The sequence below is a fragment of the Muscardinus avellanarius genome, assembly GCF_963383645.1.
Source record: "Muscardinus avellanarius genome assembly, chromosome: 6".
In the NCBI taxonomy this organism is placed as follows: Eukaryota; Metazoa; Chordata; class Mammalia; order Rodentia; family Gliridae; genus Muscardinus; species Muscardinus avellanarius.
The window spans coordinates 127,947,751-128,091,929 of NC_137791.1; the positions used below are offsets into that span (position 1 = coordinate 127,947,751).

General features: G+C 41.8%; 1 protein-coding gene across 1 annotated transcript; it reads left to right on the plus strand.

Moving 5' to 3' along the window:
- Window positions 1–38,739: 38,739 nt before the first annotated feature.
- Window positions 38,740–96,730, plus strand: TAPT1 (transmembrane anterior posterior transformation 1; the record flags this gene model as incomplete). The annotated part of the gene is made up of 14 exons (XM_080697666.1): window positions 38,740–38,896; window positions 50,201–50,331; window positions 60,678–60,796; window positions 71,925–72,087; window positions 74,232–74,367; window positions 75,767–75,864; window positions 76,044–76,113; window positions 83,388–83,468; window positions 85,172–85,281; window positions 87,178–87,237; window positions 87,845–87,913; window positions 90,786–90,862; window positions 93,960–94,120; window positions 96,501–96,730. 14 exons carry the CDS (start codon window positions 38,740–38,742, stop codon window positions 96,728–96,730), a joined length of 1,662 nt encoding a protein of 553 aa, XP_080553792.1.
- Between the last annotated feature and the right edge of the window lie 47,449 nt (window positions 96,731–144,179).

A 144,179-nucleotide genomic window follows, 5' to 3' on the forward strand; every position in this document is an offset into this window, starting at 1 on the left:
ATGCATAGCTTGGACAGTTGCTGAAGATTTAAAGAAGTTTATTAAAAGAAAGAAATACAGAGGATAGGTACAGCTCCATACCAGACTGGCATGGAGGGGTGACTCGAATGAATACACCAAAGGGATCACACGTGGACTTGACCTTTTTATACCCATGACCTCCATCTTGTTTATGTGATTCTGACATAGTGAACGTCCCTGTAACGTACCTCCCCTTAACCCTATAAGGTCCCCCTCCAGCAAGGTGTGTCAAGGTGTCTCCTTTCCAGAAGTCAAACCCTGCTCCATCCTCCCTAGATTATCATGTAATCTGTCTTTAGATAAAGGCCTAATTCCCCTCTCCTAAGATCTGTCCTTAGAAAAAGGCCTAGTTCTCCTCTCCTATTGACTTGTTAATCATCTTTAGCTAGGTTAATTTACATTGGAATAGTTGCCTGCTTTTAGGCAGAAACCAAGTCCTTGCACAGATTTGCCCCTCACCCAAATTTTGAAATATATTAATAATCATAGCTTTCTCAAATCTTCATAGGCTTGAAGCTTTCAAACTTTAGATGGTCCTACAAATGGAACCTAAGATGAACATTTATCAAAGCCCCTTGGATGGCCATAGAGACTCAAGACTCTCACCCATCTTACTCCCTCAAACCCAAACTGCTTGCATGTACCCTAAAGCTGGGCCTCCATTTCCATTCTCAGCATGGAAGCAATTAATGACCTATTTCAACATCCTTATTCCTTTGCTATGGGTGCATGCAAGTAGTAAAAATAGGGGCGATTGATGGGGATTGAGCCTGTATTCATTGTTAATAAGAGCTGTAAAAATTTTTAAAAATCCTTTTTACCTTTGGCCTGACAGGTGTCAGGAAGTTAATAGAAAGAGAGGGGATTGTGCCAGTATTGGGAAATTGTACCAGTATTGGGAATGGCCTAGGAAGATTTGAGAAAGCTATGATTATTAATATATTTCAAAATTTGGGTGAGGGGCAAATCTGTGCAAGGACTTGGTTTCTGCCTAAAAGCAAGCAACTATTCCAATATAAATTAACCTAGCTAAAAGTAATTAACAAGTCAATAGGAGAACTAGGCCTTTCTCTAAAGACAGATCTACATGATTAGATAAGCTAGCTAAAATGGTAGGAGGGGTCAACCTTTATGAAAGGAGATACTTTGCCACACCTGGCTGAGGGAGGTACCTTACAGGGTTAAGGGGAGGTACCTTACAGGGATGTTCACTACATCAGAATCACATAAACAAGATGGAGGTCATGAGTATAAAAAGGCGAGTCCACGTGGGATCCTTTTGGTGTATTCATTCGAGTCACCCCTCCATGCCAGTCTGGTATGGAGCTGTACCTATCCTCTGTATTTCTATCTTTCTAATAAACTTCTTTAAACCTTCAGCAACTGTCCAAGCTATGCATATTTATTCTTAGCTTAGGACAAGAACCTGCATTAATTTTCTGTTTTTGCTTGTTTTGGGTTTGGTTGTGGTTTGAGGGAAAGTGTGTCCGGGACCCTAATAGGGGTCCCCGGGAACAGTCTCCCCACGACCAGACTCTCCCAAACTGCAACAGAAATGACTTCAAAATATATTTGAAAATAGCTTTGGTTAAGTAACGATACGGGATAAAATTCTTTATAAAAATTGTTCTGTATCCAAAACTCCAGTGACTTATTTTCAAGTTGCTCCACTGCATTTATTCCTTTAATGCAGTGCTTTAACTCTGTGCTAACTTTCTGCCTCCATAATAATAAAATTGCTTAAGCTTACAGCAAAAGAGAGTTTAGGCTATTCTTTTCTAAGATAGCTAAGAACAAGAACCTGCGGCTACATCTCACACTGTTACGGTTTTGGAACCCAACAGGGGTACCATAACAATTTCACCGTAACATTCCATACTTGCCCTTCCCTGGCTGACATCGTGATTATGGCCATCCCAGCCCCTGGAATTATGATCCAGTAAACATCTATGCACCATAAATTACTCATTCCCAGGCATTCCATTATAGCAATGCAAAATGAAATAAGACACATACTTAATAAAATTTTTTCCAACATAGGCTATCCCGTAAATGTATCACAGAAGCTCTATGTATTAGCCAGCCTATAAAGCCTTTCAAATGTCACTGGAAAGCAATATCAACATATACTATCCCTCTTCTATTTCTCCTCACTAACTGTAATTTCTAAATTCCTTACCCCAAGGAGGCCATTGAAATTTTGCAGTATCTATTTAGCAATAAAGATCTTCAAAGAGTTACACAGAGGCATGTTAAGCCTGGATTCATTGGTGGTACAGCTTGTTTATTCCCCAACTTTCCCATTCATATTTAAATAAGTTGCTTTTATGCAAATAATGCAGAGCTCCTATCTTACCAATAATAAAGATTTTTATAAAAGTAGATTTGAAATTCAGCATCCAATCTTTTTAGAATGATGAGGATCTTGCTGAAAAAAAGATGACTAATAATGTATTATCAAGAGTAATAACAGCTAGGCTGATGCAATTGGCAAGTCACCCACCTATTTCCAAAAACAACCTGCTTTTTATAGATCCATGACACAATACTATCAACCCTGTTCTCACACTGAGCTTCTGGGGTCTTTTCTCTGTCCCCCTCATTGACAGATCACTACTTTCAAGCAAACTGTCTTTGCTCATGTGTTTAAGGTGGAAAGTGAATTGAAAAACAGTGTACATAGAACATCTTCTCTCTCCTTACAACTCTATGTAGGATTTTGAGTGTAGGCCTCTTCAGATAGTAAGCAGAAGTACAGCAACTCAGATATTAAGAGTAAAATTGTCTTGTACTTGTTGGAAAATAGCTGCTACACTATGCAAACCCTTCCACTTCAATCCTCTTCCTCTTCTCCTTGGGATACCCCATAATTTCTAACCAAAGAGATAAACCATAGCAGAATTGAGGACCCTAGAAAGTTACTGACCTGACAGCATCTATGCCACTTGGACAGCACCAGACCCCCCACACATACAATTGCTCAGTGTTCTAAATATCATACTGTTGGTTAGAAAAGTTTTAAGCATTTTTTGTTTTAAATACATAGTGTTTTAGTTAATCAATGCATTTTGTCAAAAACATTAATAATAATGTAATGTGGCAAAAGTAGAAAGTAGGCAAACTGGAAAGAAAGGAGAAAAAATAATTTTAAAATTTAGAAACTTCATTATCTATACCCTGCAAGGTCTGTTCTTTCTTATATAAAAGCCCCTAATAGGCCACACTTGTAATCACAATGGCCTATTTTCCCACCAGAAATTTCTGTGATTTGTGATGAACTAAAAGATTCATCCCAAAAGTCTGACCTTGGGTGGAGCCCAGGCCCCACCCAGCACCTGACCAGAACAGCAGGATCTTGCATACTTTGATAAGCTAACCTCAAGTTTCTGCTTCTGTAAACCCCCTTGCTTATTTTAGCATGATAGATGGCTCACCCCCTTGTGGTTTTCTCCCTTATAAACCTTTACACCCAGCCAGTTGGCGTGCCCCTCCAGTCAGATTTTTAGACTGAGGGTACCACCACTGGCCAGCTAATAAAGGCTTCAACTGGCACATTCACTTATACTCTCATTTCTCACTAAACCTGCACCCAACAATGAAATAATAGCAGAAGCATTCTATAAATTTCCACTTTATAGATTTTTCTAATTCATTAGCCTATTCAGTAATTACCATATTCTAAGCTCTACTAAAAATATTCTCATCCTCTCTCTCTCTCTCTCTCTCTCTCTCTCTCTCTCTCTCTCTCTCTCTCTCCTTTTCTACTATAACAAAATGCTACAGAAGACTGGGTCATTTATAAACAACAGATGTTTATTTCCCCTGGTTCTAGAGGCTAGGAAGTCCAAGATCAAGATGACAGGACTACTGTCTAGTGAGGGATAGGTCCTTGTTTCTAAGATGATTCCTGGTTGCTCCATCCTTCTGAAGTAACAAATATTGCGTCCCTGCATGCTGGAAAAGATGGAAGGGTAAGATGGTGGTTTGTTCATCCCAGAGCCCTTTCATAGAGGTGCTAATCACCTCCCAAAGACCATACGTCTTAATACTGTGTCACTGGGAATTACATTTCAGCATCAATTTTGCAGGGGACCCAAACATACAAACCATATCCACACACATATATGTCATTTATTCCTCATGACAGTGCAATGACTTATATACTACTATAATAAATTTCACCAAAAATCATACTGATATTAACAGTCTGTATGCTGGACAACAGTTCCTACACTAAGCTCTTTGTGTGGATTTGCTAATTTAATCTACTGAAATGTCATGGGCTATATGCTTTCTTAATCCCCAATAGAAAAATGAACAAACTGGGATCAGGAAAGGATGATTTGCATCTATAAGGCTAAGGAGCTGGTAGGAACAGAGCAAGGATACAAGGATACTCATCCAGGTTTTCCAGTTCTAATGTTTCTAGTGTTTTTTCCATTGCTTTATGTTGCCTTGCACTAAAGTTGATTTGGGCAGAAATCTTGAATAATAGGGCTACTGCAATTTCTAAATGGATAAAAGTATCCTGAGCTTTGGCTTTCAGCTTTTATGTTGGCATACGACATCTTTCACATCAGAAAAGTGGCCAATTCACTCTGAAAACTAGCTGATTTCTAGAAGAAGCTCTGCTTCAATTTCTCCCTGGTATTTTTCATCCTTAAAGGATGGGCATTTTGTTACCATATAGAAGTTTTTTCTGTATTTTTCTTATAGATTATGATCCAGATTTAAATACTGAGACTTCAACTTCCTGAGGTTTTGTAGAGCAAAGGGGAGAAGACCTGATTTTTGCCCCATTCTCCATTTTTCCTACTTTTTTTTTTTTTTTTTTTTTTTTTTTGCAGGTCTGGGATGGAACCCAGAGGCATTTGATCTCTGAGCTACAACCCCTGCCCAATTTTTTATTCTTTATTTTGAAACAGGGTATCACTGAGTTGCGAAGGGCCTCACTAAGTAGCTGAGGCTGTCTGTGAACTGCGATCCTCCTGTCTCAGCCTCCCAAATGCTGGGATTACAAGCATGTGCCACCATGCCTGGCAATTTTTCCTACTCTTATTCAGTAGAAAATACTCAACACTGAGCTATGAGGACAGAAACCATATCTATTTTGTTATATCCCTTGCCAATACCATAATGCCTAGAATGAGAAAGTAATAAATATTTTTGAATACAGGAATGTGTGTGATTGAAAGATGGTACTGTTTATTATTTACTTTTGGCAAATGTATTCCAGATTCATATTTATTATTTTTATCAAAGTTTTGTTAAGAGTATTTATCACATATCATACAGTTCTCTCAATTAAAGTGAAAACTTCATTGGTTTTTAGTATATTCACAGAGTTATGCAATGATCACTATAGTCAATGTTAGAACATTTTAATCTTCCCCCAAATAAACTCTGTATCCATTAACAAGCAGTGCTGTTTAAATGTCTCCAAAAGAGACAGTTGTTCTGGGTATAATAATTCTGTGCTTTAACTCCCACAACATGCTGTCCACTCACTCTAGGTTAAAAATCACCATATACAGTGTGTGGTGACTTACACTCGGTTCTCTCCTTATTCTTTAGTACAAAAAACTGTCACTAGCATAGTTATTCTTTTATTTAACAAGTAGTCATTAAGCAACAGTTACACTCCCAGATAATACGCTAGATCTGAGAATACTTGGAAGAACAAGAAGGTAAGCAAGTCCCCTTCTTAGGATACTTGGATTCTAGTTGGGTAAATGGGGCAAGAACAAATGCATCTAATAAATAAGTCTCAAAGTAATTACCAACCATGTGAAGTGTGGTGACAAAAATAAACATGAGGAGGAGATGGACTGAGTGGGAGAAGCAGTGAATAGGTAGCCTCTGGGTTGTGACATATGGAATGGGGATGGTTCAGCCATGCAAAATGATGGGAAAAGAACATCTAGGCAGTGAGAGTAACAAGTGTCATTGCCCAGTGCTCCTGAGGAAGGGAAGGAGGTCAGTGCTGCTCTATTTCTGTGAGCAGTGAGAGGGGAAGAGAGCCAGGCCTTGCTATGTACAGTTTGATTTTATTCTCATTGAAACATAGGGCCAATGAAAGAGAATGAAAACATTTTTCTCTCTACCATGGAAAGCAGACTGAGGGAGAAATATAAAACCAGGGGAATTATGGTGGCTTGGATTAAGAAGGTGGTGGTATAAATGGAGTGATGCTGATCTATTCTACAGTAATGGATAAGGGAGGATGGAGATCTAGTAACCAAGGTGGAGAAGAGTAAAGTAGGAACAAGTTATAGTCAAGAATTTCTATTTTTGTCTATGTTAGCTTTCTACTGCCTATTAAATACCCAAAAATTGAAATACTAAGTATGCACTTGGATATGCAAGTCTCAAGGTCATGAGTGAAAGAGATCAGAGCTGGAAGTAATAAATTTGAGTATCAAAAACAGATAAATGGTATCAAAACCAAGCTTGGAAATACAAGGATCTGCTCATTTAAACACTGGTTTTGTGAGCTATGACAACTCTGTGATCTTGAGCAAACAACTTCTTCATGCTTCTATTTTCTCACCTTTATATAAAATGACAATGAGAACACTACTTGGTAGGATGGTAGTAAGGATTAATAAAATAATTCATGTACTCTAGAGATAAAAACTCCATAAATGTCAATGTAGCCAGTGTATATTTTTCCACACTACTTTCACACTCACTCTGAGTGTATCTTAGGATAACTAAAGCCTTCCAGGGGATCCATTCAGACATGCTCACTCTGTCAAATTTTGGAAGCTCCTACTGGTCCCTCTGCTGCCCCAGGTCCTCACTGGCCATCTCAGCAGCTTCTCCCATCCTCATGCCCTCAGAATTCTCCAGAAAAGAGGAAGGCAACAGTCTCATGGAGTGACTCATCACTATCCCTTCTCAGCAGACATCCTCTTTCAGGCTCGCTTTGAGGACTGCTCTAACTTAGGAACAACCTCTTTTCCTTCCCCAGGGTGAGAAACTAGGATATGCCACAATGTTCTGACTATAATTCCTTTAAAGCATTTTCCCTAGCTGTCCTTATATATTTGAAAATGGTTTAATGGTGTTGCAGTCAAAGATTACATGTGGTCATCTCTCATTAAGTCCTGCAGAAATGTGTCTAGTGTCAACCTTTATCATTTAGGTGTATTAGTCAGCCTTACATTGTTATAACAAAATACCTGAGGCAATTATAAGGAGGAAAAGCTGAATTTTCTTGTGGAGGCTCCAGTCAAAGATGGGATAGGGGCTCATTGATTTGGGCCTCTCTCTGGTGAGCACAAGGGGCAGGCACATGGCAGAGCAAATCCACTCACCTCTTGAATTATGAATCAAAACAGAAGAGAAAGAGGTGAGGGGTCCCCCACACCTTTTCAAGGGCATGCTCCAAGTGATCTAAGGATCTCCCAGATGTCCCCCAGAGGTTCCACCACCTCTGAATAACACCATTCTGAGGCCTGGGGTTTCATATTCAAACCATAGTCTTGGGGCATGTGTAGTCTTTGTAATCAGATTTGGGCATCAGCCAAAATTCCAAGAAACATGATCTGTCCCATTTACCACTTCTATTTTATTAATTTTTAGTATCAAATTTATTAGCACATAATATTACCCATGCAAATCCATATAATTTTCTAGAAGTAGCTATTGAATAGAGAGTGGAAGGAATATAATGGGGCAGTAAGCCACAGAAGTTCTGGAAAAACAGTATTCAGCCCTGCCCGCAAATCTGATGTCTAAAGAGATTTAAAATTAACAACAATATATAATTTTGCCTTTTCTTTCTATATTTTTATGATATTGTATGACAAATACAAATAAGACATTACAAAATCTGCATTACAGAGCAGTTCACAAAGAGGGTCATTTGGATGATGTTTGACTTTAAGGGAGGGTGATATTTAACTGCCCCTTCTCTTCAGAGTTCAAAACTAATTAAGAAAATTAAGTCATGGAGGCCTAGACAACAGCCTTACAATTTATAAGGGTTGGGTGGGGAAATGTCTCTTATTCTGTACTAAATGCAGGCTTTCTACCACTTCCCTCTATCAGCAAGCCAGAAGGGCAGGTGCCATATCCGGCAAGATTAAAACTTGTGTTATGAAGGCATATATATTGCATATGTATTGTTGGCAGGGAGATCCCAGAGAGAGACCTGCTTGGCCTGTTTGAAGGGAGCAACAAACAATCCAAGTAGCCTAGACAAACAGATGTCAGACTTTCCCTGCCTTCTAAATCAGAATAGTGAAAGAGACAGATGTGAAAGGGGTCAGTTGTACCTGTTTCCTTTCTTTCTCTTCTAAGGAAAGGAAGGAGTGAGGAGAAGAATGGTCTCTCAATCAAGAACAAAGTACTAGAGAGGAGGGAAAGATGACTTCAGAATAGAAAGACCCCAGGATGGCAGCTTTATGGCCACTTGTTTGGTCTGAGTCTGCAAGATGTGAATTTGTTTTAAGAAAGTATACAGGAAGCATCTATTAGAGAGAGCTCTGGGGGTCAGAAGAGGACAGGCTGGGAAAAGCAGTTGTTCTTGGGGGAAAACAAGTGGCAAAATTCACTTAAAAACTAGGGGCTTTGGTGGGGGACAGTGGGAGGCAGAGGAGAGGAATCTGAACCAGGCTGGGAGAGTCTTGGACACATGCCAAGGAGTTTGTGTGTTATTTGGTCAGGAACTGGAATGCAATCAAAGCTTTTGCATGGGAAAGGTACATAATTATGGCAATGCTTTAAGAAGATTAAGTGGGCAGCAGGGAGCAGAATATATTATCTGGGGAGAGTTTGGAAAGCAGGAAGATTAGTTAGTGGCTCCTGTACAAGTTGGAAGTGGAAGTCACATTAATTAGTGTCATCGCAGTGGGACTGAAAGGCAAATGACATTTCTGTAGTGCTTTAGAGTTTACAAAGTTCATGGCACATTAATTACCTCATTTGATGCAGCACTTGTGGGAAGTTAGGAGCTCAATGATAAACACACTGTAAGACAGCCTGCACTCGATAAATGTTAATTAAATAAACACAAGGACAACTCTGAAGGGCTCAGTGACAATGCAGGAGAAGGAACTCAAGGCGACTCATTGCCTTCGGGAGCTAGAGTAATTAATTTATTCATCAAACATTTATTAGACTTACTATCTTCCCAGGAACATTCCAGATGTTGGGGTTGCCACAGAGAACTTGTGATAGACAAGGACTTGATCTTATATACTATTGAGAAGACAGGACAAAGAGATACAGGACAATACAAAGGATGGTGTGGTCAAGAGAAAACAAGCCAGGGTAGGAGAGAGGGTCATGGAGGCTCTTTCTCAGAAAGTGTGGTTGGAGGAGCCTCCTCCCAGCAGTGACTGGCCAGGAGAGGCTGACAGAAAGTGAGGTGGTGAGCCACACACAGGAAGCTCTGCAACAAGAGTGTTCCCTGAAGGAAGAACACTCATCCCTCAAAAGCTTTGCTATGGTGGCTATCTGCATGTTCTGGAAGCAGCAAGGAGCCCTGTGTAGTCAAGAAGGGAAAAATAGTAGAAAACAAGTCCAGAAAGACTGCCAAAGTTAAAAGCTGAAGGGCATCATGAACTAAGTTAAGGACCCCCAGCCTTCTTGTGGTGGGATCATTTGTGGAGAGGCAAGAGAGGACACACAGCAGCCAGGCATGATGGCACTGCCTGTAATCCTAGTCCTAGGGAGGGAGGCTGAGGGAAAAGGATAGCAGGTTCAAGGCTAGCCTTAGAAACTTAGAAAGATCCTGTTTCAAAATAAAAATAAAAAGGTGAGGGTATAGCTCAGAAGTAAAAAGTCCCTGGGTTCAATCCCCAGTGCAAAAAAAAAAAATTTTAGAAAGAGTGGATATCCCCAGTGCAAAGAAAAATTTTTAAGTGGATATATAGATATCAGTCAGAAGGCACCAAGAAGTTCAGGAAGGGAGGATGGAGGCCTGGATGCATGTGGGCTGAGAAGGTGGAAGATGGTCAGATTCTAGACAGATGACAAGGTGAAGTTATAAGCTGGTGTGCAATGGGAGGTAAAAAGGAATTAAAGATGTTTTTAAGATTTGTATTCTGAGCAGATGAGTAAATGGTGGTGCCAGCAGTTTGGAGCTAGCATGGGCAACATAGCAAGATGCCATCACCTAAGAAAAAAGAAAGGTAAAGAAAAATCAAGAAACAAACAAAAACCAAGAAGCAATTCACATACTTATTCAATATTAAGTAGTTACTATGTGTTAAGTATTTTGCTCATTCCTGGAGGGGCAGAGATCAAACACATAGTCTTGCCTTCAAAACTCCAGTAGGAATACAGGCAAGTAAGCAACCAATGATACTATAGATGATGTGTTTTATGACAGAAGTTTCCAAGGAGTGCTATGGGAGGCAGCAGAGGGCACCAGAACTGGGAATTCAAAGAAGCCTTCTTAAAGAAGATGATGCTCAAGAAAAACTTCTCAGGTTGAAGAAGGGTTGTCTGGGAGTAGAATAATACAGGCCCACAGAGAAGGGTGTCCAGGAGAAGAGAACATGGCTTTCAATTAACATTGAGACATGCAATAGCATGACAGAGTCATGCAATGGCAGTTATTTTGATACAGCTGGAAAAGATGGTGCATGGGAGAGGCAAGAGATAAGACTGGGAAGATAGGAAGAAGCAAATTAAAACTGTTCTCTCTAGTTCATACATAAGGAGTTTGACAGAGAAGAAGACAAGTTCTATTTTTAAATGCCTACTTTGAAATACAACTGGTACATGTCTAGATGACCAAAAAAAATGAAAGATTTGAATTCCAGGAAAACTAAGGGCCAAATTTATATTTATATTTATATCTCTATATACCGATAGCATTCCATGTCTCCTTCATAAAGATTACCATGAAGTCCTAAAAATTAAATATCCAAAAATTTGAAAGTGTAAACAAAAGAGGAAAAGATAAAAAGTAGGTTGCTTGGAATTCCTGCAGTTAAAACACTAGAAGAAAAAAAGTCAGCGTAGGACCTGGGACCAGAACAGTCAGAGGTATTTAAGAAACAGAACACATTTTCACCAAAGCAAAGGGCAGAAAAGAGTAGTGAAGGAGATTACAGTTGATAATGTCATACTCAGAGATTGGTTGAAGATAAAATGGAGAGAAGTCATCCATCAAAAATCATGACTGAATGTTCCCTTGGTGACCTTTGGTAGAAAAATTATGAAAAGGCAGGGAGTTTATTCAATAGCAAGGATTAGAATGCTCAGGGTTATGGCAGAAAGTAGAAGCAGAAAAGCTGGCATCACCAAACCTGCCCCACTTTCTTGCCTGGCACCCACCTTCTGTACCTTCTGTACCCCACCTTGACTTGACCCTTTTCCCCTGGCATTCTGTCCTGTCTCTCATGCCCACTGTTTGCCACCTCAGTATGAGCACATCTCTTGCCAGCAACAATCCTAGCATTTAGCCAACTAGCAAGCCATGAAGTGAATTGTCAAGTAGACTTCATCAGATGGGGAAATAGGTCAAGTGTTACCTTGTTGTAGCAGGCACTGTCATAGATTCTGTGCAAGGACACCTCTGATTGGAAGAATTCCCACCAATCCATGAACAGTGGTCATCTCTCTGCAGGGTCTTGGCCAGTAGGAGGTTATGGTTGAAGATGCTTTTTTTTTTTTTTAACCATATACACATATAAATCACTAGATTGTTTTAGGTGGTTGTTTTATAAGAAATATTATTTTTCTCCTAATTTTAAACATTCTGGTAAAACCCAAAAAGACATGCCCTCCATTATCCTAATCTGTAGAAGTACTATTTGGCTAAGACCATTTATATTTCTTCCTTTTTTCTCCATACTCTCCCATAATCCCTTGCCAGCCAGAATTAACTCAATGGGAATCTTGGCAAACTCTCCAGTCAGACATTTGTTCTTTTTAATGTCATGGCCATATCTAGATAATTGTTCTCCTGTACCAATTGGTATTTAGCTTTTAATGTAATTGAGTCTTTGCATATCCAAAAGTTACTTATGCAAATTAAAACAATGACTTCACTCAATGAACTGAGAATGATAGCCATAGTCATTATGAAAGTAAGTGGAGTTAATCAGAGCTCCATCTTCATAATTTACCAATAAATTTTTACCAATAAATTATTTACCAATAAATTATTATGAGATCAATAGCTGAAATAAGTGGAATTGGGATGGGAATAAGTGACCACTTAGTTTAATCTAATCTATTCTTATTTATAATAGTAATAAACAGTACAAATAGAAAACAAATTAATCACTACTCCCCCTGAGCCAATAATTACCAAGTCATGACAACATCACTCTCCACTTCTTGAGTCTTTCCCTTCATCACTCATCTGAGCCCTCTTTTCTCCAAACCGTGACAACAGCCTCTCAGCCTCTATTTACATTCCTCTTAAAGATATCTTCTACAGTAGTCACCCAAATGAATTCTGTGATAGGAAAACTAAGCTACTGCCTTGCTTAAAACTCTTGGGTAGCCCTCAAAGCATCATGGGAGGTCTATGCTCTTTACTGTAGCATGTGGCTGGTTTTTCTAGGTTCTTACCTGTGAATCTTTTGAACATAGACTCATTTCAAGCCAAATCAAGCTGGCTCACCTGAAATCATCTTCTTGAGTGGAGTTTAGATTACTGTCAGACTCCACTTCCCTTTTGATGAGTTTCACTTTGGGGACCTCCACGGTATCTTCTGTCACTGCACCTTGTTCAGAACTGCCACAGCTCTCTCTAGTACATTTTCCTAATCTTAACATTTGTTAAATGAGGTTAGTATGGCTTTTAGGATCATCATGCAAATACATCTACTCTCTCCCCTTTACTAAAACACAAGATTAAAACACAAGATTAAAATTTTAATAGAAAGAACAGATCTCAACATTATAAAGGCAATACAATAAACCCAACATTAGAGTGAATGGAGAAAACCGGAAAGTACTTCATTTTAAGTCAGAACAAAGACAAAGATATGCACTATCACCACTCCTATTCAATATAGCACTTGAAATTCTAACCAGAACAATAAGACAAGAGAAGGAAATTACGGGGATATAAATAGAGAGAAAAAGAACTAAAATTATCTCTGTTTGCAGCTGACATGATTCTATATTTAGGATCCAAATATTTCAACCAGAAGACTTCTAGAGCTAATTAAGCAAAGTAGCCAGGTATAAAATCAGCTTATAAAACTGATAGTTTCTTATACACTAACATGAATCCTCTGAAAATATGGAAAATAAACAATTCCCCAATAGCCTAAAAAAGAAAAACCCAAGAATAAATCTAACTGAGAAAGTAAAAGACTTCTTACAACAAAAATTATAGAACATTAAATAAATAGAAGATCTCAAAAGATAGAAAAACTTCCTGTATTATTTGATAGGCAAAATATTTTTTAAATGGCCATACAACTAAAAGTTTTCCAATGCAATCTCTATCAAAATAGCAATGGTGGAGCCGTGATATAACTCAGTGGCAAAGTGCCTGCTTTGCAGGTGTGGCACTCTGGGTTTGATCCTCGGTTCCCAAAAGACCAAAAAAAAAAAAAAATGCTAAGAACAAAAACAGAAACAAAAACAAACTTTGCCGGGTGAAGTGGTACACACTTGTAATCCCCATGCTTGGGAGGCTGAGACAGGAGGATTGTGCAGATTCAAACCCAGCCTTAACTACTTAGTGAAGTTCTCAGCAACTTAGGGAGACCCTGTTTCCAAATAAAATATTAAAAAATAGTGCTGGGAGTATAGCCCAGAGGTAGAAAGCCTCTGACTTCCACCCCCAGTAACTAACACACACACACACACACACACACACACACACACACACCCCAATGGCATTCTTCACAAAGAGAAAATAACAGTCCTAAAATTCATATTAAAAACCCCAAAGATCTAGAATAGCCAAAGAAAAACTGAGCAAAAGCCATATAGTAAGAATTATAATACCTGATTTCAAATCATACTACAAAGCTATAGTTGCAAAAACAGCATGGTACTGGCATAAACACACACACACACACACACACACACACACACACACACATACACACACACACACACCAACTGAATAGAAGACACAGAAACAAAGCTTCACACTTACAAACAGTTGATTTTTTACAAAGCTACCAAAAACATATGTTGAAAAAGTACAACCTTTTCTACAAGTGGTACTGGGAAAACTGTTTATCTATATGTAAAAGAATAAAATTAGATCCCGGTCTCTCACCTTGCACAATTCAAAATGGGCCAAAAATCTAGAAATTAGACCAAAAACTTTGCAATTCCTAAAAGAAAACATAGGACCAACTCTCCAACATATCAGCACTCGTAGAGATTACCTCAATAAACATCCCAAGTTCAGGAATGAAAATTGAGAATCAATAAGATGGCATCTGTGCAGCAATGGAAACAACCAAAAGTCTAAAGAGAGAGCCACAGAATAGGAGAAAAATCTTTGCCAACTACTCTTCTGATAGAGGACTAATATTCAGAATAGATTATGAACTTTAAAAATATAACACTAGCCGGGCGTGTTGGTGCACGCTTGTAATTCCTGTGCTTGGGAGGCGGAGACAGGAGGATAGCTCAGGTTCTAAGCCAGCCACGCTGGCTTAAGAGCCCCTGTTTCCAAATATTTAAAAAAAGTATAAAATAGGTTGGGAGTGTAGCCCGGAGGTAGAAGGACTTCCAGGAACCCCAGTACCACAAAAAAAACCCACAAAAAACCAATACAAATGAGCAATTAAATTGATTAGATACTTCTCAAAAGAAATACAAATTGCCAATAAATATATGAAAAATACTGAACATCATTAGCAAGCAGGGAAATAAAAATAATAACTACACTGAGATTCTATTTAACTCCAATTAGAATAGAACATCAAGAATACAAACAATAATAACTAAGGAGAATATGTAGAGAAATAGAAACTTTCGAATATTGTTGGTGGCACTACAAACTAGTATAACCACTATAGAGATCAGTGTAAAAGTTCCTCAAAATACTAGGAATGGAACCACTAAGTGAGTGACCCAGATATATGACTCCTTATTATCTTTCCAAAAGAAATGAAGTCCAAATACTGTAGCAATACATGTATATCCATGTTTATGGCAACACAGTTCACAATAGCTAAATTTTGGAACCTATCTAGGTGTCAGTCAGTAGGTGAATGGATAACAAAAATGTGGTATATACACACAATGATGTTTTACTCAGCCATAAATAAGAACAAAATGTTGTCATTTTTAGAAAAATAGGTGGAACTAGAGAATATCATGCTAAATTAGATTAGCCTGTTTCAGAAAGTCAAGGGCCAAAGTGTTTTTCTCATGTGTGGAAGTTAGAGATAAAATAGGAAACAAAATCGAGTTTAGATAAATAAGGAGAAAAACCAGTAGAATAGTGTAAGGTGACTAGGGGAGAGAAACAGAAAGGGAGAAAAAGAAGAACTGATTAAGGAAACAGTTCAAATAATACAATGTCATATATGAAGGTCTCACTAGCAATCTCACTACCATGTATGGGAAGGGGTGAGTATTAGGGTAGGATCTGAAGGGAAATACACCAAGACCGATGTGCATGTTCGTTTGTACCAATTTGAACCTCACTGTGATGTATAATTACAAACACCAATAAAAGTATTTTTTAAACAAATGTATAAAACAGCAAAATAAATAAAATTTAAAAAGTTAATTGTACAACATGTTTCAAAGTCAAGACATGCCTCAATTCTTTATATAAAGGATGTTGCTCCAATATGATTCCTATGTTCACCTCTTAAAAAATTCTACCTCACTAGGCATACTACTTATGTACATATAATCAGATTTGTATACAATTCAAATCACTATAAACATTCACATGTATCTTAAAGCTTTATATATTTGCTTAGATAATCACTTTTCTGATAACATCCTTTAAAATGTTATATTTTGTAGGTGGCTTAACAGATTATTTCCTTGGATCAACAGCACTAAGATCAACATCTCTGACTTTAAACAGAACCCCAAAGAATGAACCCTTACAAGTAATTGATTACTTATTTTGTGTCAGACTTCTAAAAAAAGAAGAAAAGGAGATAAAAATTGCAAATTTGCCAGAGACCATTTTCAGGAGATGTTAAAGCAGGTCCTGCTTCTATGACCTCAATCACACACACACACACACACACACACACACACACACACACACACACACACTGACAGTTCTTAGGATCTGTGAATATTTTGGGAGGCAAGGTTTTCAATCTTGAATTATTCAAGTCCTTGCACCTTTGTCACCGTACTTGTGACAGGTCCTGCTCAGGCATCCAGAAAATGGTGACTGCAGAGATAAGAGTTTCCACTGAAGATCAGACAAAAGAAAACTTCAGGAATATAATATTGGACCCTCTGAAAGCAATAAAAATATCAGCAGGTCCCACAGACATCCACTCAGCTGCCATGATATGGCTTTATAAAGATCTTTAAATATGGATACAAGTTGGCTACATGTATGCCTTCAAGTCCTCCAGCTTTCTGAGGTCCTTAAAAGTCCAAGCTAAAGTAGATGAGGAACTTGTTTAAGGGCATTTGGTGGCTCTGGGTCCTCTGGGAGGGCCAAGGAGTCACATTTGGAGCTCTCTAGTCAAGCACAATGAGAACCAAGTTGTGTAAGGATGTCTATCCATTTGGTCTGAGATTGTGGGGCAATATCAAGAAAGCTTTGGTCCTTCTTCACATTACTTTCTTTTTTCTATTTTTCTTCACATTATAGAAGCAGCTTCTCCTATTTCTCCTCCCCCTCCTCCTCCTCTTCCTCCTCTTCTTCCTCTTCTTCTCCTCCTCCTTTTCAAATGAGCATCTTATAACCCAAAGCTTAGTCCCATTCTACCTTAAGCTGTCACATCACCCTCAAGTCATTGTTCCCTGAAGGACTTCCTAACTAAAGGCTGGGCATTACCCATGTCCTTTGATAATCACTGTATTTTTTTGGTCCCAATGTCAATAAAACCAGGGTAGAAATTCCAAATGAACAAATTAAGTAGAAAGCATAACACATCACAATAGCCAACTGTTGCTAGATCAAGAGGCAGACACAGGAGAGCAAGGGACGATTAGATAGACTCTAACTTATCCAAAGACAAATGCTTTCAGCTTCACTTTTGCCATGTCTTCATGTCTTCATCCCTTAAATATCCAATATCTAAGAGATTCCCACACACAGGACACACACACACACAGGACACACACACACACACACATACACACACACACAACACACACACACTTTCCCATCCATGTCAATATCTCTAAGGCACCACAATGAGGTTGCACCCTCTGAGATGCCTTTTTCCCCATTTCTTTGCTCCAGGACATTGGTATAGCAGATGCTCTTGGCTTTCCCTTCATCAGAGAATCATTTCAGCCAAATCTTCACATCTAGCACATTATGTCTCCACCATTTGCCTTCATAGAAGGACAGGGACCAGTGACTGATGGCAGATGGTTTAACACTGTATCTCTTGCCCAAAAAGGAGACCTGCTATGTAATTCATCCTCCAGAGAGCTCTCCAGGGGATCAGGCCCAAGTTACTCCCTAGCCTCAAACCACATTCATACTTACCCTTCTCTGCACACCCTCCACAATTCACCTCCACAGCAGCCCCTGTCTTAGACTCTACTTCTTGAGAACATAGCTTGGTCTACTAGATTTGTGTTCTTTAAGGGGAATAATAATTCAACATAGAACAACACCACTTTGGATTTTATGTCAGTGTGCTAAAAAAAAAAAAAAGTTGGGGGAAGGATTGGGTGATCAACTGCAGGGTATATAGCTCTCTTCTCCATACAGGGTTTTGTACACCAAGGGGAAAATATTATACATTTTTATGTCATAGGGGCTTTCATTTTTGTCCTCTTTAGTGGCCTCTCAGACAGGGAAGTTAGTATAGAAAATCGCAGCTTAGGGATCCCGCCTAGAGTTTGACAATTATATTTAAAAATTTCTGAAAGCTGTTGAAAGAGACACACAGCCTAAGAACTAGATAATTCATCTCTTGTAGATTCACTCTTTCTGAACTCAACCACTGCCGTGCATAAACTAAAGGACATTTGGCTCAGTTCCTTTAGAGATACGAGGCAATGCCATGGAGGACATACATATACATACATATACAGTCCTGTGAGAGCCTAGATATATAAGAAGGGTGTGGCTTCCGCATCTATAGAGGGTGAGTGACAGAGGGTACATGCCCATTTGGGCTGTTACATGGAAAGTTATGGCTAAATTTGAGGGATACAAAAATAACCAGGGAACAGCAAAAAGGAAACAACATTACTGGTGAGGACTGGAAAAGCTTTCCCTGAACAGATATCTGATCTGTGCCTAAAGAATGATAAGTGGGTTACCAAAGAGAGAACAGGGTAGTTCCAGGCAGTAAGCCCCAAGGGCACAGAGGTATGCACCCAGTGGCAGGGCCAGGACCAGGAAACACAGATTCCCTGTATGGGTACAAAGGAGAGGACGCTAAGAGGATAGCAGGATCAACTCGAGAAAGTCCAGAGGATCACGGAAGTTTGTTCAGGAGAAAGTACTTTGTCAACATGTTCTCAGAAAACCAATCAGTCCTCCATGTGAGGAGCAGATTAGAAAGAAGACAGCAAAACCAGTCCGGAGGCTTTCAGAATGATACCTGCTGTTTGTTGTGTGCTTAGTGCATGCCAGGCACTATGCCAAGCATTTTACACATTTTATTTCACTTAATCCTCACTCTGTGTCAAATGCTCTTATGCATCTCAGGTGACTGGAGGAAACCAAGGCCTGGGAGGTCAAAGCTGGTAAGTACAGAAAGACAAATTAAACCTGGCTCAGAGCCCGCAGGATTTTCTACTCCCCTAATCTGGAATCACCTGGGAGAAATGTTCAGGGGCTATCCTAGGGCAGCAGTAACTGGAATAGAGAAAAGAGAACAAAACCAATGGTACTTTCAGAAAGATTATAGGAGAGGCAAAGAGATAAATAAAAATAACTGAGGTTCTAGTTTCAGTGAACCAGAGAAAGAGATTTCGAATTAACAACAGAGGGGCAGCAGCTTTAGGGGTAAAAATGATACTGTGGTGTGAGGCATGCTGGATTTGCAGAGATTGGGAGATATCCTGATAAAGTGCCTGAAAATGTTTGTCTTGCTCTCAGCCTCATCTTCCTCTCTCACTCAGTGGCAGGGTACTCTCTCCCATCTGCCATAACTTTATGTATGAATATTTGCTCTGTTAAAGTTAGATCTCAAGGAAGTGTCTGGTGTTGAGTTCACACAGGTGGTTCTCTTTGACTGGATAGCTCTGATATTAAATGAGCTGCCTTGCCCCTTGAGAAAGGAATCAGTACCAAGTAGGAAAATATGATGGAAAGGTCCCTGGCACCCTGCCTAAGTGTAAGATCCTACTCTGCCCACCTCCTAAGATAAAACCAGACATTGAAATAGATCAGGATTTTCCATTCATTCTGGAGCTGTGGGCTGGACTAGGGTGTTCTTAAAGTCCTCATAGAACATAAAATCTATAGTGAATAGAGAACACTGGGGAATGTTAGCTAATTCCTTAGAACATCAAAAAGTGTTCTTGTTCCAGGGCTATCTTGTTCACAAACAAGCACCTCCTTTTTCTCTCATTTATATTCTCTGTCTCTGCCTCTCTCCTCCCCCTTCTCTTTCCCTTACTCTTAGTTGTTCGTGCAGGGTTTGTGTATGTGTGTGTGTGTGTGTGTGTGTGTGTGTGTGTGTACACAGGGGGCCAGTGGTATTGGGGATTGAACTCAAGGTCTCCCTTACTCTTAGTTGTTTGTGCAGGGTGTGTGTGTGTGTGTGTGTGTGTGTGTGTGTACGCACGCGCATGCGCATATGTGGTGTTATGGGGATTGAACTCAAGGCCTCCCTCACTCTTAGTTGTTTGTGCAGGGTATGTGTGCCTGTGTATGTGGTGGTATGGGGATTGAACTCAAGGTCTCCCTTACTCTTAGTTGTTTGTGCAGGGTTTGTGTGTGTGTGTGTGTGTGTGTGTGTGTGATGGTATGAGGTTTGAACTCAAGGCCTCTCTCACTCTTAGCTGTTTGTGCAGGGTGTGTGTGTGTGTGTGTGTGTGTGTGTGTGTGTGTGTATGGGGTGGTATTGGGGATTGAACTCAAGGCCTCATGCATGCTCAGCAAGCACCCTACCATTTTCCGGGCTACTTCTACTTGTTTTTGCTAAGCATACTCCTGACTGCTGAGTCACACCAACTACTATTTGTTTTTTATTTTTAAAAGTATTAAAAGAAAAACTGAGGCCCAATAAAAATTTTAAAGAGTTTATTTGAACAAACAATTGATCATGAGTAGGGAAGCCTCCAGCCCTAAGAGGCTTGGGCTCTAGCAAAGAAACACAGGTACAGGCTTTTATAGAGTGAACAAGAAATAAAGCAACTATTTGATTGGTTATAGTTATGCACTTGTCTTGTTTGGTCTGTCCTGCTGTAAAGTTTCTAATTATATACATTTAAGTCAGGTGGCCACTTCTGATTAGTTGAATTTAAGTTTGGATTTTTTTTAACATAAGCATTTCCAAGTAATGGCTCCAGTTAAGTTTCAATCATATTTGTAATTTAAGCAAGGTTAAGGTTATATTTTCAAGGCCTAACTGGCTTCATGTGCTATGGGCTTTTTCAGATCTAGTTTCTATTTTAATTTGCTTTAACAATTCCCCACTTTTGGTTATTCTCTCAGCCAGCAGAGACTGTGACCAATTGGCATAGCATTGCCCTCAGCTACTGAGGGACTAGACATAGTCACTGGATGGAAGAGTCAGCTAGACATTCTCACCATCGGTAGCAGAATTGGGAGAAAGGTTGGTGATGGTAATCTTCCAATGCAGAAGTGGCTGCTGGAAAGCTTTTAAAGCCTGTGAGAGGATGCCAGGCACTCGGGAGGTAAGTACAGCGATTGTGTAGAGAATAAGGATTGAAACACTCCCTCCAGCAGAAGGCCCCAGGAACCAAGCTTTAAACATAAACTATTTGATGAAAAATTTGTATCTGTTAAAGAATATTGGTTAAATATTTGTTAAATCTGTTAAAGAAAAGTTGTGTCTGTTAAAGAAATTGTTAAACAATTCCTGATTTGCAAACAAGGCACAGTTTTCACCAATGACTGCAAATAAACCGGCCTGTTGTGCAACAAGCATATCTAAGACTTGTTTATTTTGCAAATCTTCTGAAAAAGGGCTAGAGAATTCAATCTGCAAAGCTTGGAGAACAGTTATTAAAGCTTCTGTCTAAAGTTTCAGAGACATTTAAAAAATATTTTTATTGGTGCATTATATTCATACATCATATTGAGGTAAAAAAAACTTTTGTGGACATACATGTACACATCACCAATTTAACCCCTACCTAGTTCCCATCCCATTCCCTCCCCATCCCTCCTTCCCTTGCTTGGCTTAGTGATTGACTTCGATATGTTTAAGTACATTGTGTGTTTTAGAGAATTTCCTTCTTCTCCCCTCCCATCCCCTCATTTAGGTTGTCTTGTTTGCTCCTCTATAGGATTTCCTTTTTCATCTAGAGTTCCTCCTATGACCCATTTCTCCTTAGCTTTCACATATTAGGGAAAGAATCTGATTTCTTATTTTTTGTGACTGACTAATCTCACTTAGCATAATGTCTTCCAGTTCCATCTATTTCCCTGAAAATGATGTAATTGAGGGTTTTTTTTTTTTTGATGGCTGAGTAAAATTACATTGTGTACATATCCCACAGTTTTGTAATCCATTTATCTGTTGATGGACATCTTGGCTGGTCCCATAGTTTGGCTATGGTGAATTGTGCAGCTATGAACATAGATACACATGCATTAATTTGGTAGTTTGGTTTACTTTCTTTTGGGTAGATACCCAGAAGTGGTATTGATGGATCGAATGGTAGATTTGTTCTCATTTTTCTGAGGATTCTCCATACTGTTTTCCAAAGTGGTTGTACTGATTTACAATCCCACCAACATTGTTTTAGAGTTCCCACTTCTCCACATCCTTTGCCAGCATTTGTTGTGTGTCTTGAATGATTGCCATTCTAGTTGAAGTTAAGTGAAATCTCAGGGTAGTTTTGATTTGCATCAGATTGCCAATGATGTTGAGCATTTTTTCATGCATTTATTCGCCATTTGAATTTCTTCTTTTGTGCATTATCTATTTAGTTTGCTTGCCCATTTTGTTATTGGATGATTTGTTTTTTAGTGTTGAGTTTCTTGAGTTCTCTGTATATTCTAGATATTAGTGCTCTATCGAAGGTTAGTACCCTCTTCTAATTCAGATGTCACTGGTCCTAATCCACCATGATAGTTCTGATTTGGGAGGAGTTCTTGTACGAGGTTGTGTCACTTTGGAAATAAAGTCCTATTCCATTTATTTATTTATTTAATTTATACTAGGGATTGAATTTAGAGGTGTTCAACTTCCCAGCTACCCTCCAGTCCTTTTTAATTTTTTGTTTTGAAACAAGACCTCACTAGGTTGCTGAGAGTCTTGTTAAGTGAATGAGGCTGTCTTTGAACCTGCAATCCTCTTGTCTCAGCCTTCCAAGTATGGGGATTATAGGCATGTGCTGCCATGCCCTGCTAAATTTTATTCCTTTTAAGGATCAAGTTGTTTTGAGGTAAGAACTAAGGAGCAAGCAGCACTCCTAATCAATTTAGGTAGAGAGATTGCTGTAAGATTTGGGATTCAAAAGGAGCTAGTTTGGGAAAGCCTATTTGTATTACAATGGGTACAGGCAAAGGAAGATCTCATAGTTAATGTTGGGAAAAATCTAATCCAAATAGTTCAACATCTCATTGAAGAGCAACAAACCCCAGAGAGGACTCATCAGTCTGATTCCTAAATACACAGTTTGCCTTTCATTTGATGATAGATGGTAAACATAGTTGGGGGGACTGGTGAGCCAGGCTTTAGGGATGTGCATGTATCTTGTGGGTTGTTACTGGACTTGTGGGATAAAACGGGAAAATCAAATCTGGCTCTTCATGTATATGGGCACAACTAGCACTCCTCCTGATTAGTTAGAGATGCTGTTTTCTTTTGTATAGTATTCACTAAGGAATGTTTGCAATCGATGTTCATAAAATCTAATAAAATTAAATGTTAAAATCAATGAAGACCGCTTGGCAGAAATCAAAAGGAGACATTTTACAAAAGGAACCCCATAGCAAGAAGTGAAATCAAGGCATAACCATGGCATAGGGCGCTTAGAGTGAATACCCGAAGCAGAAAAACCTGCTAGTGCCTGCTCTGCCCTCTACGTGGCTTTCCAAGGTATGGGAGGGGAGTGAAGGACAGTGACGGGAAAAAGACAGGGAATGGCTGGAGAACCAGCAGTGGTGGCACACACCTGCAATCCCAGGACTTGGGAGGCTAAGACAGGTTCTAGTCCAGGCTCAGCAACTTAGCAAGACCTTGTTTCAAATTTTTAAAAAATATTAAAAAGGCCAGAGATGTAGCTCATTGGTAGAACACCCCTGGGTTCAATCCCCAGCATCAAGAGGAAGGAAAGAAGGAAAAAAAGGAGGAAGGGAGGAAAGGAGGGAGAGATGGAGGGAGGGAAGGAAGGAGGAATGAAGGAAGGGAGGAATTCAAGAAGAAAATGACCAAGAGAAAGTGACAACAAAAGAGGAAGAGAGAAGACAGACAACTGCTACCTCTTGTGGCTTAACCTTGCCAGAAACTTTAGCGTTAGCCAATACTGTTGTTTTTTATGTTAGAAATGTTTTATTAACAGTCCTTTGTATTCAGAGGAGACCCTCCTCTCAGTGGGCACTTTTGCTTGTGTGACAGGACACTATTGGAATACATAGCATGTGTCCATCCTCCCCCTGCCCCAGCCCCCACTGGAGCCTGCAGGCACCTGTGTGTCCCTGCCTAGGGAACAGATATGGAGAGTAGAACATAAAAGGCTGTCTGTCCAACATTCACTGTGTCTCCCACCCGCTGCCTTCTTTTCCATTACTTTTTCTAACAGCCTCCTGCAATGGGACCTTAAAGCTCCTATTAAAGCAGTGTACGGATCATATTAACATAGTGTTTATTGCACACTTCAGTTTTGGGGATTAAATGTATACCCAGTATTGCTGATTCTTTCTCAACTTTGTTAGACAGCCTTCACCCCAAATGGGCATATAAAAGCAGGGTATCTCTACCTTTTCCCAGGGTGCCCCAAAGCCTTGCTGTCCCCCAGTTTTCTATCTCCATGGGTGCCAGTGCTGAATCCAGAGACAGAGGCATTTCAGAGGAATCAAGATGCTGCAGAGCAAGGAAAGACAGGCTCAGAAAAAAAATGTCAGGGGAAGATACAGAAAAAGACAGCTCCACCCACCTTTATTTTATTCATGTGTTCAGAACTCAGTTTCTCAGAGGTCAAACAAACACATTTGTCTCAAGAACGGCCAATGAATTCATCCTGCACTTTGTCCTGAAGTCAAAACAATAAGAGAGAAAACAGGGCCAGGACAGGATGGAGGAGGAGTGCTAGCTAAAAGTACAAGGGATTCAAAGAGAATGCCCTTTCTCCAGTGTCCCGGAGGTTTAGCAGCTGATCTGGTCCACTGCTTAGGCAGACACGTTTCCTCTAAGGTTAACTCCAGTCCTGGAACTGATCCAGCCTCCTAAAACAAAGTTAACCTTTGGAGCTGTATGATCTGGCAGGGAAAATAGTTACATCGGAGTAAAAAGAGAACATTCCCTATGCTCAATTGACCTCACTGAATTGTTAATAGATTCTACCAACAAACAACAACAAAAACACAAAAACAAATTGGACAATCTATTAGTCTCCACTTAGATGGACTAATTGGTTTGTTACCTCGCCTGTCTTTCTCACAGAGCTGCAGGACCAGCCTAGCTCACCCACTGGACCAGGAGCATCCTGAGGGCTGAGACTGCTTCTACATATTGTAACCTCCACCACTTACCATGGCACCTGCTGCTAGGATGTGCCCCCAAAATACGTAGTGAAGATGTGGATGGATAGTTAGGTGAGCCCTCAGCATATATACACATGATATATGTGTTGGCTACTACCTCATTATGTGTTAAGCAAGTCAGACTTTCCTGTGACTTCTGCAATCTCAGGATAAATGAGAACAATAAATAAGCAGGGTTGCAGCAGAGTATTTTGTTTTTTCTGACCCATGAGTAGTAAATCTCATATTGGTAAGCCCCCAGCTCAACAATAGACAACAAGGATATCAAAACATATCTGATCAAGGGTATTGAATCAGTTTTCATTCTCACAGGTATAATCTAAAAATATTACCATGTAACATACAGGAAGAAAGATTTGCTCATGGTTTATAGATTTTGAGTTCAGTTCTTGTGAGGCTGGTGACCACAGGTCTCAGGACATGATGGCAAGAAGCAGACAGAGAGGGAGGCACAAGGCTTTGCTCCTCAAATCATGAAGGCCTCAAGCAAGAAATCATGGGGAGCAGAAACCCCAAGGCCACACCCCCAGGAACCCACCTTCTACCATACCCTACCGGGTGAGGCTACCACCCAAATGAATCCATTGTAATGGACCCATAGCTGGGATTACAATCTTCATAACTGAATTACATCAACTCTAAACACCAATTTATGAGTGCTTCAAGAGGTCATTTTATATCTAAGTATAATAGGTATTATGTGACAAACCTTTCTCCAAAACAGTTAATAATCAAAAAAAGAGTTGTGACAATTGTGATAGTATGGGGTTGGGGGTAATAGATAAGAGCCTCCTGACTGAAGATTTTAAGTGCTAAGCAAGTTGTAGCAGTTCAGAAAAAAGCTCTGGGTCTCTATCAAGAAATCAGAGGATGAGTGGTTGCTGAGGGATCACTAGACATGAAGACATAAGCATCAAGACCAATCCAGACCCTATTTCTAGAAGGGATTTGGATCTTAACATGTTCCTCAGGCCCATTCCAATGGTCAGTGCTCAAGTCTCTCCTATACTAAAAGGAAACAAATTAATCAGCCAATATATAAGGATACTTCCCTTCTTTCAGCTATATATGATCATTGGCTCTACTTCTTTGCTTCCATTTGCTGAAAATATCTTCTCCACTCATGAGACTGCTCTCACTAAAGACAACAATGCCATCATCATTGTTGATCAACTCAAAGGGCATGCTTCAGTATGTGTCTTCTTTGCACATCCAACATTGGCGACCACTTCCTCTCTCTTGACTTACCTTCCCTGAGAATGCCCTCCCATTGCAGGTTTCTCTGCACCTCTTGCTTCTCCTTCATGGCCTCCTCCTCCTCTGACCATTTCTTATCTGACTGGTGGTGCTTCTCCTGGTTTTCCAGAGTAATCTTCATGCCATATACCTCTTTATGAGACATCATTCAGCTTCTTGGGTACTCTATGAACATATAAATGACATGACCTCCAAATCTGTGTTTCATGTCAGATTTCTCTACAAACTATCATGTATAATGTGTATGTATTTATTTGTTTTCTGGAGATATACATATATACACATATACATATATATTATATATAATGTATGCATACATATGTGTATTGTCATTCTGAAGCAATTTTGAACCTAAAGACCAAGAAAAAACTAACAAGGGCCATAATTATACAAAATAAAATTTGTTGTGGAAGGAAAGCTGAGAATCACCTACCATTATTAAATTTTAATACTGCAAAAATTGTTACAGAAAAATATTAGGCTTGGTTAATATTAAAAACAAAAAACGTGAAATATATCTGACAATAGCAAAAACAGCATTATGATAAAATTATCATTGTTCACAAATTGATAAAAAATAAAATGCTTAGAAAGTTTAAATGTGCAAAATTTGATACAGTAAACTTAATAACGTAAAAATAGTGGAGCTAAAATAAAACTTAGCATTGGGAAAGCTTTCATCTATAAAAATTTGACAACAGTAAAAAGTCAACAAATTAAATCTTCATTGTAAAATATATACAAGGAAGATTTCATCCTGATGAAAATAACACTCGTAAAATAACAATGCAAGTAGAAATTGGAAAAGGTTAAATCTGCCATATTTAAAATGGAACAAAGAATTACATTGACTTAATAAAGTTTCCTTTGGAACAAATCTTTGCCACAAAGCTCATTAGTGTTCAATATATCCTATTATCCTGATGGAAATTTTCATGTTTAATAACAAAAATCCAGCAGGGTCAAAGCATACAAAAACTAAGATAATAAAGTCAAAATGCCTTGCTCTCCCCACTGGTACCTTAAACACCACAGTTTGCAAACCAGATTCATTTTCTATTCTCCACCATGGATCTAAGTCCTTTTTCTGCTGCTACAACAGAAAACCACAGACAGGGTTTTTACACACAATAAGGTCATGGGGTTCATGGTTCTAGAGGATGAGAAAGCCCAGACTGAGGAGCTACATCTAGTAAGGGCCTTCTTGCTGTGTCACCATGGGGCGGAGGGCATCACATGGTGAAAGAGTATGTGGGGCGATGGGAAGCGCAGCCCTTGTGGCTTAATCACCACAGAAAGGCCCTGCCTCTTAATGCTGTACAATCACAATTAAATTCCAATATGACTTTTGCAGGGGACTTTCAAGCCACAGCGTCCAACTGGGCCCTAAACCTACTTTTCTTGCATTTCTCATCCCAGAAAATGGAACTCCCATCTCCAAGTCCAAATTCCCTAATTTCCCTTAAAATACCCTTGCCGTCCCTTACCACCTGTCCCAACTTCCACATCCGATCACATCCTGCTTTCTCTGGCTCCTAAATGCCTCCGTGTGTTCTGTCCACCTCATTCCCATTACAGCCCCTGTAGCCCAGGCCACCACCTTTGGCTACACAGCCTCTTAACTGGTCTAATGGATTCCCTTGACTCTCTCAAACCACTCCACACCCTGCCAGGGAAAGAAATCTTCCTAAACTGCAAACCTTCACAGGTTTCCTCTCTCCTGGTTTTGGCTTGCAAGTCTTGTCAGGATGTGGTATTTACAAGTCCAGCCTAAACCCACCACCACAATGACAAGATGCCTCTCTAAACCCTGAGCTTGCCATCTCTCTGGCTCAAAGGCATTGCACAGGTTTCTCCTACCCAAAATTCTTCACTCCACCCAACTTTTATAATCCTTTTTTAGTCAGCTTTTCCATCATTGTGACCAAAATACCTAAGAACAACGTAGAGGAGGAAAGGTCTATTGGGGCTCATGGTTTCAGAGGTTAAGTCCATCGCTGGCCAGCACCACAGCAGGAACACCTTGTGATGCAGGAATAAGAAGAGAGAGAGAGGAGGGGGACAAAGGCCCCACCCCGAATGACTCACCTCCTGTAGCCATGTTCCATCTCTGAACCCTCCCACATTGAGGATCAGCCTTTCAACACCTAAGATTTTGGGGGGCATTCTAAACCCAAACCCTTACACCCACCTACTCATCCAAGAACATATTGGTGTCTACATATCATCCACCAAAAATTACATTGGTGTCTATTCTCTCTTGCTAAATTATAAAGTTCTGTCCTAAAGTCCTTAGGACAAGGTCATGACTTATTCACCTTTCTATTCTTAGTACCAAATGCAGAACTACATGTAATTACCAATGAGTAATAGGATCTCTCTGTGTATTTGTTGTATGGCCCTTGTCTACTCACCACAGCAATCCTGCATAACAGGTGTCATTATCCTCATTTAAAGAAGCTCAAAGAAGTAATTTGCTTCAGCTCCCAGAGCAAGAAAGCAGCAGATTGGATATAGATGCAACTATAAAGTACACAATCTATTCCACTGTGCTGTGCCTTTCAACTGCATGCAATCAAAGTCAGATGGTGACACGGCTCCTTACAAATATGGCACGAGAGTCAACAGGCGAGAGAAATGCACTAAAGGAGCAATTATAACACAGTGTGGTTTGGAGTTGCAGGTGTAGGGGCAGTGGGTACATAGAGAAAAAAGAATGGCCATGGGACTAAGGAGGTGAAGGAAGACTGTGGCAGGAGCTGGGGTTTAAAGGCTGAGAAGATTGGCAAAGTTGGTAAGAGAACCCAGGGCAGATGTAGAAAATAAGTTTAGTTTTCTTATCCTTCAGTGTAACAGAGTAAGTCTGAGAAATTAGTATTCTCAGGGTGTCTTATAGATGACAAAGCTGCTAATGCCAACATTTTGACATTTCAAAACACTGAAATGATTAAATGTACAAGAGTATAAATGCCAGCAAGGATGATTTCTCAGAAGCATCGTGCATTATACAGAAAGTCTTTTTTGGATGCTGACGAAGTACTTGGGTAGGCCATTATGAACGTATTTCTTCATGTCTTGTGCCTCATCAACGTATTCTGCTGTGTTCCAAGTGCTAATTAAAATGGCATGCTGATTGCCAAAGTAAAAGCAAAAGCACTTACATTAAAGCAAGTGTTTAAATTAAATGGCTCAAAACAGAGTCTGATTCCAAGTTGACATATAGTTCTTATCCTACCCTGTAAGTGTTCAGGGAGAGAGAGGCGAAGCCTCAAACATAAAATTTAATAGTACGTTTTTTCCTGGTAATTATATTTATTCAAAATAATCTAGAACTTTAAAGTTTATAAAAAGCAGCATCCTAAGCCATCATTCCATTTTATCTCTTCAATTGTCTGACATGGTTTGAATTGGAATTTTGAGGTTTACTGTGATATGTTATATATGAAGAACACATTGACTATTATTAAAATGTATCTTGAGTCTCTGTCAAAAACTTCATCCTTCGTGCTTGATTAGAGTCAAATAAAACAAATTTTAAAGAATATTTATAAGTGCTATGCTGATGAGTTTTTGGAAAAAAATTGCTAAATTCCCTAACTAGATATTAGACTTGGACATTGAGAATAAGACTTAATGCAAAGTAAATGCTTAATAAACATAGACTAACATTCTCACTTTTCTACCCACCTACTATATGTGCAAGCAAATTTCAACAAATAAATTAAAAAAAAATACTATCAATTACTCTTGAACTTGTGAAGAAGACCGGGAATTATTAACAACTTTTTAATCCCCCAATTCCTCATTGACTCGCTGGCCATTTCTTGGCCAGTTTTCTATCTAGCCAATGTTCTGCTCTACAATATGTTGCCTAGAATTTAGTCCTGGAAACCAAAACCCAGGCTTCAAATTATACTCAAAGGCCATGCAGCTTCCTACCTCTCTCCCTCTGCCCGTGCTCCAACACCTGGCTGTAGGTCTTTCAGTTGCACATCTTTCTAGACCCGTTCAAAGGCCACTCTATTTCGTGTCATCCCGGCGTTCCACAAAGCTGAATTCACCAGTCTCTCCTTTTAAGTTTGACAGCACGTTATTCATTCCTCTGTTGAAGAACTTATCACATTGTCGTGTAATTTCTTATGGATAGGAAGCACATCGCAGGTACCTTTGTTACTCTAGGTCTTTGTATATATAGTACCTGTCACATAAAAGATGATCTGTGAATGCTGACTTCAAAAGAAATAGTAAAACCTGATGATGGAAGGTAAGAAACCTAAGCTAAATATTACAACTAAGAATCATGTACTTGAGTCCATCAGAAGAAAAAGAACATTACAAGTGAATGTTAACAGAATGCCAGCCTAAAATAACCCACGGGACCTAAAAATCACATAATTTGAGAACTAGTATCTAAGCAGTCCTATGAATGTATCCCTAAATGTGGTTATTGAAAACCAAATCGCTGCCTCATGACAATTAAGTACATGTTATTTAAAGAGGGAAACATTAAAGTTTGAATTGAGAAAAAAAAAAAAAGAAAATCTGGTCTGCCCTTTTCTATGTGGATCACAATTATGGCCCACAGTGAATTTTAGCTTTGGTGGCTGGTGAGCTGCAGCCTCCCACTCCAGGTGTCTGACCCAGGTCAGAGCTTCCTCCATTATACCCTGCTGGTTCTCTCAAGACGTTTTGTAGCCTCCTGCCCTCAATAGAGATCATATTTCTATGGTCAGGCTTTAAACAAATATTTTAACCACTTTGAAAGAGAAACAAAAGAACAGGCTGTTTTGAGAAAACCATCCATTAGATAAAAACAAATGCTTGCATGGGTGAATCGACCTGTGTGTTTATGTATGTCCCTGAAGGATTAACTGACACTGCTTATCTTAAAATTCAGTTTAAGAAAATACAGATTCCAAAGAGAACACTTGCTGAGCCATTATTTTTTAAAATACTTCTAATATTAAGAAAATCATTGGTTTTCAAGAGAAAATGTTCATCAAACACCAGTGAAGAGAACTAAACATACCGATTAGGTCAATAATCATACCAATGTTCGCCATGCAACATTATTAAAATTTAGAGAAAAACCAATGGCAGATTTGGGGAGAACATAAAGTTGCCCCAAAGTCAGTAGAATCAACTTATTTTTGTACTATTAACTTTTCAATATGAGACTAGTTTTACTGGGTACATTAAGACAAATAAGAGACTATATATTTATCAAGTTTGAAAAAAGTAAAATCAAATTACACAGACAGCTTTGTTTAGAAAAAGAATATCTAGCCAACTATGCCAGATCATATATACCAGTATTAATAATAAACATCAAAATCAAATATTTTTAAATTATTCAGAGAACTAGAAATGAATTTTTATTTATATAATCAGTGTAATTATATAGCTAAATACATGAATGAAAGGTCAGAGTAAAAGCTAAAGATAATAATGATCAGCATCTGATTTAGATTGTTTTCTTAGCATCAAATAGTCATGACTTATATATGCCCAATTTTAACAACAGCATATATCTATCATCAGTGGCATATGATCAGGGAAATATGAATATTAGTATCAGCTTAGGCAAAGCATAAGTAGGACAAGACTTTCTCAAGAAAAAAAACTCTTGCTAACACTGCAATGTTTGCTATCTTTTTATTGCCATTTGAAAAGTTAACCACGGACTGTTCTCCTGCATTAAATTGCATACCTAACTTATAGTGTAGGCATCCAGAGGGAAGACAAGCAGGTAAAAGTTGTTCATTATTTGAAGTTGATACTAAATTGTAAAGTGTCAGAAACAAAAGAACCATTTTAAACATAAACTAAAATTTGTAAAAATGGAAATAGATGCATGGAAGAGAGCAATTTGGAAATCTAAGAACTTGAAATCAGATAAACAACTTTCTAAAAGTAGGAAAGGAGAAACCAAGAGGATTATTGTGAAAATCTGAAAATTTACTGTACACTTGTGATGATTTTAGTAATCAAGACAAAGGGAGAGAGACAAATACTTGGGTTTGCAGAAGAACAGATGACATTACATAATAGATTTCTCTAAGAGCCAGAGTGGGTTCATTTTTCAGTATCTCAGAAACAGGAGAGAGAAAAGGAAAAAAAATTATGATGATATACTGATTAATGAGATGAAAGTTGATTGCAAAAAATAGGATCATAGCCAAAAATAACTTAAAGGGTAGATAAAAAAAAATTCCTCTGTTCCCCAAATCCAGGAAAGTTCAACTAGAAACACTAGTAAAATGGAAAAAGTTATCCTAAATATTATATAAAGTCTTTTGATTGCCAACTACTATTTGAAGAACAGCCCAAAGAAACAATAACTCACTCACTACTGGGAAATAATGAAAATAGGGTAATAAAGGATTCTGAAAGGCAAAACCCAAAAGGGCTAGCAACATGAACTGGCTGGTAAATAAAATCCCTGCCATCTCCTGAATTTAAAATGAAAGACTTTGCTAGCTGGAATTATAAAGAAGGATTTTTTTTTACTCAACAAATTTACTGAAAGATATAACTTTATTCTGTAAATGGATTCTTGTTAATTAGCTGACTAAATAATTAAAACAGTTCTGAACATAATGTCTATTTTTTTAAATCCTAATGAGAAATTAATAATGTTCTTTCTCCTCAAAAGGCAAAACCTGGGATCAAGTTTGCTAGATCATCACCACAGTCCTTTACAGCAGTATTTTAGTTTTCCAGAAATTTAAAGTCTCATATAAAATAAGCATATTTTATTATGAATAAAAGTCCTGTTAGGCAATACAATATGGGTTTATGTTCATACATTTTTATTACATAAATGTAACCTATTGTCAGGTCTTCAGAAAATCTTTTATTTAAAAAAAACAGCCCTTTTAACAAAGTATAACCTTTAGTTAGGTCAAATTTATAATGGCTTCAGTCCTAAGTCTCATGCCAGAGAAATGTTTTAAGAAATAAGATTTCAGCTCCAGACTATTTTAGTTAAGTTGTAACAAGTATATTAGAACAAAAGACACATAATTCAATTTGTGTTACATTTTCCAGAAACATACTGAGCTGATGTCCTTTGGAAATCCATGGAATAAAGCCGGAGAGGATAAAAGATTGAGTATCAGTCCAAAAAAATATGATTGCCAAAGGTAGAAAATATTATTACTGACATCCAGAGATGCAATAAACTCACATAAATTTAATGCAAAGGCTTGCTCTGGGCCCCAAAGTATATTTTATTTCTTTAGAATCTCAGTGGCTAAGCTGTTCAGATTATTTTTAAAACCTCAACGCTTATCTTTCTCTTTGAAGATAAAATGGTGAATGAATTAAATCAGGACTACGATTTGTGAATTAGTCATGTGGCTTTTATGGTTCAGAAAACAAAAGTTATGTACTGCCAAAATACATTTTCAATTGAGAAATACAGATGTAACAAAAACTATTCCTTCTATGTTTGCATCTATCCTCTCAGGATAAACTATATTCATCGCTGTTATCACTCAAATGCTACTTCAGGTGCTGTTAAATATCACCTTGGAGCACTGTTTTTAGACCTAAGTGTACACTGGTACAATCAGAGAAGCTTGTTCAAAATGTGGGAACTCGATGGCCTTAGAGACCAGGGCAATGAAAAGCCATCATTTAGTTTTCCTGAGGCCAAGGATAAAGAACTGATGCAATACAATCACTAAGCCAAACATGAGAAGGAGGGAATTGGGTAAGGGCTGATTGGGTGATGTATACATATATGCCTCTACCTCTTGTACCCTATTAAGATGTATGGCTACAATGAACCAATAAAATATTCAAAAATTTTAAAAAAGAACTAGTGCATAGAACATAGAGACCCACAAAGACTCAGATACCTTTGGTGTGTTACCAATCAATATATTTGAATATCCTGCATTCAAATTCTCTAAGGATTTCATGCTTTTCTACAATGCTTGACAGCACAGGCCTATCTTGCTAACCTTCCAAGAATCTTAAAAAGGTTTTGAAGCCAGTCATGGTGGCGTACGCTTGCAATCCCAGCATTTGGGAGGCTGAGACAGGAGGATCACGGTTCACACAGCCTCAGCTGCTACTTAGGCCCTTCGCAACTCAGTGAGACCCTATTTCAAAATAAAGAATAAAAAATAGGGCTGGGGGTGTAGCTCGAAGATAGAATGCCACTGGGTTCTAGCCCCAGTACCACAAAAAACCCCACAAAGTTTTGCATAGATGTTAGCACATTTTTTGAGCTAGAAGAGGCCACTGGAGCTAGTTCATTGCTCCACAGCAGAGGGAGGTTACCTGGAGCTCTTTTAGTTAAGAGACTCTTTTAAGTCGAAAGTCAAGAGATTCCAGGCCTTTACATGATTCAGGGCCCTTTCATCAAAGTACCTGATGTTTTTGTTATCCTGTTAAAGTGTAGGAAACTGACTTCAAATGTATTTTAAGGGCAACCTGCTACAAGTGCTATCCAGAGGTAAACTGCTTTGTAGTTGAAAATTGAAAACTTCATAATCTAAGTGAAAGAAAGTATTCAAAGTTACCATGAAGGGGGGGCAAACTATTCTTTCCAACTCCCACTACAGAAGAGATATTATACTATTTACCAATGAAAGACACGGAGGGGCAGAGTGGGTGTCGTGCCTTTCCCAAGGCTGGTAACCACAGGCCCAGAGTTCTTTGCTCTGTGTTCCACTCTTCTTAGAAGCAAAGCATGTACATATGCAAACTGAAAAGCATCAGTTACTTGATTTCATGAACCATAATGATTTGCTTTGGACATCAAGCAGTAAGAGTTTATAGACTCCATCCAGAAAATAAATTTCTGAAGTTCTGAAACTTTAGTTCATAAATAATGAGTTTCGTGTCTTTTTGGTATCAGAATTATCATAAGTATTAAATCTTTAATAAAATATGAAGTTATACAATTTACCTTTTGTGGTACTGGGGATGGAACCCTGAGCATTCTACCTCTGAGCTATATCCCCAGCCCTATTTTTTTTTTAAATTCTTTATTTTGAAACAGGGTGAATTGTAAAGGACAGAGGCTATCCTCAAACCATGATCCTCCTGACTCAGCCTCCCAATACAATTTGCTTTTGGAAATTGTATATTCATCAAATTTTCATTCCTTTTAGGAACTGTATTTTGTATTTTGCAATTTTCAAAAAGGAAGTCACAGTAATGAACCTTCTCCGCTTTTCATTTCTAAACCCACAGCCAATATTCATCACTTTTCTCTATCGAAGTTATTCCCCACCAATAGAGTGTTTCTTTCTCTATCAGGTGAGATGCCCATTGCTTGCAGAATTAATGTTAAAGTTGAATTACTGTAACCCACTGCCATTTAAGTCTGGTTTTATCTAATAACATAGAATATTCCTCGGTGCTTCTATAATGGGAAGGATTGCTATGTTTTAAAAATATTCCAATTGTTTTTTAATTATGGTGTTATAAATCTAAACCTCTATCTTTAATTTAATAATGGATATATAGAACATTATATTTTAGCTGCTATTTATCTTTTCCTGATATTTGCTGGTTCTCTGTGCTCTGTAAATTACAAAAGTATGAAAGTATGCAGTTATAAAATAAATCGGGTCTAGTGAAAAGACCCAATTGAAAAGAAGCCAAAAATTTCTGTTTCCCCACATTTCCACTTTGATCCTGTTGGTCACCTTCACAACCTAGCCTGACTGCTCCCTTTCTCTTTGTGAGAGAAAGAAGATAAAAAGAACAAGGTGTCTTTCCCCAGGGCCTGACAGACAAAATGAGAAAAATTCATTCCTACAACTGGCAGATTAGAAAAAAAACAAAAACAAAAAAAACAAAAAACACCTGGGATTCCCTCCCTTCCAGGGGCCAGAGTTAAAGGCAGAGGCAACAAGCCAATAAATGTGGTGAGACAGTAAATGGAAAGAGGCATAAACAGCCAATAAAAACCTACTTTCTTCTAGAGGATTAGTACAAAATAGAACGGGGACTATTTCACACTACAAAAGATCAGAGAATAATAGAATTTGAAGAGAAAACAGCATTAGAGACCATAAAGTCATACCTTTTGACCTTTCGAGTTTCAAAAATTATTCTCAAGATTTGACCAGGGAATTTGTTTTCCATCGATTAAGGTTCAGTTCTGACCAAATACGACCCAAACAAAAATTTATGGAGGATGGGTTGCAGGAGTAAAGTTGAGAAATGTAAACCTGTTTCCTAGGGAACAGGGAGACACCCAAAGTTGCACTGGCTCCTCCTTTCCAGAGCTGAGCTGAAGGTCATTTTCCACCTGGAGGCTTTTTTTTTAAGTCTTTTCTGATCCCAGCTGGCAGGCGTTCGGGTGAGTTGCTCAGTGCTCGGGGACAGCTCACTCTATTTCTTTTTTCTTTCTTTTTAATTAATTAATTAATTAATTAATTTATTTATTTATTGCGGTAGTGGGGATGGAACCCAGGGGTATCCTACCTCTGAGCTCTATTTTCTATTCTACCCCCGGCCCTATTTTTAATTTTTTGGTGGAACTGGGGATGGAACCCTGAGGCCTTCTACCTCTGGGACCTATTTTCAATTTTATTTGAAAACAGGGTCTCACAAAGTTGCTGAGAGCCTCACTAAGCTGCTGAGGCTGGCTTCGAACCTGCACAATCCTGTCTCAGCCTCCCAAGTACTGAGATTATAACCCTGCGCCACTGGACCCGTTTATTGCGGTAGTGGGAATGAAACCCAGGATATTTTACCTCCGAACTACACCCCCAGCCCCATTTTTTATCCTGTATTTTGAAACACGGTCTCACTGAGTTGAAAGGACCTCACTTAGGAGTAGCTGAGGCTGTCTGCAAACTGTGATCCTCCTGCCTCAGCCTCCCAAAAACTGGGATTACAAACATGAACTACCACGCCCACTCTATTTCAACCCTCAAGAAAGTGTGCACCGCAGTAACAGACCAGGGGCAGAACCCTCAGTGTGCCAGTATTGGGAAGAGACTTCAAAATGTATTAATGTACCAGTATTGGGAAATACTTTCAACTTTCAAAATATATCTTTAGTAGTAAAAAAAAAAGCTAGGAGCTTCAGGGAAAGAGCTGCAGAATTCCAGGCACCAATGGTGATTAGCAAGCTAAAAGAGATAGTCCCAGGGCCGTTTTCATTGTAAAGATTTCCCAAGGATGTGAGAGGATGTCATAAACCCAAGAGATCCCAGACTCAGATGATCAAGTAACACATTTTGGGGTGTACTAAAAGGCTTGGGGTCTGTACAGGAGACAAGATAGACCTACAGGAAGGAATCCCCCTATCAAAAGACTGGCCCCAGAGTGGGGGGGGGGGTGTCTAGTTGGGTCAGAAGATTATTGGTATAAAGTACTCCGGGTATCCAGGAGTGGTGGCGCGCACGCTTGTAATCCCCGCACCTGGACAGGAGGATCGCGCTGGCTTAAGAGACCTGTTTCCACATTAAAAAAAAAAAAAAAAAAAAGTATAAAGATAGGTCTGGGAGTGTAGCCCGTGAGAGTGTAGCCGGAGGTAGAAGGGCTTCCAGGAACCCCAGTACCACCCCCAAAATAAAATAAAACACTCCGGGTCCAGAAGCCTCTGGTGACTTCTTCCCAAGACACCCCCCTACACTATCTCGGGTTAGGGATAGTATAGGTCTGTATTAAACTACATTCTACCATTCCATCTTTGTAATAATAAACTCATGAAAGCTTTCAGCCAGGGTTCAGTGTTTTATCTATACCTAGTTCAGAACAAGAACCTGCGGCTACTGCAAGTCTGGGGACCTCCCAGGGTCTCCAGAACCGTCCCCCCAACATAACCCTCAGCCGTCCCCTGTGAGTCACAAGGCGCTGGGCTCTGCTCTCCTCGGGCCTGCGTATAGGTCTGGGCTGGAGAGGAGAGGACGCCGGGGCAGTGTCTGGCCGGCACTGGGTTTGCCTTCGCTAGTCAGTAGTCAGGCTCCAGGGCGCCGCGTGTCCACTGCGGCCGGGCCCCAGGCCCCGCGCGGGCTTGGGCGGCGGGAGCGGGCGGGAGCGGGCGGGAGCGGGCGGGCCCAGCCCCGGGCGAGCGCGCGGGGCCGCCTAACCCCGTTCCCGACAGTGATGGCGGCGGCGCGCCGGGCGCATAAAGCCGGGGGCCGGGCCGCGAGCCCAGAGGGCCGCCCGCCATGCAGGAGGGCGGGAGCCAGGCGGGCCGGGCGGGCCACCGCGCCGGCAGGCGCGGCCCGGGGCGGCTGGCGGCCGAGGACGCGGCCCCGGAGCCCTGCGCCGGCCTCGGCGGCGCGGGCAGGAGGAAGATGGCGGCGGCCGCGATGGCGGCGGCGGCCTCGGCCTCGCAGTCGCGCGCGCCGCCGCTGACGCCAATGGCGCGCGCCGGGCGGCGGGCTGCGGATGGCGGCGGCGGGCGGCCGGGCCCGGGCGAGGGGCGGGGCGAGGCGGGGCCGGCGGCGGGCGGAGGCCGGGCCGGAGGCTGGAGGGAGGCGGCGGGGACAGTTTGTTGTGCTCGGAACATGGCGGGCGTCGGCGACGCGGCCGCCGCGGGAGAAGGCGGCGCGGACGGCCCCGAGCGGGATGGCGGCGGCGCCCACGGGCCCGCGCCGCAGCTCACCGAGACGCTCGGCTTCTACGAGAGCGACCGGCGGCGGGAGCGGCGCGGCGGCCGCGCAGGTGAGGACGGCGGGGCGCGTAGGCCGCGGGCAGGTGCGCGGCGGAGGCGCCGCCCCGGCGCTGGGGCCCCCGGACCCCGACCGGGACCCGAACCCGGGCCGGCGCGGCGGGAGCGCCCGGATCCCCAAGGTGACTGGCCGGCGCGCTCCCGGGGCTCGGCGAACTTGAGCCGCAGAAACCTGTTAACTCGCCTTCCACCTAGGTTCGTTCCACGGACGCGGCTGCCGGGGTGGTGGTGGTGGTCATGACCGTGAAGTTCACTAGTTTTCCCTAATTTTTTTATTTTTCTAAATTTTATTTTCCCCCCACCTCAGAACAGAAAGGTTTAGCGCTTCTTAATAGGACATGTGAACTTTTCCTGAAATGGAAACTGAAGCCCCCCTCCCCTTCCCCTTACCTTTTCCCCCAGATTTTCTTCTTGTCACAGGAGAAGATTGAGCCCTTTTAGGAACCTTACTTTTCAGTCCTGGTTTTTAAGTGTATTCTTAGAATATTGCCACGTCTGTGAGCTCCTGGGTTTTTTTAGTTTTTGAAGAGTTTTTTTTTTTCCCGTTTGAAATTGCGTTTGTCCTTATATTGCGGTTGTATAGGAAGCTTGAAAGAGAGGGAGATTTGGAGATGTGTGTTTCATTGACTAGAGTGATCTCAACGTTTTCTTACATAATTGGAAAGTCTTGAACAGCAGCAGAACCATAACTCCATTTAATTTCTTCCAGCTAAAATAGCGTGCGCTAATACAACTGAGTAGGGGCGGTATTACCTGTTATGTCCTGCAGTTCATACACATAGATGTTTAATGTTTTATGACTGATTGCATCATTGATAATCCCTGGGTAATGAAACTGTAAAGGCCATTAGGCTGATCAGGTGAGATCTTAATTGGTTTGCTAATTCTAAGAACCGGACATACATTTTTTTTAATAGGTCCACATTTTTGAAAACTTAAGTTCAGTCTATTATCTTTTCTCATTAACCACTTAAAATTTCTCAACCGTACTTTGTTTGGCTTCCTTGTCAGTTAAACACTTGCTCACAAGAGTATGTACTTTCTAAACTGGCAGGCTCTAAATAAGACAAAGTATGAAATTTCTCAGCTGCCTGTTTCCTTAGCTTGTCTATTGAAAGCACTCTTCAAGTAGCAGTAACTGGCCAGGTTTCACTATAGTTTCTGAAGTATTTCTGAGTTGCAGGAAAACCAACATTTCAGAAGCTGTTTGGTTGTTTCCATGGAGAAAAAATGATGTTATCAGGAGCCTTTGATGAGTACAGGCCTCGTGCAGTTGGAGTAACACCTAATTCTCCTTCCTTGGCTCTCTCTGGGACAGAACTGAAAACCTGGGATGGGTTACTGGGACTTAGAGTTCATCATTCCACACATCCATTCTCCAGCCATGTACTTAGTATGCTGAAAGCAGGACTTGAAACCCATAGTTAAGGAAAGTTCTTGTCAGAGAGACCCCCTCCAGGTTTTAACTGTGGGATGGTCCTCCTGGTTTCCCAGCCCCACCTGTTTTGTGTGAGGAGAGATGACAGGGGTCACTCTTGTGTTGCTAGGTCACCGGAGCCTTGGGCATCAGGATCCACAAGAGTATCCCAGGGACTTTTCGGCTGCTGGTGCTGGTCCTGTGGTCCCCCTTCTGTCCTGATGTCTGTGCTCTGAGGACCACGCAGCTCTTGCCACTGTGGGCCCCACCTCAAACTCTGCTGCTGCATTAGAAGGAGACTCTCCCACTCCTTAGAATTCTTGTAGCCATTCTTTCTCCGTTCACCCCATTGCTAGCTTCCTTCACTGCTCTGTAGTCTTTCCTGTTCCTTTCCACAATTTAGAAAACTGCTCCCTGAACCAGAGGGCCATTGAGTGGCACCATCTAGTGTCAGAAAGAAAACATTTCTCCCTGAGTCAGAAGAGTCTTCCAAGGCCAGGGATGTACCCTGGAGGTCTTTATCACAGCTCCTCTGCAGTTGGGTGGGAATTGAGAGTTCCCTTCCGCAAGTTAGACCAGCCTTCGTTTCCCTCTCCTTTTTATTTTATTTTGTGTGTGTGTGGTTCTGGGGATAGAACCCAGAGGCCTTCTACCTCAGGGCCACACCCCCAGCCCTCTTGTATTTGGAAACAGGGTCTCACTAAGTTGCTGTGTGCTACTGCTGGCTTCAAACCTGTGGTCCACCTGTCTCAGCCTCCCAAGTACCTGCACCACCAGGCCTGACTTGTCTTTCCTTTTTAAAAGTCTTAATCCTAGTGTCTTGATGGCTTGGTAGTCAGTCCCTTTAAAGTTCTCTGAAGGAATTTAAGGCTATTATTATAAGGCATTTGTTGGTCAGTCCTAACAGCCTAGGATTCCCTAAAAGAAAATACAGTTTAGCTGCTTATCCATACTCTTTCCATCTGAGTAAAGTGAATAAAACTGTAGTGTTACTGTTCATTTTATTTTTTTGTTTTTATTTCTGGCACATATATATATATATATATATATATATATATATTTGTTTATGTATAACTGCATATATCACATATGTTTATATGTTTATCTGCATGAAGTGTAAGGGGTTTTTTTTTTCAAGCTTTTCTGAAAATTTCCTTTTTGATTTTTTTTTTTTTTTTTTTTTTTTTTTTTTGCTTGTCTGGGGTGGAACCCAGGGGCAGTCGACCTCCAAGATACACCTCCTTCCCTATTTTTTATTATTTATTTTGAAACAGGGTCTCACCAAGTTGCTGAGAGCCTCACTAAATAGCTGATGCTGTCTGCGAACTACAATCCTCCAGTGTCAGCCTCTCAAATGCTGGGATTACAAGCGTGTGCCACCACACCCGGCCCTCTTTTTTATTTTATATATAACTGGCAGTTGACTGAAACTTGCCTCAGATGTTAGTACTTCTATCTTCATACAGTTAGAGATGGATACCCTACTGACCATTCCTAAATGTGGCCACTGGCCTTGCACTCTGAGAATTGTAGTCATCAAGAACTTCAGATGCACCTCTTCTCTTTTTCCTTACCCTTAAAAATACTATAATTTTCATTTTGCTTTTTGACATAAGATCAGAGTATACATACTATCTGTCAGTGTGTTTTTGTACTGTTCCCCACTTAAATCATCCACAGAAGTCCTGGGTGGGAGAGGTACAGCCTTCCTCACATTTGGGTTTCAATGTCCAGCAGGTCAACTTTGGACCTAGAATTAGGCAATCTGTTCTTGGCTTGGCTCTGTTTTTGAGTTGCTGTGTAGACTCTGCTTGCTTAGTCTGCTTGCCTAATCCACTTGGCTCTGTTTCATAGCACAACTACTAAATTGTATCTAAATTATCTAGGCTGCTCTAGCCACCATGGGGAGATAACAGGGCTTAATTTAAGTGTGATACCTCTCAGTGAGGATGAAACAATATCCACACAAGGCAGGTGTTGGAGATGTATAAGAATGAGTGTTACTTATAAAACAAAAATGCCTCTAATGTTTGAGTGGACTGTATTATTTCTAGTGGCAGCAGTGATTTTTTTTCTTTTTCTTTGTGTGTGTGTGTGTGTGTGTGTGTGTGTGTGTGTGTGTGTCGAACTGGGGATGGAACCCAGGGATTTTCTACTTCCGGTTATACTCCCAGACCTATTTTATATTTTATTTGGAAACAAAGTCTCACTGTTTTGCTCAGAGCCTCACTAAGTAGCTGAGGCTGGCTTTGAACCTGCACAGTCTTCTAGTTTCAGCCTCCCAAGTACTGGGATTACAAGTATGCCACTATGCCCGGCTTTTTTTCCTTTTTTTATGGTGACTCTTTTTTGACTTCTGGAGCTTAAGTTTATTTTCTGTCTTTGGGGTCTCTTGTTGAATCTCATCCATCATAAATCTCTTGCTTTATCTCCATAAGAGGTTGGGCAGAAGCAGGAAGATGGATTGAAACCCAGAAAACCCAACTGATCCCGTTTTAGCAATTTCCACAAAAGATTTCCAGTGGAGAGAAGGTTTTAACTATTCCTATTCCTCATATCTTGTGACTTGTACGATTGAAAATTTAAGTTCTTGCAAATAGCAGTTTTATTAATCTACATTTTCATTTATCCAGTCTTTACTCTCCATAGATTATTTATATCATTATCCCCATGGTCTCAAACTTATCCTGATGGACAACTAAAGGCAGGCTAATTCTGAAATCATGCTGTAGAGTCGGTGAGTTTCTTACTTACCAAGAAAATTAAAAATAATTAGAGAACTAGCTGGGAAATTACTTGGAGTAACTGCAACACTCATATAGATAAGTAAAATTAGCTTTTCTCTGACAAACTATTGTCTTTCTCTCGCTTCCTTAATTAGTACATACAAACTAAACGGTGAAGAGTTGTTCATTGGGTCTTTGATCACGTCTTCCTCTCAGCTTTTGTCAGTGTTCAGGGTCACTCTAGTTCACCCTCCAGAGTTCAGCCCTGGCAGCTTGCTTGTGCTCTGGGTAGGGAAATACTCATTTTCTTTTTAAGCCTGGAGAAAAACTTACAGCATTGACTAACAAATTATTGATATTCTGTTCCTATATTTTAATCTTTTGCTTTATGACCTGTGACTTTGGATAAAGTTTTTTATTTTTGTACCTGGGTTGATCTCTAAATTCATGACTGTTCTATCTCTTCTTTCCTAGATAAGACCGTAAACATTTTTGAAGGGCTTCACAATTTGAATATACTATAAAAAAGGTTCTTTTGTGTGTGTGTGTGTGTGTGTGTGTGTGTGTGTGTATTGACTTAGGAGTGTAGAATTTCTATGATATGATTCCCAGAAAAGCTGATGCTTACTTGGTCTTTTACAAGATTGTATCCCGTATTTGTATAACAAATTTACATTTAATATTTTAGTGTAATTACAGTAGAGTTTATAAAAGCTTTCAGTTACTTAAGACTGGAGATTTGCATGTTTTATTTTTCTTTAGTAATCAGTATTACTTTCCAATTTGTTTTTTAATGTGTAATACTATTTTAAGAAAGATATATTTAGACATATTACTGAACATACAAATATATTTATGATTACTCATTACTTTTAATTAATACTTTCTGATCCTAGGTTCCTATTTCTAAAATAAGCTGTCAGAAGACAAGCACAGTAGTTCTTTTTTCGGGGATGAGGAAGAAGCAATTTATACTATCTTTTTTTTTTCCATTTAAGGTACTGGATTAAAGAGCAATACTGTGGTGGCAGATGAATATTGATTAAAATACCTGAAGGAATTGATTTGGATTTATGACTGGTATTTTTCTTACACTAAATATTCACAATATTTAAGTCTAATATAGAAGCACTTGTGTTACAATTAAATAGTACAATGCTTTTGTTTGGATAAATTAACAAAAATTGGCTGACCTCTAAAAAATTAAATCAGTGTTCAGAAAATATTTGGATTATTTGATTTGGGGAAAGACTGCTTTTAACATGGAAAGGCAAACGTTTGGAATAACAAACGGGAGTGATTCCTTTGCTACGAAATCACTAAGAAAGTATGAAATGCTACCAGGGTATGGAAAATGTGCAGGTGTACCTAGCTAGCTGAGGTGCTGAAGAATGGTATCCACAGGTAAAGAATAGTAGTCTTCCTAAGTAATACGCCAGGCGACTAAACCCCAAATCATAGGGAAACATGTGTTGAGGCAGGTGTGTAGAATGCTAGAGAACAATGTTTAACAAAACAAAAACACAAACACCTGCACACTTGGATACTGAAGATTGAGTAACACACTGTGAGATAAGGCCTTTGCCAGGGAGCTGGGAGGAGACCAGGCAAGAGCCGGGAGCAAGCCAGCTGAAGACTGCAAGGCCTGCTGGCCCGCCCGCCCGCCCGCCCTTCCTCACAAGTCAAAGCCAGGTTAGGGCAGCCTTCCTTCTCGCAGTGGCTTTTGGATCCACAGATGATGATTATGGTGTAGGGAGAGAGCTTGCTGGACTTGAGGTTCACAGATCTGGGTTCTGGTCCCATTTTGCCCTGATTTCAGTGACTTGGAGCAAGTTTCCTAACTTCTTCATTTGGAAAATGTGAATTCCATTATCTGTTCTCTATAGCTTTGTTGTCAGCATTATATGAAGTAATGCATGTAAGACCTTTATAAATCGTCTCGGGCCTCTAGCTGGAAGGATCTTAATGCCTTAAACAGTTCTCCAGGAGGTTGTGAGAAGGAGGTAAGATAAAGCTTTCAGGATATGCGATTACTTTATTACATATTTAAAAAACATTCTCCAGCCCATCAGTGTGGTGTTACTTATGCTCGAAGTCTACTTGTGCATTCAAAACTCACTCCAGGCTGGGAATCAGGACTACAGGGATACATAGTACTTGATCTCAGTTCATGGACTCGTAAGGAAGCCTACCAGTTAACAGTAAAACTTCATAGAAATAAGCGGAGGGATTGTGGGGCACAGAGAAAGTGGGGTGATGGAGTCCTAGTTTTCCAGAAAGAACATAAGGACCTGCAAATGTTTTAACATTCTCCATTGTAGAATCAAAATTGGTGTTTATAACTGAAATTCTTCATTTCTAGAGGTAGGAGATCTTGACATGGTATTGTTTTATATTATAATATAGTTGAAACACTTCTGTTTTTTTGTTTTTTGGGTTTTTTTATTTTATGGTAACATTTTCATAGAAAGTTAGTACTAGGCTATATATTTGTTAAATATATTTGTCATTTTACCTTTCAACTATACAAGCAGGATTACAGAAATAGCATCAGTAAACATTAGGTAACAAACCAGAATTGGTTAGTACTGTAGAACTTATGAAATTGATGGAAGTAGTTCAAGACTACTCTGTCAGGCTTAGTGCTTTTCATATGCTCGCACACTAGTGCTCTCGATCCTGCAATGACCTGTGTGGAAGGTGAGCAGGAAGGAGGTGCTAGGGAACTCCCGAGCCTTCCTTTGTCCCTGAAGTGTGAGAGCTGGGACCCCTTCTTATTTAAGCATGCTCCTCTTGTGGATCGTAGCAAAACTGATCATGGTAAAAGTTGGCCTCTGTAGTCACCAAGAAAGACACCTTGTGCAAAAGAATCCCTTAAATAAACAAGGGTGTAGCTATCTAAGCCTTTTTATTTAATTTGCTTTTTAAAATTTAAAATGATTGTGCGATAACCTGTTTCAGCATCCATTTGACACAGGCGACATTCTCACAGGCCAGCTTCTCTCCTTGCACCTAGGTGGAAAGTGAGAATGTCCCCCTCTCTGTTCACGGGGCCCTCACTGGCTTGGCCTGCGTCGTGTACCTCTTCTGTCAGGAGGCTCCTGGCAGGCTGCCTCCCCCAGCCTGGCACCCCTCTGCGGTGCTGTTGAGTTAGACACCAGTTGCTTTCTGCTGCCCAGTCTCAAAACAATTCTCACTCTATAATGTGTTCTCGTCTAAAGAAGCTGATTTTTTTTTTTTTTTTTTTTGCAGTACTGGGGATGGAACCCAGGGGCTCTCTACCTCCGAGCTACACCCCCAGCCCTATTTTTTATTCTTTATTTTGAAATAGGGTCTCACTGAGTTGCAAAGGGCCTCACTAAGGAGCTGAGGCTGTCCGCGAACCACAGTCCTCCTGCCTCAGCCTCCCAAATGCTGGGATTACCCAAGATGCACCATTACACCTGACATAGAGAATCTGATATTGTCTTGTTTTGTCACTTTGGACTCCTGATTCTCTCTTTAAAATTGATACTTTGTTATTAATAAGTAGTTCCACAGATGTTGAACATTTTGATTAATTCTACCTTTTGTGTTCATGCAGATCATCTTTAAGTAGAAGAAGTCAATGTTAAAAAAAAAAACATGGAAAAATGCCAGGAATTATAACAGATTAGTCGGGCATTGGTGGCACACACTTGTATTCACAGTACTTACGAGGCTGAGACAGGAGGATCGCAGGCTTGCAGCCACCCTCAGCAAGCTAGCAAGGCCTTGGGCAACTTAGTAAGAGCCTGTTTCAAAAAAAAAAAAAAAAAAAAAGCAGGGCAGGGGTGTAACTCAGAGGTAGAATGCCCTTGGGTTCAACTCCAGGTACTACACAAACAAAGGAAGGAGAGAAAGAAAGCACCTGAAAGCTTAAGCCATTTTCCTTTTGCATTATTTCCTCAGTTCCTGCCCCTCACTACCTGCCTTTAAAGGGAACTGTGATTGATGACTATGTTTTACATCTTTATAATTCTTTCTTCTCCCATTTTCTTCCTTTTCCAGTTCATTTTTAGCTTTTCATTTTCCAGCTCTGCTTTTATTCTTTTTTTTTTTTTTTTTTGTGGGTGTGGGGATGGAACCCAGGGGCATTCGACCTCCGAGCTACACCCCCTGCCCTATTTTTTATTCTTTATTTTGAAATAGTGTCTCACTAAGTTGCAGAGGGCCTCACTAAGTAGCTGAGGCTGTCCGAGAACCGCGATCCTCCGGTCTCAGCCTCCTGAATGCTGGGATTGCAAGCGTGCGACACCACGCCCGGCCTGCTTTTATTCTCTTTCACCACACTCTTCCCTGTGATTTTTCTTCTTCCCTGCTTCTTGTATTCTTTTGGCACACATTTGTATATCACCTAAGGTGAGAAAAACAGACAAGAAAATGAATGTAGCTGGACGTGGAGTCGCACAGGCGAGCGTCGGGGCCTAGTGGGGAGGCTGGGCCCTGCCTGGGAGGCCTTGGGGTCCTTACAGAAAGCAGGATCTGTGCATGTTCAAATGCACATGTAGAAAATTGGAAGGGAATTCTCAAGCCAAGGAGCAGTATGAGCTGACTGATGTGTGTGGGAGAAATGCAAAACAGTGTGACCAGAGAACTGACCTGGAGATTGAGGCAGGCAAGCGTGAGACATGACTGAAGAGATGGCCCTGGGCCGAGCCCCCTGGACTCTGGTGGTAACACCAGTCCCTTATCCTGCAGGTAACACAGCCACTGCAGGGTCTCAGGAGTCGGCAGAGCAACTTCTGTTCTGGCTACAGGGTTAATTAGGATTGAAGGAAAGAAAGATTGGAAGGAGGTGCACAGAGAGGAAGATCTTAGTGTGACCCGGAGGGAGATCAGGACCCAAGTTAGTTGAAGTGTAGGAAGAAGAGTAGGAATTGGTTTCAGAGAAGGAATCAGTAGGACATGGTGGGAGAAGAGGGGATCGCCACAGTGAGCACTGAGCTGGATGGCAGCTGTGCGGGATGCCAGTGAAGCCCAGGAGCCAGGATGGCGGGGGGGGGAGAAGTGGGGAAGACGCAGGGCTCAGTCACAGGCCAGGCGGTGTGTGGGTTGCCAAGCTGAGTTGCTTTAGAGACAGTTGGAAGTATGGCTCAGGAGTCAGAGCCGAAGGTAGGATGACTTTAGCATTTAGATGATATGTGTAAGAAACAAAAGAAAAAGAAGGTAACACGCCGGAGAAGTCAGGCATCCAGGGCAGCCGATGTTCTGTTGCATCTTGTGTCTTGTTAGGCAGTAGTGGATGGATGTGGGAACTAGAAACACAGGGACCAGGTAAAGCAGGAGGAGCCTCCAAGGAGACCCAGGCCAGAAAGGTCCACCATCCATCCCAGAGGAGAGCACCGCTGCAGCCGGCTGGGGGAAGGCAGGGTGTGGGCGGCGGGGGGGACAGGACACCACAGTCAGATGCTGCTCGGAGGTGATGGGAAGTGACCTTTGGGTTCAGGATCCAGAATGCACCAGTGAAAATGTTTATGTGGGATCTCTTGCTCTGAATATCCTGTCACTTCTCAGCTTTCACTTGAAAGAGTTGGCATTTGTAGATATTCACTGTTAACATTCTTTCTGCTTAGAAAACGGACTCAACTGAGTGCAAGCATAGTTTTCGTGTCCCACTCGCGGCTGCTGTTCTCAGCGCTCAGGCATTCTGTTTCTCCCAGAGCAGATCTTCTAGTTCCTAGCCAGAAGTTCCTAAGGCCTTGTGAATGCCTGTTATAAGAATAGTGTTCACGGCTGTGTACATGTAACACGTGTGACTTTAGCTGCAGAAGTATTGAAGAGAGAAGGCGTGCTGTCCATAGTGCCTCTGGTGGTCCTGCCGCCCGCACCGGGCTGGTGTGTGTGGGGGAGTTGCTCTTCTCTCCCTCGGCTTCAACCCCGGGTTATCTTGCACCATATCACAACTCTCCAGGCAGGTTAAGAATCTGATATTTAAAGGGTGTGTGTGTTCACATAGAGCAGAACCATGAGCCAGAAGCCACTCAGCATAATGCTTGTAGAACTAGGGATCTGTTCTGGTCTTTTGCATACCCTCTGTTTAGACCCACAGTTAAATCTGCCTCCTAATCTTCCTACAGTCTTTTCAAGGGTGCTTTGCCTTTTATTAAGCCCTTTCCCCCACGTGCAGACTACCTTCTGGCACACATAGCTGATGCAGCTTTTTAAGTAGATACACATAAATGAAATCCCTCTTCACTCTGCGTCTTTTTTTGAAAGGGAACTCCCAATACTACATTTGGTAGCAAGCCCAGCTCAGAGCAAAGAGAAGCTTGAAACCTCTTGGTACCCTGCATTCTGGAAGCGAGTTGGCATCTTGAGGAGTGAGAGTGGGGAGATCCAGGGGAAGCAGGGGTGCTGAGAGCCCTTGCGGTGGCAGCCGGCAGGGAGTGTGGCTGCTGGCCAGGGCAGGCCCGACGTCCTCACCCTGCACGTTCACCTCAGCCTCCAGCCGTAGCCCAGTGGAGAGCATTTGACCTGCTTGGGCCTCGCCTTCCTTGTTTGAGATGGGGCTGTGGATGAACTTGCTTGAGGAACAGAGGAAACGAGGACAAATGGGGGATCCTAGGAGAGCGCTTTCTCAGACCTGGCTGAGGTTCTGCCCCGTGCGCTCTTGTGACCATCATCCTGTTGGTCAGCGATCAGCCTTTATGAAGAGAAAGGCCGTTTCTGATGTGCTTCTACAGGATCTCTGAGGCTGACCTGAGAAGGAAGCGGTCACAGGGTCCGCATGGCTCACCCAGCCGAGTTCTTGGCATTGGGTAGTGCTGACCGGGGCTCCCTTTGGACTCTCATGCCCACTGTTAGGTTCTGAAAGCTGCTCTTTTTCCTCCTCCATTGCTCCATCAGCCAAGGTCCTGTGTCACGTGTAAGACCCATGACAGGGTCTTACAAAACTCTCAGACTAAACTCTCCTGACTCTTCCATATTCCTGTGGCATTTTAGGTTGCTACCAGGGTAATAATATTCCCAGTACACTTGCTAGTCGTTTTTGTAGTTCACGTCTATGTATGGAATTGCAGGTTTGTTTTGTTCTCTTTATGGGTGTCACCTGTGGCCCAGCGAGCCTATAATTCCTTGATAAACACTGTTCTTTTTTTTGTTTGTTTGTTTTGTGTCATTTCTTTTTCCTATAGAGCTTTCATTGTTGAGGTTCCTCAGTGCTGAACTAACGAGAGGGTACTTCCTCGAACATAATGAGGCCAAGTATACAGAAAGAAGAGAAAGAGTGTACACTTGTTTGCGAATCCCAAGAGAATTGGAAAAGGTACTTTCTTTTTTTCATTTCTAGACATCACTTTTGAAGTTATGGCAAAGTGTTCATTAAAAAAAAAAAAGAAAAAACGAGCAACTTCAGCTGAGTGCCTAAGATATTGTAATAAGTAATTAAATATATTGGGGAAGTGGGAATTCCCAAATAGGAAGAGGCTTCAAAAAGTGACATTTTTAGTTTAAAAACCAATGATAGTATGTTAGTAAATTTTATCAAAATCTTAACTTTACTACTTATTAAACTTACCATATTTGTAGCTTATCCAAATAACTTTTTCCAAGGAATTAATCTCCACTTCTGTATTCTTACAGGTTCCGTTTTGTTTTTTCTAGAAGCACTAGTTTTTCAGTCAGAATGGTATTTAACTTAAGCCTTTTTTAAGGTTTTAGTTTCTCAGAATCCCCAAATATAGAAAAACATACTTGACAAATGATTGTGACCTTTGTCATGCAAGCATCACATTAAGGGTCCTTGTACTCCCATCAGCACAGAATCTTCCTGAGTCTTGTCCCCTGGCCTGTCGGCCTCCCGAGGTTAATCAGATAGCGCACAAAAGCTCTCTGTCCTCCAGGCCCAGTGACAGTTGGTGAGTCTGAGTAATCCAAGTTTTCTTACTACAGTAAGAAATGAGAAATACTTTAGCTTAGTTATATTGAAACATGTTTATACTTTTATGGTACTTGGAACTTGTAGGAGTGCAGTCCTTTCCTTAGAATGATTCATTCCATTCAGTGCGTTCATCAGTGCCCTGAAATGCAGGAGGTGGGGAGGCGGTGGCAGCGGACCCGGCTGGCTGGTCAGCGCGCTTTTCTTTCCGATAATCCATCACTTGGGTGGAAGGGTGGCGGCTGCTTAGAGTGACACTTGCTGAGGCATTGCTTTCTGAAGGCTCTTGGTGGAGTGTAACTTGCTGCAGCTTTAGGAATTAAGTACTCGGGTGAGATTTAGAGAAGTGCTGCAGTGAGCCAGCAGAGGTTGGAGAGAGGACAAATTTGGCCATGGGTATGTATCACTGCGCTGCTCCTTGTCTGGGGAGGACGAGGGTCCCAGGGAGGAGCCTGAGGAGGAGATGGAGAGCCATGCCGAACTCGCCCCACCTTGCATACACAAAGCAACAACTGCATTGTCAGTAGGTTATCTAAGATCTTGTCTGGGACTGAGAGCAGAGGACAGGGATGGTTTTTTCTGCTTAGAAGTAATGAAAGATGAAACCATTTCTTGTGTCTGACAACATTTTGCAGTTGCTTCTCACAGCGGGCATTTTCATCCAGCAATAAGCTATGAAGTGGGCTTGGGGACCCCTGTGGAGGTAGGGGAGGGACACTCCACCCGCCTGTTTGTGGAGGACAAGCCAGCACATTCAGCCTTTACCCTCCTGGCCTCTGCCCTCTGTAGGAGAGGCCTGCTGAGCAGTGCTGAGCTCTCGTTTTTATTTGGGGAGGACATAGAAGGTTTTGCCTGCAACCTATAGCCCGACTTCGCGGTCTCTATCAGGGGATTGTCTCAAAGTGGTGCAGTCTGTGTCTGATCCCTGTGCTACCCATCCTGTGGGTAATTAGCAAGGGCAGTGCTTTTGTGCCTCGGAGGCACATTAAGTTTACATATCCCACACTCATCTTTAATTGCAACTTTGAAATGGCAGGTAATATTGCTGCATTTCGTGTTTGTTACTGTGAGTATAGAGCTCCTTCTGGGGAAAATGGTACAGGTCTTAAGTATAAGCAGGTGTTTATTTTAAATTCAGATCTACTGCAGGACCACTGTTGCATCATGTAATCTATATGGCAAGTCACCATCAAGATTTTTTTTAAAAGAAAGGATTAGACAATGTCTGAGAGCATTTCCCATTTGACGGGGTAGTATTGTTTATGATGCCTTTGGTTCATTTGTATGATGTAAAATGTATAGTATCAGACAAGTGGAATTAACACTGCTCCTACACAGTTGCCATAATTTTCAAATCATTGTTTCTGATGAAGAAAGCCTTTGGCTGTAGACCTATTTAGGAAAAATTGATGATTAGTCTCTTAGAACAACACTTGAGAAGCTTTATGGCTTAAATGCACAGAAAGATGTCATATATTTTAGTTTAGAGCAATTTCTCCTTAACTTCTAAGGCCAAATGAAACGTAGAGAAAAGCAGAGTTAGATCAAAGTTTAATTGTAGTCTTAAGCATCTCCCATAACAGCACAAATTCTCTGTGGCTATCTTAAAGCCTTGGCTTTATACAGCACTCATGTAAGTGATTTATATCACACTTAAAGCTAATACAAGCATCAATAGCTTATTTGGGTATTCAAGTTAATTTAAATGATTTGTATTGGCTTACTTCTAGTTTTCATTGTTTTAATGTATAATACCTTGTCCATCTTTTTTTCTTGCTTTTTGGTAAGTCCTATGATGTTTTCATCTAACACATTCAAGAAGGGAAACTTTAAAATTATGGAGCACTTTGCTTCTATAATGCTTGCAAATACCACAAAACATGGAATTACTCTTTATACTTTGAGGTCATGGAAAAGGTCAACTATTTCTTACAAAACCTATTTATTAATGTAAACCAAAACAAACAAAAAAGCCCAGAACTTTTGTGTAATATTGCTCCTGGATTAACAGCTTATACTTGACATTTAGTAAAGAGGAATTGGTTATATATTTGAAGTAGCAGGCTTATGTATTTTGAGGTAGCATTTCCAACTTTCATTAACATTTCTTCATACTTGAACATCTTCAAGTATAAGTACAGTATAAATATGCAGTATATAAAACACAGTATAAAATTTTTGGAATGTTTTGTTTGCTTTGAGGACAGGTCTTCTTTTCTACCCGACTCCCGCTTCCGTAAACCCGTATATGTCCTGGGGTCTTGTTCTGGCTCTGCTGCTAACTGTCTGGCTCACTTTAGGAGCTTAATTTTCTCTCCCCTACAGCTAAGTCCATTGAGCTATACTTGCTCTGTGTTCTGAATGGAGGGGCAGGATAGAGGCGCAATGCCTGGCTTCAGATCTGGGCTCACGGTGTATTGCTGCGAGTCCTTGAGCAATTCTCCTACCTCCTTGTGCCTCAGTTGTCTCACGGTGAGCCCTATTGAGGTGTTTTAAAGCAATCTTTCACTTTATCACGTTAGGGGAATGCCCTACAAATGGAAAAATTTTCTGCACAGAAATAGTCAGTGAAGTAGAAGTAGAACTTATTTCTGCTTCTGTGGGAGTCAGGAGGGCTCAGCATTCTGGAAAAAGAGTCCAAAACTTTCAAAATAATGAACTTAGTCAAAATATCATAGAAAGCCTTAGTTGTTGTGAGAGCAAGGTGCATGTTAAGAAGATGAAGTAAAGCTCACCTTTGACTTCACTGTAGATCTAACAGGAACTCCTTACTACTCAGAGCCCTGTTTGTGGCAGTGATCTCTCCGGCATCCCACTCGGTTTCTAATTTTGAGACACAGTTGAGAATCATCCCTCTGCCTCACGATCCATTGTCTGCGGCACACCCTTGCTCAGATGCTCCCACGGGGCTGCTGAGAAGCAGGGACGCCAGCGCAGGCTCAGCAGCCTTGGCTGGTGAGTCTCCTTCTCTCCAAGGCTGTGCTGACAGCAGCTTCCACCTTCTTCCTGCAGTCGTAACTTTCCTGGGGACGGCCAGCAGGAGCTTGACTGTGACAGAGGGGCAGCCCGGCCTCCTCAGCCTCTGCGCCGTGGTGAGGTCCCGGCCACCTGTTGGGCATGTAGGGTGAGCCAGCAAAGAAAGACTCAGGCTCCACACACTGAGTTTGAAAGACAACCTGTGTGCTGGGCCCCGTGGGCCTGTTTTTGTCAGTAACTTATTTCCGTCATGGTAGCTTTGGAAACACTCTTAGTCTGTCTCTTCCTCTGTGTTGGCATTGTCATATCCTGGGCCATTGTGGTCCCATACTTAGACTGATCTACTTTTTAACTGCCCCCTCTGCCTGCTGCCACCCTGCGATAGCAGCTGATCACTCCCCCAGCAGCAGATCCGAACCTAGGAGGGTTGTGATGGTCCCCGCAGCAGCCTTCCTCCACCTGCAGCCGCTGTGAAGACCTCCACCTGCCCAGGGCTCCTGCACCATCCCAGGTCCTCAGTCCTGTCCATGCTGTGTAGACACCGAGTAATAGCTCCTGCTGGTGGGCATGGGATCTAAGGAAGGTGCTGGGTCAGTGATGAGAGCATAGAAATTCAACACAGCTTGGAAATAAGGATATCTGAAGGTTACTCTCTGTATCCCATGTGCACAGGCTTTTTTAGTTGATTTATTTTTCTCTTAAGGAATATGTCTTCTGTAAATGTGCACCAGATGTAGACTAATTATTGTGAAGTCACTTATCAAGGTTACTTAGCTTTCCATGGTGACAGAGGTTTGTGTAACTTTGCCTATCGTAAAAGAGCCTGGCTTATGGCAGTTGTTGGCCATCTCCTAAAGGGCAGACCTGGGAGCATGATGTTTTAAAATCAGGTGAATAAAAAAGTGACTATTACAGGGATGTTCTTGAGTCTGCAGTGATCACTTTTGACATCAGTCATTTGCACACTTTCCTATTGAGGGCCCGTTCCTCTTGACACTTTCTAATAATGGATCCCTATTGGGAGTTTGTTGGGAACTTCTAGCGTACAGGGTAAAAGTTTGGACTCTAGCAGTTAACTGAAGATCATTTTATCCCTCACATAATAATCACAGTTATCGCCTACTCACACTGCACCATGCACACTCTTTCTTGTTTGGAATTCTTGTTCTGCTCAGAGCTCAGCTTGCTTCCTCTCTGGGAGACTCTTCCTGACCTACCATGCATGTTCTTCAGCTCCCCCCAACATGCACAGGTACACATCCACAGCCCTGATCTCTTAACCATGTTGTGTCCAGGACACAGTTTCTGTTTACTACACTGGCACTTAGTACACAGTTTATATCCCCCTCACGAGTTTGTGAATTCCCGGGGAAGGTGTCTTTCCTAATGACCTCTTATCTCCCAGGGAAGGATTGAACAAGACATGATCTTGGTGCTTTGAGGAGCAGACAGACCCAGGGTTTTATAAAAATGAGACTTACGGCAGGAGAGGGGAGCTTTTTCTAAGCTTCTTCATGCCTGCTTTCTAACTGCAATCCAGACCAGTGATCCTCAACAAGGTGGTGGTGTTTGGTGGTCATGGTGGTGGAGCTAGTCTTCAGAATTTCCAGAAGCTGGTCCGTGTACTTGGAAGACATGGAATATGAATTCCAAGGCTATTTTTTTCTCCTTTCATTTTAGCCATAATATTATCTTTATCTTCAAGTTCCAAATGGCATTAAAAGGAGGGCAGGGGAATTTTCAAAAAGGAAAACAAAGATTAAGAAAAATCCATTCTCCAAATGGAGAGGCTGACATTTTTGTTTATTTCTTTGGGGGCGGTTTTTGTTTTTTTTTCAAGTGAGGAAGAACAATAGTGATAGGTTCATAATGTAGTAAGAGCAAAGTGTAGACATTTTTACAGACACATAATATTGACCTACAGTGTTAGAAAAGCATTTTCATTTTGTAATTTTCTCAACGTTGAAGGTCAAGCTGTTTAAAAACGTGTGTTGTCTTTAAAAGCTATAGAGAGAACTGTGAATCCAGTGGTGAGTTTGAGCTGTAGAAGGCTTAATGGCGAGAGTCCTGGCCCTGCCTGTACTGCTGGAGAGCTGGGGCAAGCTCCTCAGAATCACTGTAGAAACCTGGGGCTACTGCTGCCAGCCTCTGAGAGGGGACTGAAGAGGGCAGAGGCCACAGGCACCCGGACGCCAACTCCACACCTGCAGAGGCTGCTGAGCCCTGCCAGGCGAGGTCTCCCAGAGGCAAAGGGGGCGGATATGTCTGTCCTTTGATTGTTATCACTTCAAGGGATTGCAAGAACCACCTCACCCATTAAGCAGTGATTTTGAAATAGTTGTTTTTTGTATTCATTTTGATAAATCCCCACACTAAGACTGAATTTTGAAAGAGTATTTCTACATCAGATATCTGCAATTGTGTCTTGGTGCCTGTGATTCACTTTTGCATGAAAAGCATCCCAGCGTGTCCCAGCTTTCTGCCCTCTGCAGAGCGCCCTGTGGCCAGCGTGAAGTGCCTCCACTGTCCATGGCAGCTGCTCAGGGAAGTGAATGTCAGCCTGCCTCCCTGTCTAGGGCCTGACCTTCAGACTGCCTTGCCACTTTTACTGGGTCTTGAGTTTTGAAGAGGGAATAGAGTCCTTTTTTATTTTTTATTTTGAAACAGAGTCCCACTAAGGTACTGAAGACATTGCTAAGTTGTTGAGGCTGGCCTCCAACCTTCAGTTCTCCTGACTCAACCTCCCAGGTACTGGGATTACAGGTATACACCACTACTGACTGTCAGCCCAGCTGACTTTGACTTTCCTAAAGCAGTGAATATGTATTTTATTCACCTGTCACAATCGAGGGCCTCAGCAGAGATATATAATAAATATTTGGTTAAAGGAGGAACAGAGGGACAAATCAAAGTATGAGCCAGCTAAGATTCTGGAGTATTTTGTCTTCTGTTCCTGGGAAAAGTGATAAAAGCCAGAATGCCGATGTGTGCATTCTACTTTTGGTATTGTGGTTATGCTTGGATTCTTTCTCACGTTGCCAGTTTCTGCTTTTTGTTATGTATACAATTTCTAGTTCAAAGAAACGATATTCTCAGTCTAAGGCTTTCCTGTAAAGGTGAGAGGCAGGTGAAGTGAGCTACAGCACTCTGCAGGAGAGAACGCAGGGGGAAACTGCAGAGGTGGGACTGCAGCGGGGAGGCGGGCAGCCGAGGCGGCCTGGGGGTGCAGCCTGGGGCCCAGGTGCCACCCTCCGCCCACCTGGGACCGAGGTGGCGCGGCAGCCACTGTGCTCTGGCATTTTACCAGCAACAGTTGTGTTTGTTTTAAACCTTCAAATGGCATTTAAAACAGGGCGGAGGTCTTGTGTTTCTTAGAGGGACACAGTGGGATAGAGCGCTGATTCCTTACATTGTAGTCACACACATATATTTGAAGGGGAATTTTCATTAGATGTTACTTTACCGCTATTGGTCCAAATAAAAAGGAATTAGTTATTACCCATTTTATCAAGATGCCATCCAAATTAACTGGAAGTGTAAAAGTACACATTACTATTGTTATGTGTTCTCAAAGCTTATAATTCTTAATGTATTCTCAAAGCCAGCGGCAAACCTATCTGTGGAAATCTTCATGCCTTTTATAAACTTGAGTCGTTAACTTTCTATTATTTCTGCATGTTTTATGACACTAAGCAAATGGGCAAGACATTAGTAGAAAGAAAATTGCCTTAACCCCTATGCCTAGTAAAAATATCAGAGCCGCCAGGCTTGATGGCACATCCTGTAATCCCAGCTCTGAGGAGCAGAGACAGGAGGCTCTCAGGTGCGAGAGGGGTAAATAGTACAAACAACAAAAAGATGAGTAAGAGCTTTTGGCTCCACACAGACGCTCTAAGGAGAGATTGTTGGCCTTGGGCCAGACCCGTGCTGGAGCGCTGCCTCGGGCTCTGCCTTCAGCCTTCCTCCCTCGGTTTCCTAGTGTGCTGAGCAGGGTGGTGACTGCCTCAGGCAAGCCCCCCCACCCTGGAGCACCGCAGACGTGGAAGGCACCCTGCACACAGCGCTTGAGGTGCCAGGGCACTGGGTACCGTGGACGAGAAGCACGCAGACAGCGTTGTATAGACACATCACACGACCCTCTTTACATCCTTTGTGGGTGAACTTTTTAGAATTACATCTTGCTTGCTCTTCTAGGACATGTTCTCACATGTAAGGAATTTATAAGAATGCTGTGTTTCCTGGGAATGTGTAACAGGAGAAAACAGGTGCAGTGGTTGAGTCACATTTCACACTCCGAAGGGCAATTCTGTTGCTTGACATGAGTGATTCTCCCAGTTTGCATTTCTTCACATTGCAGCATCTCACCCTCCCTCCACTCCTGCACTGAGATCTGCCCTGTTAACAGCTGGGGGGCGGGGGGGGGGGTGGTCCAGCAAGGTGTGAGAAGATTCTTGGCTGCCTGAGGCCTCTAGGCTCTGTTGTTTACACCAGTGACACTAACGCAAATTCCTCTAAGCCAGCAGAAGGTGACTGGGCATTTTAAAAGTTACTTTAAGTAGCAGGGTGCAGTGGCACATGCCCAAAATCCCAGTACTTGGGAGGCCGAGGCAGGAGGATCACAGGATCAAGACCAATGCGCATGGTAAATTAGACCCTGCGTCAAGTCTTTTTCTTTTTTTTTAAATAAAGGTCTGAGGATATCACTCAGAAGTAGAATACCCCTAAAATTACTTCCTAATACCTCCAAAAGGTATTTAAAGAGAAAGCTTTAGTCTCCATCATTACTTTCTCTGCACTCCTGCCTGTGATTCATGCCCCTGGCCTCCCTCCCCCACCCTGTGTCCCATCCCTCCTGTCCAGCCCACCCTCTGGGTGGCACATGCGCTCATCTTCTCGGATGTGTCTCTTCTGTGCACTGTGCTAAGTTCCCCCGGTTGGTTGGCTGTTGGGCCTCCCTGCCCTTGCACAGAGTCGCATTGCAGCCCTTACCGCTGGTGGTCCCTGGGCCCACGGTAGGAGTAGGCTCCCTGGTGCCTTTGTGCCCTTCTGAGCTGAGCTGGTTACTTGTCCACATTAACTGCTCAGTAGATGTTAGATGACTGGATAATGTGTTCATCCCAGCGTAAACTCATGGGAAAGATAACCACATACTTTACTTTCCGATGTGCTGGTCCTTAAGAGTACACACCACAGCCTCCTGGGAACTTTGGGCTCTGGCAGCTTCTGCCTGGTGCTCTGCCTGCAGGCAGGGGAGGCTTCTCAGTGACTGTGACCAGATCGTATTAAAGAAGGACCACTAGGCATCCTCTGGCGTCTCAGTAACAGTGTTCTGTGTGTAAATCACGAACTCAGGTGCAAGACTAGGACTCCGCTGATTCCAGAGCCAGGGCGACTGACTGACTGTACTGGAGGGAGGAGTTTTAAAACTACAGTCTGTAGCACATGACTTAGTGGATTTTTAGCATTATATTATTGTTGTCCATAATAAGTCTAAATTGTTGAAAAAACAAAAAGCTATTAGATTCTTTATAGTTAGCTTAAGAAATTTGGCCTGAATGCATATATTCTTGACACATTATTGTCAAAAATAATAATTTTTTTAAAAGAGCTATGTATTAGTTTGCTGAGCTCCCCTAATAAATGCCAGGATTGAATGGTTCAAACAATAGAAATTTTAACTTCAGCTGAAGTTAACTTAAACCAAAGGATGTGGTAGTGCACAGTTCAGCCCCGACAGTGTGAATTTTAACTGCTGTGCAGATAGGACTGTTGACTGACTACAGGCACCTGGAGTGTGGACGTAAGTGTCATCCACATCTGTGTGGCATTCCTGCAAAAGTCGCTGCTCTTAGATGGCAGAGTTTGGTGGCCTGGGTGTGGCTACTTTAACAAACCATCTAGAAACTGCACCCTCCTGTTAAATCCTAAATTTAACAGGTAAAAATGTTACAAAAAATAGAAAAGATGTGGCAAGTGCACAAGGAGGGAGAGTGAAAACATTAGCAGCTGGTCCTGAGTAAGATGTCTGGGTACACAATTCTGTGTACATGAGATGTGTCAGAGTTGTAATCAGTTTACATACTTTTATGCTGTATATTTTGTGTGTGTCTGGCACTGGGAATTAAACTCAGGGGATTCTACCCCTGAGCTACACCCCCAGCCCTATTTTTATTCTTTATTTTGAAACAGGGTCTCACTAAGTTGCAAAGGGCCTAAGTAACTGAGGCTGGCCTCAAACCGTGCTCCTCCTGTTTCAGCCTCCCAAGTACTGGGAATAGAAGTGTGCACCACCATGCCCAGCTTAGTAGTATTTTAATTTGATACATATTCCAGTCTTTTCCATCAGCGAAGCACTCCAATAAGCAGGAAGTAGAAAAATTGTGAAGAATAAACTTAGAGGTAAAGATTTTTATCTAAAAGGATTCTGTAATGTGTTAACATTTGAGGACGTACCCAGAAAGCAACATCAGAGGTGGTGTAGCTGCGGCCAAGGGCAGCTTAGGTATCTTTTCAGTAACTGACTTCTGTAGTCAGTAATCCAGAGACACCAGAAGGAGTGCAGACTTCACTTGGAAGGCCTGTCCCTGTCCCTGTCCCTAACACGTGGCTCACATGCCCCAGTACAGCTGTTCATTCCTTACCCCTGAGCTATTAGTAGAAATAAATTTTTCATAAATTTTAGAAATGTAAATGATTTACATTTTATGTACAGTTATGTAAAGAATACTGTGTTTTTTCTCTCTCCTCTTTACCTGCAGCTCATGTTCTTTGGCATCTTCCTGTGCCTGGACGCGTTTCTGTATGTGTTCACTCTGCTTCCCTTGAGAGTTTTCCTGGCACTGTTCAGGCTTCTCACTCTGCCTTGCGATGGCTTCAGGTGAGTTCAGATCTCTATTTCAAGTCTCTACCTTATTTTATTATTTTTCTACTTGTAGGATTTTTAGACTAAGGAAATTTAGCCAGGCGTGGTGGCGCACGCTTGTAATCCCCGCGCTTGGGAGGCAGAGACAGGAGGATCGCGCAGGATCGCGCAGGTTCGAAGCCAGCCACGCGCGCTGGCTTAGGAGACCCTGTTTCCAAATAAAAATGTAAAAATAGGTCTGGGAGTGTAGCCCGGAGGTAGAAGGGCTTCCAGGAACCCCAGTACCACCCCCCAAAAAAGACTAAGAAAATTAACTGTTTTACTCACTCTCTAACCCTTAATGCATAATTAACTCTGTTCATCCTTTCACTGGATATTATATAATCTGTTTATATAATATACATTCTATATGCACTTCTGCTTGGAATGATTTTGAACTGAATCTTTGCTTCAGACAGTAAATTAACACGCATATAGGAGGTTGTGTAAGGGCCCAGGATTGAGAGTCAAGGACTGGCTGACCATGTTCCTGGCTTGCCTCTGCCTTTACTTTCTCAAAGGCCTGTTGCCTGCTGGGCCTGGTCTGTGGAAGTGGCCATGGCTCTGGGCTGAGGCAGTGGGTGGGGACAGGTGTCACGAGGGCCTCCCAGGGGCTCTCACTGCGGCTTCTCCTTCAGGTCTCTTGGAATCACTGTGTTAGTGGCCTCTGGAGCCTCAGTGGCGACAGTGGGACTCTCTCTGATGTGTGACAGTGGAAACACTCCTGAAGACTCTGCCCTCGGGGGCAGGACCAGGCACACCTGCCTAGCGTGGGCCAGGTGATAGGTCGAGTGGCCTCCACCTGGCTTCTCTAAACTCGTTTGCGCATTGATAAGAAAGGACAGTGAGCCAGCATGCAGTATCTTTACCACAAAGATGAGAAGATGTAAAAAGAACGCCCATCACAGAGTGGGGCTCACAGGGACAGGGTAGGTGTCAGCTCTTTGCTGTGTTCTTCACCAGAAGAGTCAGGGGAAGACGTTACACCTCAGAGCTTACTGCTTCTTTCATCTCAGAGTTGGAAGGAAATTTCAACTGTAGAGCTTTCTTTCTTTGTATATTTATGGAGCTTGAGTCCACTGGGTGTCGTGACTCTTTAGAACATTGTTACTCATTTTTTAACATAGTTATCCAATTTTTGTTTCTAACATGCATCACTTTTCTAAATATGGTTCATTCAGAAAATGTTTTAAATATCGAATGGGCAATAATTTGTTAAACTTTAAGTATAGTGACTATTTCAGGGGCTAGAAGGCATATAATTAGCAAGATAATTTAACCATGGAAGATGAGTTATAAAAGTCTCAGTCCAGATACAGAATTATGTATATTTTCAAAGACTAAAATCATAGAGCCGTCTCTTTTAAAGTAGAAAATGAGCATAAAATTACCGTTTAGTAACACATATAGTTCCTTTAAAGATGAGTCTTAATCAATTATGATGAAGAAGAAATTCTTCCTGTGTAAATAGGAATAAGTTAATGATCATGATGATCATGTTGTGACAAGAATAAAAATTATTCTTTGCAAGATTGCATACACAGTCATCAGTGTTCATTGTATTGTTGCTTTTTGTGCTACTTTATGTTCTGTAGCCTTTGTCACTACAGAACAATAGTGAATTATGGTATATAATTAATCACAAGTTAATCAGATGTGAATATTGGCTTAGAAACTTAACCATCAGCTTTTAAATATTTCAAATATATCTTTTACACATTGAGAATTTTCGAGAAGGCCTTATTCGCATTAAATGCAGCCCTTTTAAAAGATATTTGTAGCATGGTGTTTTGATACTAAATAAAACCTTGCCCCAGAGTATATTGTTTTCTTTATTTCTATTGGGAGCTCAAGACCAGAACAAGTTCTAGTAAAGCATTTCCTAAGAGCTGTGTGTGGTGGCACATTTGGGGAATATAAAAATACCTGTAATCCCAGCCAGTCCTTGGGAGGCTGACACAGGAAAATTGTAGGCTCAAGGCCAGGATCAGCAACTTAGTGAGACCCTGGTTCAAAACAAAAAAATAGAATAGGGCTGGAGGTGTAGCTCTGTAGCTCACAGGTAGAATGCCCCCATACCAAAAAAAAAAAAAAAAAAAAAAAATTTTTTTAAAGAAGCATTACTGAATAGAAATCTTCACTTGTGGCTGCATAAAGAGGATGGATACATGGAAATTTGGTTACGGGTAGGGATTGTCACATCTGCATTATGAGCTGGATTACTTCCTAGTTATTCTTTGATCGCCGGTGTTTGGCAGTTTTGTATTCTAGCCGTCCTTTTGGGTGCGTGGCTTTCAGAGACTTGCCGTATGGCTGGTGGCATGGTGGACTAGAGAATGGGAGGCCTTGTAGTCTAAAGATTCTTCTCTGAGTGGCTCTTCTCTTGGGTGGGGTTAGGCACAGATTGTATCCACGGAGCGCCATATAGCACTCGGGCAGCCTGTCATGCAGTGCTCCCAAGGATCTTTTTTTTGGGGGTGCACTTGTTTGAAGGCCCATCTTCCTAGCTAGTGCTGTGCTGCACTCAAGTTCATTTCTGTGTCTCTCTTGTCGTTTGGGGAAGAAAGGCACCCAAGTAGTACTAGAACAATCTTTCAGTTTGTTCTGTAAAACAGGTGTTCCAGGGAACTAGGAAATCTTTTGCTTTATTGTGAGTGGTTGAAGTTTCCTAAGTTCAGCTGTTTTATAATATGTTAAGGTTTGGGGGCACATACTTATGATTGCTTCTTTCATATTAGTTTAAAATATTTTTTAATCCAAATTAATTTGAGTCCTGTTTGAAAATAGTGTTGTCTATTTCCTAGGTTTTATAGATGAAAGGCCACTAGAGGGCAGCCTGGCACACTGCAGCTACCGCTCGCTACAAATTTGAGTAACCGAAAAGCTATTATTTCATGCTATCACTAATAAGTTTCATATGTATATGAATCATGACATTCAGTTAAATTAAGTAATAGAATTTCACCAATTCTGAATACTCTGTGAAGGTAGAAAATGCACATGCTGCCTTAATGTCTCAGTGCCATAGGTATGCTGTATCAAATTGATTAATATGTGCTTACTGTAATACTGGTTGCAATTTTTGTTATCCTTGAGCAATTTAGGAAACATTCCTTTGAACATCATTTTTTCATGTTACTAGAAATATTTTTTTTTACTAACACAGTGTTATATAGCTAAACGCACAGGTTAAAGGTCAGAGTAAAAGTTAAGAGATGATAATGACTAGTGTCTGTCTTAACCTCAGTTTTCTTAACAATCAGGTGTTTATGTGTAAGTGAAACGTGCCGAGGTTTTAACACCAGCATCTATCTGTCATCAGTGGGCCTGTGCTCAGGGGAAGATGGAGCAATAAGCATTATTTTTAAAAGCACAGAAACATATGAACACGTGAAAAGTTAAATTAAAGCTATTGTTGCAAATAAGTCTAAGACTTTTCAAATATTTTAGGAGTACAAAAATATATTTTACTTATACAAAAGGGCATATTTAGAAATAGCCAAATTCTCCGGGTACTGTGTACACTTGTAATCCCAGCTGAGGCGGGAAGGATTGTGGTTCAAGATACCCTCAGCTACTACATAGTGAGGCCCTGTGCAACTCAGTGAAACTCTGTTTCAAAATAAAGAATAAAAACTAGGGCTGGGGGTGTGGCTCAGAGCTAGAATGTCAGTGGGTTCTATCCCTGGTACTAAAAAAAAAAAAAGAGAGAGAGAGAGAGAGAAAGGAAGAAAGAAGGAGGGAAAGAAAGAAATAGCCATATTCTACCTTCTTATCCCTTTTCTCCCAGTGTTCTCTACTTCTGTTAAAATTACTTGATTTGTCTTGTCTATAGCTATATCATGTTCCATCTTTTCCAGCAAGCAAAAAGTGCTCTTTCCTTCAGTCTAACTTATTTTCAAAGAGATAAGAAGAAATTAAAGAGACCAGCAAAGAAGTCGATCGTATATACTTTTTTCCAGCTAATGTTTTCTTTTTCTCACTCTCCTATATTTTAATCTTCTTTTCATTAAAAAATCTTCCTAGTCTCTTTGTTCTTTAAAATTATTCCAAAGAAGGGGGGAAATATATTTGTCAAATTAACCAAGGGTAATATGAAAACAGCTATTTGTAGTCTCTAGTACTTTTTGTTTCAGTATCACATTGATAATAATGTTGCCTTCTTTTCATACCTAAGGGTTTTTGCCTTCTCTGTTTGCAAAGTTTTGTCTGGTGTGTTTGTGAAAGGGTTTTTAAAGCAGATACACTCACATTTTCAGCTTTAGAATTTAATCTTTGAGTCTATTTCTACATATTCTGCAAACTTGCCATGGTTTTGGCTTTGTGGTTTTGGTTTTGTTTTTCAATATTGACAAGCAGAGGATACAAAGACTGTACCATTCCTCAGGGCGAGGACAGGCTGCGGCACCCTGAGTAAACCCGGCTTCCAGACTCTGAGATGCTGACAAGGCAGTTACCTTGAATCTCTGGTCATGTGTGGTGTTTGCAATGGATGTGCTGCTGCTTCTATGAAAGTTTTTATCTGTCCTCAGTGATCTCAGAAATACGTAGTTGAATCTGTTCTCATGAATGAACAGTCTTTGCCCAAATTGTTTTGTAGTAGACAAAAGGAAGGAAGAACAGACGGACGAGATTCTTTAAAAGCAGATTCATTTATGTATTTCTTCCCTTTCTCAGATAGGGAAGTGTCATTTTAGAAAAGACATTTGAGAAACTTCTTGAGTTAGGATAATCTTTTTAATGATTGAGGCCATGGAAAACAGTTAGGTTGTGATTCATTATATGAGGTGTCTGTGCTTCTGGGAAGAATGATGAAATTTTGATTTTTAGAAGAAGAGACTGTTCTTTGCTGAGATATGAAATATAATATTCTCAAATTTACTTGTAAAATAAAAATAGCCAATTATATATTTTTAATTTACCTGGCATTTATGTGAACCTGTTATATCCTAACATTTGTGATGGTATTTTGAGTGTTAGAATTGTCAGTCACATTAGAGTTCAAAGTTGAAGGGAGATTATAGAGGAAAATGATAAAATCAGATACCAAGAACTGTTGGTTATTATTGGGAAAAACTTTTTTAAAACATTTTAGACACTTATAACTGAGTTGAACAGGTTTAAGTCATAAATGCTAGAGTCATTTTCTTTTATTGTTAGAGCAAATAAAATCTCAATAATCAAATTTCCTGATCCTTCACCCCAATATCAGGCACATTTTATTTGAGGTTTCATTGACCTTTTTTTTTCTTTAAAAGGCAAGATTATCTTTTCTGTTTAGAGTTGACCCCATAGGAAACTCCCAAAGAACTATGAATTCCAAATGCTTGGGAGTTTCTTAACCTGCTGAGCTTCCTCCCACATGCCTATTTCTGCCCAAAATTAACTTTAGGTGTTATAGATAGGTTTTTCTCTTTTCAGGCAAAATTAAGCCTTGCTTTTGGCCTAAGTGATCAGTGCTGTCATGAGAGCAGGTGTAGGGAGAGCGCTTGGTGTCATCCCCTGGGGAAACAAGTATGTCTTAATTTCCTCTGGCCAGGGCTCATCTGCGGGCTTGGTTGAAAGCAGAGTGCTAGTTATATTAGAGAGTCTTCATTACTTCAGGTTTCGTTGTCCCGTCTCCTCACCATGACGCTCTAAGTAGCGTAGCAACATTACAACCTTCTCTCTTTCTTTCTCTTTCGTAAATCAGACCGAAGGGAGAAGCACTTTCACTTCCTTTATAGAATGGAATGTGGTGGCACAGGGACTCCTTGTGGTGAGTAAACCCTGATTTTTCCTTCTTACTCTTGGCCAAATTGACATCAGAACAAACAAATATTTAGTTTACAATGCAAAAACAGCAGCATAGGCAGACATAACCATTTGCAGATGGAAGCACACTGAGAAAAAGTGTGGTTCCTTCTCCTTGAATAGCATCTGTGGTTGGTCTGAAAGCTTTGCCTACATTTACTTATGAAGGATTTGACATAATTTCACCTACCGTGAAAATCACCCAGTAAAATGATATGTAATCCCACATGTTGGGCTACATTTGATGGATACTTCATCCCAACACCATAGCACTTGCCTGAGCTTTAATCGCTTCCACATAGAACTTTTTCATTTTGCACTCTAAATATATCATGAGCTTTATAAACCCATTAGTTCTTTTATAATGTGGTTCAAAATTATTTTAAAGTTCAAGTAAAGATTTTAATCATTCAGTGTCTAAGTCTCGTCTTAAGTTATTTTTTTATTATACATTAGTCAAACAGTATTGAAAATATTCGGTTTCCTAATTAAGGAAAACATCTTGATCTTACAACTTTAATTTTCCTTAAAATTAAAAAGGGACAAGGGACTTGGCTTTCAAACATATGAACCATTTAAAATATTTTACATTATTATTTCAATGGTGCCTGTATTTCTTCACTCTTTTAATTATGCTGCCAATATTTTAAAATTTTACCAGAGAGAGACCAGTCTATTGTATTTTTATAATGAAATGGCTCATGCTGATACCCTGGCCTGTTTCAACATTGACCTGAAATTGACTGTGTAGGGATACTCTCATTTCTCTTGCTCATTTTCTCCTCTGCCTCTTCCTTCCTGATCTTTCTTTCCATCGCCAGCTTTCACTTTAGTAGTAGACTGCTAAAGAAGGGGCGGAAAAGCCTCCCAAGGTCACCCTTCTCTACAGTCTGTTCCCTAAGTCTGTAAGCCCTTTGAAATGACTGGAGATGCTTTAAAATAGTAAATTCTACAGTATAAGGTTACAAGCTGTAATAATGGATAAAAAGCACAGTAGGAGTATTTATGTTAATAAAAGGCAAAATTTAGGAATATAAGTAATTTTGTTTGTGTAGGAGTAAATTTGAACAAAAATTTAATTCTGTTGTTTTGAAAATTTTTAAGTCCTGTTGAATATCTTATTTAATATTACTTGACTTGGAATGGCACATAGCCACACCTACAAATTAGACTAGTGGGTTTTTTGCTTTGTCCACCATATTTCACTGAAATTTTTGACATTTGCAGAGGGACTTGCCAATAACTGCCATTTAATAATAGCCACTTATAAGGAAGAACTTCTTAGTCCACACGTATTATTCAAAAACTAATTCCAGGCTGATTGGCTGGGCCATGGATAAGCTGCTTATGGAATTTAAAAACGCTTACCAGATAGTCATCTAAAAATATTCTGACAGAGAAGGAACAAATGCGATGATCAGTTCAAGTTGTAATTTGTGAGGCTTGGTCATAGAAAGTCCATGATACATACAAGTATCTTGTTAAATAATATCCTTTTATTTTGAAAAACCACAATCTCTGTAGCAACCACTATGATATTTGTAATGGAGTATCTTTGTCAGAACAACAAGTACCTAAATTGCATATGAAATACATACAGTCTTGGAGGTTTGCATATATTTTTAGAAATAAAGAGTAAATTAAGAGGTGTTTGTTTTCTAGCACAGTGTTTTCAAATGGTAAATTATGTAGTGTTAAGTTTTACTGAAAGACAGTAGGTGCTGAGCTGTTAGCTTCTGTAGTTTCAAAGTCTTGAGTGAGGATGGTTGTGAAGGGCACACCTTCTGGGACCAGACAGCCAGGGTTCCTTCCCTGTCCCACACAGAGTAGCTCGGCTGCTGTCCAGCTGCAGGCAAGGCTGGCCTCCTGTAAAAGTAAGGGTGTGGGGTACCTTCCTTATATGATTTTAGAAACATTAAGGTATGTGGAGTGTCTAGGCAGAGCCTGCCCTGTAGTGATATTCTGCTACATAGTACTATTGTAGCATAAAGAGTTTCTAAAACCTTTTTGTATTTTCACAACCTGGTTTAATCCTAGGCAAGCTAAAACTAAGTGAAAGTTGTTTTTTGGCATTGAAGGAGTAAACCCAGGGCCATTCTACCTCTAGACTATGCTCCAGCCCCTTTATTTATTTGTCTGTTTGTTTGTTTGTTTATTTATTTATTTATTTATTTATTTTTGGAGTGTGGGGTTTAAACAAGGTCTCACTAAATTGCTAAGGCTTGTCTCAGACCTGTGATCCTCCTTCTCAGCTTCCCAAGTACTGGGATTACAGGCATGCACCACCGTGCCTGGCTGAAAGTTGTTAACTCTTAGTTCTGAAATTTTAGCTTACCATCTTGGTTCCAAAAGTCTGATGTTACATTGTTTTGATATATATATTTCCAATACTAGGTAGATCTAATTTCTGTCAATATAATCTCTCCATAAAAACATATACTAATACATGTTTCTTTGTTGGTAATATGTTTATAAGGAAATGCAACTGGACATACACCCAGAAGAGTGCTTTATCTCTTAAATAAAACTATTTTTTTTTTTTTTTTTTTTTTTTGTGGTACTGGGGTTCCTGGAAGCCCTTCTACCTCCGGGCTACACTCCCAGACCTATTTTTTACATTTTCATTTTGGAAACAGGGTCTCCTAAGCCAGCGCGCGCGGCCGGCTTCGAACCTGCGCGATCCTCCTGTCTCTGCCTCCCAAGCGCAGGGATTACAAGCGTGCGCCACCACGCCCGGCTTAAATAAAACTATTTTTGAGATCACTTAACTAAGATGTCAGTCTAGTTCCAAAAGCGTCTAGTTCTCTATTTTAATTAGTTACCAGAATCATTTTGGCAAGTGATATAGTTTAAATAATACTACATTATTTTTGTTTGTTCTGTTTTCTTTAATTAATAAAAACGTGGCCTATAGTTTTTAAATTCAAAGGCATAAGTCCCGTGCGGTGTGTTTCCAATATGTGCCGAGCTGTGCTGTGGCGTCTTGGGAGCAGAAGTGGCATCCACGCTTCTGAGGAGGCTGGGGATGCGATGCGGTCTGCACTGAGGCCTGTCAGTGTGCCTCTCAGCTCAGAGGGGAGACAGCTACATGCAGGCCCGGGGCTCTGGCGTGCCCAAAGTGGCTCTCCTCTCGGGCTTGACTTAGAAAAGTGTTTATTCTTGATAAGCAGCAGCTCCTCTGTTCTCAGTGTTGGGTGGGTAGGGACAGGAAATTACCTGGATTGGCAGCCAGCCCTTGGCAGATATGTGCTCTGGGCTGGTTGTGGGAGACAAAGTTCACTCTGGGTTCCATGAGGAGAAGGGGCCTGTGTGGGAGAAAGAGGAGCCGCCCTGGAGAAAAGAGAGTCCAGAAGACTGAAGATGACAGGTGGATTCACTAGTCCTTGTGCTTTTGCCCAGAGCTCCGGCTTCCACTTCTAAGAACGATTCACTTGGTATCTTTCGGGGACATACAATTTGACTTAGACACATTCTGACCTGTCTACATTTAGGCTGGTCGGAATGTCTTCCCATCTACTTGTAGCCCTTGGATTTGCCTGGCTTCAGGACCTAGAGTATCCCATATTCTGTCTGTAAACAGATGAACCAGATTAATTTCTAAATTCACTTTACATTGTAGAAACAAAATTGATATTCTTTGGCAACCGCTCACAGAATTTGGTACTGCAACATCGCTTTCTTGTAATGTGTAAAGTGTTGGGTAATAGTGGAAGACTTAGTGTCCTTGTTGATCCTGGGAAGAAAAGAACCCCTAATTTGAATGTCGACAGGGTTGGGGAGTAGCTCCAGAGCGTGGGGAGCCACAGAATGCCATACTAAGGAGATGTTCGAAGGCCAGAGCCTGGTTGGTTAGCACAGGAGCTCACCCTGTATACTGATGCCTGGGATGCTGTCATGATTGGTAAGAATGAGGAGGTTCTGCAGCTCTGAAAGGAAGTTCCTGCCCTTTATTGAGTACACTACACATGAAAAGCTCTACAGTAGTCAGGCGTGATAGCACAGTCCTCTAATCCCAGTACTTGGGAGGTTGAGACAAGAGGATTACAGATGGGAGACCAGTCTCAGCAACTCAGTACGATCCCTTTTCAAAACAAATAAAGACAAAAAGACTAAGTGTGTGACTCAGAGGTAGAATGCCCCTGGGTTCAATTCCCAGTACTACAACCAAAAAAAAAAAAAAAAAAAAAAGAAGGTATTACAACAGGAGCCTGAGCATTTTCTGTCTTGAGGAACCAGCCTACAGAACACATAGAAAAAACATCTTTCTACTCTTATATTTTAATAGTATATTCAGTTAAAGAAATCCTGAATTTCTTTTTTTCTAATGTTTGTTGGTATTATTTTGTTATACTAAGCTATTTCACAAGTTAGGTTGAGTTTTTCATACTCTAACCTCAGAAGTAAGAAATGATTTTTATACTAATTATGAAAAAATTTTCAATTCATATGTCACAGAGAACTTTTACCATATGAGTTATCCTATAAACCAATATAAAAAATAAGAGAAAATTTACAGTATATGTAGGTAACTATTAAATATATTTTAAAACATGTTCAGTCTCCTAGTGAGATAAATTAACATTGAAATTATACTCGATACCATTTTCCACCATGATATTGGTGAAGATTCAGAGGTCAATCACAGATAGACCAGGCTTTCCATCAGCCCACTAGCAGAACGCAAATTGATGCACCCTACAGAGGGCTCATCAGCAAATTTTGAGTGTGATATTGAAGGTCCAATTTTAGGAACGTGGTTCGATATATCTTCATATTTGTCCAATATGACATTGTACCATAGTTTGTAGTTACAAAAGATTGGAAATCTGTCAAGGGCAGGTTAAATAAATTATGGTACATCCTCACTGAGCTGCCACAAAACTGAGTTCCTTATGAACCTCATGGGAAGATCTATTATGCTGTTAAATAAAAGTTCAAGGAGCAGAATAGTGCACATAGAATGCTGACGTTGTGTAGAAAGGGCTGATCTAGTGGGCCAAGCCTTCAGGAGTTAGGTAAAGACTTACATCATCCTCCTGGAGAGCTGTTGCTCAAAAACACTCTGTCAGCAGGTATCTGCTGTCTGTGCTCGCCTGTTAAAAATACTACCGGCTTCTAATAATTCTGGTCAGAAAAAAACATATTGTTGAGTAGCTGTTCATACTCTTGACTTTCCTTGTTAATTTGAAAGTTCTTAAAAGATGAACCTAATTCTTATGATTGCCCTTGCTAGTGTATGTCCGGTAAAGATTACTTATTTTGAGAACACATAAAGCTAACCTCCTATTTTCATTCCTTTGGTGTGTTTCAGGGACAGACGTTTGCTTCAGCCTGCCCAGGTGTGTGACCTTTTGAAGGGCATCATTTTGGTCATCTGCTATTTCATGATGCACTATGTGGACTACTCCATGATGTACCACCTGATAAGGGGGCAGTCTGTCATCAAGCTCTATATCATCTACAACATGCTCGAGGTAAGGGTGCTCACACACCCGTGCACGTCAGTCTAGCCCCGCTGCCTTCGCAGGTGAGTTCAGGCCTCAGTATAGAAAGTACTCGAGTGAAGAGTGCTTTTCTACCAACTCCAGTGAAGGTGCTTCTGGCCACACATTAAGTGTGTATAGTGTCTTGGGGATCGTTACAATGCAGCTTCAGGTTGAGTGGGTCTAGGAAGGGCCAGGAGACTCTGTGCTTCGAGTGCGGTGGTGCCCGGCTGCTGGTCCTGTGGACACTCAGGATCACAGGCCTCGGGAGCAGTGTTTCCACCTATGCACGGAAGGCCCCTGCTGCCTGGGTGTGTCCAAGCCAGTGCCCCTAAAGAATGTGCACTGTCCAAAGCCAGAAGATTTGTTCTGTCAATTCACTGGAAACCCATGTGTATTTTTTGGTTAGAACTTTAAAGATTATGAAGTTAAATGTTATGACTACATTTATGTTTGCTATAATGGGTATACATTTTCAATTGCTTTGAAATTTCTCTAAATAGTATTATTAATATAAAATATAGTTTATGCAATCAATTTAAAGTAAAAATCTGAATTTATACAAGAAATAAATTGAGCAGATAACACATTCATTTTACAAAAAATTGTTTTATAGGCAGAATCTTAATAAGTTTTTAAAATAGAAAACTATATTGGGTTATATAATGAATTTTGCAATTGAAATGGCATTTTTCTGTACTTTTTCTTTTTTCTTTTGTAGTACTAGGGATCAAACCCAGAGTCTCACGCATGTTAGGCAAAGGCTCCACTACTTAGCTGCACCACAGCCTACCAGTACCACTGTTTTAGGGCACGTGTAAGGTCTGTCCATTTTTTTAAATTACCAGTAAAAATATTATTGTCCCAGTGAGAGGACAGGGATGTGATGTGGGGCAGCAGGCCTTTTTGCTGCCTGTATGGTAGACAGGACTTCTCATCTCTTTCACAGAAGCCATCAGACTCTGTCCTTGTTACTCCTAAATCAAGACTGAGATACTTTAAAACTACCTGGCTTCCTGATTTCAGGCTCTTGCCTGTGCACTTGCTTCACCCCTTCAGCTAGCTTGCTAAGGGGTGAGTGTGCATGAAGTTTGTGAAGCAGAGTAGACCCTGCTTCTCCCACTCACTGAGAGAGATGCTGAGCCTTGGCCCTGTTCTTCTGTCTAATCTCCTTTTTTTAATGTTATACTGAGGATTGAATCCAGGGTTGTTCTTCCTATGAGATATACCTTCCCAGCCCTTTGTAATTTTTGTTTTGAAACAGGATCTCTCTGGGTTGCTGAGAGACTTGCTAAATGGCTGAGGCTGGTCTTGAACCTTCAAACCTCTGATCTCAGCCTCCCAAGTACTGGGATTATAGACCTGGGCCACCATTCTGGCTCTGCTGATCTTTATTATCCTCATTCTTGGGAATGGATCGCAGGGCACAAGGGCTTCTCTCTGCCGCCAGATTAAAGCCCTCTCCAAGATATTATTAGGAGAAAATAGGCCAAAGCAAAGAAACCATGAATTGCCCATTAAGATGTTTGGAATAGTTGGCTTCGTAGACCATAACTCGGTGTGGCTTAAGCACAGCGAATAAGAATTCTGGCCTTGTGTCTGAAGACAAACTACCTCTGGTCGCATTCTGGTTTCTTCTCTCTTGTTTCCTGGTTATCATGGACAGGTTGCTGGCTGCCGATTATCTCTGATCAGTTTTTCAACTGTACAGTTGAGATACTTGCAGAATTATGAACATTAAATGAGATGGTGAAAAGAGTTATCTATTGAATACGTATCTATTAGGTACATAATGAGTCAAGTGTTATATTTGTCCTACAGAATCTGTGTTTGAGTCATGAATTTAAAGTACTAACACCAGAGTCGCCATGATTTCGATGTACCTGTCCCTTTGGTTTACCATTATGAAAGACTCTCAAACAGCTCACTGGAAAAAGTCCAGTTCAAATTCTATGAATATTTGAGCACTCCCCGTGTGCCAGAGAAAAAAGAAATATGAATCAATAAATAAAGATTCTTATTCTTTAGCTTTACTATTAGGATTTTGAGAAACAAGGCCTCCAGGATTCCAGTCGCATCTGAATTTTGGTAACATTTAAATGGACCACAAAAAAGTATCTTTCCACTGTTTGTAGGTAGCTGATCGTCTGTTTTCGTCATTTGGGCAAGACATACTAGATGCTCTCTACTGGACAGCAACAGAGCCTAAAGAAAGGAAAAGAGCTCACATCGGGGTGATCCCTCACTTTCTCATGGCCGTTCTCTATGTCTGTATCCTTTCACACGTACTGAAAAGTCCAGCCTTAGTGCATGCACATCGGACCTTGCTGGATTTGGTTTCTATTTCACTGATTTAAAGATGTATGTTTGTATCCTAAAGATTAATGTGAAATATCTGCATTCTTTGAGAAATCAGCTCAATAAGAAATTGTAAATTTAAAGAGCCTTGTGCATTTATAACCCTTTGAACTACTAAAAAGTTATTCTGTGCTTGATGTAACTGATTATAAGGGAGGATTGTATCATGAAAAGTTAGTGTATTTAGAGCTATATATGACTTTTTTGTACCTAAAACTTTTCTTGATGGTTTCTTTAAATCTGCAAAATCTGTTAGAATTATGGAAATTGAGGGAGGGAATTGTGTGTATCCCTGGCTTAAAGCCTTTTTTGGGGAGACTAATGATTTTTAATAAAAGCATTGAGGTTCACGTATCCACACATTTCTCTTTGTATGCACATGCATGCCTACTTTTAGGGTACTGTGGTGTCCAGTCTTTATTTAATGTCCCTGAAAGATGACACTTGAAAAACTGGGTCATGCTTGGGAAGTGAATGGGACATAGGAAGATAGCTGAAGGTAGAAACTTCTCCCAGCTTTAGCGGAGTAAAAGAGTTAGCATTTTAAGGTATAAATTTATTATTCCATACTGTGAATATAAATCATTTTCTGACATTTCTTACTGTCCTAACAGTCCGTGTCATCCAAAGACCAAGGAAAGAACTTCCAGACTAATTTTTATTTTGTGTTCTTTCTTTTTTTAAAATTTACATTAGCCTAATTCAGCATGCATATTCCTAAATCTCGTCTTTCAATCATTACTATAAGTTATTTATTTTACAAACTCTTTTTGTGTGTGTGTGTGTGGTACTAGTGTTCCTGAAAACCCTTCTACCTCCAGGTTACACTCCCAGACCTATTTTTTAATATTTTTACTTGGAAACAGGGCCTCTTAAGCCAGCAAGGCTGGCTTCAAACCTGCGCAATCCTCTTGTCCCTGCCTCCCAAGCGTGGGGATTACAAGTGTGCGCCACCACGCCCGTCTATTTTACAAACTCTTTTGAGGTTGTAATTCCTAAGCTCTGTGCCAAGTGCTAGAGATATGAAAAGAACCAACCAATCTTGTTTACAAAGATTGGTGACCTAAATAAATGGTTGCATAGAGTTTCATTTCTTCTTTTGTTTGTTTCATATAGAATACATATATTTTATCCTGTTAAATTTATATCAACTATCGCTAAGAGGGAAATTAGGAAGATAATAAAATACTTATGTACACTTTGTTTTAGAAAGCATAGTCGTATCCCCATTGTTTGCTTTTGAATTATAAAGTACTATATATTAAAACATAAGTTTTATTAAGTTTATTTTTTTTCCTTGACATGCTGTTAGTTTTGCATGCAATTCTTATAATGGTTCAAGCTACAACTCTCAATGTAGCTTTTAACTCGCATAATAAGTCTCTGCTGACTATCATGATGTCGAATAATGTAAGTATAAGATTTTAGTTGACATTTTGAGGTCCTAAAGTCTTTTAGTGGTTATACTGTAGATGAAATGAAATTTTTTGTTCGGTACATTATTTATTCTCCAGGAAGTTTTGCATGTAGCAAGTCAATTTTTAAAACTACTATAACGATAAAAATGATATTTCTGTTTGCTATTTCAGTTTGTTGAAATTAAAGGAAGTGTTTTCAAGAAGTTTGAAAAGAACAATCTCTTTCAAATGTCAAATAGTGGTATGTACAATTAGATTCTACTTGTAGCACTAATTAAAATTAATTCAAAGTAGTTCATTGCCATAAACATAAATGATGAATAGTATTTTAATCAAAATAATTACATTTTTTAAAACAAATGACTATGAAGTGAGGAAAATTTTTCAACTCACAGGGCTAAAACAGCTGAGTAGAGGTTAAAAAAAAGATTTTAACCCTACCCCTTTCCCCCAAAAATAATTCAAAGTGGTCATTGTCTTAAATATGTTAGCCAGGCATGGTAGCATATGCCTGTAATCCCAGTACTTGGGTGGCTGAGACAGGAGAATTGAAGGTTTGAGACCAGCCTCAGCAACTCAGACTCTCAGCAACCTAGCAAGACCTTGCTTCAAGATAAAAAGAGTTGGTGGTATAGCTCAGAGGTAGAAAGCCCCTGTGTTCAATCCCCATTACCACAAAAATAAATAAACATGCTAAATTATAAAACCTCATAGGAGAATATAATCACAACTTTTATGCAGGCAAACTAATAACCATTAACCTTAAGAAATAAATAAATTGAACCTTTTTGAAAGACTTATGCTCATTTAAAAAATCAAGGAAATGGAAAGGCAGGCCACACTATTAAGAGAAAAGACTTGAGATGCGCAGAAGATGCATGAATGGCCAGTGAGCCCTTGAGACAGGGATCCGCGTTCCTAGGCAGACGTACAACCCCAGGGACATGGAAAGGCATGCCTTAGGCCTGTGGCTGCAGCACCAGAATGGGTGGGCTGATGGTGCCAGGAGTCCGTGCAGCATGGAGGACCTGACACACCAGGTCATGGTGCGGTGGAATGTTCCAGCTGCCCTGGAAACTTGTGTTTCCCTACCCTGTAATTCAGCACTGAGAATTACTATGGCAGAAAACTGGAAACAACCTTCATTTCTATCAACAGGCAGAGGGATAATTTAGGTAGTGGTGTATTCATTACCATGGAATACTTCTCAGCAGTTAAAGAAAAAAAAAATGAGCCTCTGATTGACATCTACCATGTGCATCTCGAAAGATTGTGTTCAGGGGGAAAAAGCCAGACAAAAAAGTGCATACTGGTTGATTCCACTTATATGAGACTTAGAACTAGACAGAATTAAATTATGCTACACATAAGCATGGTTGCTTTTGAGAGATAGGGACTGGCTGGCGTGAGGGGCACAAGACAACTTCCTGGGTAGAGTTCTTCTCTGGTAGTTAGGAGACTGGCAGCTCAGTGGAGCATTTACCAGAACTCAGCAAATTGTGTGCCTAAGATCTGTGCATTGCACTGTGTATGAGTGTTGCCTTTATATTTGAAAAGGAAAAGAATGATATGAATATATTAAAGGCAACAAATGTTTAGAATTGTAGGAGATTTGACAACTAGGCAAGGAACCAAAAAAGAAAAGGAAAGCCTCGACCACTTAGGGGGCCAAGAGGCAGGCTGTACTGCATCTTCCTGTCTGCTTTTCCACATGTGCGGGGTCTAGTGCTGGGAGGAAGGGAGGGAGGGAGGGAGGGAGGAAGGAAGGGTGAAAGGGCAGGGCTCATTGGAGGATTTTGCTACCATTTCTAGTAGCTAGTAGTTAACCATAGCTTTTTTTTTTTTTTTTTTTTTTTTTTGGTGGTACTGCGGGTGGAACCCAGGGGCTTTCTACCTCCGGACTATACTCCCAGACCTTTTTTTATATTTTATTTGGAAACAGGGTCTCGCTAAGTTGCTGAGAGCCTCACTAAGTAGCTGAGGCTGGCTTCGAACCCGTGCGATCCTCTTGTCTCAGCCTCCCAAGTGCAGGGATTACAAGCGTGCACCACCACGCCTGGCTAACCATAGAAAGTTTTGATTCAACTATAAGAACTTCATTCATTGTAGAAATCATATCTTACTAACTTATGTTAATGTCCTTCTTTGAATGTGTGCCCTTTATAGAGCTTTAAACTAGACATGCAGATTTTAAGTTTTAAGGGTTTTCAGTCTTTGTGTATTAGAGCCTCAAAATTGTAAGGAGGAAGTTGTGAGTGGCTTTAAACCTTATCACCAGCATGTTGATGAAATTAATAACACTTTTCCTTCATTTCTTAAACAGGTACCCCAAATTACAGTCTCTTAGTTAAGAGGGATTAGGGATTCAATATTTCAGTTTTAAGAAAATTCTGAACAAATAGGCATGTTGATCAGGTATACATGTCAGCTCACAAGCATCTCACGAGTTTATAATTAATACCAAAAATGGGGGTGGGGGGTTTGTGAGTAAAATAGTTTATGTTACAATGTAAAGTGGTCTCCATTGTACCCTGCAGATTTTATAAGAAATTAACTTTACCCTAAGGTCACTTTTTAAATCCTCCCCCAAGTAAGAAAATATCTGTCCTAAGCAGTCTTGCTTATCCGGCACGCAGTGCTCCCTCCTGAGGCGAAGGAGGAGGAGTCACCAAGAGCTGCCCTCCACCCTCCTGTGAATCCTTGGCCCCTCTACCTGAGCAGCCGCACCACTGGAGCCAGGCCCTGGGGGCTCACAGGACAGTGCTTCTTGGCCTATGTATCTTCCTGTGAAATTTTTTTCCCTTAGAAGTTGAGCTACCAAATACATAGGGTAAAGTTTAGTACCTCTTGCTGGTTTATCATGGAAGACTTTGTTGGGAAGTTTTAGAATACCCTTTTTTCTTCCAGTATTAGCTGACTGTGCATTTTCTTTAGAGAAACTGCCTCAGGACACATGAAATGGTTTAGTTAATAAAACCAGACTTTTAGCAATTTATTCTTTTTTCCACTTCATTTTAATGTAAACATGGGTTGAATATAAACCTAGGGCTTTCTGATTTGTATTCTTGAGATGAAAGTTATTACCCCTTAATAATGTGGTCTGCCAGGAGGTTTAATCCTCTTAACACCGGCTGCATACTGCTGTCAGTTTGAGGGCTGTAGGGAGCACAGCAGTCACCTGTTTCCCTTTGAAACTTAGCTGTAAATAAGTTAGTGTGTCTGTGTTAGTGGTAGCACAACAGAACAAAAGGAGCTTTTGTAATATAAACATGAGAAGTATCCTGAAAGTGCTAATCACCAGTGTTTAAGCTCCTTAAGAAAGGTTCAGAGAAAGCATTTCCATTTTAGACGTTGAATTTTTAATCATAAAAACCCAACCCTTGTAATCTAAACACTGACAGTTTTAAAGATGAGATAGGATGCAAATATATAGTTCATTGCTTTGTTTATATAATTTTAGATTTTATTTTATTATGAATAAACTTTTTAAAGTGGAGCTATGCTTTACTAATGATTAAATGTTAAGTCAAATCTTACCATCAGAATATATATGTAAAACATTTAATTGTAAAAAGTAAAGCTTAAGCTGGGCGTGGTGGCGCATGCTTGTAATCCCAGCATTCGGTAGGCTGAGACTGGAGGATCGCTGTTCCGCAGACAGCCTCAGCTACTTAGTGAGGTCCTCCACAACTTAGTGAAACTCTGTTTCAAAATAAAGAATAAAAAAATAGGGCAGGAGGTGTAGCTCGGAGGTAGAATGCGCCTGGGTTCCATCCCCAGACCTGCAAAAAAAAAAAAAGTAAAGCTTAAAGCATAGGAATAAAAAAAAATTTAAATATTCACATAACTTCATTTTTATAAGTTGATTAATGAGTTTTTGAAGTAAAAATATACTTACTTTATCCTATATATATTAAGATTATGTATATTTACCAGAATTTATCTATTTTTACTATCACCAATATTTCCATATTGCCTGCTTTTCTTAAATTTATTTTATTTTAAATATTTCTCTGATTAAATGAGGTTTTCCCCTTTCATCAGTATTCTCAGAATTAAGATGATTGCAGATTTTCTTTTATGTTGGCAGCCACCATGTGTCCAAGAACCAGATATAATTAGCTTAAATACTGCTTTTGTTTTTGCTTTATTATGTTGGAGTTCATAAAAATGTACTTTGGTTTATTTAAATTTCTCAAGGTAATTTCTTTCCAGATAATTATATAATGAACCACATTCATATTATATCCTTAGTTGAAGGGTCAAAAATAAGCAAATTTTTTGTTAACTTTTTAAGAAAGCACTTAGCACACATAGAAACAGCCATGTGAATAGTTGTCCAGAGCTCCAATTAAAGGTACTTGAGAAATTTAATCCCATCAACTAAGATCCACAGTTAACTGTAAGTAAGGAGCAGAATAGGTTTTGCGTCAAACTTTGGTAGGCATTTTTCTGGGGCAGATTTCTAGTTTAACTTAAATCCCTTTTGAAGTCACAAAGTAACATGGACATGTTGATATAAGACTAGCAAAAACACTTGAGAACCCCACATGTACTTGAGTTGTAATATACCTTTTGAGGGGGCACAGTTCGCGCTGTGTACCTTGAGGCTCATTGCTGTAATGGAGCCAGAGCCGCACCGTTGGGCGCCAAACTGTAACAGTGCCCCCTCAAAAGGTATATTACAACTGAAGTTGTAGCACCAATACTGATACATTGTGAGATAGAGCATTGTCTGTGGGTTTTTGTTCTTAGGTAATTTAGAAAAAATTGCCAGAACGATACTGTTGTAAGCTTAAGCAATTTTTATTATAACAAAGGTAGAAGGGACAGAATTATAAAGCACTACATCAGGGGGACATAGTAGAGTGCCTTGAAAATAAGAAACTGAAGTTTTTGAACATAGAACAGTTTTTTTTTTTTTTTTAAAGATTCATTGTCTCCCATCTTGACTAACCAAGTCTTTCTATCTGCTCCTGACCTGACTAGGTATGGACCTGCCCATTATCTCCAGTGCAAGCCTTTTGATACGATTATGAGGATTCACTATTTCCCATCCTGCTTGACCAAAAGCCTTCTTCCTGCCCTGATGCAGGTGTGGGCCCACCCATTATCTCCCGTGCAAGCCCAAGCCTTTGTTATGACCAAGTTGTGTTACTTGCTTAACAAAGTCAGGGGTCACATGGTATCTGCCCCCTTTGACAAAGGCCTGTACCATCCTCCCTTGTCCTTGGGGAATTTTAGCCTATCTACTAGAAGTTATTTATTATGTAAACTTGTCTTTAAAATATGAAGGCCCTGGGCTACAACTCTTGTGTACTTGGTAATCATTTTTGGTGAGGGAACTGCATTATAACAAGCTGCCCAAGTACCTGACAGCACCCAGGCCCTGACTACTTTTTACATTTTTAAATTAATACCAAAGCAGTTTTCTAGTACCGGCACATTTCCCATCAACCGCTGTGAGCGTATACCCCCAAAACATGTTATTGTATAAGAAGTAACTCTGATGACACAGACAGAATTGCAGTTCACACCCACTGTGCTTCAGAGAAATAAAGGTGCAGCTTAGATCCATCGCAAATAAAGAGCTGAGCTTTCCTCGGAAAGGAGGTCCCAGCAGCTGGCTAGAAGAATGTGCGGATTTAGGAAAGACAGGTTGTAAAGACCAACTCACTTACAGAGGACTGGGTTTTGCCATGGAAGGAAAGACCAAATCCTTTGCCACAGGTCACAGAGAACAGGTTTAAGTAAGAAAAAGGAGCAAAGAGCAGTCCTGTGAAACAAATCAAAATCCAGAGCGCTTATCCAAGAGGAACCATAGTTTCATGGTGTTACTAAGAGAGCAGAATAGCTGGAAATGAGGAGGATGTATGAGAACGTTGGAGACTAGTTTTATGCGCGCAGTTGTTTCTGGCCATAGCCCTGCCGTTGCGTAGACGCATCCATGGGTATGCATACTTACTGCAAACATAGAGTGGCTTCACTCCATCTCTTCATTGCATAATATCCTGAACTGTTAGGATAAAATAACATTTAAAAAGTGAAATATGTAACCTAGCATTTGGCAGGATGGCTTGCTTTTACCAACCTCAGAGAGTATATCCTTACTAATTATGGTGTGATTTTGAAACCTAATTGTTTTTTCCACTCAAGTTCTATATATACCCCAAGAAATGCCATTGTAATACAATTATTCTCTTGGCTAAGGGCCTCATCAGGACAATACTTATGTACTTTTTATTTACCATATTCAAAGTAGTATGAGACACAAGGTTTTATGTTCCCCAAAGACTTGTATTTTACCTTCTGCATCTACTTTTTGTTCTGTAAAATGAATGAAGTTGGCCGGGCGTGGTGGCGCACGCTTGTAATCCCCGCGCTTGGGAGGCAGAGACAGGAGGATCGCACAGGTTTGAAGCCAGCCTTGGTGGCTTAAGAGACCCTGTTTCAAAATAAAAAACCATAAAATAGGTCGGGGAGTGTAGCCCGGAGGTAGAAGGGCTTCCAGGAACCCCAGTACCACCAAAAAAAAGAAAATGAATGAATGAAGTTGTCTTGTGTTCCCAAAGACCACTGGAGAAATTTAATGACTGAGGCTGAGCAATTTGATGGTTTAAATCTCTTTTGAAGTTCATATAAAACTTAAGTTTCCACACTAGAATTATGTTGGCAGAAAAAAGTAGATGGCTTACCATTATATCACCTATCTATCTAAAATAGTATGCAGTCAGCCTTCTGTATCTATGGGTTCTGTACCCAAGGTTTCACCAACTGTAGACTGAAAGTACTCTACAACCAAAAAATTATATCTGGATCAAATTGTACAAATAATTAAAGTTATTTAGTTATATAATAATTGAAATTATACCTGTACAGTCTATTTTTTTCTTGTTGTTATTCCCTACAAATAGAGTGTAACCACTACTTACATTACCATTTAAGTAGCATTTATATTGTATTTAGGCATTTTAAATAATTTAGAGATTATTATTTTAAATCATAAATATACATTCTAATAAATATACTTTTTTTAAGTACTGAGGGTAGAACCCAGGGGCATTCTACCTTAGAGCTACACCCCTAGCCCTACTTTTTTATTGTTTATTTTGAAACAAGGTCTCACTAAGTTGCAGAAGGCCTCACTAAGTAGATGAGGCTGTCTGCGAACTGTGATCCTCCTGTCTCAACCTCCCAAATGCTGGGATTACAAGCATGTGCCACCACACCCAGCTACATTTTAAATAATAAATATGCACCCTCTTGTACTTTTAAATAATCTGAGGAGAGGATGTGAATTATACGCAAATACCGCAATGTGTTATGTAAGGGACTTGAGCTTTGTGGATTTGGATGTTTGCAGGGTCCTAAGCCAATCCCCACAGATTCTGAGAGATAGCTGTGTTTTTTCTTTGTAGACATATATGCATGTTTTGACAAAGAATTATTTTATATGTGTACAATGTTATTTTATTTACGTGAACTATAGTACTTACATGTTGAAATTTTTTTTAGATATTAAGGAGCGTTTCACAAATTATGTGCTTTTGCTAATAGTGTGTTTAAGAAACATGGAACAGTTTTCTTGGAATCCGGGTAAGTGCTCTTTAATAATAGTGCTATAATTTTACTATTAAACCAGGATTGTTCTTTCACATGGAATAAAAGGAGAACTGCAGAAAATGTCAAAGGACCAGCCACTGCACTGTTTTGAGTGTAAGAAATAGCTACTTCAGGAGACTGGGTGGAGCGTGTTTCCTGTGGTGTGGTAGTGTGCTCTTCTTTCCCATAAGCCTCTCAGTGTACAGTGCTCCTTGGCTCAGCCCAGTACTGCAAAAAAGAAAAGAAACATGCCCAAGTCGTTCAGTGTTGGTAGTAGAGTTTATTGACTTCTAAACCTGGAGATGCCAGGCGTAGATGAGCCGCCCTGCCTCGGACAGCCCCACCCCCAGCCCAGGCCTCCCTGCCTCCGGTCCTCGTCAGCATTTCCATTTTTTTTCATGCTCTGCCCAACTCTTCGATTCATAAGAGTCTCAAGAGGTTATCTGCTATCTTTTTGTTGTTTTGTTATCAGTTAGTAGTACTGCATTATGATTTTAATAACTATTTTAAAGGTAAGCAGATTTAGCAAGTTGCATTCATATGACAGTGATGGCAGTGAAAGAAGTGAGTAATCATTATCTTTTTTATGATTTTATTGGTCTGTTATAGTGCTACATCATAACGTGGCTAGAGTGATGGTAACATACATGCACATGGCACTTGGCTGGCTTTCCCAGCTCCCTCTCCACTCTCCCCTTCCCCACACACAGTGTTGAGATTGGCATTGGTGCTCTCACATAGGCACATAATGTCATGGGAAGTGACCCCTTCACTGATTCCCTCCCCCTCCCTTCCCCTATACCACCATTTCTCCTCCATTATCTGAAGTCCCTCTGGCATCCTGATTACTCCCTAGCCTCCACATATGCAAGGAAACCTATGACCCTTCACTTTCTGTGACTGGCTGATCTCACTTAACATAATATTCTCCAGGTTCATCCATTTGCCTGCAAATTACATAATTTTGTTTTTTATTGCTGAGTAGAATTCCACTGTATATATATCCTATCATTGTGCAATCCAAATCTTTTCGTCTATTGATGGACACCTAGGTTGGTTCCATAATTTGCCTATTGTAAATTGTGCTGCTATAAACATGAATACGTATATATTACTCTAATATTCTGTTATCTTTATATCGTGGTGGTCAGTCAAAAAGGGAAAACAGTGCCCAGTTGACTTGGGCTCTCTGTGAGCTATTCGCTATCACATCGCGGCAACTATAGAATTAAAGACTTCCCTACGGAGCCTGCTTTCTAGTTATCCCACCCGGGTGCAGGTTCTGTGAAGGCAAGACTCTGGGCTCCACTGGAACACTGTGGTGTGTGTGTGGCGGTGGGGGTGCGTGTACACGCATTCACGTGTTACGAAGGATTGAACTTGGAGGCATTCTACCTCCTAGCTACACCTTTTTATTATTTTATTTTGAAACAGAGTCTAAGTTGCTAAAGCTGGCCTTGAACCTGAAATCTTCACCTCAGCCTCCAAGATACTGGGATTACAGGCGTAATCCACCATGCCAAGAAATATGGCTCTTTTGATAAAGGTTATAATTAATTGAATACCAATTGTAGCACCATTTCTTAAAAATATTACAGTTTTCCCTTTGGGACTTTAGACTTCTGATAGTTTGTGATACAGATTCTATTCATATTAAGATATTTACTCCTCTGTCTTCTTTCTATCTTTTTTTATAGATCATCTCTGCGTGCTTTTTCCAGATGTCTGTATGGTGATTACATCGGAAATTGCTGTGGATATTGTAAAGCATGCCTTTATCACCAAATTCAATGACATTACTGCAGATGTATGTATTTCCATAAGCAACTCAATGCTTATGGTTTACTTCTAATATTATAAAGTAGAATAATGAGCTTAGGTGTATGGCATTTATGAAAATAAGAGCCGTTGACTACTGTTTTAAAGTTAAGATTGTCATTTGAAGTTTGTGAAACTTGCTGCCCTCCTGCAGTGTCTTAATGCACTCAGTGTTGGGAAGTCCTAGACCCCTACTCAGCTGGGAGTGTACTCAGCCTGAGGTCAAGGTCAGTGTCAGAATTCACATCATTACAGACACCACTGCCCTCACAATCTGGTGCCAAACGATTTTCACATCAGATTGTTTCCATTTAAAAAGTTAGAACATCAAAACTTCTCTCTGGCTGGTTTTTTAAAAATATTTTTATTTAAAATTTGATCCCCTTTCCCTGTGATTACAAATAGCTTCCTAAGTTCTAGAAGACAAGAGCCATACATTTTGTTCCTGTGAAAATACTTGAAACTTTGAGGGGTGTGTTTTTTTTATCTTAACCATAGTCTGTAGAATTTCAGAAGTGGATATGTGGCTGTAGGCTCATTGTACATCGAGTAAAACAGGAGAATTTCCTGAGGTATTCTTCATTCCTTCCCCAGTCCCAAAATGATATTAGTCAAACGGGTTTCTGGCTTTAGTACGTTGTGTGCATGTGTGTGGTATTGGGGATTGAACTCAGGGCATTCTGCACTCCCAGTCCTATTGTATTTTTTATTTTGAAACAGGGTCTCACTAAATTGCTGAGGCTGGCTTCGAACCTGCAGTCCTCCTATCTCAGCTTCCCCGGTACTAGGATTATTAGTTTATTGTGAATTTCTAAAGGATTTAATATACTAGGAGAAAATGTGATTTTGTACTTTTTTGTAAGTCACTGATAAAGTGATTTCATTATTTTCTCTCTTGGCTTCCTTTGTACAGACTGATTCCCTTTCACAGAATCATTTTTTCAAAATCTGAAGTCAATATTAATAGTCATGGTTCAGGTATTTAGTGCAATTTTTAGTGAAAAGGCCAATTTACAAATGCCCTGGTAACTACTGAGATGGTATTAATATGTTGCCTAAGTCACTTTTAGATCATGCTTATTATTAGCATCCATTCTAAGAAGGCATTGTTAGAGTTAGATGTAGAGTAATAATAATCATTGAAACTGCTTATTTAACTTGGGGATACTAGGGATTGAACCCAGGGATGTTCTATCTCCAAGCTACACTTCCAGTCCTATTTTGTTTTATATTTTATGTTTTTGTTTTAAAACAGGATCTCACTAAGTTGAGGAGGGCCTCTAAGTTGCTGAGGGTGTCTAGAAACTACAGTCCTCCTGTCTCAGCCTCCCAAGTACTGGAATTAACGGGTGTGGACTACCACACCTAGCTATAATTTTTTTTTTTTTTTTCAGCACTGGGAGTGGAACTCAGGTGCATTCTACCTCTGAGCTACACCCCAGCCATATTTTTAGTCTTTTATTTTTAAACAGGGTCTCACTAAGTTGCAAAGGGCTTACTAAGTAGCTGAGGCTGTCCACAAATCGCGATCCTTCAGTCTCCGCCTCCTGAATGCTGGGATTACAAGAGTTCACCACCACGCCTGGCTATAACTACTTTTAAAATAATACTCTTTCCAACATTCTAAACTCTCAGAACCATATAATTGAATATGTATTCCTCTTTGAAAGAAACCCTTAAAAAGCCTATGAATATAATAAGGGGAATTGGGGCCATATTTTAACCTTTAACCGTAAGAAAACAGATAGAGAAACCATGTCCAGAGATCTTGGTTATTAGTATTTGTTCCTGGTTAATTATTAAATATTTTTATCATCAAAGTCTACCTTTCCACAGTGTATATGTATGCTAGATGTCTTAATATTTCCTTCTTGTTTGTTTTTAGGTCTACAGTGAATATAGAGCCAGCCTTGCTTTTGATCTTGTTAGCAGCCGGCAGAAAAATGTGAGCACTTAATCAAAGGCACGACCTGAAATTAACTGAGCCATGGTTAAATTGTTAGTTAAGGAAAAACAGCATAGACTTAAACTTCCTACTTATCTCTATTCTAGACTGAACATTTACACACTAATACTACTTTACATTAAAAGCATATGACTTTATAGCATTGTAATAGTCATACAATTTTGTATTTAAAACATTTTGAGAAGTTAGATTCACACATCATTTTACTTAACAGGTGCCAGGCTCTCTTACAACTCATAGCCTCACCTGTTTAGAACATTTGCTAGTGATGAGTGGATAGTATATTTTAAATGTCAGTTAAAAGCCTGGTGTGGTGACGCATGCTTGTAATCCCAGCATTTGGGAGGCTGAGACAGGAGGATCTGGGATTGCGGACAGCCTCAGCTACTTAGTGAGGCCCTCTGCAACTCAGTGAGACTCTGTTTCAAAATAAAGAATAAAAAATAGGGCTGAGGGTGTAGCTCGGAGGTAGAATGTCCCTGGATTTCATCCCCAGTACAGGAAAAAAAAAAATGTTGTTTAAATTAAAAACAATAACAAAAAAAAAAATAAATAAACACCTGAATCCTTCCTCCGTTCCCTGCAGGCTTATACTGACTACAGCGACTCGGTAGCGCGGAGGATGGGCTTTATTCCTCTCCCACTGGCTGTTTTAGTAAGTTCATATTGTCATACTGTTCTGCTTTTCTTTTAAGTAAGATATCCATCTATTCATAATTATAGAACATTAATAAATAGATTATCAATAATTTGTTTCAAAAGGACTTGTAAAAATTAAAAGTAAATAACTTTGAAGAAAAGTTTTTTAATTATAGCATTATCATTTGGATTTTGAGCTATCCAATAAATAAGTGATATAAAGGAACCCTTTATGTAAATGGCTTTCCTAACTATGAGAACACTCTCTTGCTCACTCACTTGGCAACGATGAGTTTTAGTGGGCGTGAGCATTGAAGTATAAATTGACACACTTCTAGGGAACAGTTTGATAGGATTGTACTTTGATGTTGTTATTCTGATTCGTGGAATTTATTCTACCTAAGGAAATAGTTATGAAGACATGATTGATGGGCAAGGCATTGCAATGGCATTTACATAGAGAAAATTTTGAAACAAATTAAATAAACTACGTACTTAAGTAAACTATAATCTGCCCAAATGAAGACATGCTTGATATCTGTTGTTATTACCACTTTTAATGCTTTTTTCAGGTTTTTTAAATTGAAAATTCCTCCTGTTATGTTTAGGAAATGTCATATAGTTTCTAAAAATGAAAATAGTCCTCTAAGTTTAAATCAGTCTAAAAAAGCCAGGCGTGGTGGCGCACGCTTGTAATCCCCGCGCTTGGGAGGCAGAGACAGGAGGATCGCGCAGGTTCGAAGCTAGCTGCGCGCGCTGGTTTAGGAGACCCTGTTTCCAAATAAAAAAAATGTAAAAATAGGTCTGGGAGTGTAGCCCGGAGATAGAAGGGCTTCCAGGAACCCCAGTACCACCAAATAAATAAATAAATAAATAAATAAATAAATAATAAATCAGTCTAAAAAAGTTATCAGCCTTGCATATTTTAATGAATTACTCAGAATAGGCTTGCAAATAGTTGCTAAGCACATAAGGCTATTGTATTAAAGATGTGATAATTGTACCTGTATTTGATTATGTTCCTTCTTGACTGCCCACTTGTATCAGAATAAATGCAGCAAATGTCTTTTTGCCAGAGGACATCCAGAGTTCTCCAGTAGTAACCAGCAAGTGTGTCCCGGTTTGTAGGTCACTGAATGTATTCTAGAGCAGCACACCTGCCTTTATTTCAGATGGTGGGTGATTATTAGGCTTAATATTACTTAAATGTCAGTCTAACTCCAGATAACCAATTCGAAATATTTTTAATTATGTTAATAGTTTATCATTCGATAACAATTCAAGTTTTCTTTGCTAGGAAAAAGAAACTCCTAGAATTTTGGGTAAAGGGAGGTTTTAAATAGTAAAATTACTTGATAAAGACTTAAGACATTGATAAAATATTAAATGCTTCTATATTTGATTCTTGCAGTCATGAGGCCAAACCTAGGTTGCCTGGATAAAGGGATTAGTTGAGCTGGGGGTGTGGGGTAGTGGTAAAGTGTGTACCTAGCATGTTTGAGTCTTTGGGTTTGCTCCCCGGCACTGGGAGAAAAACAAAAACAAGTGTTGGTTAAATGACAACAGACATTTCCCTGTGAGAAGCAGTGACCCAGGTAAGGGTTTCCATTCCATTGTCAGTGTTTTCCTAGAGAGACTCCTGAACATAGAACAGTCCATCCCCAACCCCATCCCATTAAGATACATAAAAAGACACCCTGACAGACTCTTCCATTTGATTACTTGATTTTACCAAGTAAGCCCTATCCTGCTCCCTGATTTTATTTACTTATTGCTATCCCATTGATCCTAACATATGGGCAAAGTTGCACCTATAATGTGTAAACATTTTCCTTTAACCAGTTCCACCAGATTTATTCAGCAGACTACCAAGGATAATACTGTGTTATTCAGCCAGGTGTGGTGGTGCACACCTGTAATCCTAGTACGTGGGAGGCTGAGACAGGAGGATTGCAGGTTCATAGCCAGCCTCATTGATTTAGTGAGTCTCTTAGCAACCTAACAAGACCCTGTTTTAAAGCAAAAATTAAGAGCTGGGGATATAGCTTGGAGGCAGAATACTTCTGGTTTCAGTCCCCAGTACCACCACCAAAATTTTTAAAAAGTTATTTCTGTATGTCCATGACATAAGTAAGAAAACAGATGATTGGTCATACTCATCCAAAAGAGAGAAGGACCTTTAAGTCATCAATTTTTAGTAGTGTTTGTTTGTTTTTTTTCATGCAGGATAGACTTTCTAAGGTTCCCTTTTCTTTGGCTTTCTGCAAGTTATTAGTAGTTCTTAAAGAAGCAAGGAACAATGGAGACAAAAACAAGAATAAGGGAATTTCCTGTCAAGAAGATTTAGTTCAGCCGGGAGAGGTGACTCACGCTTATAATCCCAGCATTTGGGAGGCTGAGACAGGAGGATTGCAGTTTGCAGACAGCCTCAGCTACTTAGTGAGACCCTTTGCAACTCAGTGAGACCGTTTCACAATAAAGAATAAAAATTAGGGCTGAGGGTGTAGCTTGGAGGTAGAATGCCACTGGGTTCTGTCCACAGTACCCCCACCCCCAAAAATCTAGTTCTAGTTTTAGTAGGGACACATGTAACAAGAAAAATCCATTTGTGCTTTCCAGAATAAGTTGAAATCTCTGTTAGGGACGCAGAGGTATCCATTGTGAGCTAGGTAAGGTCCCTGGCAGCAGCTGAACCACTTGCTGGATTTGCCTGGACAGTACACAGCAGCGAGATTTTCATATGAATAGGCAAATCTAGCACTTTCCTCCTGCATTTAGACAAGGGCTGCAGGTATATGCCTAAAGTGTTGAAATCAGCATGGGCAACCTTTCATCTAACCACTCCCTGATACTGTGGTGTGTTCTTGTTTTGCTTTGTTTCTTGCCAGCTGACCAGAGTTGTAACAAGCTCAATCAAAGTGCAAGGAATCCTGTCTTATGCCTGTGTCATACTCTTCTATTTGGGGTAAGATTGACTATTCTTGAATATATTTTTGACTTTACAGTAAAGTGTAAATGTGAGATATAAGTTAATCCACCAAATCATACTTCTACTTGAGGTACTTTAGATTTTATTTTAATCTTTAGTGAAATCATTTATTTTAAGCCTTCTGTGCTTTAAGATTATGTTTCCCCATGTTTTCTTTTATGGGAAAAAAAAATTGTCATTGCAGTCAAACATTTTCCAGTGTTTAAAAACATCTTTGACCTCCTGATATGTTTGCCGCATTTAACTACTTAGCACACTGTAGGCCCAAGTCATTTCACCTGGAAAGCGATGCCGAAATGCAGCTTCTCTGCCTGTGGCTGTGTGAACTTTACCTGCTGGTCTCGAATAGCTGGCATTCTGCGTAGGGGCGCCGACGAGTAAACAAGCAACCAAAGCAATTTAAGTTATAAGTGGTAAGAAGAAAATAACAGTATAGAATGGCAGTTTTGCCACTGTTAGTTTTCCTGCGAAGTGTGCTGAGGATACAAGCCTAGCTTCACATATCTTACTGAAAAAAGAAAAGAGGCCTGTCCCCACTGGCACAGGCAGGCACGTAAGAGCTGGGGATATTGGTCTGTGAGGGCTCGTGTCCAGAGAAGAGGGGACGCAAATAAGCAGAGGAGGAATCCTTTCAGCCGTGACTCCCTAAGTCTCGCCCTGGGCGAGAGAGCTGGTTCCAGTCTCCTGCCCGTGTTGCCTCTGCCTGATCCCTGCACACGCTGGCACATGGCAGATGCTCAGCAAGCTTGTGTGGAAGCACCCAGAGTGGCCATTTCTCCTGCACTTGCCAATCCTCCCGGGATCCCAGCACCTGCGGCGTCCCTCGGGCCCGCACCCTGCAGATCTGTGTCCGGGCACGTTGGCTGGTTGCCGGGTGATACTGCAAGGTGGGATTCTAGGCAGGATGAAGGCCATGTCCTGTCTTCCACTTGAATGAACACATAAAAGCTTTATTTACATCTCAGGCTATTGTCTCTTGCTGATAACACAGCATCACAAACTGGGCAAATTGTAAAGAAAAGAGGTTTGTGTTATATTAATTATTTTATAGTTACGTGGGAAGACAGCAGGCTCTGTGAGGGGACCCGGCCACAGGTCTGCTGGTGGGGACCGCTGCCACAGGTGGCCCTGGGGTGCATGGGAGGGGAGGCCCCAGGCCAGGGATGGCAGGACCCAGCGAAGAGAAGAGGAGACAAGGTCCAGCGGGCATGTAGCGAGGGCACTTGGGCTGCCATATGGAGAAGGGGCCGCAGCAAGGTGAGGGGACCGTGATCACTGGCCTGGGAAAGGCGACCATGGTTGGAATGGAAGTGGTAGTGGTGGCGGGGCAAGAGCTGGTTGCCCTGCTTGGGTTGTGAGGGAACCAGACTCATCAAGTACAAGGCAGTTAGGGGAATGGAGTCACCACTCACCTGCGAAGGGGAAGCCTGTGAGAAAAATAGGCCTTTGAGGGTGGAGGAGTATGGGCTTTGGGAGCGCAGAGAGGGTTGGGATCTGAAACTGTGATCTGGGCTTGGTAAGTTCAGAATGGCTCTTAGGCATCCTCTAGGCCGAGTAGGGGAACTGTAGGGGTGACGGAAGAGTTTAGGGGAAGAGTTGGAGCTGGGGATCAATCAATCCATCCGCAGCCACCAGATGTGGGGTATTGAAGGCTTGCATCCTCAGCTCCCGGGAGGAGGGACTGAGGACCCAGCGGGAGACCTGCTTCTGCTTTGAGCTTTGCCAGCTGCCAGGCCCCTCCACAGACCTGTCCCTACTGTCGTGTGGTGTGTGTGTGTGTGTGTGTGTGTGTGTGTGTGTGTGTGTGTTCGTGTTCACTGGGGATTGAACATTATTCTTTATTTGGAAGTAGGCTCTCACTAAGTTGATTGATGAGACCCTCACTAAATTGCTAAAGCTATCCTGGAACCTTCAATCTCCTAGGCTCAGCCTCCCAAGTACTAAGATTACAGACATGTGTCACTACGCCTGCCACTGCCTATTAATCCTAGGCTTTCAACTCAAGCATAAACAAGCTGGCTACTTCCTGACTCACATTAAAACTTATGTTGAGTGTTGAGTTCCTTGGTTCTGTCAATTAAAGTCTACTCTATGTAACAAGACACTAATGTGATATTTCTTTCTCCAGAATTATATCAAATACCCTCCAATATTAGGCATCTTTTAACCCAAAGATTCTTCTGTAATTATAGGTGCCAAGAAATTTATTTTAAGGGAATATAGGTTTAACATAAGTTTTTTTAATCAAAAGTTTTAATAGACCCTTTTTCAAAATAAAGAATAAAAACTAGGGTTGGAAGTATAGCTTAGGTAGAAGGCCCCCTGGATTCAATCCTCAGTACTGCAAAAAGAAAAAAAGAACAATTTTAATAGAGGTCAAATAGTAGAAATAATCTACTCAGACTCTGTTTAGGGCTTTGTTAAGTGATAGCCCATACAGTGAGATGTTCTTAAGACCATTTACATTGTCATTGAAGAATATTAATTGGCATGGGAAAATATTCGTGATGTATTGCTATATAATTGACAACGGTAATAAAGTAACAAACTTGGCTGGTTCCGGGGCAGCACTGGGCTCTGCCACCTGACTCTGGCTCCCATTAGGGGACGCTTCATTCCCTACTGAGTTGTGAAGAGACCCCACTTCTGACCAAGGAGAAAGTATAAGTGGATATGTACTCTGAGCCAGCCACTGAAAAATAGTACACCCGTGCCCTAGTGATTATCAGTGGAGCATGGGCTCCTGCGCTGTTTTTCACTTTCTTCTTTGTTCATTTGTGTTATACCACATGTATTTGTTTTGTAATAAGAGAACCAGTTTAAATTACTTAGTCCCAGAGAGAAACCTGGTATGATTTCATGGGCACACCAGGGAGTTTATCAAGTTTCCCCTCATGATGCCACGGCCTCGGGAAACTCAGGCTTTGTGTAAGCATCCTGGCCCCCCAGCCCTGGTCCTCAGGCTTTCCCCTTCTCACCAGGCACGCCTTCTTATTAGCAAGGGCGGGAGGTGGTCGGTACTGTGATTTAGACTCTTTCCAGCAGCAGTGGTTTGTTTTGGTTCTGATTTTAGGTTGATAACCCTGAAAATACTTAATAGCATCGTGTTGTTGGGGAAATCATGCCAATATGTGAAGGAAGCCAAAATGGAAGAAAAACTGTTCAACCCTCCCCCCACCAGCACTCCCGGCAAGCCGTCCAGCAAGTCTCACAACAAGAGCAAGTCCTCGCAAGGTAAGCGGCCTCTCACCCTCTTGCCCATCCTAACCTCCCAGAGGTCACTGTCTAGCCTGCACCTCACCTCGTCACTGTATGGTGGATCTCCCCACGGGGACTCGTGGTACAGTGCTCTGGTTGCTGCATTTGCCCTTTCCATGTTGATTAGGTGTTTGCCGAGCCTGACACACGCAGGCTCCAGGGGACACAGCAGAGAGGAGTGAGCGCTAGAGCTGGGGAGGGAAGAGCCACGGGGAACTGGCACCTGCCTCCCAGTGCCACGGCCAGGAGGCAGGTCTGGCAGGAGCTGGGCAGAGGGCCACGGAGAGCGCCAGTTTCCCCAGGTTCTGCAGGCTCTGACTGGTGTGGGAAGCCTTGCCAGGGCTCTGAGCAAGAGCAGCGCGATGCAACTGGCGTGCTCACAGGGTCTCCGCTGCTGGGAAGTGGGCTCAGGGACCCAGAGGCGAGGCAGACAGGAGACTGCCTGCCTCGGCAGGGCCCGTGCCTGAGCAGGGAGACCTGCCAGGTTCCCGCAGATCTGGAAGGCTCATGGAAGGACTTGCTGATGAACAGCCTTTCCAGAGTCAAGGTTTCTACTTGGAAAATTTGGAGGAAGAGAGGGCACACGGCCTTTTATCATTGGGTGGCTGTGCCCTGTGAACATGGTCTAGACGGTCTGTTATTAGATGCGTTCACACCTGCCTGCCAGGCAACATAAAAGGTGCTGTGTGCCAGGTAATATAAATGGTGCCCTTCAGAACCTTCATTCTGCCCAGGGAAACAACATAGGGGGGAACCCAGGTGAGCTGGGACTGGAGAGGCAGGTGTCCTTCCTGGAGGTGACCAGGCCTCAGTTACTTCCTGAAGGATGAGAAGAAATAGGCAAGATGAAGAGGGTGGGAAGGACACCTCAGGAGAAGGGTGTGTGCCTGCAGCTGCCATGGCCTGAGGCAGCACCAGAGAGCAGCAGGTGCAGCTGGAACCAGGAGCTAAAAGAAATTGAAACAAACAGTTACGAAGTTTTTTTTATTATAAAGTCTCCATAAGTACTGTTAGTGATATGAAATTGCATGTGTTTCAACTAACTAGATCTTAGTGGGTCTGTGCGTGTGTGCATGTGCGTGTGTGTGCATGCATGTGTGTCCGTGTGTATGTGCATGTTCTGTTATGTGTATTGAGAAGTTGAGGTGTCAGTTTTGCTTTCAAGAAGTCCCAGTCTGGTAGGGAATGAAATCTTGAAGCACGTGGGCAACATGAAGCCATGAACCAAGGGTCATGTAATAGGAAGACATTTTTCTGGGAAGAATGTCCTGGAGTTCAGGAGACTGCAGGCCCTGGGGGTAGGGGAGCGGCAGAGCCCCAGACACATCAGTTTCCTCGCGTTCTAAGAAAGACAGGAGGCATGAGGGTGAGGCAGGCACAGGTGTCCGCCACCTCTGTGGTGGCAGTAGTTTCAGCAGGTGCATACACATGGCAAAACTCAGGTTATATATTTCAAATAGATGCCATTTGTCTACAGTTCATTTTTGGCTCAAAGAAGCCATTCTTAAAAGGATTGAGTGTACAGGGTGTGTGTCCAGGCCCGGCTGAGCTGTTCCCAGGACCAGGCTCCAGGACTTTTGTGGCCTGAAATGAGCACTGGTGGCTTGCTGGAGTGGTTGGTGTTTCCTCTGATTTGGACTCCTGGAGGTGAGGATACTAAACCAAGTCAGGCCCAGGGGACCACAGAGAAAAGGTGGTGTCTGCTTAGCACCCCTGAAGTCCAGGGCTGAAGAGCCAATGCTAACTTTTCAGGTCTGGCAATAGTTACATTAGGATGTGGTTACATAGGAGGGAACTGTAATGGAGGAGTTATGATCTTTCCAGAATTGGGAGGGTGGTATTAATTGTATGACATGTTCAACATAATACACCTTTCTGTAAATTTTGAGCAAACAGAGTTGGTGTAGCCCTTAAGTTTATCTTAAAACCCAGCATATACTGTGTGCTGGATTTGGTTTTTTTTGTTTTTTTGTTTTTTTGTTTGTTTTTTTTTTTTTTTTTTTGCGGTACTGAGGATGGAACCAGGGGCATTCTACCTCTTAGCTATACCCCAGCCCTATTTTTTATTCTTTATTTTGAAACAGGGTCTCACTGAGTTGCAAAGGGCCTCACTAAGTAGCTGAGGCTGTCGGAGAACCATGATCCTCCTGCCTTAACCCTCTCGAATGCTAGGATTACAAGCATGCGCCACCACGCCCAGCTCGGTGTGCTGTGTGATTTACATTTATTTCATTGAAGAGGGAGGATTACAGATACTTTTTTCAGTACTACTGAAAATACAAGTATTGATGAGTTTATATTTATTCTAAATTGAGGGGAAATTGTCTTCTAATTCAGTGGACCTTCGTTTTCACAGGCCTTTCCACAGAAGAAAGCCTGTCTGCCTCCGTCACCAGCCAGCCTGCGCATCAGAAGGAAAATGTCATACCACTACTCGTGACCAGCAATTCAGATCAATTCCTGACAACTCCAGATGGTGATGAGAAGGACATAACGCAGGAAAATTCAGAATTAAAACACAGATCTGCAAAGAAAGATTTGCTAGAGATAGACAGGTTCACAATTTGTGGAAACCGAATTGACTGAGTTCATGGGCATGTGCTAAAGATGCCGAGCCGTGGGGCAGCAGAGGCTGCACCGCCAGGACAGACAGATGCTGAAAGTGTCACTTAAATATTTATTTAAAAACTTAAATTATTAATGGCAAGCAAATCTTAATATCTTTCTTCCAGTAATGTGGTCTGGCTGAAGGTCAGATCACAGAATAGCCGCGACCTCCGGCCTTGGCTCTGGGAAACTTGACGGGCGACGAGCACTTCCTCCGCTGGCGCGAGGCGTCAACAACTCCCCTGCTGCCGGCCTGGGCTTCCAGAACGTCGGTGTCGCCCCGAGGCCTCTTCAGTATAAGGATATACCTGGGAAACTGTGAAGCTTTTACCATGAATGACCTTTCCAGTCTCATTCTATTTTCATAAACAGTCTTCAGACTTTACTTCATCTGCCAAAGCATTAAAGAATTACTAAATATAAGTCAAGATAAATGTTCTTACCACCAGAATAATCCTTGGAGATGCATCTGAATTAACCAGAATAAAAGGTTACCTTAAATAAGACATGATGAATAGTAGCGTTTTATAGAAAACAAAAAACATGCCCTAAGCCAGTTCATCTATTTTAAAGAAATTAAGAAAGGTTATGCATCACTGAGAAAGTGTTTCATAATTTTTCAGTTTAAATTTCAGCAAAAATGTGAGCTGTCATTTAATCACAGTGGACAAAATAGAAATTTTCTTATACAAAAAGGCACTTTTTTACTGAAAAAGCAGAGCAGTGTTAACTTTGAGGTGTAGTTAACCGGTTTCGCTTTAAAAACTGATCGCATCATCAGTCGTTGCAGGTAAAAGGAATAGGTGTTGAAAAGGCTGAAAAGTTGAAAATTATCAGTGTGCAAATTCAAAACTGTCAACTTTAACTGTATTATTTTCAGTAACAGTTGAAAATAAATATTCCAAGTGGAGTAGGCAACATCCTCTTGCTTGGGCTTATCAAATGCGGTGCTCCTTCTGCACGGACCTGGGTGGGTGTGCAGTGCCCGCATGGGCCTGGACTGTGTGGGAGGGGCCTCCTGTGAAAGCAGGTGGGGTGTTAGGGCACAGGGATGCCTGTCCGTCTGGACATGTGGAGACATTTGAATGTGGATGTTGGAAACGGCAGCCAAAAGGGTTTTTTTGGTTTTGTCTGAGTTTTAGGATTCTGTTTCTGCTCTTCAATAGTTCATGGCCTGCATCATAGGACAAGTTACTTGCACCCATTTTTCTTGAGAGTCTTACCACTTCTGGTTTCATAGCTGTCCAGAAAGTGGTACTATTAACTTTATTTCCTTTGATGTTTTGTTTTTGAAACTCAGTTTTTATGCAAATGTTTCAGGCATATTTTTGCAGAAGGCAATTTTTAAGTGATTCTTCTATTTCCTGGGTAATATATAAAGCAAGCTTTAATGCTTTGGTTTTCCATTGGAGACACAAAAGTGAATTTTAATGTTTTGCACTAAGGAAATCTGAAGGTTGATGTTGAAGAGATTGTACAGACATGCCTTGTGAAACCAAGATGTATTTTTAAGTTAAAGATGAGCATTTTAATTGCTTTGTATATGTTTCAGTGTAGCCCCACTATGAAACTATCCTTTTTTTTTCTTTTCTTTTCTTTTTCTTTGTCTCCTTTTTACCAGCAAAAGGAATGATGTTTGTGGTGAATAGGAGTACTTGGGAGAAAGTTTTTACCCAGCACAGCCCTTATCAGAGCAAGAACGTGGTCTGGGTCTGTCTTTCAGTTCACTTGAATTACTCTGTTACTGTGCTCTCATTTTCAGAATATTTTTATTTCCTTGCAGATGCTGTTGGGAGTGTGGGATGATACTCATTTCTTCTGTCATAATGGCATTCAGTACTAATTTTATAAGTGCATCTTGTGTGAAACTCAATAAATTCAATTTTGTAATCTTTTTTAAAACAGTCACTGAATTTATTTTAGTAACATTTACTGTTGAATTTGTAGAGTGGATTTCCCACTCCAATGAGAGTTTATTTCTAATTAACAAATGATAGAATGATATTCATTTGAATTATTCTATTCTAAATAGTGAGAAAATGTTAAATTTTGTCTTTCAAAGATTAGTTCTGGGCCTCAATCATAGACTGTTTAATGCCTCTGAATACATGAAGGTCTTTGTTTTTTGCAGGTGCTTTGACTGTTACACAGTATGTTTTTCATATCTGGGAGACAAGTTCAAGACAGTTCTTTGGTTTAAAACATCTGATTAAGGCACAACATAAGTTAGACCCTTATTAACTTTTCCTTTGGAATGAAAGTAAAAATACCAAATGTCATTCAGGAATTTGTCTACATCCCATGTGGGCTTTGGCCAGCATTTAGATTTTACATTTATTATACATATGCATGAAAGAAACTGGATTTTAGCTCCTCTGAATTTATTCTTCCAGCTGTGTTAACTCAGCAGAGGAGGAGGTAAGTTCACATGGCAATTTTAAATCACTATGTCTTGATATGTTTCAATTTTCCTCAAAAATGTGTTAATCACCTCTTTTATATCAGAAAGTCTTCTGAATAGGGGTCAGCTATGAGCAAGCTCCCGCCTTCCAGAAAAACGTTCAGCAACAGATCGTAGAAGTACATCTGCCCGTCACATGTTGACCTGTGACCAGGTGGCCTCTCCAGCTTATTTCAGCCTTAAAATAATTGCAGTTCTTTAATATTTGTATGTAAACTTTTTATAAAAGTTGATTCCTCCCCCCCCCTTTATTTTTTCTTGCAGTACTGGGTATTGAACCCAGGGGCATTCTATCTACAAGCTACACCCCCAGCCCTATTTTTTATTCTTTATTTTGAAACAAGGTCTCACTGAGTTGTAAAGGGCCTCACTAAGTAGCTGAAGCTGCCCGTGAACCTGTGATCCCACTGTCCCGGCCTCCCAAGTGCTGGGATTGCAAGCATGTGCCACACCTGGCTCCCCCCACCCCTTATATTTGCTTTAGGTAGCATATGGCTAGGTTACTGATTCTTACCTAGGGGTTATCCATTATCAGATGGTGGGTCCCTTTCACTTTTTCTATCCCCTCTGGCCATCTGGATCCTGGCAAAGATGGTGACCTCACTCCAACCACACAGATAAATGCACAGAACCTTTGGGTGGCAGAGCCATATCAGAGAAGGAGTCTGGGTCCCTGAATGTCTATAAAGAGCCCTAGGAAACTGCTTAGACTTTATCTGAGAGGGAAGGAAACTTAGGAAAGGCCTTTGGTTCTAAGCCACTGAGTCTGGGTGATTGGTGTTAGTTCAGGTAAGCCCACGCTAGTACACCTGGAATCTGGAAGAGTATTTCGAGATCTTTATGTAAAACAATTTAACTAAAACACCTGCTTCTGAAAATACTCCCTTTGATGTTCTCCATTCTTTTTTTTTTTTTTTTTTTTGGTGGTACTAGGGTTCCTGGAAGCCCTTGTACCTCCGGGCTATACTCCCAGACCTATTTTTACATTTTTATTTGGAAACAGGGTCTCCTAAGCCAGCGCACGTGGCTGGCTTCGAACCTGTGCAATCCTCCTGTCTCTGCCTCCCAAGCGCGGGGATTACAAGCGTGCACCACCACACCCGGCTTGATGTTCTCCATTCTTGTTTGTAGGGAAAAGATAACAGCTCATTCTGCCCCATTTTTTTCAGAGATCAGACTCCCACTCCCTCGAACTGAACATTAAACTCATAAGTGGCAAGTCTACACTTTTATATATTCTTACCAAACAAAAACTTCTTGCCCCTATCTTGGGAAAGCGTGAATAGCAAGAAGAGTAAATTAGAAGTACAGTGTAAAAGCAAGGAGAAATGGAAATAAGGGAGTTAACAGATATATATATATATATATATATCTGAGGTCAAAAGTGTCCACAAGTGATCCAGGTGATAAAAAGATACCTGGTGCAGTTCCATGTGATGTGTGCTATTCATTAAGTGTCTGAGGCAACTGGGCCATTTAGACTTTGTTTATATGATTTAAGGAGGAATGTGTATCACAGAGAGGAAAAATTGCTCAAGACGAAATTGGCAACCTAAGGGAGTTTTAGTGACCTGAAAAGTTGGCTTATAGGGAACAGGTTTTGTTCAGCCATGCTGAGAAAACAATGTCTGATTGTGTGCCTTTCAAGAAATAAAGGTAGTAAACATACTGACAAGGTAGCAAAAGGCATATTTTTTACCTTGTGTAGGAAGCTGTACTTGAGGCACCTTGAGGTTGATGGGAAAGAAGAGTAGGCATGGTGACGGTGCGTTACACTTTAGCATAGGCTTCACTGAGGCAGGTGAGAGCCACGGGGAGCCTTCAGAGTATGTCTGGCATCTTTGTTGAGTGATTTCATCAGGAGACAGGATAAATGAACTCTTGCCAGCCGATCACCCTGCAAAGCGGGTAGTTAATGGACTCTTGCCAGCCGATCACCCTGCAAAGCGGGTAGTTAATGAACTCTTGCCAGCCGATCACCCTGCAAAGCGGGTAGTTAATGGACTCTTGCCAGCCGATCACCCTGCAAAGCGGGTAGTTAATTTTGAAACGTTCTTTGCTGGAAGCACACTCATTTCATCTTAGATGTCTATGTAAGAATGTAAATACTGAGAAAGTCAGGAACTGTCATAATGTTAGGATTACCAGGTAAGTGGAATGCGTAACAGAAAATGCATAAATGTCTCCTTGGACTTAACAAACATTAGTTGCATGGTCACTGTGAAAAACACAGAAATGCGTCCGCTCACAGGGCTGCCTGTAGTCTAGTCCAGGGACTAATGGTTAAATGAACCCAGCAGTTATAGCCCACGTGGCAAGCACTACCATAAACATAGGCACTGTTTGCTAGAGAATGTCTCATGCAGGCAGGTTCTACAACATTTTCCACTGTGGCCTGAGCATCTTATAGTTTCTGGCACAAGGAAGCAACCAATAAATGTTTATTAAAGGAATAAAACATAGGTACCATTGTAGAAGATGTGCACTTGGACTGCTTTAAAAAGAGTAGAACTAGCCAGGCATGGTAGTGCATGCTCGTAATCCCAGTACTTGAAGGCTGAGACGGGAGGATCACAGGTTCAAAGCCAGCCTCAGCAACTTGTGAGGCCCTCCACAGTTTAGTGAGACCTTGTTTCAAAGTAAGAATTAAAAAAATAGGTCTGGGGAAGTAGCTCAGAGAATGTCCCTGGGTTCAATCCCCAGTAACACACACACAAAAAAAAAATAACAGAAGGAAGGGCGAGGCAGGTATGGGTGGGGGAAAAGCTGGAGAAGGAGGCTGGAGATGCAGGCAGCGGGCTGGACCTCAGAGAGCTTCTAATGTCTTGCTAAGAATCTCACACCTGAACTTGAAGGCAAAGGACAGGGAGAAGGGAACCTAAGTGGAATTTTCAGTGGAATTGTCATAACTATTAAATGAAAAGATAAAAACATGGTAAAGCATAAAGTGCTCTGATCAAACCAATGTATCCAGAAAGGCAGGCTGGTGGCTTTGTGAAGGGTTCTATCCAGTGGCTTTCATTGTTTAAAGTTACACGTGCTGTGGTGAGCCCAGCTGCATTCTCTCAATCTTTATATCTCTCTGAAGTATAATACTGTTATCCTATTCTGCAAGTAGAAAAACCACACCTTAGAAAGGTTATGTAACTCATCCAAGGCCACACAGGCAGCAAGTAACATCAGAAAGTTAAACCCTTTCCTGAGCTGGTGCGCTCTTGGTCTCCCTGTCGTCAGCTCGAGAGAGATTCAGGGACAGTGAGGCCACTCAGCAGGCAGCGGGTGCAGTAAATGAAGACCAGTAAATGAAGCAGGCCAGCACTGGTCACTCTGGAAGGCTCTAGGAGCAGTCAAGCTGGCTGGGAAGGCAGGCAGGGTCCTGCTTCTGGAAGCTGTGTTCCAGGATAAAACAGAGATAAAACATGAGCAAACAAGTATTTCAGAAAGTGAGCTGTGCTGTTGAGCTAACAAAAAGTGTGATTAGCACCCGAGGCCTTCTTTACAATTAATGAATAGGCTGGGAAGGCAGCTGGAGGTGACCTGTGAGCAGAGACCTGAGCAGAGAAGGAGGAAACACATTAGGGCGGAGACACTGGAGCTGCGGAGCTGAGACAGCAGGGTGGCCTTGGGAGCAGTTAGTGGGCCTAGGGGACAATGGAGTGCAGTTTAAAATGAGAACTACAGCAACATATGCATACGTATGTTCATAGCAGCACAATTTGTAATAGCCAAAATATGGAACCAAGCTAGGTCTCCATCCACAGATGAATGGATTGCAAAATTATGGGAAATACACACAATGGAATTCTATTCAGCTATAAAGAAGAACAAAATCACGTCATTTGGAAGAAGATGGAAAGATCTGGAGAACATTATGTTAAGTGCGATCAGCCAAGCACAGAAAGAGAAGGGACATATGTTTCCTCTAATATGCCCAAACTAGGGAGCACTGGGGATACCAGAGAAACTACAGATAATGAAGGGAAAACCTCAGCAAAGCTAGAATGAAAGGATAGGAGAGGGAGAAGGCTGAGATTGGTTAATGGAAGAGCTACATCCGAATATGTGTAAAAATATGAATATAGCATAGTCAACCTGGACACTCATTGTTGGGAAGGGGGGAAGGGGAATGGAGGGAGAGAAGGCACCAAGCATAGTCTAAATGTATACCATTTTCAGTATGTTCCACATATAAAGAAAATTAAAAATAATAAGATAACAAGTAGAAATGGAAGTCCAGATCTCCAAGTCCCCGTACCAAATAGAGTTCTGACATTACTGGCCCAGGGACCTGCTGAAGAACAGGATATCCAGGGAAGGCCAGGCAGTGGCTGCTTGTGAGGAATGAACTGGCTCAGATAGACCTGGAGGGAGGTCGAGTTGGATCAGTACCAGACCCCCCCAGCCCGGCCTGGCAAAGCTCGGCAGCCTTCGCAGACGTCTTATGATGAGCTTCAATGACACAGACCTGGGCCAGCGAATTCCAAACCCGGCCTTTGCCCTCATGCCTCCTCAACACCAACACTGCTTAGTCGGCAAAGTTGATTTTGTCTGACTCTTGTTTCTCGCTGGATAATCACACTTCTCAAATGTGCCACTTTTTTTGTTTTTTCAGTACTGGGGATGGAATCCAGTGGCATTCAACCTCTGAGCTATACCCCTAGACCTATTTTTTCTTTTATTCTTTATTTTTGAAATAGAGTCTCATTGAGTTGCAAAGGGCCTCACTAAGTAGCTGAGCATGAACTGTGATCCTCCTCTCTCAGCCTCCCAAATGCTGGGATTATAAGCATGCGCCACCATGCCCAGCTAATCTGCCGCTCTTCTAAAATGATTCCTTGAGTCAGACTGGCCCCTGCTTGTAGACCCAGAATGAAAACCACATTTCCATAAGAGAAACTGGAAACACATCTGAGGGCCTCGGACTGAGATCTCCCTTAGAGGGGGCAGGACAGAGAACCAGCAGGGCAGCAAAAGAAGCCATTGGTGAGTTCAGATGCCACACATCCTTACTAGTCAGCTCTGTCACTATAGCAAATAGCCCAGGTAATCAACTTATAAAGAGAAAAGGGTTGTTTTGGCTCTTAGTGTTGGAGGTGTCAGTCTGTGATCAATTGGCCCTGTTGCTTTGGGTTTGCAGTGAGGCAGCACATCATGGTGCGAGCACAATGTAGAGAGAAACCACTCATTTTGGAGCCAGTGAGCAAAATGAGGAAGAGGAGAGGTTTGGGGTCCCACAACCCCTTTTAAGATCATGCCCTCCTGCCAGGCCCCACCTCCTAAAGGTTCTTTCCAAAAGTGCCACCCTGGCCCTTAACGCATGAGCCTTTAGGGGACATGTAAAATCCAAGCTATAACTCCATCTTTCATTGGAAACCACAGCAGGAAGCCGGCCGTGGTGGCGCACGCTTGGAATCCCAGGATTTGTGAGGCGGAGACAGGAGGATCACAGTTCTCAGACAGCCTCAGCTACTTAGTGAGGCCCTTCGCAACTCAGTGAGACCCTGCTTCAAAAATAATGAATAAAAAATAGGGCTGGAGGTGTTACTCAGAGGTAGAACGTCCCTGGGTTTCCACCCCAGTAATGCAAAAAAAGAAAGAAAGAAAGAAACAAACAAGAAACAAAGACCACAGCAAAGTCAGTGGATATTAATGCATTGTTGATTTTTCCTTCCAATACAGGTCCAATGATGACGTAAGTCCTAGGATGGTGGAATTTTACCATTGAGAGGACTCTGGCAAGGCATCCAGCCTCTCTCCCAGGGCAAGCTTTATTCCTCCTGTACAGTTTTAATCTAGCTTTATCTCGAAATGAGAATTGTAGTTTTAATAATAATGAAGATGTTTAAGCCAGGACATACATTCCTAAAACATCATACAAGGCTGTGTTCGTTTTCTATCACTGTGACAAAATACCTCAGGTAAACCAGCTTAAAGAGAAACAGGTTTCTTTCGGGTCACAGTTTCAGAGGTTTCAGCCCATGTTTGCTTGGCTTTATTGTTTCCAAGTCCACAGTGAGGCAGAAAATTGGGGCAGGATAGTGAAGTTAAGCCGCTCACCTCATGGTAGCAGAGAAGCAAAGAAAGGGAGACAGAGAGAGAGAGAGAGAGAGAAAGAGAGAGAGAGAGAGAGAGAGAGAGAGAGAGAGAGGGAGAGAAGAAGAAGAAGAAGAAGAAGAAGAAGAAGAAGAAGAAGAAGAAGAAGAAGAAGAAGAAGAAGAAGAAGAGAAGAGGAGAAGAGAAGAGAAGAGAAGAGAAGAGAAGAGAAGAAGGAAGGAGGAGGAGGAGGAGGAGGAGGAGGAGGAGGAGGAGGAGGAGGAGGAGGCAGGCCCTAAGATACCCCCAGGGGCATGTCCTTGTTGACCTCCCTTCTGAAGTTTCTGCCACCTCCCAATCCCGCCACTAGCTGGGAACAAGACTTCAACACATGGATTCCAGATCAAACCACAGCAAAAGCCTTTTTAATACATGCCTTCATTTAACCTGCACAATGTCTCTGCAAAGTTCCCATTCTGCAGATGTGGAAAATGAGGCTCAGGAGTCTCTTATCAGCTAAGCCACCCAGACAGTGAGTAACCATGGCAAGATTTCACCCTGGTTCATCTGATTACAGAGCACTGTGGATCCTTAACCATTATATGACCTATAGACCTCAGGACAGCTCTCCGTCAGAGCTGCTGCCAACACATACAAAATTTTTTCCTTAAATCACTCTCTAGCAAAAGCTTGCAGTTGCCAGACTTTCCATTCCTCTTGCCCTCTCTTCAGTTCACATTTTCCAGACTCTCATATGATTCTAATTCCCCTTAGATTGGCTTTACTGAGTGCTATTTTTAGAAATGGATTATGAATGGATTGTTCTGGTTACCCTGCTTATATTATGGAATTGTCTTTTTTTTTCTCCCTAAGAAACCACAAAGCATGATGCAGACAACATGGATTTCTGTGATACCTGGCACTTTTCAAACAGTCTATCTTTGACCTCTGACTCAGTGTTGCAAGGGGCGCAACACGGACTAGTAACATCCATGTACCAACCACAAAAACGAGGCCTTGGGCCTTGGTTTTCCAACAGTTTGAGCTTAGTGCCAGGGCCAAAGAAGAAGGCTCCCTGCCATAGGTCAAAAAGTACTTGCTAAGAAGGGCTCCCAGCTCAGGGGTAAATGTGCCTGGAACTGCTGTCTCTGTGCTAAGAGGGGAGGAAAGGGAGAGCCCCTCCTTCCTGGCTTCACCACTGGCAAACTCTTCAAAATCTGTTGCTAGTTTAGATCCTCAAGTAATATACATTACAACAAAGTCAGAAGACAGTTTTTTAAAAGGTGGAGGTTCGCGGGGCGTGGTGGAGCAGGCCTGTAATCCCCGCGCTTGGGAGGCTGAGACAAGAGGATCACGCAGGTTTGAAGCCAGCCTCTGCTGGCTTAAGAGACCCTGTTTCCAAATAAAAAAATATAAAAATAGATCTGGGAGTGTAGCCCAGAGGTAGAAGGAGCCTTGGTTCCATCCCCAGTACCACACACACACACACACACACACACACACACACACAAAGTGAAGGTCCTGAGTAATACCTATTAACTTCACAGTCTAATTTGGTGCGTGTTCCTTCAAACTCTTTCTGACACTATATACATAGGCATAGGTGTCCACATGTAAATATGTTTCAGTGAGACTCTATCATGTGTGCTGATTATAAGATGCATGCATGGTAGAAGATGGCTTATTACAGCTTGCGTTTCTTCCATATTTGGTAGGCATCTTCCATATCAATAATTTAAAGTATGTTTAGGGCTGCATGAAATTCCATGTATGGCTAGATACATAATTTGTTCAATCAGTTCCTTTCTTTTCTAATTGTTTTAGTTTTATGCGTTTATCAGCACATTACAGTCTCACATCATAATGTAGTTCACAGTGCTGGTGACACACATGCACACAGTACTTGATAAATTTTCCCCCAGTCTCCTCCCCACTCTCTCAAGCTATTGAGATTGACATTGTTATTCTCACATATGTATACAATGTCAATGGAAGTGATTCCTTCATTGGTCCTTCTCCTTCTCTTCTCCTAGACCGTCTCTCTGGTTCCACTGAAGTTTCTCCTCTATTATCTGAAGTCCCACTGGCATCTTGATTACACCCTAGTTTTCAAATATGCAAGAAAACACATTACCCTTCACTTTCTGTGACTGGCTAATCTCACTTAACATAATGTTCTCCAGGTCCTTCCATTTTCCTGCAAATGACATAGTCTTGTTTGTCTTTATTCCCAAATAGAATTCCATTGTGTGTATATCCCATAATCTTGTAATCCATTTATCTGCTGATGGACATCTGAGTTGGTTGGAAATTTGCCTGTTTCCTTAGGATTCACTTTTAAACCTGGAATTTCTTGGACAAAGGACCCATGTATGTTCCTATTTTTCTTCCAGGGGCAATTAGAATCTAAGCATGCCTGAAACCTCTCATTCTCACCAGCCCTGGGTTGGAGAATGTCCTCCTGATTTTAGCCAACTTTATAGGTATTTGAAAATGGGTACCTAGTTTTAAGAGTATTATTAAATACTTTAATGATTTTTCATATGATTTAGTGATGTGTTTATATTTTTACTTTGTCTTTTTGGTGTTAATATTGTTCTTGATGACTCAAAAAATTAGTAAATTAGGGCCCAATTCATCTGGATGCCCATGTTTTAGGGCATCCAGATGAATTCATAAGGAGATAGAAATTCCTGGCCATGCCCAGATTAAGAGCCTCAGTGGGACTTGGAAATCAATTTGTATGCTTGCAATTTGCCACCTAAAAAGACAAAAAAAGAAAGGAAATGTTTGCATGTTGAATACTTACCAGGCCTTTGGTAAGAAGCCAAAAAAGGGACTCACAAAGCAGCTCTCACGTGGTGTGTCAATGAGAGAAGACTGTCATGGATAGAAAAAGAACAATGAAATTCAAGGACTCTAGTACTCAAAAAAAATTGAATTTGGGTACAGTAAAACTGTAACATATAGGAGGCTCCCCTGATTAAAATGGGACTTTGCTTTCTTTGCTTCTAAAGTGAGAAGAGATGGTTGGATGCATTGAGCAATTCGTTTACTAAAAGATCTCCCATCCCATCAACCTATGGTAGTGTAAATATCTATTGCTCATTCTTTTTCTCCACTTACATTTACAAACCCCTCTGATCAGCTGAACCCATGCTTGACTGAGACATCAGAGGCATTCCTGGAGCCTTCAAATTTAGGAGTCATGCCAATGAGCCCAAAGACCAAGACCTTCCATGGCAGTAGTTGCAGGAAAAAAAGGAATAAGGTGGAAAGTTGATAGATACCAAAGGAACTCAGAGGTGCCTCCAGAAGCAGGATGGTCGGGTGCCCTCTCAGCTGCCCTCAGACTCCTAGTTTCCTGTGAGCCATGCCCCTCTTCCCATGAGAGTCAGAGTGTATGCATCTGAGGAAGAATTCTCCCCTGAGGCACATTCCTCTGGGAAATTTCAGGAACCTTGGGAATTTATTTTCTAGGAACAATGCAGGTGATGAGAAACCTTGCCTTCTTTTCTCAAGAACAGGCTCAGAAATCGGAAAGACTGCTAGAGAGGGATTGGCTGAACATGGGCTTTGGAATCAGGAAAACTTGAGTCTGAGTGGACATTGTTTTACCCCAACATGGAAGTTTAATTGAGTGCTCTCATCTCTCTGAGACTGCTTCCTCTATGAGTACAAAGGAAAGTATATAACCTCCAAGGATTACTGCATGCTTGAGGGAAATAATGAGAAGTAGCTCAGCAGAATAAGAGAATACTTTCTTTCTCCCCTCTTCTTCAGTCTAAGGAATAAGTGGTCTCATATTTGGCCATTTTGCCAAACTCACCCAGCAAACATTTGCTTGTCGCCCTATAACATGGTGCTAGGGACTATAAAAAGCACATAAAAGTATGTCAAACATGTTACCATAACTCCAGATACAGAATAGATATGGGAAGGACCACTGGGTAGAGAGAGATAAAGTGATAGGATGGGCCCCAGGAGGGAGAGGCTATGCTAAACTTTGTGGGCAGCAAGGCATTTGGACTGGATTTCCATCAGTTAGGTGAGATTCGGCTGCAGATGACAGGAGGCCCAGCTTCAGCACCTTTAAGAATAGGTAGCAATTCATCTCACACAGCAGGAACTCTGGGCAAAGACATCGGCAGTACTGCTCTGTAAAGGTCAAGTCTACTTTTCTCTCTTGGTCTCAAGATGGCTGCTGTATTTCCAAGCATTACAGCCTGTGTTAAAGACAGTAAACAGGAAGGAGGCAGATGACATGCCCATCATGTCTGCCCTTTAATCAGAAAGCTAAAATCCCCCCAGAGCCCTCTCATCTACAGCTGGAAGCTGGCCACAGTGGTTAGAAATAAGTACTGTAGCCATGCTCACTGCAAGCAGGGTCAGTAAATGGAGACTAAAAACCTACAATTGACCTAGACCAGTATTTCTCAAAAAAAATTGACTATTGTTCATATAAAGCAGTATGTTTTACACAGAAACCCAGTGCATACACACAGTTGTAACCAAAAAGTAAACTTTGAGAAAACAATACTTGCCTTTACTCTGATTTATTTATTTTCTGTAGGTATTTTTAAGGTGCTAGTCATATCATGCTAAATTGATTTCACACCCTGGTTATGGATTGTGCCCCATAGTTTGGAAAATATTTGCTTAGACCAAGCAAGATCAACTGTCTGGAACATGTCATCTCTAAACACTGTCAGGGTTCCATTAGCAAAGACACCAAGGGTGGTGGACATCAGGTGGGCACAAAGCCCAGTCATGACCTCCTATCTGAAATGTAGGAGAGAGAGTGGAAAATGGCAGAATTAGAGGCAAGACAGCAGTGTGGCACCAGCCACTGCAGGAAAAATGATTTCTGGAGGGACATCCCAGAAGACATCAGAATTTAGACTGCTCTTGCCGCACATGCACAGGAATTCTTAACAACATTCTCTAGGAGAGACCAAGAAGGCTGCTGAGGTGGTAGCCAGTATTCAGGAGAGGCAGACAAATCCAATCAAATCGACCTTCAATTTTGAAAAAAATCTTTCCAAAAGTAGACTGCTCCTGCCCCACATGCTCAGGAACTCTGGAAAACATTCTATGTAAGAAAAAGTTTCATGGAGATGGACCAAGATGGTGGCAGTGGCCAGTATTCAGGAGAGGCAGACAGATACAATCCAATCTACCTTGAATTTTTGAAGAAATCTCCCTAAAAGTAGACTGATCCTGCCACATATGTTCAGGAATTCTGGACAACATACTATGTAAGAAAAATGTCCATGGCAAGTCAGAGGGAGCCCCTCCTGTATGGCCAGGCTGGCTCGCTACACTGGGCATCCTGGGAGACCTCAGCTCATGGCCGCTGAACTCCTCTGCACTGCACTGGGGGCCAGGGTGTGCTTTGAGCAGCAGATCCCGCTCTCCATGGTGAGGCTGTGGGCCTCTGCTTTTAGTGGGGAGATAAAATCTATCGCTGCTAGGGAATCGGGCTCCCAGTTTCTGCAAATGACACGCACTGTTTTCTCCTACTGAAAAAAAAAAAAAATATTAGCCAGGCGTGGTGGCACTCACTTGTAATCCCCGTGCTTTGGAGGAGGAGACAGGAGGATTGTGCAGGTGCAAAGCCAGCTGCACTGTTTTCAAATAAAAATAAAAAAAAAGGTCTGGGAGCGTAGCCCAGAGGTAGAAGGGTTTCCAGGGACCCCAGTACCACCAAAATATATATATATATATATAAAAAATATATAAAAATAATAAATATATATATATATATAAATATATATTGCATATATATAGATAGATATAGATATAGATATAGATATAGATATGGAAGGAAAAATGGGAACCTCTGTAGACATCCTGCCCATGGTAATGGGAACCTGACTCACACAGTGAGGTCAGGACTGGAGCTGGCAAGGCTGGGCCCAAAGCCTGTCACGGGGAAAGGCCTGGTCTGGAGCCAGCGGGACCAGGCCCAGAGCCTGTTGCATGGCAGGCCTGGGACCAGGGCCTGCTCCACAGCAAAGGGCCAGAAGGTCCCTGCAACCATGTGGCCAGGAAGCACTAGAAGCTGCTGCTGCCTCACCTCATCTCTCAGCAGTTTCCCAGATCCAAGTGATCTCTATTTAAAAAATTGGTTGTGAGTGGATCATCTTGTCAAATTTACTCACCTTCTGGCTTTCAGGATTTCAGTAAGTGAGAATAAGTGTGGAAATTAAAAGAAGGACTTCCAAGGAAGAAACTGTAATTAATCAGATGTAGAGAAATAGAAGCTCTAATACATTCTTGGTGGAATTGCAAGTTGGTGCAACCACTTTGGAAAACAGTATGGAAGATCCTCAGAAGAAGGAAAACAAACTTACCATATGACCCAGCAATACCACCTCTGGGTATCTACCAAAAAGAATGAAAATTAAAATACCGAACTAACGCATGAGTAACCATGTTTATAGCTGCACAGTTCAACATTACCAAACTGTGGAACCAGCCAAGATGTCCTTCAATGGATGAGTGGATTTCAAAACTATGGGATGTGTACACAATGGAATTTTTCCCAGCCATAAGGGAGAACAAAATTATGGCATTTACAGTGAAACATCACAAAAAATAAGAAATCAGTTGCTTTTCCTAATGTGCAAAAACTAGGGATAAACGGGTAAGAGGAGGAACTCTAGAAGGGATCCTGTAGAGGAGCAATGAAGGTGACCTATCTGAGGGGATGGGAGGGGGGAGAGGGAAACTCTTTAAAGCACATGATGTACTTAAACATATCGAGGTCAATCAGGAAGCCAAGCATGGGTAGAAGGGAGAGGGAGGGAAGGGGTTAGGAATTGGGTAAGGACTGATTGGGTGATGTGTGCATGTATATCTCCACAAGTATTTTTTATCCCATTAAGATGTATGACTACAATGCACCGAAAAAATTTTATTTAAAAAAAGAATGAATGAATGAGCCGGGCGTGGTGGTGCACACTTGTAATCCCCATGCTTGGGAGGCTGAGACAGGAGGATCGCACAGGTTCAAAGCCAGCCTCAGCTACTTAGTGAGGCTCTCAACAACTTAGTGAGACCCTGTTTCCAAATAAAATATAAAATAGGTCTAGGAGTATAGCTCGGAGGTAGAAAGCCTCCTCTGGGTTCCACCCCCAGTACCACTAAAATTAAATAAATAAATAAATAAGAATGAATAAACAAATAAATAAAATATCCATTCTCTGATAAGGCAAGGCATCCCGGACCAATAGCTGAGAGAAATGATCAATGTGCCATGATGAAAATTCTTGCATTTTTGTTAGGGATTAGCACTTTCTGGACTTTGTTCTCATCAATTATGTTACTTAACAAGTGACATTGGTCTAATTATCTTCAATTTTCACACCTAAAAAGGTGAGACAGCTTGCCTTAGGTCATACGTCACACACTAGTGGCACAGGCAAGACTCATTTAAATGCAGGTCTGTGTCCCATGACTCTAGGAATTGGTGGGAATTGGTCCCACCACACCCTAGAGGACAGCACCCCATTGCCACTGCAAATTAAGTTCCTGTGATTTTCTAATTAAAATGACAGTAATTGGCTCTGTTGTTTTAACATAGATAACTAATGTCAATGTAGTCTTTTTCTCCACTTTGCAAAAATGTCCTTTTACTTCCAACTAATTAGGCCACAAGACAATCCCTCTAGCAAGCTACTGACCCCATTTGAAAAGCTGAGGCTCTATCTCTTTGCAGAAGTGATATCCCAACTGTGAATTTAAGCCTTCTATGTATTGGTGAACTCAGCCTAGACTCCAAGAGGCATGACTTTATCTGCAGAATGGATTATTTACATCGCTTGCTGCCTAAGGTCTCTGAAGCAACATTCCTAAGGTACTTGATTCAGCACTCACCCCTACTAAGCACTCAACAAATATGTACTATCTTATTGCCATTAATAATTTATTCTAAGAGCACTTTTTCACAATTTGAATACTGTGAAAATTTCTCAATGTTTCTCTTTTACAATAACAATTCCCAGTACTGCAAATAAATAAATAAATAAATAAGCCTATGTTAACAAGAAATTTGAGCATAAGTACCAAGAGTTTTCATACACATTTGTCCCTTTTGCCTACACATATGTTGTCTCTCCTGCTAGCAACATTACCCACCAGAAGGTACATTTGTTATAATCAGTGAATCTACATTGTCATTTCATTATCACACACCCAAAGTCCATAGCTTCTGTGAGGCTCATGCTTGGTGTTGGACATCCTTTGGGTTTTGACAAGGGTCCGCCATGATAGCCTCATATGGAAACATTCGTGGCCCTCAAGATCTTCCCTGTCACACTTGTCCTCGCTCCCTTCAATCTCTGGCTACACTGGTCCCTTCGTTGTTTCCATAGTTCTGTCTTTTCCAGAATTTCATATAGTTGGAACCATGCATTTAGGAACTTGAGATAGGAGGATCACAGGTTCAAAGCCAGCCTCAGCAATGTGGTGACACCCTACTTCAAAATATTAATCTACTTTCTAGCTATTTATCTGCCTGTTCTGGATATGTCTTATAGTAGATACCTACAACATGTGATCTTAGGGTAATATTTTCAAGGTGTATCTATTTGGTAGCATGTATTAATACTTCACATCCCCTCCTTTTTTGCTTTTGCTGAATAGTCTTTGTATGGATATACCACATGTTCGTGTGGACTTTTGGGTTGCTTCCAGTTTGGGGCTGTTATGAATAATGCTGCTACCTATGAGTATCTGTGGATGGGCCCTGGTGTGAATATGTTTCACCTCTCCTGGGCATCTCCCTAGGAGTGAAATTTCTGAGTCTTATGGCAACTACTGAGCCTTTGGGGGGAACTACTAAACTGTTTCATAAAGCAGCTATACCACGCATACTGTTGTGTTTTAGTATCCATCTCTCCACACCCTTACAACACCAAGACGGATAATGCCTCTCATTATCTGTCATTTATGATAGTCATCCTAGTAGGTGCAGGAATTTATTTTTATACAATATGCATTTCACTTTTGTATGACTAGTGTGTATCATTTTAGTAATAGTGAAGGGGATGTTATCAAAACACATCCTACGTTAAAAACCCCTCTGGGTGGGATTTCCACAAGCCATGGTACAAAGAAATGCAATTCCAGGTAGGGGAGTTGGCTGGGGTCTGTGAGAGGACTTAGGGGCTTTGCTGTCTGTGGCTTCCTCTGCTCCCCAAGGCCCTGGTCTCATTCCACCTCTGTTCCCCGAGCTGCCCTGGCTGCCCTCTGTGGGAACAGAAGGAACAGCGTCTAAACAGGTAACTTTCCACATGGTTCTTTTCACTGTAGTATGGTTGAGAATCTCCTGGCCTTTGGAGCCAAGCATACCTGGCTAGAAACCCTGACATGAGTCTTCTGCTGGGTCCTAACTTCTTGAACTTTGGTTTCCTCCATGAATTGAGATAAATAAATCTCAGCCTTGTCATATTGCTGAAGGTGAGATGCAAAGGGGCCCCCAAAGAGGCCCATAGAAGCTCATCCACACTTTCTTCTCCAGCAACTTTCTACCGTCTCCTGCTCAGTGCCTGGGGGACACCAGCGCTGCAGGCTGGATTTGAGCTTTGATTCCTACCTTGGGTCTCGCCTTACTCTGCTCCTTGGCTGGCGGCAGCAGATAGCACTGTGGGCATGGAGGGGCTGTGGGAATATTTCAGGAAGAAACTGGAAATGGTGAGGGAGCTTCCTCAGATCCAGATACAGGCAGTATTTTTACCAAATCCGGGCTTGCTCGCCAAAGTCTTGGCCCAGTGTGGTGTCACCCGCTTGTAATTCCAGTACTCGGGAGACTGAGACAGCTGGATTGCAGGTTTGTGGCCAGTCTCAGCACTTAGTGAGGCCCTCTGTAACTTTGTGAAACCCTGTTTCAAACATAAAGAATAAAATAGGGCTGGGGGCATAGCTCAGAGGTAGGATGCCCCGGGTTCCATCCCCAGTACTGCAAGAAAAAAAAAAAAAAAAAAAAAAAAAAAAAAACATGAAAAGTAAACCAGTATCTGAGAGAGGAGTGTTGGGGGTAAAGAAAGGCTTTTTTGGAGGACAAAATATGAAGAAGAGGGGGCTTTGCTCTGGAATCAGTTTCTTAATGCCAGGGGCCAAGGATTACAGAAGAAGGAAAGGAAGAAACTTCTAAAGAGGAGGAATATTCATGTCTAAGGCAGGAGCCTGGCTATGTCCTTGAAGACAACTCCTGGCTAAAAGCCTAGGGACGAGAATAAAGCTTTCTTTGCAGGCCCCCCTTGAGGTGAACAAGGCAGGCCCTCTCCCAGCTTCTAAGACCACAACATAATCTAAGTCAGAAAGATGGCATCACCCAGTCTCATGTAGAGGCTAACACAGGAAGTCAAGCTCAGGGAGCGGAAAAGACACCTGACCTGAGCCCCCATATTAGTACCCTTGCGTGTTATCGGTCCAATCAAAACCTTTCTCTCTGGGGCTATATAATCTGTGTGATGATGCCATTTGGGGCTCAGGCCACGAGTTTTGCTCTTGGAGCCTCACGGGTGAATAAAGACACCTGCTTCATCCTACTCTGGCCTTCATTTCTTGTCTTCTGTGGATCAAGCCTCCTGCAACAATGTCCTCTCTTGGAATGGGAGAGGATCTCCCAGGAACTCAGGTACCCCCTCTTTTAAGTCCTTTCTTGTTTTGGTGTTTCCAGTCTTGGCAGCCCAAAGGTATCTTCCTTCTTTCTTTCTTTCTTTCTTTCTTTCTTTCTTTCTTTCTTTCTTTCTTTCTTTCCTTCTTTCTTTCTCTCTCTTTCTTTCTTTCTCTCTTTCTTTCCTTCTTTCTTTCTTTCTCTCTTTCTTTCTTTCTTTCTTGAAAATTTAAAGAAGTTTATTAAAAAAGATAGAAATACAGAAGATAGTTACAGCTTTATGTTACGCAGGGGTAACATGAGGAGATGCTTCAGATGAAATCACCCTACTTATTTATTTTTTTATTGTGGTACTGGGAATTGAACCCAGAGACACTCTATCTCTGAGCCACACCCCCAGCCTTATTTCATTTTTTATTTGGAAACAGGTTCTCACTATGTTGCTGAGAGCTTCACTAACTTGCTGAGGCTGATTTCAAACCCGTGGTCCTCTTGCCTCAGCCTCTCCAGTACTGGGATTATAGGCATGCGTTATCACCCCTGGCTTCATAGGTGTCTTTAGTGATGGGGATTTAGCCTGTATTGATTGTTAATAAGAGCTGTATTAATTGCTAATAAGAATAAGATTTCATACTTAGGCAAAACAATAAAATAATTTTCTCTGCCTCTAAACTGTCAGCCAAGAGCTATTGCTAATATTGACCTTGGTCAGCTAAAACTTAGCTGTTAGCCCAGCTAAACATGAAATGTTAAACTAAAGTTGCTAAGAGAACCCTATATTGATTACCAGGTACACAAAAGAGTTGTAGTCCAAGGCCTCCATACTCTAAAGGTGAGTTTACATAATAAATAACTTCTAGCACATAGAGATAAAAAAAAGCTAAAACTCCCCAAGGATGTGGGAGGATGGTACAGGCCTTCTTCAAAGGGGGCATATACCATTTGACCCCTGACTTCATTAACCAAGTGACATAGCTTGGTCATAACAAAGGCTCACAATGGAGATAATGGGTGAGCCTGCACCTGCATCAGGTCAGGGACAGATAGAAAGACTATTGGTCAAGCAGGATGGAAGATAGTAAATCCTTATAACAAAGGCTTGCACCAGACATAATGGGCGGGCCTACACCTGCATCACGTCAGGAGCAGGTAGAAAGACTGTTGGTTAAGCAGGATGGGAGATAATAAATCCTTATAAAAACTGTTTTGGATTCAAAAACTTCAGTGACTTATTTTCAAGGCACTCCACTGTGTCCCTCTGATGTAGTGCTTTATTGTTCTGTCCCTTCTCTTTACCTTTGTAATAATAAAATCGCTTAAGCTTGCAGCAGAATAGTTCTGGCTATTTTTTCTAGACTAGATAAGAACAAGAACCCACGTCGCCATCTCACACCATTACATTTAGCTTTGAAGGGGGACAGAAAGAGAAACTAGGCAAGTTTGGGTCAAGTGAAGCCTCTATTACCCTTTTGCACAAAGCCTTTCTTAAATGATCACTATGTCTACATGCAGAGCTGTGTAGAACCTGACCCAAGGTTGAGCAACAAAGGAGACAGACAGTGAGAAGACAGAGATACTGAGCCCTTCCATCCCGTTCCAGTAGTCTATCACACATCTGCAGGCCCCAGGGAAGAGGCAGTGTGCTCAGTACAGGGGCTTTGAGGGCCCTGAGGAGTAATCCAGGTGACTGGTATCGTCACAACTCACATTTAAGTGGTGTTATCTATCGCAAAGCCAGTGGGAGACTACTAATGTATGGTCCAGCTGTGTGGCTTCCATGATTACTGATTTTTTAGTCAGCTCAGAGCAAATGAAACTAATGGATTTAGTTAGACTTCTCCTCATAAAGAGAGCATATGAAGAGATGAAGTTCAGATCAACTTCCTTATCCCAAATAAGGATCTTTAAGATACCAACTTAACTCATCGCCCCAAGTAGAGCCAGAACTGGAGAGTAGAGCAATCATGTTCCCAAGCTCCTGATGCCTCAGAGGTAATCAAATGACAGGGACTTCTTTCTTTTTAAGTGCTAACCTGATGATGTGATCATTGTCTGTCTCACCTAAATTATGGACTTTGAAGCAATACTAAGAATGGCAGCAATCATTGAGGAAGCACTGCCTTCACCTCTGGGAGCTGTTCATACCCATCCCTTAACCCTCAGACTATCAAGCCTCCTGTTTCATTACCTTCCTGAATGTTGCAGACAGAAGCTAACTCTCCCACACCACTTTGTGGGTTCTGCGGTAATAAGGAAATCTCTGCTGGTCATAATAATGTCTTCTTATCATGTTCATTGCTTTATTTTTGCAGTGCTGGGGAATGAACCCCAGACAGACATCTACCACTAAGCCACATCCTCAGCCCTTGTTACTTTATTTTGAGACAGAGTCTTGCTAAGTGGCTAAGGTTTTGAAGCTTTGACATCTTGGGACTTTGCTGGACCTGGAGGGACTGGCTGTCACTTCTAGAACTAGCTGGGGAGAGCAAAGCTCTGGCCTGGAGTCAGTGTGCCTTTTGTATGCAAACCAGCCAACCCAGAGCCACCCCAACCACCTCATCTTCTGGATCTCAGCCTCTGGGCCAATATCCCCTTCCCCATTTGCCCCAAGGCCAGGCCTCATTCCACTAGGGACAGCCTCAGTGCCCCAGAACTGGATAAAATTATCCAAACCAGCCAATCCCAAACCCGTTTCTGCATCTCATCTGTTCCTCTCTGCATGTAAAGGTTTTAACCTGGGTGCTCCCCTGGCTCCCTCTGCCTGGTGAGCCATCCTGGTGCCTCCCTCCTGTTTCTAGAAATCTGTTGGATTAGCAAGCTTCTTCCTTCATGACAGCCATCTCTGTACCAAAAACAAATCTTAAACTCCCTTCGAACATTTTTGAAGGCCCTCTTTGGGGATCTCCACTTCCTAGCAGCCTTTGGATGATTTTCCTAAGTACCAATCCCCCTTATTAAATCTCTTCATGCTGAAAAACCACAGAGGGGTTCTGCTTTCTCCAGTCAGCTCTACCAGTAAAGCAACTCACCCCCAACAGCCCATGGGCAAGGGTCAAGGCCCCACAGAGGAACCAGCCAAGATGTCCATCAACAGATGAATGGATTACAAAACTACAGGATATGTACACAGTGGAATTTTACTCCACCACAAAGGAAAACAACATTTTGTCATTTGCAGGGAAATGAATGAAACTGGAGAACATTGTGCTAAGTGAGATCAGCCAGGCACAAAAAGTTGAAAAGTCGGATGTTCTCCCTAATATGCGGAAACTAGGGAGAAAATGGGTCATAGGAGGGACTCCTGACAAAGAAGGAGAAACCTTAGATGAGCAAAGACAGCCTAACTGAGGGAGGTGGGAGGGGGGAAGAAGGGAGACCCCGATGCACATGATGAACATTCACAAACAAATCAAAGTCAATCACTAAGCCAAACATAAGGGAGGGGGAGGGGAGGGGGTGGGAAAGGGGTGATGAGTGTATGTATGCCTCTAACATTCTCATTAACATGTACGATTAAAATGTAGCAATACATTTAAAAAAGAATAAGAAAAAAAGCAAAAATAATAATAATAAAAACAAAGCCCCTCAGGGTGTCCTGGAGCCCCGGTCCTCCCCCAGCAAGCCGAAGAACTCTGTTGACAGAGAGTTTGCACCAGCCCTGCCCATAAGAGGGTGCTTCTCAGCCGCAGAATGTTGTTCTGGCCGTGACATGGCCTTGGCTGGCCAGCCTCCAGGCAGAGCTGTTGCCGGAGCAAGTGTTTGGCAACCCTTGAGGCCTGCATCATTTCCCTTGGTGACCGGGCTCCAGGTCAGGTTTGAGTCCTGGGAGAATGGAAAGCCTCCGACTCAGCGAAGCTGAACAGAGCATTCTACCCAGTAGTAGGAAAGCCCAAGGGATGGTGGGAAATCTGAGACACCATCCTCCTGCCTCCCACTCCTGCAGGGAGGGGATCTGGCTCCCCTGTGGCTGGGCCAGTGCCCAGCAGATATTTCTACCTGTGTGTTTCCTATGGACCCCTTTCCAGTCCGATTTCCCACACGGCAAGTAGATTCCATAGTTTGTCCTGGTTGTTTTCAGATAGAAAAGAGATTCAAGTTCAGCTGGATGTGATGGTGCATACTTGCAATCCTAGTATTTGGGAGACTGAGACAGGAGGACTGTAGTTTCAAGGACAGATTCAGCAATTTAGCAAGACTCTCAGCAATCTAGGGAGACCCTATTTATGAACAAAAAAGGGATGGGGGTGTAGCTCAGAGGTAGAATGCCCCTGAGTTCAATCCTCCAGTACCATAAAAAAAAAAAACAACAAATAAACAAAGATTCAAGTTCAACTAAGCCACCTAGATCTTTTTTCTTTCTTTCTTTGTTTCTTTGTCACATTCTTCTCAGAGTTCTCTCCCCCACCCAGTGCAGGCAGAACGGCAACATCCTTCAGCCATGCCTCCCACTTTCCTTGCTGCATCTGGTTCCTCTGACGTTGGAAAGGGAGTGAGCTGTGAAGACGCCCTGGCTTCCTTCGAAGCTTGTCCCTTATGTTAATTTGCTAGGCTTGCCATAACAGAGCACCTGAAATGGGTGGTTTACAGCAACAAAAGTCTCTTTTCTCCCACTTGTAGAAGCTAGAGATGCCACATCAAGGTTTTGGTGGGCCACCCCGCTTCTCCCAGCTCCTGGCAGCTAGCTGTCCTTAGCTTGTGGCAGCATCACGCTGGTCCCAGCCTCTGTGTTCACACTGCACCCCACTCTCTGTGTCTGAGCCTACATCTGCCCCCTTGTTCTAAGGACACCAGTCATACTCTTATTTCAGTGTGACCTTGCTTACTCATGACATCAGCCACAACCCCATCCCCAAATTAAGTCACATTCACAGGTCTGGAGGGGTTAGGAGTTCCACACATCTTTTCCAGGGACTTGCAGAAGCTTACTTTGTCTTCTTTCTTGCATGAGGCACTCTTTGGGTTCCCTACAGCTGTCTCACTACTAGCAGATATTTCTACCTCTGTGCTTTCTATGGATCCCTTACTATTCTGATTTCCCACACTGCAGTTAGATCCCATAGTTCATTCTGGTTGTTTTCAGGTAGAAAAGAGATTCAAGTTCAGCTGGATGTGACGGTGCATACTTGTAATCCCAGTATTTGGGAGACTGAGACAGGCCCTTGTACCTGCCTCAGCTGTATCCAGCGCTGCTGCCCTTGCGGTCACACTTTATGTCTGACCTCCGGTGGCTCCTTCTCATCTTAGCGGCTTGCCCTGGAGATCTCCAAGCTTGGCAGTCTCCCTCTTGGACAGGGATTTTTCCAGGAAGGAGAAAGATCTGGTCTGGTTCCTTCCTTGGGGTTTCACTGATCCATAGGGAGGCTCACATGCCCTTAGCCAGACTGGCTCCTGAGAGTGAGGGCTGCTTCTCACTGGCCCCCTACTCCTCCTCCTGCACCCCGGACACCTTGAAAGCCCAGGAGGCTGGGCTCATGAAGCGTGGTCACCGCGCTCCACTCTCATCTCCAGTGGCCCTGGGCCGGCACCACAGTACCTCAGGACATGTTTACCCCCGAGTCAGATGCCAGCCTGTCCCCCTGGGGCCCATCTACCCCAGGGTCTCTCCTCCTGTCCCAGCTATTCATTTAGAATGAGGAGGTCACCCTCTCCTTGTCCCCCTCAGAAGTGGATGGGGGACTCCAAAGCATGCTAAGCCTCTGTGCCTTTGCTCTGAGGGGCAGCCTTCCCCCTTGCTCATCTCAATTTCTCCTCTTCTCTGATGGAGGCTGGAGGGGCCTTGAGCCAGGAGCACAGATCTATGCAAATCTAGCATTCCTGGGGAGTGTGTGCTGTGTTCCCACACATGTGAGTGTGTCTGTGTGTGTTAGTTTTGAGAGATTGAGCCCAGAGGTATTCTACCTCCTAGCTATATTTCCAGTCTACTTATTTATTTAATTAGTTAATTTATTTGCAGTACTGAAGATAGAACCCAGGACATTCTACCTCTGTGCTACGCCCCAGTCCTATTTTTTATTATTTACTTTGAAACAGGGTCTCACTGAGTTGCAAAGGGCCTTACTAAGTAGCTGAGGCTGTCCATGAACTGCATTTTTCCTATCTCAGCCTCTCAAATGCTGGAATTACAAACATGTGCCACTACCTGGCTTTTATTTATTTATTTTTTTAAACAGGATCTTACTAGCTATCTAAGTGGCACTTGTATATTGTGATTTGTTGAGTCTCCCAAACCAAAGACAATGGTTCTCTCACATATTCTAATAGAAGGTCTTAGACAGGCATGGTGGTGTATGCCTGTAATCCTAGTATTTGAGAGGTTGAGACAGGAGGATGGCAGGTTCGTGTCCAGCCTCAGCAACTTGTGAGGCCCTCCACAACTTAGCGAGACCCTGTTTCCTAATAAAGAATAAAAAAATAGGGCTGGAGGTGTAACTCAGAGGTAGAATGCCCCTGGGTTTGATCCCCAGTTCTGCAAATAAATAAATAAATAAATAAATGGGCTGCCGGTAGAGCTTGGATTAGAGGTAGAACATCCCTGGTTTTATTCTGTCTTTGTATCTGTCTCTGTCTTTCTTTCTTTCTTTCTCTTGCTCTCCCTCTCTCTCTCTTTTTCTCTCTCTCTTTCACACAAACACACACAGACACACACACACACAGACACACACACACACACAACTTCTGGGTTTCAGAACTGTATGAGTTTTTATTGTCTTAAGCCACCAAGTTTATGGTAATTTGTTAGATGCAACTCCTAACAAATTAATACAGTAGACATCTAGTGTTTGCTAAGCGATTAGGATATTTCTGCATCACCCCCTGCACCAGTATGGAGCCACTTCCTGTGGTGCCCCGGAGCGCCCACTGCACCAGGAGGTCACCTCTGAAGGAGTGAGCTCTGGAGTTGGTTAGCATCAGGACCACTGACTTTAAGTTTCAGTTAGTTCTACCAGCCTCCACTTTTCCAGCTGGGTAATCTCTAGTCTGTTGGCCTCAGTTTCCCCAGTTGGGAGAGACATCTCCATGAACCAGCAGAAGTACTACAGAGACCCAGAAGGCTGTTTCCAAGAAGCACTCCAGGCAGCCCTGCATGCCCCGGCCCTGAGGCCTCAGCTGGCAGCAGCTCCTGTGATCGCTCCAGAGCGGGATGCAGGCTGTGTGCCCAGCAGGGGCAGCTGCTGTATGTCAGCATCTGCCCACCCCTTGGGGCCTCATGGTTACCTTAGCAGTCAGCTCTCTCCCTGAGCTTCGGGTAGCAGATGGGACCAGCTGGCAGTAGGACTGGGGCTGAATTGTCTTCTGGCTGGGAGATGAGCTTAGGGCTATCACAAAGAATTTTTACTTCTAGGTCAGGGGGGAGGAGAGCTGCTTAGGGATGTCACCTGTCAGTGAAAGGGCTCGTTCCCATTCCAGGGATACAGGGCAACCCCCTGGTCTTACAACGTCTCCTAGCAAGTCGGCCCAGCTTCCCAACACAGACAAGGGAAGCTATTATCGCACACTTGTGCAAATCTACACTTACCCACAAAAGCTGCCTTGGTATTCTCCTGAGAGAGCTGTTGAGGGTCAACTCTGGTTCCATCTCAGCCTGCTGACATGGGCTTTACAATTATTCAGACCCCTAAATGTTTGGACGAGGTTCAGCTGAGCCCAATGTTCTGGCCTTTCCAGTGGCTGATTCTTTCTGGTCAGCTGCTACTCATTGGAGCAAGGGCGCTCCTGGCAGCTGGGTGGAGCCATAAGGTCACTGCAGAACGTGACAGCCTGTACAAGCATGAGAATAACATGCATAACCTCGGGGATGTTTGCAGATCTCTCTGAGCCTCAATTGAATTATTTGGAAAATAGAGAGCAGAGTATTCTCAGGAGGAATCAAGAAGACCCAGCAGCCCGGATGTAAAGGCATGGCTGGGAGAGCTGCTGAAGGGGGCTCAGTGTGCAGAAAAAGGTTAAATTTGACCAAAGAAGGCATCTGCTTCCAACACCTGAGCGGTCACTCCTCAACCCTTGCAATGTTCTGCCTGATAGGGATGTCTTTGTTTCCCTGGAGGTCTTGGACTTCATCTAACTATGCTAACGTTGTGACCTATGGTGTGGGCCTGGAGCCAGGCAGGCTCTGCTTAGTCTCTGAAGAAAAGACTATATGCTAAAGTGAGCCATGGCATCACTTTAAAAGTGAGGACACAGCATCAGCTGTGTCCACGTGGTGACCCCAATAAAAACTCTGGGCACCGAAGCTTTGGTGAGCTTCCCAATTGGCAATGTTCTATCCACACTGCCACTCATCCCTGTCTGGAGAAATCCTCCCTGTCCATGTGACACCTGGAGGCTTGTGCTGGCCCTGCCCTTGCTGTGGGCTTCTTCCTGGTGCTGAGTTCTATCTGTGCAAGGAATCATAACTTTGAGTGTGACCCCTTTGCTGAGTTCTCTGGTCTTTCTTCTGAATTACTGAACCTGAGGGTGATCTCAGGGACACCCTTCCCACTTGAGCTTGCCCTCGGAGAACTCAGAGAAAGCAAGAGCAGCTTCCAGAGTAAGGTGGGTCCCACTGGACACTCCCTGCCGCTCCTGTCCAGCCTTCCTTACCTCTGTCCCGGGCCCTCTGCTGTGAGTTCAGCTGAAGAGGAGGTGTTCTGTTTCAAAAGAAGGGGAGAGCACATGTGAGTGGCCCCAGCAGTCTCCGCTGCAGTGAACCCAACCTAAGTCTTGATTGGAACATAGGTGAGGCTCGGAGCCAGGAAGGGAGCGTGTACCATGGGCCCTTCTGCGGCTTCTGCTGTTCCTCCTTCTGGCTTTAGTCCATTTGGACGGGTATAACAAAATGCTGTCAACTGAGCAGTTTATAAACAGCATAACACATTTGTCAGTCCTGGAAGCTGGGAAGCCCGAGAGCAAGGTGCCAACAGATACAGTGTTTGGTAGGGGCTCACTTTCTGGTCCTTCCTGCGGCACACTCACACGGTGGGAGGGGCGAGGGGGTCTTTCTCAACCATTTTTATAGGACATTAAATCCCATTCCTGACAGCTCTTCCCTAATGTCTGAAGGTCCCTCCTCCTGATACCATTCCCTTGAGGGTTTGGACTTCAAACTGTGAGTGTGAAGGGGACAAATATTCAGACCCCAACACGAACTCCAATGTGGCTACCATGTACTGGGGCTCAACAGCATTCCTGGATCAAGCGAGACCCTTAGGATATAATAGGATGCGGGAAGGCAAATGACAAAGGTGCCAACAACCAGGTACGGTGGGAAGCGGAGACAAGAGCATTTCAGGTTCAAGGCCAGCCTCAGCAACTTAGCGAGGCCTTCAGAAACTTATCAAGACCCTGCTTCAAAATTTAAAAAAACAAAATGTTTTTTTAAAGGCTGGGGTTATAGCTTGCAGGTAGAATTCACCTAGGTTTAATCTCCAATACAATAGTAATAAAATAACAACAACAACAACAATGTCAAGGCCACAATGGCCCGCATGCAGTCATCCTCCTTCCCTGAGCAGCCCATCTCCAAAATCCATGTACATAAAAAAGAGATAAACATCTTTCTCATTTAAGCCACCATTTAATATTAGTCATATTTTAAAAAGAGAATCCTAAAGCCTGAATGATACCGATGAATTGAGTCCCAGACATTGCAGGCAAACTCCAGTTGTGATTTTCCTGTCTTAAAGAGCTACTTGTAACAATAAATGTTGTCAATGTGATCATGAGCACAACCTGATGTGGCTTGGAGACAGTGAGATTACTGTGTGTGTGTGTGTGTGTGTGTGTGTGTGTGTGCATGCACACGCATGTGTGTTCACTCTAAAGGTGCACTGAATATGCATTTGGCCAAAGTCCAAATTGGCAAATGGTGCAATCAGTCTTTGGTCAAAGCCAAGAAAGGAACTAAATGTTATAATCATAGAGCGAAGTTATATAATAAATAATAAATCTAATTTTAATCTAAAATGCTTTAATTTAAAAATTTTACTATTCAAGCAAAACAATAGTTAACCTAAACATTGAAATTACAGTGTAGGAACTATATATTTTTATTAGCAGCAACCATGCTCCTCCTAAGTCACTCTTATGACATTTATGTTAACATTAAATAGATGTACACTTTTGATTATGAACAGAAGAAGAAATATTTGGCCAATTCTATCGGGAATGACATTACCACAAAACTACCAGGTTTTCCTCATGGTTTTTTTTTTTAATTTGTTGATTGTTAATTGGTTGATTGCAGTGCTGGGGATCAAACCCAGGGCCTCACACACACTAGGCAAGTTCTCTACCACTGATCTACACCCTCAGTCATTGTTTGACTTTTAGTAAACAACTAGGGTTAAGACTTTTCACCTTTTTCTGCTCCACTGAAGAATTTGGCTCATGATTCTAATGCAATTTTACTAAAGCAATTTCACAAACTAAATGATGAAGATAACATTTTCACAAATTTGAAAACTTAGATAAAATGAACTAATTTATTGAAGGTCTGACACATCAAAACTCATGCAGGAGAAATAGATAACCATAATGGCCTTTTATCAATAAAGAAGTTAAATTGGTAATTAAACCCCTTTATAAAAGTACTAGAATTTAATTGGTAAAGTCTGTCAAACATTAAAAGAGGAAGTAATATTATTTACCTACAAATTTTTCCAGAAAATAGAAACAGAGGGAACATTTCCTCATTCAAGACAAGAGTATTATCCTAATACCAAAGTCAGGTTAAAAAATTACAAGTATTGAAAACTACAAACCTATTTCTCTTGTAAATATAGATACAAAAACTCTTAACAAGCCGAACGTGGTGGCACACACTTGTAATCCCAGCATTTGGAAGGCTGAGACAAGAGGATCATGGTTCACGGACAGCCTCGGGTACTACTTAGTGAGGCCCTTTGCAACTCAGTGAGACCCTGTTTCAAAATAAAGAATAAAAAATAGGGCTGGGGTGTAGCTCAGAGGTAGAAGGCCCCTGTTTTCCATTCCCAGTACCACACACACACATAAAAAAAAAACCCTAAATTGACTGATTTGTGAATGTTGAATTCGTCTTACATTCAACTCAATCATGATATATTTTTATTTTATTTTATTTTATTTGCAGTACTGAGAATGGAAGCCAGGGGCATTCTACCTTTGAGCCACACCCCCAGCCCTATTTTTTATTATTTATTTTGAAACAGAGTCTCACTGAGTTGCAAAGGGCCTAAGTAGTAGATGAGGCTGGCTATGAACCACAATTCTCCTGTCTCAGCTTCCAAATACGTTATCCTTTTAATATATTATTATTCCCAATTTTGGCCATCTTTCATTAAGAGTTTTTGTTTATTTCTTTTTTATATCTATTTTTTACTTGAAAACAGGGTCTCACTAAGTTGCTGAGAACCTCACTAATTTTCTGAAACTGGTTTTGAACCTGCAATCTTCCTTTCTTAGCCTCTCAAGTAATGGGTTTACAAGTGTGTGCCACCATGCCTGGCTAGCCAATTTAATTTTTAACATACTGGATAATAAAATACATATAGTTGTGTGATGGCTTGGTTAACATTCTCACTGCTATGCTTTGAAAGATATGACCACACAACGTGGAGGAAGGAAGACTTATTTGCTAACAGTGTTTTGGAGATATTGCTTTCAGTCCATGTGAGACCAGGGTCTTGGATCTCAGGATATGGAAGCAGAAAGCAGAGAAAAGGAGAGAGCAAGATTCTGTTCTCACATTATGGAGACTGGACATAAGAGAGGTAGCAAGCAAAGGTATTCAAAGACTTGTACAAGAACAATCTATAAGGCCACACCCTCAGGGACCCACCATCTCCAGCAACACTCTACCACCCAAGGTTACAACTCAGATGAATCTGCTGTAACGGATTTATCTACTAATGAGATTGCAACCCTTACGACTTAAGTGTATCAACTCTGGGCTCTACAGGGGATATTCTATATCTGATTATGTCATATGAAAATTCCCCCAAATCTAGGATTATAAGGAAATTTTCTCAACAAAATGAAGATAATGTACAAAAACACTACAACAAACATCACTCTAATGGTGAAAGACTTAATGTTTTTTCCATTAAGTTTAGAAATAAGAGACTTCCGGGAAGATGGCGACCGAGAAAAGCGGGGCTTAAGAGCCCCGCTAACAACCAATCTCCATTACCACAAAATCAGCGCCTTTCATAGCCAGAAAACACCATCACCAGAGAAACAAAAAAAATCACCAGGCTTCAGAGAGAAAGCGGACTGAGAACAGAGCCACAGACGTGGCAGCAGTGCTTTACTGCCGGCGGCAGCGGCGAATTCACCGGACGGCTACAGCAAGCCGAGGTGAGCCGCTGCGGAACAGCCAGGCGGGATTTCTCGGCGCAGAGAACATCTAAAGCTCCCAGTGGCTGAGCTCAGCACACGCTGCAGGGATTCAGAGTGGAAATCAAAACCAAGAAGAAAAACACCAGCCCCACGGCCGAGGGTGTAGCAGCGGTGCCATATTGCCACCGGCGGCAGCAGCACCGAATTCACCGAATTCAGTACAGCTACATCTGCGTACTCAAGAACAGTGAGTCAAATTGCGGGCCACAGAGGAGAAATCCCAGTACTGTACTCCCTGGGACTTGACCCAGTGGAGGAGGGGCGTTGGCAGAGATATCACACCATAGGAGAACGTGCAACCTGGCACCCCCCCACAGTCTAAAGCAGCCTCTATCGACTCTCTGGGTCAGAGACTCTGATACAACCCAGTAAAGGAGTAGTGGGGTCTGAGATACTACTGACTCGAGATCCAGAACACCTTAAGTGAAGTCATAGTGACCCAAGGGAAGAACCCAGAGAAGGCACAAACTTCCGAAATCATGGGAAAGAGGAATAATACTGGAGCAATGAATGCCCACAACCCCACAACATCAGAACTCGATAAAACAGAAAATCAAAGATTTCTAGAAGAGCAAATCAGGAAAATAACTGTAGAAATAATAGAGGTGCTTCGAAAAGAACTCAGAGAGAGAGCCAAAAAGAGATAAAGGATGCAATTAATGAAGTAAAGGCCTCAATTCAAAGCACAAACAACCGATTAGAACACATGGAGAACAGAATCTCGCTCTTAGAAGATGATCATTCCAAAAATGAACGCATAGTTTCTAATTTAGAAAAAAATATCTGACAGCAGGAATCTGATATTGAAGAAATATGGGCCCATTTTAAGAGATCTAAGCTAAGAATAATTGGAATAGAGGAGGGAAAAGAAAGTGAAACCAAAGGGATCAACAATCTCTTCAAGGAAGTAATAGCAGAAAATTTTCCAGACATAAAGCAAGAGGTTGATACACAGGTCCAGGAAACTTATAGAACTCCCTTTAGACAGGATCGGAGAAGAGGATCCCCACGCCACATAATTGTCAAAATGACCAATGTGGAAGCCAAGCAGAGAATCTTAAAGGCAACAAAAGCAAAGGGCCAAGTGACATTCAGAGTCAAAACAATTAGAATCACTCCAGACTTCCCAAACCAAGTTATGAGAGCCAGAAGAGCTTGGAGTAACATATTCCCAATTCTGAAAGAAAACAACTTCCAGCCAAAAATTTCCTACCCAGCAAAACTTTCTATCAAATTAGATGGAGAAATAAGAAGCTTCCATGACAAACAGAAACTGAAGGAATTTATGTCTTCAAAACCAGCACTAGAGAAAATACTCAAAGAGATTAACTACAAAGAAGAAATAGGTAACACACACCAGAACTACAGAAACAAGATTTTCCATCCAACAGACAACTAAGACTGGTTATCTGTGGAGATTTATGTTAGTCTTTTACCTATCTCTAAAGGGTATTGTTTGCCTTTATTGTTGTTAATTTTTAGGATTTCTAGTTGGAATATTAATATACCTTCAGATATAGCATTTGTGAAATATTTTATCCCATTCTATTAGTAACTGTTAACTCTGTTTACATTGTCTTTGGATATACAATATTTTTTAGGGAGTTTGTATACTCTTCTGTTGCCTGTGCCATTGAAATCATATCCAAGAAATCACTGCCAATTTCAATGTTGTGAGGTTTTATGACCCAGATTTTCTCCGAAAAGTTTATAGTCTTAAGATTTATATATAGGTCTTTTATCTATTTTGAGTTAATATTTGCATATGGGATTAGGTAAGGGTCAAATTTTATTCTTTTCCATGTAATTATTATTTTTCAACAATATTTAGTTAAAAGATTATTTTTTCCACCACCAAATGTTCATGGAAACCTTGTCAAAAATAACTTGACAATATAGGGAAGAATTTAGCTCTAGGCTTTTATTTAACTCCAATGGTTTATATATCTGCCTTTAGAATAGTACTACACTGTTTCAATTATTGTAGCTTTATATGGTTTGAAATCAGAAAAAATCTGCCATGTAAGGATAAGGATGTTCATATCATCCCAGAAATGCCTGATAGGTGGATATACTTGACTATTCCCAGATTCTCCTATCTATTAAAAGTCTTCTAAATATCAAGGGTAGGCACAAGCCCCAGATTGACTACTTGATAAGCAGGGAATGTGGGGTTTATAACCCAGAAGGATATAAGCATGTTCCAAAACATGTCTTACCTGTTATTTTCTGCCTCAACAACCTCTCTCCAGACTAGGTTCATTTTCTGTAGATGCCTTATCACTGCACCACTGCTAACCAAGTACAGATGATTCCTTCCTCCCAAACCCCAGACTGCAGCTAAAACCAAGATATAACAGTCAATAAAGTCAATAAACTAGTTGCCTAATTCTATAGGCAACATATTCAGAAAATAAGTAAAATTAGGAAAGGATACTATGCCCTCAGATCCCCAAGCCCAAGTCCCACTTTGGGGGATTACCTTCAGCTCATCTCTCCATAACCCCACACCTTCCTCTTACAAACTTTGTCTCCAGAATAGAATGGCAGAACTCTGGGAAGATGGCAACTGAGGGAAACAGCACATGTCAGTCCTGCTGACACCCGATCTCCATTGCCTTAAAAACAATGATTTTACAAAAGCAAGAAAACACCATAACTTTATAAAGAACATGATAAGTAAAAGGCCGCAGGGGGGGAAAAAAACCCTAGAAGACTGATGAGAGAGCAGAAAAAAAAACCTGCTTGTTTTGCAGCTGTGGCATCAGAGCAGTGCCATCTTGCCTCACTGCACCCAACTCCAGAGATGCACAGGAAAGCAACCAAGGACTTGAAACAAAGTAAATGGCTGCAGATCATTGGAATTATAAGCCATCAGTCTTACCTGTGCAAACACTGGCAAAAACTTGCAGCAGTGGTACCAGAGCCTACCATGCCTTCCAGAGATTCAGAACAGCAACAACCAACAACACCCTAAATGAACCCTTTGTCCCTGAGAGAGAATGCCTGGCATGGCACCCCCAGGGACTCGCGCGGCCCTGATAAACTCCCTGGGTCTGAGACTTTGCAGTTCAACTCAGTGAAGTGGGGATAGAGTCTGTTGTGAGACATAGCAGAGGCTTGGACAGACTCAGGCTCTGAATCAGTGGAAAGCATGGAGGTAGACCTACACTTAACACAAGATCCAACTAATAGGATCTCCAGGATTACCACAGACCACCCAATTGTGGTGAACAGGGAAAAGTCAGACCAGACTAGCCCTAGCTGTGCAGAACAGGGACTCTTTGGTCCCAGAGGCATTTGCCACCTATGCAGGTAGGAAGACACTCAGGCTCCACATCTGTGGGGAGTATAGAGGGTGACCTACACTTAATACTAGATCCAGCCCCATTGATACTGGCCATCTGCATAGACTGAGAAAGACTCAGAGAACCAGGCTTGCAGCAGGAAAGGTGTCAGTGACACTTGGTGTCTGCCAGAGAGAGACTGTAGAGGCCCAGTCTGCCAAATATTCATATATTTGTAGGGTTGCATTATTTTATTTTTGTTTTGTTTTGTGTGTGTATGTTTGTTTGTTTGCTCTCTTCCCAACCCTTCTCCCAAGCCTCTTATCTTGTACATACCTACTCTCTTCTATCAATTTTCTTTTTTTCTCTCTTTACTCTTCTTTGTCTTGTATTAAATCCACCTCATATCACTAAACTAAATACTCTACATTGGTTACTAGAATTCTACTACATATTCACTATATCTAAACTCTAACATACACTGCTTTACCAAACTCATATTCTGTTCTATTTGACCCTATCTGTGGCTTTTCCCTATTCTTTCATATATGGCTTCACTTTCCTCCTCACTCAACCTTCACTGTTGAATACAACACAAGTTGCCCTTGAATATACCAGCTGATACTTAGAGACTGAGAAAAATCTATCAAAAGCAATAGGTACAAACTTTGGAAATCATAAGAAGGAAGAATAACAAGGAAGCAATGAGGTCCTACAAACACCACAATAACAGAGCCTGGCAACACAGAATTGCAGAAATCTCCAGTGGTTCAAATCAGGAATATAACTGTAGAAATAATACAGGATTTCCAAAAAGGATTTAGAAAGAGTCTGAAAGAAATAAAGAATGCAATCATTGAAATAAAGGCATAAATTTAAACTATAAAAAATTGGTTAGACCACATGGAGAATAGACTCTCACTCTTAGAAGATGATAACTCCAAAAATGAAATTATAGTATATAATTATATAATTTAGAAGAAACAATTTGATAGCATGAGTTGGACACTGAAGAAATATGGGCCCATTTTAAAAGAGCTAACCTAAGAATAATAGGCATATTAGAGGGAATAAAAGATGAAACCAAAAGGGTCAACAATCTTTTCAAAGAAGTAATAACAGAAAATTTTCCAAACATAGAACAAGAGGTTGATACACAGGTACAGGAAACGTATAGAACCTTCTTTAGACAAGATCCGAGAAAAAGTTCACCATGCTATATAAAAGTCTAATTGAAGCCAGGTGTGGTGGTGCACGCTTATAATCCCCACACTTGGGAGGCTGAGACAGTAGGATTGTACAGGTTTGAATCCAGCCTTAGCTACTTAGTGAGGCTCTTAGCAACTTAGTGACCCTTTTTCCAAATAAAATATAAAATAGGTGTGGGAATATAGCCTGGGAGTAAAACCTCTGGGTTCCATCTCCAGTACCATAAAAAAAAAAAGTGTAATTGACCAATGTAGAAGCCAAGGATGAAATCTTAAAGGCAATAAAAACAAAAGACCAAGTGACATTCAGAGGCAAGCCAATTAACATCACTCCAGACTTCCCAAAACAAGTCAGAAAAGCCAGAAGGACCTGGAGTAACATATTCCAAATTCTGAAAGAAAACAACTTGCAGCCCCAAATTTCCTACCCAATAAAATTCTCTTTCAGTTAGACGGGGAAATAAAAATCTTCCACAACAAAGAGAAGCTGAAAGAATTTATGTCTTCCAACTCAGCACTAGAGAAAATACTCAAAGAGATTAACCACAAAGAAGAAATAAGTAATACATGCCAGAAACAGAGAAACAAGAATTGCCATCAAGCAAACAACTAAGCAAAGAAGAACAAACATTACCTCAAGTATAAGTTAAAACTCAAAATGTTAGGAATTAAAAATCATCTCTCAATAATCACACTGAACATAAATGGCTTCAACTCCCCAATAAAAAGATAAGAATTGCAAAATGAATTAAACACCAGAATTAATCTATCTACTACCTGCAAGAAACACACATTAAAAGTAAAGATAGTAACAAACTAAAGGTAAAGGGCCAGATCAAGATAATCCATGCCAAAGGAAATCAAATACAAGCAGGAGTACAACTATGGTATTAGACAAGTTAGACTTCAAGCCTAAGCTTAATAGAAGAGACAAAGCAGGCCATTTTTTACTAGTTAAAGGACCAATCCAGCAAGAGGAAATAGCAATAGTCAACATTTATGCACTAAACATAGGTGCAGCTACTTTCATAAAACCAACTCTGTGACAATACAATAATACTGGGAGAGTTCATCACTCTTCTCATGCTGTTAGACCTATCATCTAGATTAAAGGTCAGTAAAGATGCCTCAGACATGTCATAGGAGGAACTCTAGACGAAGAAGGAGATACTATAGATTGAGCAAATAAGGTGAACTAACTGGGGGGATGGGAGGAGGAAGAGGGAAATTCCCTCATGTACATGATGTACATTAACAAAAATTTCAGCAAGCCAAACATGAGAAGGAGAAAGAGGGAGGGATTGGGGTGGGATTCAAGTAAGTGCTAATTGGGAGATGTGTGCATGTATGCCTCCATCATCTTGTACCTGATTAAGATGTATGACTACAATGCACCAATAAAAAAAATTTTAAAAGTATTTAAAAAATAGAGGCTGGAGCACCTTAAAAAATATAATGGCAGCCTCTTCCTATTTCTTCCTGTCAATTTGGATCCAAGGACCATCAGTCTTAGGTCCAAGGATAGCATTACAACTTGATCTCCACAGAAATGCAACTCTTCCTTCACGGATCATGTACACCTCTGTCATCCCATAGCCCATAATCAGTGACTCCTCATCCAGAATTTTCTCAAATTAGAAGGCATTCTGGCCTTTTTCTTGGACTATACAAGTCTTTCTTTTTCTGGTAATAAGGATTAAATCCAGGTGCAGTCTACCTTCCAGCTACATCCCCAGACCTTTTTATATTTTGTTTTGGAAACAGGGTCTCATTAAGTTTCTGAGACTGGTCTCCAGCCTGTGATTTCCTGTCTTGGCCTCCCAAGTACTGAGATTACAGATGTTTACCACCACACCTGCTTGTTAAGAGTCTTATTACAGTGTCCTCACAAAATCAAGATTTGCCTTACTGCAGTAAGAATTGATCCTCTTAAATAATAAAATATTAGAATGCCTCCACTCCTAGGTATTAGGTATTTTAAAACATCCTAGGTATGTTTTAAAACTATTAGGTTCAATACCAGAACACTTTGTTACAGACCTATACCATGGTGGACATGCATAGTGGTCTTCTGAGCCCCCTCTCTTCTCTCCCTCTTTTCTTCTTGTTATCTGTTTAAGCTCTATGCTAGGGTTTTCTGGTATTTACAGCAAAAAATGTTCTTGACTGGTGTCTTAATTGATGTGTGTGTGTGTGTGTGTGTGTGTATGTGTGTTTTCAGCAAAACTGTGATCACACCAATTTTTGACTTAGGAGAGCATGAAGTGGTTCTTTCTGCCTCTTCCTAGTGGCCTCTTCCAGCACATCTTGTTCACAGGGAGGTCACAGTTCTTAACATGGTCTCCTATGTAGAACAGACTTAGTTTTATCAGTGACATCCCCCACACTGGCCATTCAGCAGGATCAACAAATATTTGTTGAGTAAATAAATGAAGAAATGAAATGTTTGTTTTTAGGGTCTCTGTAATCTAGTATAGGAACTAATAATTAACATTTATAGGCTATAGGATCAAACAAGTACTACAACCAGAAGTGTCATATCCTCTGATTCAAAATCTGCAACAAGAATTCTGACAAAATATTTTTTCTGAGTTATACATATGTGTAAATGAAAATCTTACAGCAGGGTGTAGTGATGCAGGTCTGTAATCCCAGTATTTTGGAGTCTGAGATAGGAGGATTGTAGGTTCAAGGTCAACACAGCAATTTAGGTAGACCCTTAACAACTTAGTCAGACACTGTTTCAAAGCAAAACATTTAAAGAGGGCTGGGGATATAGCTCATAGGTAGAAGTCTCCAGGTTCAATCCCCAGTACTAAAATAAATAAATATATAAACAAATAAGTATCTTACAAATATAATTCTAATTTAAATGCATACAACTGCTTTTCAGATGTTCATGTCTTCAGCCTTGATCTAAGCCACATTACCTCAGGCATGGTGGGAACAGCTGCTTCCTAACACTGCCGACCCTGCCTTTCATCCCCTCTCTGTTGGTGGCTCAAGTGTTTTTTAAATATATTTTTATGAGCGCATTGTAATTATCCATCATAACAAAATTCAGAGTGATAGGATTATACACGCACACAGCACTGGGTGTGTTTCTTCTAGGTCCTGCCCCACTCCCTCCCCTCCCCTCCCCCAAGCATGTCATTGAAATTGGTATTGATAATTTGGTATGTGTCCATAGCATTATTTGAATTGTTGCCTTCATAAGTCTTTTCCCCCTTTACCGAAAGTCCCTTTTGTTACCAAATTTCTAGCTTCCATATATGAGAGAAAACATCCAACTGCTCATTTCCTGAGAGTAGAAGTCTTAGTTTCATCTCTTTTTCTGCGTGGACACTGAGCTGGAGAAGCACCCTTCCTCCTGTGGGGTCCTAATCCAGTGGTAGGAGGGGACCCCAGGTTGCTAGTCATCAGCTGAAGAAAGCTAAGCAACAGAGGAAAACTAGAATTAACACCCTGACAACGTAACTTGAGTCCCTGGATTCAGTTGTACCAACAGTTGCCCTGATTCTTTCTAGGCACCTAAGTCAACTTTCCTTTTGTCTTAAACTCCTTTGGAGTTAGATTTCTATCTTTCTCAAACAAAAGCTGTCTGACAAATGTAATCTGCTAAGTCATGGTTTCCTCTTCTGCAACATAAGCTACCTCCTAGGGTGTTGTGAGGACCAAGCAAACTAATGTTTGTAACAAGAGTTCTTACAATATAAAGCAAAAATTAACCACAGTCACATGCTCTCCAAAAGCATTTACTCCATCAAATGGTTCTGGTCGTATGTACAGAGCACATGATTAAAATTAGTTTCAGCTACAGCTACTTGAATTATGGTACCTGGACCTGCACCAGCCTCAGCATCAACACCATCCTGGGGCTTCTTAGAAATGCAAACCCTTGAGCCTCTCTCCAGCCCCTCTGAATCCAGATGACCGTATTCTAAGAAGCTACCTAAGGAAGTCTCATGCTCACAAACATTTGGAAATCATGGGTTAAAGAAAAAAGGATCTAGCAGAGTGTGCTTAGAAAAGGATCTAACAGTACTTGGGAAGCTAAGAGTGGAGGATCGCAGGTCTGAGACCAGTGTCAGCAACTTAGTGATGCCCTCTCCGACTCAGTGAGACCCTGCTTCAAAATAAAAACAAAATAGGGCTGGGGGTGTAGCTCAAAGTTAGAGTGTCCCTGGGTTCACTATTCAGTACCACCACAAAAGAAGAAAGAAGATTCCAGTATTCCAGAGGTAGGAGGGAGCAGGTGATTGTTCAGGTTGTTTAATGTTGGCAGGTCCTGCGTTCACTGACTTGTGTTCTCAGGCTTGCTTCATGGTATAAGAAGGTTGCCTCCACTCTCAGTAGTTCATCTTCATAGACTCACGTCCAAGGGAAGGGCGGTTTCTCCTCACAGGTTCTTTTTACGCCCAGACATCTGCAAAGGACATCTCCTTTTGTCTGAGAAGCTGATCCTGCTGCTAGGCCTGTGCCTGGGCAGCTATGGACATGGAATTAAAGTAACCACAACCAGTGAGGGTTAGCCAACGCATCTCACTGCCTCTTGCCACAGAGAGGCCAGAGTCCTGTCACACAGGGATGCCATGCCCAGGCTTCATCAAGGCTTTCTAGCAAGGGAAAAAGTCAGGATGATTGAGGGAACCAAACAACAGGGTCTGCCACATCCACCACAGGAGAGCGGCCTGGACTGTGGCATGCCAGTCCTGCTACCTGTCCCCTAAGCCCTTAGTGGACATAAAGCCAGAGGACTGGGAATCTTCTCTGTGTCTTAGTAGATGACAAGACACAGGAGAAGGAGCGAGTACTTAAAATTGAGATGTGGGTACCCAGCAAGCAGCTGGGTGCTCACTAGTCTATGATCTTTCTGCACAAGAGCCTTATGGAGTTGCTCTAGAAATAAGACCACAGACATGAGATATTTTGAGAAAGCACTTTAGCTGTCTCCTAAAAGTTCTGCATTCAGGAAGAAGAGAGGTCTTTATTCAGCAGAAAGTGTTGGGGTCTTATGGAGTAAAGAAAACACGGCCCGAAGGCAGGGAACGGGCTTTATCTAGAAATAAATTCTGGGGATAGAGCCCAGGAGAGCAAGAAGCCCACCTCCTTCCAGAGTAGGGGCTTACTATGGGCCAAGGAAGTACGTGTGGAGGCAGAGTAGTCCTGTACAGAGGCAGAGTAGTCCTGTGTGGAGGCAGAGTAGTCCTGTACGCTGCTGGTTGGCGTGCTGCGGGCCAGGTGATCTCGGGGCAGGGCAGTGGTCAGGGGGAGTTTCTCTTTCTTTGTTCCTTTGCTCCTGGTCCTCTTCTGGCATGACTTCATAGCCAGACCTCACAGTCAGACCTCACAGGGCCCACAGCCACAAGCCAAGGAACTACTGTCCTACAAACTACAGGTTCTGTTTTATACATGGGTAAAGCTCCAGATTCTACCTATCCCACTCAAGCACCTTTCCAAAAAGTTCTTTGTCGTTCTGTGTTCTGGAATACATCAGGAAGTAGTTTCTTTTAATCATGCATATTTGACAAACACTGTAAGTATAAGTTTTGCAAAAGGGTGGAATAATAGTAAACAAAGTAAAATATATAGCTGAAAAGGGATTCAAGACACATTGGGAAAGCAGAGGGAGAGAGAGTAAACAAGGGAAAGAAACACTTAGACACAGCTAAATAAAGGAGTGGAGCGGGGAGTCATAGTATTTGTTCCTGGCTAACTTTTGAGTTGTGTAGCATAAAATTATTTGGATTGGGAGACTGATTTCTCTCATTCCTGTCCACAACTCAGGAGGATAGCGAGCTAATACAGGGGTCATTAGATCTATAAATGCCAAGGACCTACTCCACCTGGTCCCTGGCTGCGGAAGAGGACGAGGCCGAGGCAGTGGGGGCGGGAGTTCCTGCTGCGCACGCACACCAGAGTCCTCCCCCCCTCCCCACCGTGGACACGCGCACACAGGCTATGCTGGGAAACCCAACCCTAGTGTCTGGTTCTTGCAGATTCTGCCGACAAATTCATATTATTCTCTGCAGTTCATGCGGCTTTTGCTTTAGAAAAAGGACACATCCTAATGTCCTTCCCCATATTCCTCTTATTTCTTCTTCTTGCCATAAAAGATTAATCCTACAAACCAGCCCGTGGCCTAACTGTCTTGGCAGTTCTGGGCTTTGTCTCCTTTGGGCCCTGGAGCCAACTACTGCCTGAACTTGACCCCTGGTCTCCCAGCAACTAACCACTCGTGACCTTCCTTGTGTGCATACGACCCCTGAGAACCCCGGCCAGTGTGTGTGAGATGGGGCTCATGGGAGACATATCTCATGAGCCAGTGAAGTGCTCGGAGAGACGCTTGGCATTTAGTGACAAGGCTGTTTTCCTGGCGTGCCGGTGGAGATGCTGATGGTAGGAAACAGGAGCAGAGAGTTAGTGCTTCTCACCACCGTTCTCCTCTCCCTCTGAAGACTCATGATCCCAGAGCAAAGCAAGGGCGACTCACCAGGTCTGGTTAGGGGAGTTGGAGCTGTAGCCCATCAGAAATGCCAGCCAGGCTCCTGGGACCCTGCCAAGACAGGTAGTAACAGGTGCCTGGTGCCATAAGCTGACCTGGGAACCCAGAAAGCAGACGATCAACCCCAGTCCACACCAAGTTTCCTGCTGGGCATACTCTGAGGTTCCGCAGAGCAGAGGATCCTGCTTCCAGACTCAAGCTCCACACAAGCCACGGGGCCAAACCAACAGCTATGTGGGCTGCTGGTCCCGGAGCCTTAGGGATAGGCAGTGGTGGCCTCCTGGGAAGTACCCCCAACTTTATGGGAGCTCTCCAAAGAGAACTGCATGAAAAAGTGAGCTCAGAAGTGGTTGGCGCTTAGCATGAACCCTGGATCCCCGCGCTCCCCCACGTTGAATTATTTATGATGCTATATTGGTCTAGTTGTGTTTTTAATTAGCATCCTGGGAAAAGGCTGCAGCCCTGTGGCCTCCTGTGGACTCCCAGGGAAAGCTCCACAGGCCCGGTGGATTGTTTTGGTAACAGGAATAAATACCTTTTCAGTGAGCAGGGCTGCCTCTGAATGCAGAGCCAGGCCTGAGTCCTGTCTTTTTGGCTTAATCTGACTCTGAGGCATCTCTGACTTGCCTCAGAGAGGCTTACCCTTTCCTGAAGCAGAGCTGGGAGGCTTAAAAAAGAGGGCATCTAAGGGGCAGTCCTGGAGTCTGATGTGTCCTGCCAGGCAGCCCAAGCCAGCTTGGCCTGGCGTTGCCTGGGGGCCTGTATGGAGTGACAGCAAGTGCCCCAGGGGCTCCAGGGGCAGAACCCTGGGACCAGTAAGCCTGCCCCCGACGGCACAGCGCTTGTCACCATTCTTCTGGAAGGACCATGCGAGCTTCTCCAGTTACCACCAGGAGATGTCCAGAGCTGGAGGCCAGTGGCAACCCTGGGACACCAGGAAGGCAGAGACAGAGGCTTAGAACTGCGCTCAGGTGAGGGCCCTGGCCACCCGGTTTCAAGCTCCAGCTTAGGGACATGGGCATAACATGGGTAGTGGCCACCAGACAGTGTGAAGGAGCACATAGGGGTCCTCGAAAAAGAACCTATGTCTCCTTTTGCTTTTTGCCAAGTTACTTGAGATATCCTTGTTCCTCTGTTTCCTCCTCTGTAGAAATCATCCCTACCTTGTTGATTTGTGGGGAAAACATGATGGCAGCTGTGTGACCTACTTTGATAGAGCATATACTCTGGGCCTCGCATCATTTTTATGCATATAAACTTTTTTTTTTTTTTGCAGTAGTGGAACCCAGGGGTAGTCTACCTAGGAGCTACACCCCTAGCCCTATTTTTAAAAAATTCTTTATTTTGAAATAGGGGCTTACTGAGTTGCAGAGGGCCTCACTAAGTAGCCGAGGCTGTCTGAGAACCACGACCCTTCTGTCTCAGCCTCCGGAATGCTGGGATTACAAGTAATAACACATCATCATGAAGTTCAGAGCGATAAAGGCATATATGCACACAGTACCATTTTTTCTCATTTTTGTCCTCCCAGTAAGCCTAGAATGTGGGTCCTATTAAGATCTTCATTTTTAGAGGTGAGGACAAGAGACATAGAGAAGTTAAGAAACCAGCCCAGGGCACACAGCAGTCTATATGCTTATTCACATTTCACAGGGGAAATGTGGGCGGTTTGCTTCTGAAATGTTAGCATAGTTATCTAGGGATGACACATAAGCAATTTTAATTTTCTCCTTTGGGCTCTTCTCTGTTTCCAAGTTTTCTAGCATGAAAAGTACAACTTGTAGTGTCATACGCAAAACAGTCTTGAGGAAGGTTAACATACAACAAACACACAAAATGAAGCACAGCCCGCTCTCCTCAGCCTGATACTCTGCAGGCTGAGAGGTGGTGTGTAATTCCATTTACTTGAAATACCAAGAATAGGTAAATCCACAGGAACATAAAGTGAGTTTGTGGCTGCTAGCAATTTGGGGGGACAGTGGAAACCACAGCTTTATGAGGACATAGCTTTCTCTTGGGCTGGTGAAAAGATTTTGAAACTAGATAGAGGGGCTGGTTGCCAACACTGTGAAAGTGCTAAATGCCACTGACATAGATATATTTACTCATTTATTTATTTATTTATTTATTATTTGTTTGTTTGTTTGTTTGTTTGTTTATGGTACTGGGGATTCAACCCAGGGGCATTCTACCTCTGAGCTAGACCCCTATCCCTTTTTATTATTATTTTTTCTTTGAAACAGGGTCTTGCAACATTGCTAGAAGTCTTGCTAAGTTGCTGAGGATGGCCTCAAGCCTGTGATCCTCTATCTCCTCCTTTCAAGTACTGGGATGACAGGCCTATGCCACTAGGCCTTGCAAATCATTCATTTTTAAATGTTTAATTTTTTGTTACATGATTTTGCTTTCAATTAAAATAAAGATGAGGGTGCGGTACCCATGGCTAACTGTTGCATGGAAGACCATCCCTCTATCTTCCAGGTAGGTGCTTGGGTGGTGAGCTAGCTGCTCCTCCCCAGGGCTGGAATGAGCTCTCAGAAAGAGGCCAGCCATGGCTGCAGTCTCTATAGCCCTAAGAAGCAGCATTCATGGGCCTTCTGTGGGGGACAAGCCTGCCTGTCCCCAACACCCACCCCTCCACTTCACTGGGGGCTCCAGAGCTCTGAGCCCTGTCTTCGACCTAGTGACAGTGGCCCCTACAGAGGCAGAGAATGAGTGAACACTGTATCTTTGGGGGAGCTCAACCGTTGCTGTTTAGCAGTGACGGGATGGATGTTAAAGGCGAATCACTACCCTCTAGAGCTTCCTTTTTTCTTGAAGCCAGCCCAGTCTCCCAAACACAAAACTAGAAAGCTAATCTCTAGGTATGAACCAAATAGAGCTCGGGAGCCCTTGGCCAGCTCATGGCCTGGAATGTTCTCTCTGCTCTGCTATCTCTTTAGAGATGCCTGTTTCACAAAACCCATCCCAGTGGGGTGGTCGCCTGGGTCCTGCCTGTGTCTGGGGTCTCCAGGACCCTAGGCCTCTGTAAAAGGACCCGATTCCCGATTTCACCTGCACTTATGGGAAACCAGGTTGGCACAGTGGCCCTTAGTGAGAGCCCAGGGGAGCCAAGTGCAGCCAGGGGAGAAGGGGCCCTGTTTACATTCCCTTTGTCCTCTCCAGTGTACAGAGTTAGTGCTCAGGGGCCACTTCCAGACAGTTCTGTGGAGAGACAACAAAACGTTCTGTTTAATTCAGCTCTGCTAGCTGGTGACTCTAGGCCAGTTTCTCTGCTTCCTGGAGCTTGGGTTTCTTTGGCTGTAACAGGAGGAACCAGAGCTGGGCTGCCTTCGGGAGGGGTGGGGGGCCAGATGGGTATAGAGGTCAGTTAACAGGGCTATGATGTGGTGTTGGGAGGGCTGGATGGGTGCATAGTTTGGTTAACACAACTGTGATGTGGTGTCACCAGCCCACAAAGGGGTCGGGGGTGGCAATGCATTTGCACTTTCTAAAGTTCCCTATTGTCTTATGTACTTTGAGGTTAAGCTCTGGGTTTACAGAACTGGACCTCACAGGAAGGAGGCTTTGCAATGTAAATAAGGAAACACCTGCAGAATCCCAGATTCTGCCCTCTCTATGCACCTGGGACAGATCTCACCGCAGCATTGCTAGCTAAGGGCAAGGGCAGAGAAGGGTTGTCATTATAGCGGAGCTTCTCTATTTACCTGTGAGGGCACAAACCACAGAGTGCCCAGGCCTGTCACCTTGAGGGGCAGCGCAGTGGCAGACAGCCAGGAAGCCCCAACCCCAACCTCTTCCTGGACATGTTTGGAGGGCAGGGCTGGAGGGAAGATCTGGCCTTTCTGAACCTCATTTTCTTCTTTGGTAAAATAAAGATAATAATCCCTCCCTTATGGGGGGTGACGAATGTATTAGGCTGGTGTAAAAATACTGCACACACGCTGGTTTAGACAACAGACCCTATCCAAGTCTTGGAGGCCACAGGTTTGCGATTATAGAGAGGGCAGGGTGAGTGTTTGACAAGGGTTGCCGCCTTCTCCCTGTGTCTTTTCCTGCCATCTTCCTTCTGACAGGTCTGAGTCGAAATTTCCCTTTTATAAGGATAACAGTCATGCTGGATGAGAGCCACCTGTATCACCTCATTCAACCTATCAGTGGCCTCTCAAAAGACCGTGTCTCCGCATAAGAACATGTTCTTAAGTACTTAGAGTTAGGACTTCAGCATCAGCTTTGGGAGGGGGCTCAATACCCCCCCTAACAGGGCTACTGGAACAGCAAAAGGAAGTTGAGGTGTGCTGGTGTTCACAGATGTGACCTACCTGGAGGCTAGAGACGTTCTTGTTGTTCTTACCTTGCTTGGTCAGTAAAGCAACTCATGTAGGACTCTCGATGATTCCGCTGGACACTCTAGGATAGATGCTGGGCATAGGCCCAGTGTGCAATGTCACCATGGCCCTCAATCCTGACTCAAGCTTTACATCTCTTCACTTAACGAGCAGTCTGGTGTGGTGGCAAAAATGCCAGCCCAGAATTGGCCACCCCATTCAAGGAGGGCATGTCGCCAAGTCTCCTGACCTTGGAAATCAGAATTCATTGCATACTTTTCATCTGGATTACAGCACGCGCACGCAGTATCAGCACATCTAGCTGTGTTGTGTGTGCACGTCGTCTCCATCTCTGCTCTTCTGGCAGTTGGTCCAGGTTCCACTTCCTGTGTGTCCCATTTAAATCTGAACAACTGCTCTGTACCATTTACTTGAGAATCTGTCTTGTGAAGAGGCTGAGTTCCTCCACCCAAGGCATGATGGGTAAGAAGCCACATCTGCAGATTGAGGCTGGATGTCGGATCCCTGGAAAACTCAGGCCAAAGACTGTTTCTCCTTCTCTGATTATTGTTCATTTGTCCCCATAGACCGTAAGGTCCAGGGTGGAAGGAACCGTGTGTTACTC